At 45.2% G+C, this 144179-nt stretch overlaps 2 protein-coding genes across 2 annotated transcripts; one reads left to right on the top strand and one right to left on the bottom strand.

Moving 5' to 3' along the window:
• Window positions 1-53159: 53159 nt before the first annotated feature.
• LOC119176057 (NEDD8 ultimate buster 1) lies at window positions 53160-114388 on the bottom strand. The gene is made up of 10 exons (XM_037427171.2): window positions 114046-114388; window positions 113768-113932; window positions 101272-101439; window positions 101064-101190; window positions 100650-100836; window positions 93503-93689; window positions 88324-88482; window positions 85596-85892; window positions 68413-68674; window positions 53160-54913 (listed from the first exon to the last, which is right to left on the bottom strand). Exons 1-10 carry the CDS (start codon window positions 114160-114162, stop codon window positions 54771-54773), a joined length of 1812 nt encoding a protein of 603 aa, XP_037283068.2. The 5' UTR covers window positions 114163-114388; the 3' UTR covers window positions 53160-54770.
• LOC142776859 (protein GVQW3-like) lies at window positions 69865-70896 on the top strand. Its single transcript, XM_075881201.1, has one exon. It carries the CDS (start codon window positions 69865-69867, stop codon window positions 70651-70653), a length of 789 nt encoding a protein of 262 aa, XP_075737316.1. The 3' UTR covers window positions 70654-70896.
• Window positions 114389-144179: the final 29791 nt, after the last annotated feature.

Raw genomic sequence — 144179 nt, 5'->3', positions numbered from 1 at the left:
ATAGATAGATAGATAGATAGATAGATAGATAGATAGATAGATAGATAGATAGATAGATAGATAGATAGATAGATAGATAGATAGATAGATAGATAGATGCTCAAAGAGCCTGCAGTACGCAAAGAAATACTTCGCATTTTATATCTAGTAGCTACCTTAACAGTTAGTTTTTTTTTCTGCTGCAACAGGCATACCTTAAGATGGGTAGAGACACCGATTACGACAGTAATTAAATAATTGGTTTATTGACATTTTCATAGGAGGAGGCAGGTGATGGGTCTATATGTAAGAATTGTAGCTTTTAAGGCTTAGAGTCCATATTAACGTTTTAAAATTTTCAAAAAGCGGCCACTGGTAATTGCGGAGAGTGGTGCAGATGAAAACCTATTTCGCCGGTGTTTAAAAACACAAGAAATGAACGAACGAAGAATCCATCAAGGGCTACTTTTGTTTATTATACACAGCCATCAGGAAAACCAGCAAGCACTGAAGTGAATGTTATAACACTTACGCCCTAATTACTGATCCAGTTAAAATAATAGAAACAACCTTCCCTATACGTACAGGGAATGTTACTCGCATTCTTTCAACGTTCCTGTAGCTGAGGAAAAAAAAAAACATTGCTTAGCTTCAACGTGTGCTGCGCAGGAAATGTCCGATACGACGTGGCTGTGGATGACGAATAAGTGCCTGAATATCAAATGAGCGTTCCCTTTAGGAATGAGCCATGCTGTGTAAGCAACTCCGAGTAGTGTACTATGCAAGCGCAGATAGACCATGTGACTAATATAGTCGGCGAGCACACGACAACGCTTGGAGCCGCGCCTGCCACGTTTACGCGTGCGCTGCAGGCTATGCGCGTAAGCGAGTACGTAATCGCGCCGGAAGGTATGTGCGACCTTGGTCTACTTAGGGCTGCGCGCGCGAGAGAGAGGGTGGTGAGCAGCCGGAAACACTATCTGCGTTGGTCGACTCAGATGGGCTGATATCGAGAGCCACACGCGTCATTTACGCAACACTGAGCCCGCTTATCGCTCGCGAATCGAGCTTGCGCGGGACGCCGAGGTCTTATGCAGTGAAATTTATTTCCGGTCTATGGTAGCGGCTCCCTGCAACCCTGCCTGGAGCATATACACTTTCGCTGCGAATAATGAACTCTGTAGGCAGTCGAGAGAGTGGTTTCACTTACACTCGAAAGTCACACAAAAACGCTATAACGCGAGATAACGCCCGTTTGTGTGTGTGTGTGTGTGTGTGTGTGTGTGTGTGTGTGTGTGTGTGTGTGTGTGTGTGTGTGTGTGTGTGTGTGTGTGTGTGTGTGTGTGTGTGTGTGTGTGTGTGTGTGTGTGTGTGTGTGTGTGTGTGTGTGTGTGTGTGTGTGTGTGTGTGTGTGTGTGTGTGTGTGTGTGTGTGTGTGTGTGTGTGTGTGTGTGTGTGTGTGTGTGTGTGTGTGTGTGTGTGTGTGTGTGTGTGTGTGTGTGTGTGTGTGTGTGTGTGTGTGTGTGTGTGTGTGTGTGTGTGTGTGTGTGTGTGTGTGTGTGTGTGTGTGTGTGTGTGTGTGTGTGTGTGTGTGTGTGTGTGTGTGTGTGTGTGTGTGTGTGTGTGTGTGTGTGTGTGTGTGTGTGTGTGTGTGTGTGTGTGTGTGTGTGTGTGTGTGTGTGTGTGTGTGTGTGTGTGTGTGTGTGTGTGTGTGTGTGTGTGTGTGTGTGTGTGTGTGTGTGTGTGTGTGTGTGTGTGTGTGTGTGTGTGTGTGTGTGTGTGTGTGTGTGTGTGTGTGTGTGTGTGTGTGTGTGTGTGTGTGTGTGTGTGTGTGTGTGTGTGTGTGTGTGACGGCTGCAAAAGAAGCATGTCGTTTTCCTTTTTTTTTGAACATATATGCCCGTGGAAAGCAAATCCAATCAATGAACTGATGATTAATTAAGCCCACGAAAAAAAGAAAGCAAACAAAATAAATGACAAACGTAATAATTCGCTCAATTTTAATTAACTGCATTGGTAGAAAAGAAAAAGAAACCTCTCCAAAGGGGGTGAATTTTTCTTCAAGCCACATCTGTGCGACTTTATTGCCTCATCTACCTCCATTTATAACGACGTTCGTGTGCGTAAAGTTCAATAAATCATAAAAAGTCATGTATGAAATGTGAGAGCAAATGGCATCCTCCCTCCTTTTCTGAGGCACAACCTGCGCATACGCATCTCATGTTTGCGAAGTAGATGATTGATTGATATGTGGGGTTTAACGTCCCAAAACCACCGTAAGATTATGAGAGACACCGTAGTGGAGGGCTCCGGAGATTTCGACCACCTGGGGTTCTTTAACGTGCACCCAAATCTGAGCACACGGGCCTACAACATTTCCGCCTTCATCGGAAATGCAGCCGCCCCAGCCGGGATTCAAACCCGCACCCTGCGGGTCGGCAGCCGAGTTCCTTAGCCTCTAGACCACCGCGGCGGGGCTGTTTGCGAAGTAGTTCAAGCTAAAACAATATCTTGTGCATTTGAGGCCGCGAATTTGATTCCGAGTTAAAGTTATATTAGAGATGCGGACGCGCGCACCAACCACACAGACACACACACACACACACTATATATATATATATATATATATATATATATATATATCCCCGCTGCAGCGGCTGTGTTTCCGATGGAGGCGGAAATGTTGTAGGCTTGTGTGTTCAGATTTGGGCGTACGTTGAAGAACCCCAGGTGGTCGAAATTTCCGGAGCCCTCCACTACGGCGTCTCTCACAATCATATGGTGGTTTTGAGACGTTAAATCCCACATATCAATCAAATCAAGAAAACTCGCGAAGCATGAAATAAAACCGCTCGAAAGCGCTCGCGCTTTTCCGTACTGCAGCGCTCTGAAACGCACTTTGAGCGAGAGTGGTGCCGTGTAGCCATCGGCTTCCGAGTGCGTCAGCATTTATGACGGCCACTCACGGCAAGGGAGCGCCGTCGTCCCTGATAAGCGATAGGTTGACTTTTGGTGCGCCGGATTTCCCACTGGAAACAGATTTGATTGCACGGCAGTACGACAGTGCATTTCGCGGGCTTTCTTTAAATGCTGAAAAACAAAATATAACAGAAGGCAGCATGCACGTTGACACCAAAAATTGGATCTGTCGTGTTGGAATGCAATCTACAGTGTAACAAAATGGAATTGGGCTTTAAGATAATATTGAAAATTTTGCTTAGTTAGTCTCAGTTAATGAACCATATAAGCGCAATATAGATAACACCATAATAAGCGTCACATGACAGTAAATCATATTTAGTTACTTTCACTCAGTTTCGTTTAACCACCCTGTTTAGAATATTTGGTTCTAGTAATGTGAAACACCCTGTGCCCGTGAAACCGGAGCGAGTGAAATCTCCGCTACTTGTGAAAGGAAGATACGTCAACTTTTTAGAAGCGCTGAGATTTAGAGCGGATGGAAGCATTAGGCGGGCAGCATTTGAAATGAGCGATTACGAGTACTTTGCTGCTGTTGTTGGTATTGTTTTTTTTTTAATGTTCACTCATTGCGGGAGAAGACGCAGGAAAGTGACTATAGAGCCGGATTTGTTGCCGACGTAAGTGTACAAGGATTTACTGAAGAATAGCCAACGAGAGACGGGTAGAATTCTAGACTGCGATAGACGTAGCGAGGCCTGATCACACCGAAATACTTGCGCGTTAGAACCATACTGGTATTTCATTGCGCTTTGTGGCGCAATATTTCGCACGGACAAGTAAAAATAAGCGGACAGCAATCTGCACACTCGTAATTTGTGTGCTAAAAGTCTAAATTGGTGATACGTAAGCAGGGCAGACGGTTATTTATCGGCGCCCTGATTGAATGTAGATGCCAGTAAAGGTGATCATCATCACGCAGAGATAGCCCGCCTGCGTAGATGCGAACGGGTTCCGCATAGAATAAAGGGCTCCGCTTTCTGGTCAGCCTTTCGGGTTTGGTCGGCTGCGAATCCGCGCAGGCGCAACAATGCTACCCCGGGCCCGCGGCGCTATCTGGCGGAAGGCAGCGAACAGCGGCGCACGTGGAGTGGTGAAGCGGCGCTGGCGGGGGTGTGCAAGAAATAAAGAAATCCAGCTTGGCACACCCTCTCTCTTCCTTTTTCCGTAGAACGCGAGGAGAAGCCCGGTACGGAGAGCGAGCCGCCGCCGTCGGCGGGAAAGGGCCAAAAGAGGAAGCGCGAATCTAGGTCAAGTTCAGGAGAGGGTAGCGCCGCACGCAACATAACCCGACCGACAACATTGGCGCTCGCCGGGGGAAGGAGAGAGGCGATCGCACACAACCGCCGCCATGTTCCGAAATCGAAATGGACCAGGAAGTGTTCCGCTTCCACAGGCTTCCCGTTTGCTCTCTGTTTTTCCTCGGTTTCTTTTTTTTTTCCTGGCGAGAGATCGCTGTCGAGAGATCGGTCGCTTGGCAACGCTCTTCTCTTTTACGAGAATCCGCACACTGGATTCCGACTTCAGAGCGTTCAGTCATTTTCACTCTCTGCCGTGCTCCACAGCTGCTTCTGCCACTCACGCCACTGTTCAGTCGACAGGTGGCCGCGTGGCAACAGTACTGATGACGCGAGACAGTCCGGCGCTTACGAGCGATTGCGTGTACATTAACGCGAGTTAACGAAACTAAAAGGTGTGGAACATCTGTAAAACTTCAAAACGAACGCTAGACAACTGTCGGTATTGGTGTGAGCCGCTACAGCTATCACTTTTACAGATATTTTCTCGCTTCCAAAAACACTCCTCTGCCTTTGCGCGCAAAGAAAGGGAACCAGAGACACGATCGAGTTGCTGATTACGACGGGATAACGACGAAAAAAGACCAGCTAGTCCACTTCTAACGCAAACAAAAGTGGATTAAATGTAATGCGCTGAATGAACGCGTGGTATCGAAGCACACTCAAGAGAAAAAGAAAAGAATAACGACGCTCTTCCAGAGGGTGCAGAGCCCCGTGAAACTTGCACACCGTAATTTTACCGAGAGAATCTATTTTATGATCGGTATTTTTAACTTGTTTGAGGTATAATATCGGTATCACGCAATGCACTGCTCATCGCGATCGAGCCCTATCAGACTCAAATTTATCAACAGCGATCAAATCCCATCTTTATTGCGCAAACGAGCCAATCACAACCGTGAAATTCGATCCCGATTATGATTGTGATTCAATAGTGAAATTTGATCAGGCACAATTTCCATCAAAAGTGACGGTGTGGACACTTAAACAATGTTGCGAATTAGACACTCGCATGTGTGACTTTCCTGCCTCTCCTCTACTTGCTTTTTTTTCCTCTGTTTGTGTGTGTGTGTGTGTGTATGTGTGTCGTTCTGCGAACGTCATTTTGGGGACCGCTCATGAGAACCGTGCGTATTACACCTCACGGCGCCGAGGGTTCGGTTTCTTATTGAAGTGAGCACAATTTTTCTTTCTTTTTTTCTCTTGTTTATTTTTTATTGTAGATGCATAGGTAAAATATTAATAAGTGGGAAAGTGACGCTATTCCATGGCGTCCTACGCCAATCCATGAAATTCTGCCCTGAATCCATTGAACCGCGTGTCACAATGGATCCATTCTATTCGACTACACTGCGGCGAAAGAGTTCACGGCAATGGAGGTATTACGCAACACTCGCAACGAATGCCGAAGTGTGGACGCGGTAAGGGTCATATGTTTGTCTGCCTGACAGGCTTTGTGAAAGGCCCCGATTGAATCGTGGCTATATCATACTTCTGAGCTGTTTCGTCATAAGAACAGCATAAACTAATAAATATCTATACACATATTATATGAATGCGTATTCGGATACAGTACCGACCATTAGGTAACGGACACTGGGACATCCCTTAACTTCTCGTGCGTTCACTGGGACAACTGGGGCGCGATTGTTCTCTCTCACTTTATTTCTCAGCTTCAGAAGGTAATACACACAAGGCACCAGCGCTGACAGATAGATGCTCGTTTAATCGGAAATATCATTATCATGATGAGCACGGATGGCTGAAATGCGGAATATGACAATTACGCAGCAAGTGTTCGCCAACGATTAATTCCACTTCGCAAATACGCAGCAGCTGCGCGTAAGCTGTGTTTCAACGGCGCTTAGGCTTGAACCAATGGAAGGGTTACTGTGATTATAGAAGTCGAGCATCCCGTAAATGGGAGCGTGTAATGAACAGATCTTGCGAGTTTCAAAGCTGACAGGTAACTGCCGTTGGCGGTGTGGTTTGGCTACCCCTCGAACGGGGCACGTTGCACCGCTTCCGACTATCGAATGGGGGAGGCCGATCCACGCCACTGTATTTCGCGAAACAAGCGTCGCACTTAGCAACAGCCCCACACCGCGCTGCTCCGGTTCCAATAAGCAGGGCCTGCGAGACGTCGCCATAGATCACGCGCGCATTCTCTTAGTCGATTCGCTCTCTCCTCCGCGTGTCGCTCAAGGTTTTGGCAGCGCCGAGTTACTACGGCGACCTTGAAGGTCTCGGCGATTCAGCCGCACGAGACAGCTAGTTAAGGGGAGGAGAGCCAACGGCGGTGGGCGAAAGGGAAGAACGAAAGCGCCGAGCAAGACGATACACCTCGTGGCCTTCGAGGCTTCCAAGTTATGTCGCAAGGGTCGTCGAGAGGAAGGGGGAAGTTTTGTCGACCGCCCAACTTAGCGGGTCGCATTATGCCGGGCGCCTCGACTCTGCATAACGGTAACTGGTGAACAAATAGAGGCGCGGACGCCGCAGCGGGCGGGTGCAGACCGAGGAAGCGGGAACCAAGGGCGCCATGTAGGCGTCTTGATGAACAAAAAAAAAAACTGAAAAGAAAAGGAGAAAGAACACTGCCGCGATGACAAAAAAGACGACGAGTTGCAGTCTAAGTGCGCATCTCGAAGGTCACTTTTGCGACAGAGATAGCACCGCCTCATGCATAGCGAGGAGCGCATGGAGAGCGCGGATTCGAACTCGGCAACGCTCAAGACTACGTCATGCCTACTATATTAGTTCACCGGCAGAGTTCACTTTTCTGGCATTTCCGCTGCAGCAGCCGCGCGACACTCGTAAAGCGCCAGACTGAGCCTCCGTGAGCGCTAAAGCAACGAAGGGCCCACATGTGGCCTACATGGTCCATGGGTGAGAAAATACAACGGCAGCTGACGTACTAGGCGAAGCAATCGCGCTACTCGAGTCCCCGCCACATGTCCAAAATCGGTGTTCTCAACTGAAGCGTTGCCCGTTGCACACTCACTGTGCACGAAGGCGTTTGTATAAGCACATTGAGGCAGAAAAAGAGAAATTCCAATGTCATTTTCCTTCATTTCTTTGTGTTTATTTTCTCGGGCCCAATTGCACCCGCGCCGTCTGCATGCGCGTGTGACATGCTGCGCGCAACTGCGCAGATTCTGGCCTCAAAACGGTCGAGCCCTCTGTTATCTCAATGGAAGTTTCCGCTGCAGGTGTACGGACTTCAATACCGCAGTCTCCTCGAGGATTGTCTCTCCAAGTACGACTTCTTCCGAGGCGGCGCCAAGGGCAGCAGCAGCAAGTGCGCAGAAGGGCGCCACCCTCTCCTTCCTCGAAGGCGCTCGCGTGACGCACGCAGGCCGCTAGCCAAGCCCGTGGCGGCGGCGTGCTTCCCGGCGATCGAAGCGACCTCAAGGGAAGCGCGCGAACTGCCGCCATTCGCGCTCACAATTAACCGGCCCGCGGAACAGCGCTCGCCTCCCGAGAGAACAAACTCGGCGGCATTGAATTCCGGAGAGTAGCCGCTGCTTCCGCGGACGTGACCGTGACACAGTTTCGCTCCCGTCGAGCGCTGATCGATGGCGTGACGTCCCATCGGACCGCGACCTTTCCCTTTTCATCGGACGCCCTCCGCCACTTGTTGCTGGTCACGGTCGTAGCCCTGAGCAGCCCTTTCGGCCAAGCGAGCAACACCAGCGGGAGACGAAGCGCCACATCCTTACTTCCCCGTCATATAACAATTAAGCTCATCCGTTATAATGTTTGGGGCTGCCAAAATTAAGGAAGTTAATTGAATTCGATGATCAGTGAGAAGTACTCTTACTATGTCTACTTATCTGCAAAGCTATACGCGTATATGCGACAGAGGTTTTGTTTAACGCGTTTATCTAAACCGCGCTACACACGGGCGAAACGCTATAGTGCTCCGGGTGAGGATACCTTACTTGGGCACGGCGTTTTAGTTACATCACATTTAGACACCCGCACAGAAGTGCTCCAGGTTCAGTATTTAGTTTAAACAATCACCGATCTAGCACGCCGTTCTCAATTAGTTTTCGTAACCGTTAAACATTGCTTGAGTACGTACTATATTCTCTAACGTATGACGTGTATGCCCAGCTTGTTAGTGTATGAAAGATGCGCAGTGGTGGCAAAATGCTGAGGCAAAACTTAAAATGCGCTAGTCTAAGACCACCTATTACCGCTGATCGCAATATTATATGCATGACTGATCGCAGTGCGAGGAAACTACGAATAATAAGAGGCAGGACCTTGACCGCTTATTTTAATTACCAAAGTAAAACATTTTTCGTTCATCGGTCCCATCGCGGGCGAAGGCATCAACTTTTTTTTTTCTTGGGGGGGGGGGGGGTTTATAAGATTGAGTTCCTCAGAAATGAAACTTCTTGTAATGCGATGTCGTTTCTAATAAACCTCTTTGCATAAGCTAAATGAAAAAAAAAAGGTAAGACGTGATGATATCTGTTCCGCACTGTTCACATTGTTATCGATTAATCAATTGGCAGCATTAAAGCGGCAGTTTTGCTTTAATTTGAAGTGATCACTGCCAGAAACCTCAAGCGCACTAGCCTTGCGATCAGGACACCTGAAAGCAATTTTTGGCGTGCTTTGTCGCCTTTCTTCACTGTCAATTTGATGACATATGTTGTTTGTTGGCGCAAGGGCCATGTGAAGGCCAAAGAGCGCCAGTACCTGATACAATAGATGTGGCCAATGAGTGTCATGAATGGCTGTATAGGGGCCTAATATTTCTCGTGGTAATGGCGGGTAAAACATAAAGGTATTAAAATCATGATATTGGCATGAAATGTTGAGAATGAGTGCCTAACGGTTCATCTCACCGTCAACTTCCCTGAGAAATGGTGGCTATATTGCGCGTACAAAGTGCATGCAGTCCCATTGTCAATTCTCTATGCAGGGGCGTAACCAGAGTTTTTTGGAGGGGGGGGGGGCACCTTCTTGATTTGGGGGGAGGGGGCTTGAAATGATCATTGCCGTCTTACTATGGCGAAAAACTTTGGGGGGGGGGGGGGGGGGGGCACGGACTCTGTGTGCCCTGTCTCCATGCGCCACTTTTTACACACACAACAACGGAAGAGGTCACAATAGTTATATGAATAAACCAGAATATTGTTTGCGAAAACACAGGCAAGATTAACGTTACAACGATCATATATATATATATATATATAAATATATATATATATATATATATATATATATATATATATATATATATATATATATATATATATATATATATATATATATATATATTTATTTATATCGGAGTGTCATGCCATCACTATAAGATAGCAATGTATTGTATCTCGTTCAGTGTGGCAAACACACACACACACAAACGACTGCATCGTACTATCTTTCAAGTTGCTTAGCACAACAGCCGCAGGGAGCGCAGAAAGCGAATGAGTGGACCTCCGTCGGGCGTGCTTCCGCGGGGCTTTCCTTACGCAGTGCGCGGGAAAGCAGTGCCAGCGCGCTAGCGATGATGCATCCGAGCGAAACTGCTTGTACGACACAACGCAGCGAGTAATTTATTTATTTATTTATTTATTTCCCGTGAAATCCCAGCAAACAGGTAGAACTAAACAAATAGTATACCAGGACGCGTTGCTCCCGCAGTAGAATTACTCGGAGCCCGCCGAGCTGGCAGAAGTTGTATGACGTATCGGCGGCGCAGCTGACCGAATTTGACGTCACACCACACGTGATCTCTGACGCCATCCGCGCAGCCCGCGGCAACTGGCTTTCGACAGAGTGGAGAGCTGTCCTGCTGCGCTGGGCAACGAGAACAGCGGATCTGGCAGCCTTCCGAGTGAGGGAAAGGACGCCGCTCTAAAACAATAATTTTAAAAACGAGAGCAGGGACAAGGAGAGCCGCAATGGGCGCAGCGGCGAGGGAAGAGCGTATGTGTGTCACACACACGAGGAAGCGAAAGAAGCCGAAAGGTGGCAACCTGCAATGGGTGACAAAAGAATTAAATATTGTATCCGCGCGCTTGTTGGTATAAGCCCCTGCCTGTCTATCTTTCTGCAAGACACGGGAATGTCGAAAGTCAGTGGGGCAGAACTATATACCACCCGCGCTCGCATTACGTCTTACACCCCTGTCACACGGCATTTGTAATGTCATTCGCTGCAAACGAAATCATCATCATTATCATCATCAGACTGAGTACGCCCAAGGGAAAAGGCCTCTCCCATGATCCGCCAATCAACCCGATCTTGAGCTTTCCGTTGCCACGTTATACCCGCGAAGTTTTTAATCTCATTGGCCCACCTAACTTTCTGTCTCCCCTTCGTGCGTTCGCCTTCTCTGGGAATCCAGTCAGTTACCATTAACGACCAGTGGTTATCCTGCCTACGTGCTACGTGTCCAGGCCATGCCCATTTCTTTTTCTTGATTTCAACTATGATATCCTTAACCCCACTTTGTTCCCTGGCCCAATCTCCTCTCTTCTTGTCTATTAAGGTTACATCTATATCATTTTCCTTTACATCGCTCACTGCGTCGTCCTCAATTTAAGCTGAACCTTTTTTGTAAGCCTCCAGGTTTATGCTCCGTAGGTAAGTACCGGCAAGATGCAGCTGTTATGTACCTTCCTCTGGAAGGTTAGTTGCAGATTACCATTCATGATTTCAGAATGCTTGCCAAATGGGATGCACCCCTTCCTTATTCTTCTAGTTATTTCACTGTCATGGTTTGGCTCCGTGGTTACTACCTGTGCTAAGTAGACACATTCCTTTACAACTTCCAGCGTCTCTCCACCTATTATCGCAAAGTGCTGTTTTCTGCCGAGACTGTTGCACATTAGTTTTGTGTTGCACATTAATTTTCAGACCTACTTTTCTGCTTTCCGTGTTCAGTTCATTATACATTAGCTGTGATTCGTCCCCTCAGTTACTCATCAAGGCAAAGTCATCAGCGAATCACAGGTTAGGTTCTCTCCACAAACTCTTATCCCTAACTCTTTCCGGTCTAAGGTCCTGAATAGCTCCTGCAAACACGCGGTGAATATCATAGGAGAGATCGTGTATGCCTGCCTTACAACCTTCTTTATTGGGATTAATTCTGTCGCTTTCTTTATGGAGAGCTATGGTGGCTGTGGATCCTCTGTTGATTTCTTCCAGTTTGTTTATGTAGGGTTCTTCGGTGCCCTGATTCCTTAGTGCCTGCATTACTGCTGATGTCTCGACTGAGTCAAACGCCTTCTCGTAATCTATGAAGACTATGTATTGGGGTTGGTTGTATTCAGCGCATTTCTCTATTACCTGATTGATAGTATGGATATGGTCTATTATGGAGTAGTCGGTATGAAATCCTGCTTGGTCCTTTGGTTGATTGAACTCTAATATTACCTTAATTCTATTAGCTATTATTTTTCTAAATATTTTGTAGAAATCGAACAATAAGCTGATCAGCCTGTAATTTTTTAAGTCTTTGACGCCTCCTTTCCTGTGGATTATTAGGATGATGTTGGCGTTATTCCAAGATTCTGGTACCCTACCCGTCAAGAGGCACTTTGTATATAAAGTGGATAATTATTCTAACACTATTTCTCCACCATTTTTCAGGAGGTCCGTTGTTACCGTATCCTCACCAGTGGCTTTGCCTCTTTGCATTCATTCTATATAGGGCTTTCCTTACTTTCCTTGTCGTTGCTGGTAGGATGTCGAATGCCTCTGGTCCATTAGTGTTTCTCACAATATCATCCTGGTTCTTTTGACTTCTGTACAGCTCTCTGTAGAACTCCTCCACCATCTCGACAATCATATCCATTGGGCGTTAAAGGGACACTAAAAGTCAAATAACAATTTACGCCAAAGTGAAAGCCCAATCTATGGCAACGTATAAAACGACAATATTGCTACGTATACACAGTATGCGCCGCAGTAGGACATTCTCAAAATGATCCCCATGACGCCAGACAGACCGCCTACAATTATACACTATATTAATAGATCTAGCTGCACTAAATGAAAACCCTCCCATGCATCAAAAGGCGCAATGAATGACTGGTGTGTGGGGTTCAACGTCCCAAAACCACCATATGGTTATGAGAGAGACATAATAAAATGCTGCTTGCTCGTTTCTGTTTGATTCATGAAAAAAGGAACCGCCGGACGTTACATAAGGAATGGTGCGAGTGGTTCAAAAATTCAATTTTCACCTGGTTAAACTGGGCAGGTCGGGCCATCTAGCTAGGCCCAGTTGAATCAAGCAAGCCGACAATGTAGAAGATCGTGGCTAAAAGTCGTTCAATGGTCGTTGTTGCTGCTATGACTCCCGCTACTTTCTCTCGGCGGTGGTGCATTAAAGCCGGACAACGTTGTGCACGGCAACAGTGACATCACACGTGTCGTTACGCGGGTAATTTGAAGTGTGCTAGACCAATGCGAACCACTAAAACGCGATTTAATGGTCTTCATAAATAAGTCCTACCTTGGCACAAAAGCAACACTACGAGGTTTCTGGACCGCTTTCAACGGTAAACGTCGACTTAATAGTGGCCTTTATTATCCCTTTAATGTCATTTTTGTTGCTTCTACACGGGCATATAGCGAATGATATTCACACCTAAGGACCTTCGCCCATTGAATGTGTTCACTGAACTCATGGAAACGTGACATGTGTACTTTCGTCAGCAGGCGCTTTCCAGGAGACAAGATCGACATCTTAAAGCAAGTGTAAACGATGTTCAGATGTTTAATAAAGGTCGTTTTTAAGTTTTTGATAACTCTTTAACGTGCAATGCTATAGTGAAAGCAATTTGTGCAGCTATCTTCTCTTTCCCTAGCTCCAACTCTGCGCCTCCTGTCAGCCGTGCATGTTATAGTGTCACTGTAGGCATGTTTACACACACTCGCTGCTGCTGTTTGATGCTGCGTCGCCGCGTTAGACTAGCTAGTAGCAGAATACGCCAGCTCGTATTAGACACCAGTTTTGGGACAGTGTTTTCGAACTAATTTTCTTTTCATGGGAAGGACCACAGTTCTTTGTTGATCGCTGACGAAGTCGAAGCCCAAAGGAGCAGCCAACGTGAACGAGTTGGCGCGTAGGCGCAGCTTCAAATCCCTCGCTTTAGTCGGTTCTGATGCTTCATTCGCAATTGCTGGAGAGCCATTAACGTTCGTTTACACCGCTTATCGTTCATAGCGGTAATAAATTCCTGAACACTGTCACGGTTCCACAGACTGCAAATTGTGAGTGGCTTTAAGCTATAGTCTCGCTTTGGATGTGTACGAGGACTTTTTTTTTTTCCTACTGGTGCTGTTTTGTCACGTTGCAGTATATTTTGAACCAGCCGGACAATTACATGTAAATTAAATGCGGAATTGGTAACTTTTTTGGTATCACAGCATGCCTGCCGATAAACGTTGACATCAATTGCGTATGTCATTTCACATAGCCGTGTAGACCCGGAATGCAAGATTGCAACGTCATTCGTTTTGAATGTCATTCGCTGCGAATGGCATAACACGTGCCGTGTGACAGGGGTATTACCCAGGGGCGGCGCCAGGGTTTTTTCACGGGTAAGCGGGGGGGGGGGGGGGGGGCACCCACGACAAGCGAGGGAGCAGGGAGACTTAGAACTTACGCTCTGCGTTTTGAATATGTTGGCTCTTGGGAATGCAAAGGCAGCTGGCACCACCCGATGGTGCCGCCCCTGGACAAACCGCTATGATCTTCATTGGCGTGGCCCTCGGGTTCTGCTCAAATCCATAATGGAGATGTTCGCTTGGGGATGTAATCACCGAGCACCCGGCGAAGGCTATAAACTACGAACGATACGTGCTTCAGCACTATCGATTAAGGCACCTGTATGATCACACAGAAAAAATACACTGCCAAGGGTATAAAATGATAAGCAAAAATATGACAACTCTCATGCACATCATGATGTTCAGTTATTCCCGAAAAGGTAAAAAAAAAGATAAAATTATGTTTTCAAAATTGTATGTGCATGGCTTTCAAAACAATTAGAGCAGGGTTACTTTTGTGGTTAAAGAATTAATGTCGGGAAGAGAACTCAAGTACAGTATCGCGCATTGCGAGCATGACACTGATAGTTAGACCGTATTGCTACGATAGCAAGCTGCTACCCGAGTCGATAATCGGTACGATATCCTTCGAAACTTCAATGTGCGCAGTAGAACCAACCACACAATGTGCGTCGTTTAACTGATCAATAATTTCGATACGCCAGGCCGTCCTAAGAGATGATACACAGAGAGTATTGGTCCATAAGGGGACCTAGTCTTGCTCCACGGCAGAAAATGCGTGCCGATGCCAAAGGCTCTACGCCACGCAGTTGCCGCCAACTGCGCACAACGCGTCGCTGCGTCAAATGGTGTTGCTTATAGATAAACGTGAGACTGCTATAGCGCTGTGACGTAGGTCTCCGAGACACAACAAGGTGCCAATATGTTTTCCTTTCTATCGGAGTCTTTGGAAAAGCTGAGAAGAATAACTGTACAGCAAGTCTAGCGGTATGATTTATGCTACGAAACAGTCAGCCTAATATTAAGTCTAGAGAAAGAGGGGGGGGGGGAGAAAGAGAAAAGAGCTCGGACAAAAAAAGAGAGCTTCATGCGGCACCGATTCCACGCTCCTTTTTTCGACGAACCAATCAGGCGCGCGGCAGCGCAGAAGCGTGATCAATGCAGCACGTGCCACGAGGACAACCGGCTGAGCAAGGTTACCGAGCCTGCCGAGGCGCGCATACCCGTCGAGGCACCTGAGGAGCCTCGCACTCCGGCCCGGAACCCAGCGGTCCGAACAACAAGGAAGCGGGAGTCCGCTCCTGCGCGCCGCCTGGGGACAGCGCGCGGCGGCTGACGTGACCCGAAAGCGTCCTTGCAACGGCAGGGCTATTTCAATGCCAAGGCCGGCGCGACCTTCCCCCATGCCCTCCGCAGAGACGCGCGCGCGCCAAATGCCGCGCCAGACGACGCCAAGGCCACCGGGGGTCGACGACGCGTCCGCCCCACCCCACCTGAGTGCGCAGCGGCGTGCCGGGGCCGCGGTCCGCACCCAGGTGACCCCAATCGCAGAGCGCCCCATTGTTGGGTGCTGAACGCATCTAATGCGGTGGCTGGCACCACTGTCGCATAGGTGGTGAGATTGCGGCCGCACATTCTTCATTGTGAAGTACGAAAAAAAAAAAAAAACCCTACAAACAAATCCTAAATCCGTAAACATATCGCAGGCACAGACAGCTTGAAGAGCCAGCGCACTGACTCGTTATTCATGAGAGTAAAAAGTATAAAAAAACCTTACAGAGTATCGTAAATCTATTATTCAGTGCGTTTTTGTGCAGAAACCACGTTTCCTTTACTTCCTTGCAGAAACGCAGACGCGAACATATCGAAAACGTGACAAGCGACCTACTGTTAATTAGTGATGAAAACACATCTCTTGTATGTCTTCTTTCAAACAATGCGGAAGACCGTGGGTACAGTCAGAGAATGTTCTTGTTTTTCCTTGCAAGTGCTTTGAGCATGAGTGTATATATACTTATGATCGTTTTAGTTAACAGTCGTACATCAGAGTCAACACAGTAGTGTATTCAGTCGCCACAACGAGAGCTATGTGCATCTGCGCCGAATAGAAGGAATTGACACTGTAGCAATATGGCCACGCATTACTTACTGCTCGACGGACGAATGGATGTCGTAAAATGTCGTTTAGAAAGCCAAATTCAATTCAAAATCCCGAAGGTACCACAAGTACGAAACCTAATATTATGGTTTTGGCTGATATAATTTGAGGTTATTTATTTATATATGAGGTTTAACGTCCCAAAACCTCCATATGATTATGAGAGACGCCGTAGTGGAGGGCTCCGGAAATTTCGACCACATGGGGTTCTTTAACGTGCGCCCAAATCTGAGCACACGGGCCTACAACATTTTCGCCTCCATCGAAAATGCAGCAGCCGCAGCCGGGATACGATCCCGCGACCTACGGGTCAGCAGCCGAGTACCTTAGCCACTAGACCACCGTGGCGGGGCATAGCATGAGGTTAGGAATGATAGTTTAGAAGAACGTGTTGCTGGGTGACTTGGTGGACATTAACACAAAGGATAACAGGATAACTGCACTACACGAGTATAAACCACACACACACACACACACACACACACACACATATATATATATATATATATATATATATATATATATATATATATATATATATATATATATATATATATATATATATATATATATATATATATATATATATATATATATATATATTTACCCACACACAAACAAAGGCAGGTGTGTGTGTTTGTGTTTTTGTGCTTGTGTGTGTGTGTTTATACGTGTGCGGCGCAGTTATCCCCTTTATGTTAGTAATAAATGATATATGTTGCACTTTTGAAGTTTTTGTCGTTCTTCGTACTCTATAGTCCTACACCTCTGTCTTTTACTAGTGGATATAGAAAGATTACAGATTTTCGTCTTAGCTTCCTTTTTTAAATTTTGTTTCACCCCACTTATTCATTTTTTACTATGCCGTTTCAAATGCGAGTGCCTTAATTCAGAATTTTTCATGCACTTTTTGACTTTCGAAAGGTTACCTCTTTTTTTCTCTCGATTAAGCCTTGCACTTTTGTGTACAAAGACACACACCACACACACACACACACAAACACACACACACACACACACACACACACACCATCACACACACACCATCACACACACACACACACCATCACACGAGCGAACAGAGAGAGAGAGAGAGAGGAAAAACAGAAAACGGCAAGAAAGAAAGATCTCTTAGGTGGCAGAACAGCAGCCAAACGCCAGCTAACTGATGACGTCACTTCGGCGAAAACACACCCCCAGTTAGCGTTAAATAAACGCTCCCAAACTGTACGCACTTTGCGCAGTCACACATCCATTACGTATACACTTCCTTCTTGAAGTTACAGCGCGGCTCAGGATAGCTTTATTTTATTATTTTTTTTTTCACATCTTGTTTTTTTCTCAGGGACGCACTCTGCACGCTGTTCTGCGGAGAGAGGAAGCTGGGGGCCTGCATGGCTTTCGACCTTGATGAACGCTTTCACCCAGGCGACTAGGCTCGTTAGATGATTAGATAGCAGCCGCTTGTACTATGCGAGACGAGTGCACGCAAATGCGGCCGCGTCGGACGAGTGCCAGTATCCTCTTCAGCTGCGCGCGTCATGGGATGAACGAGCCCCAGATGCCGCCAGATGACGCGTCCCACGGACGATCGAACAGAGCCCTCCCTTGTATCTTGCTCGCTTCTTTCTTCTGTTTCGTTTTTCTTTTGTTTCTCGTCTATATGTTTCTCATTATGGCGAAAAACCTAATTTGCCTCACCAAATGCGAAAATTAAATGTTGGCGCCAACACGAGCGGCACGAAAAGTCATCCTTCCTCTCGCGACGATTTCAACGTATGACGTAATCGTGACGTCTCAGATGGCCAAAACGTGGCCCGTCATCACGACGTCGCATGACGGTGCATGACGGCGTCATTGGTCAAAGGTGAACCAATCCCGGAGACAGGGTGTGGTGCCGAAAGCGTTTGGAGGAAGCTGGGGAGAATCAATAATAATATAAATGAGAATAAAACGAAGTTGTCAGCTTTCACCGTAGAGTCGTGTCAGGCGAAAGCATAGGTGCGTTCTTGGCGAAATGTTTACGCATCGCGGCCTTACATCAAAGATAAGCATCTTGCCGGTCATGCACGTATTTGCTGTGCTATAAAGCACGATGCAGAATCTGAGCGGTAGACACATTGCTGGGAAGCTCAATGACAAAAACAAAGTAATGGAAGAATGTTATATGGGGTTTAACATCCCAAAAACACCGCATGATTATGAGAGATGCCGTATGGAGGGTTCCGGAAATTTAGACCACCTGTAGTTCTTTAACATACACCTAAATCAGTGTGCACAGGCCTCAAACATTTTTGCTTCCATCGAAAATGCAGCCGCCGCAGCCGGGATTCGATCCCGCGACCTGCATGTCAGCTGTCAAGTGCTGTAACCACTAGACCTGCATTGCGGGCTCCTTCAATTATACGCAGTGCAACGAAACACACGTTTAGTTTAACGATTTCATCTGTGTTGATTTAAACAAACGAGGGGAATCCCCCATATTTCGTGCCACTCCTATCCCCCCTGACCCCCCCCCACCTTTTTTTTTTCATAAAAGCGAAGCGTTTACTTGACTAGCAAAGGTGCATCTGACATCCTAAATGACCTATATCTCTTGCGATTCCTATGCTAAAATGATTTTGAAATTGACGTTATCCAGTTTCTTAACAAACGTGAAAGAAAGTATGTGCCCCTTCTAAATGATCAGCAATTACAAATTTAAATAATATGTATTCCTATATCTGATTAGTGGGAAAACAATGAAACCTGACAGATTTTAAACATTTGACATGACATTTTCGTCCAATCATTGTTCTCCTATGTGCAATGACTGTTTCGCGACAATTGTAGTACACGATACTAAGCTTACGTCCCCCGCCATTTCTTTTATGAACTTGAACTTGAACTTTGAACTTTTGTTTCGCATATATACCTGATATAGGCAAAATTGTTGGATGCCTCATCAAACGCGAAAATTGGCTATCATCATCAAAGCGAGTGATGCAAAAAATTGCCACGTAAGGAGGTCATGATTTGAGAAACTTTGGGATGTCATCATGGCGACATTGTCATTGTCACCAGACAACATCGCTTGGTCTAAGGAGGGCTGATCATGGAGGCAGAACAGAACTAGACGAGGTGCAGAAGGCTTACATTACCTCCGATCCCGGAGGCAATTTAAGTACATGAAAGGTGCAGAAAGCTTTCGAAAGAAGGGCGTGGGAGGATCAATGCGTCGACTGAGGGAAAGAGTAGATAGATAGAGGAATGGAGAGGAAAGGCAGGGACGTTTACCAAGCTTTGGCTCAGTTGGCTACCCTGAACTTGTGGTGAGAAAAGGTGGAATAATATAAAGGGACCGCATGGAGAAAACAGAGTAAGAAAGATATGGATAAACAGTCAGCTTGAGACAACACAGCGCGGTCTCGTGCTGTTAGTTCGCAAGCGCTCGTGAAGTCCCGTGGTCCTCAAGAAGCACAAGAGAGCTTTCGTGGCCCTGCGCGTATGCAGAACCGTTGGATAAGGTCCGAGGATCTTCTTTTCGTCTTGAATGCGGGTGACGTAGCTTGGCTTTCATATTACGTCTTTGAGTCCGTGGTATGATGCAGAAAGAGTATAAGAGATAACTTTCGCTTATACAATGAGTCATGTAAGGTGAATGCGTAAAAAGCCCTTGTGAGTTTTTGTTTGTTTTTTTGTTTCTTTGTCTTACGTGCCGATTTAATGTACAAAGGTACACAATTTGCCACTTTTCATCAAAAAAAAAAGAGCTTCTGCATGTTCTCCTCGAATACTTGAGCATCCCAATGCAGAACAGAAAATGCAATTCCTTGATACGCACACGGACCACTTCCTCATTGAAAAACTGTTTTGTGCAAGAGAAAAACCTCACAGAAACAGTTAGCAAGGCTGCAGGCGAGGTTCATAAGATAAGAAATATTTACGTGACAGCATAACATGGAGAGCGGGTCGCATGGCGCTCCAGTCCAATTACAAGTCTCTCTACATCATTTTTTTTTTTAGTTCGCGCGGCATACTTTATTAGGACCGGCAGTCAATACAAAGTTTCTATCCCTTTAACTCCTAGTCCTGGAGATTTTTTTTTTCTTTTCAAAAGCATGGCACCGAAGTTTCATTACGCGCTGCCCTGTGAAGGTCATGATCGATTCATGAATTGTCCAGCTTACAACGGTTAGTCGGAGCCACATATCTGCGAAGTCGCCCATGAGTCGACTGACTCAGATCGAGCCGTGAGTATGAGTGAGTCCGGGTGAGAAATATTTTGGTGAGTTTGAATGAGCACGGTTGAATAAAATTTTCGTGGGAGTGTGTCGGAGTGAGTCGACAACGCAAAATATATTTCATGAGTAAATCTTAGTGAGTTCTTTTTTTTTTGCCTATCAATGGTCCTATCTACTGATATTCACTATTACTATTAGTCTTGCCTGAGTTCACCTTTATGCTCATGTCTACTCACATGTAGTCCTAAGCAGTATCGTTCATGCACCATCTCTTATTAATTCGAGGCAGGAATTCCGTAGGGGCTTGGTGCCTTCATCTCCCCACCTCCAACTCTTTCAGTGAAGTTCTTGACAAATATATCTTATGTTCTCATCTCTTTCAAGAAAAATGTCCATACCGGTTTGCAACCACACATAACTCGTACTCGGAGATACTATATCAAAAGGCGTCTAGAATAGCACCGATGGACGTTGTGGTCAAATAACATCGACAACATAATCTGAAACGGACTCGTGAGTCGAACCACTCAAACTCAGATTGAGCCATGGATCCGAATGGTTCCGGCTCGGGGAAATTTCGGGGGTCTTTGTAAGCCCTATAAGCGCCAAATATATTTTTGCCGACCTATGTACGAGACCGAAAGACACACCTATAGCGGGACACCGAATATGCGACATAATTATACTGTTAAAAAGCGTTGGCATTATGGTAGAAAAAGCTGAATATGCGCAAACGGACTAATAAATCGACTCACTCGGACTCAGATCGATCCATGAATCTGAGTGAACCCAAAGGGCAAAATATATTTCATGAGTGATTCTGCGTGGTTTCATTTTTTTCTCGACCTTTGGCCGCAACTGAATTCAAACAGTGTAGTAAATACTTCTTCCTTGAGAACCAAAACCTCTAACGTACCTACATTACCTAATAAATTGTATTTCATGAATACCTTTGTTTAGTATAAATTATGATATGTATCAGAATACCATGCTGTTAAATTCTGTCCCTGACCTGACCGGATGCTCGCCTTCCCAGGTTATCGGTCCAAATATTTGTATATGTATGATTGTGAGAAGAAAAATAGAGCACCCATATAAAATAAAAACTGCTCGAGTTAATTCCCACTGCGCATGCCTCAGTGCATGAAGGTTTGAAGGTTGGTGGGTGCGCGCGTCACTTTCCAGTCGCTGAGCCTGAGAAGTGAGTGCCCTATTCTAGCACTCTTGTCTATGAGACTACTATACCGTGAAAAAGTATACAGGTTTATTTTTTTTGACAATATTGATTTTTCATAAAACAATCTGGGACAGTTCGGCTCCTTTCGTTTTCGCAGATGAACTGCATGTCGAGGCGGAAATACCTTTTCGCTGTTAAAAGGACATTGACGGGACTAATGAATTTGTTAACAATTGACTTAAGGGCAGTTGTTTAGATTAGAAAATTGTAGTGCATGCCAATTTAACGTGGATTTTTTTTTATAAATCACGAAAGTTGTACGTAGTTAGAGATATTCATAATCGAATTCTAAGAACGATATCGAAACTTACGGCTTCCGGCACACAGAAAACGTGACCTCGCTGTAACGCCGGACCGAAACTATCCGTGACAAGGAAGTGACGAAATTTAAATCAAGCCGTGCCAAAGCAGAATATCTTCACCTAATTCGGCGAGCATTCTGAAATACTCGAGTAAACATCCTATTGTTTGCGTACGATGTGCGTCACTCTACCCGCTTCTTTCTTAAGCGATAAACAGGCGCGAAAATTTATTTCGCGTGTCTGCAAGAAGAGCCGCAGCGGCTGCCCCTAAATATTATATGCTTCGCAGTGAAATGAAAAAAATCATATAACGGTTGTTTGCGCACACCTCGAAACAAACATAAGCCTCAATCACCACACACAAAAGAAATGTGATCCATTGGCTTAACTGAGATGATTTGCTGCTTTTCACGAAACCATACGACCGGGAGGAGGAGGAGAAAAACTTTATTTCAACAGAGGAGTTCGCTGCGCACAGGCTTCTGGGGCCCCGCACAATACCGCTGCGCTAAAGCATTCATTTGGTGGTGCTCTGTGACGCTGGCAGTCCAGTTGGCAGCCATTATCTGCTCAACTGGGTCCTCTGAACGCAGTAGTATACTACTGCGCGTATATATTCTAGGCACTATAGTAGTAGGATCCCCCAGTCCTCGCAGGTCTTGAGGCGTTTTAAGGACCGTAGGGGAGGATCCGCCGGGCAGTGAGAAAGGATGTGTACATATCAGAAGCACGAGATTCGGGGAAAAGAGTACAAGCTGGTGTTAAGAAAAAAGGGTGATAGTGCGATAGAATGAGACGAGAAGGAAGACTGTGACGCGCCTTCATTTAAATTTCGTCACTTCCCTGTCGCGTGTATCTCTAGTTTCGGACCAACGCAACCAACCAGTCATGCTTTTTTGCGTGCCGGGCGTATAGTGCCACCCACACGTAGTGGGTCGACTGCAAGAGCGGCTCTACCATCTGGAGGAAAGAAAGAAGATTTGCGTGTCTCTTCTCGGCTCGAGAGCCAGCCACGACTGACGCATCGTCCTAGAGCTAGCTACCCGGTCGTTCAATATATCCCCCAGTACTTGTGACTCATCGTGACAAACTGGTGGAAGGTGCTGGGTAGTCTCACGGATGCTGCAGACCCCCCCAGGAAGCCGTAATACGAGTCCAGTGCCAGTCAATACTCCCGTGCATCGGACGAGCCGCCGAATCATGGGATTGCCTCCGGAAGTCAACGATACTGCTCCCACCACGTCAACAAACATGACCAGCACTTCGGTACAAACCTTGCCAACCGGCACGGGAAGCACGTCGTCGAACCGATATACGTTGGAAAAGCCCACGGGCACCGACGACGTTTCATGGTACGGAGAGCGAAGACGTTGAGGACTGGTTGGCGGACTTCGAGCGCGTAGCCTACTTGAATCAGTGGGACGACGCGGCGAAACTGAGTTGTGTCTACTTCTATCTCGAAAACGGGGCTCGCACGTGGTATCAAAATCGAGAGGAGCAGCTGACGACGTGGCCAGAATTATCTCGTAGACTTCTGCAGACATATGCCAGCGCTGACCGCAAAGAAAGAGCTGAACGAGCTATTCTTGCCCGCGTCCAGTCGCCAAACGAAACTGTGACCACGTATGTCGAAGACATGACGCGTCTCTTCCGACGGGCAGATTCAAAAATGACGGAGGACAAGAAGTTGCGTCATTTGATGCGTGGTGTCAAGGACCAGCTTTTCGCCGGCCTCGTGCGAAGCCCTCCGAAGACGGTCGCGGAGTTCTTGTCTGAAGCCGTGACAATGGAAAATATGCTACAGCAGCGATCAAACCAATACGACAGGCAAGTCAGTGGCATGTCCACTGCTGACATTTTCGCCGCCGCTGGGACCAGCAATGACTCCTTACGTGAACTCATCCATAATATCGTACGTGAAGAGTTGCAAAAGGCTGGTGTAACACCTCATCCTACGGTTAGCTCTATTGCAACTGTCATCAAAGATGAACTGCACCAGGCCCTCCGGGACACCTTGCCTCCTGATACAGCTGCGTCAGCTCCTGCTGTATACCACCGTAAGACAACCAACGCGGAAGCCTTGAAACGCCCTGCTGCATCACCACCTTTGTTCGTTCATCCTGTCCCTGCAGTTTCACTCGAGTCAGCGTAGCACATACCATACTACGAAGGCACGTACACGCCACCGCCCCGGCCCTTTGTCCGTGGTGCTTCTGTTGCCCATCATTCGGTGCAACCGGTCCAGTACATCGACGATCGGCACTCGTATCCTCGGAAGTCTGATGTCTGGCGCACACCCGATCACCGGCCTCTATGCTTTCACTGCGGAGAAGCTGATCACTTGTACCGCCAGTGTCCTTATCACGATGTACTCGTATCCTCGGAAGTCTGATGTCTGGCGCACACCCGATCACCGGCCTCTATGCTTTCACTGCGGACAAGCTGATCACTTGTACCGCCAGTGTCCTTATCACCGTCTTGGGCTTCGCGGCTTCTCTGCGTACTCGCCGCCCCCCCCCCCGTTACGGTCAGAGACCACGCGACATCCAAAACTACCTCTCCCAGCAGCATGAACCACCGTCTGCCGGGCGCCAGTCGCGCTCGCCATCACCGAGGCGATTTTCATCAATGCCCCAGCGGTATTCTACCGCACGATCTCCCAGCCCCCGCCGGGAAAACTAGCCGAAGCGACCTCTGGGGGCGGGGTCGCTGAACGTCGAAGCGCTGAAGACCTCTTATTGACGCAGAACCGTACAGAAACTGGTCCGAACTCACCTGCTGCTGCAAAGGATAGCCGGCTTTCACTCGACATAGCAGTAACAATTGATGGTTGTGTAGTTAATGCGTTAGTGGACACCGGCGCAGACTATTCCATACTGAGCGGGAAACTGACAACGCAGCTGAAGAAAGTAATCACGCCGTGACATAACTCGCAGATTCGGGCAGCTGGTGGCAATGTCGTAACTCCACTGGGTGCCTGCACAACTAGAGTACAGATTCCAGGGTACACATTCGTAGCAAGCTGCCTTGTTCTACGTGAATGCTCCCGTGACGTCATTCTGGGAGTTGATTTTCTACAGGAAAATCGAGCTATCATTGATCTGCAAGAGCGCCGCGTCACGTTCTCAGCCCAGCGAGCAATCAACGTGCAGGATGACGGAATGCGTGTCGACGTACTCCGTATTTCTGAACAGAGCGTGACGCTTCCTCCCCGAGCCAGTGTTCTAGTCGACGTAACATGCTGTGGTTTGAGCGATGGCGATGTGGTGGCCGAGACAAATTTAGAACACCTCCTGCAGCAAGGCATATGTGTAACGAGAAGTGTAATACACGTTCGCGACGGCCGATCTGAATTGCTCGTTACCAACTTTAGCAACGAGCATCGACACCTTTTCCATGGCACTTTGATAGCGTTTGCCCACGAAGTAGCAAACGTAACCAACTGTCTCACGTCAGAAATAGTGGATAACGCAGACACATCAATGAGCAACATTGACATCAATCCTGATCTGTCCACCGATAACCAGACTGCGCTGCGATCGCTCTTGTTCGAGTACAGGTCTTGCTTCGCAAGTTGCTCAAAGATCCGCCAGACGTTCATCACTCAGCACAGGATCATCACGTACGAGGACGCACGCCCAATACACCAGCACCCCTACCGCGTGTCGGCTAAAGAACGTGAAGCGATACGTACGCAAGTTCGCGAGATGCTTGACGATGGCGTTATCGAACCATCCAACAGCCCGTGGTCTTCTCCTGTCGTGGTTGTCAAAAAGAAGGACGGATCGCTACGCTTCTGCGTCGATTACCGAAAGCTTAACAACGTGACCAAAAAGGATGTGTACCCGCTACCGCGTATCGACGATTCGCTGGATAGACTTCGTCGTGCCCATTAATTCACTTCTCTCGATCTCAAAAGCTGGTACTGGCAAATCGAGGTAGATCAGCGAGACCGCGAAAAGACAGCCTTCGTGACTCCAGACGGCCTATACCAATTTCGGGTACTCCCTTTCGGCTTGTGTTCAGTGCCGGCAACTTTCCAGCGAATGATGGACACTGTCCTCACAGGGCTCAAGTGGCAGACTTGTCTTGTCTACCTTGATGATGTGGTGGTCTTCTCTGCCACGTTCGAGCAGCACCTACAGCACCTGCTCAGCGTGCTGGAGGCTATCCGATCGGCGGACCTCACTCTAAAGCCACAGAAGTGCCACTTCGGCTATGAAGAACTGAAATTTCTTGGACATGTAGTTAGCGCTGAAGGAGTCCGGCCCGATCCAGACAAGCTTGCCGCTGTTGCCGAATTACCAACTCCTGTCGATAAGAAAGCCGTCCAGCACTTCCTTGGTTTGTGCGCCTACTATCGCCGGTTCATTCATGGCTTTTCACAGATAACAGAACCTCTGACTCGTCTCACAAGGGACGACACGCTGTTTGTCTGGGAAAACGAGCAACAAGCAGCTTTTGATGAACTGCGACAGCGCATGCAATCAGCACCCGTTCTCGCTCATTTCGACGATGATGCTGACACGGAGGTCCATACTGACGCTAGTAACGTTGGCCTTGGTGCAGTGCTCGTTCAGCGTCAAGGCGACATCGAAAGGGTGATAGCCTACGCCAGCCGCTCTCTATCCCGTGCCGAGGCGAATTATTCCACTACGGAGAAAGAGTGCCTCGCAGTCGTGTGGGCAATCACCAAGTTTCGCCCGTACCTTTATGGTCGTCCCTTCAAGGTAGTGACGGACCACCATGCCCTCTGCTGGTTGGCAAGCCTGCGCGACCCTTCAGGACGGCTAGCACGGTGGAGCTTGCGGCTGCAGGAATTTCACATCACCATCGTCCATAAGTCCGGCCGTAAGCATGAAGACGCTGACACACTGTCACGCACACCCCTTCATGTCGTCAGTCAGGAAGCAGAGGAAGACGAAGGCTTCCTGGGCGCTGTTAGCGCATCAGACTTGAGAAAACGGCAGCGAGATGATGCAGAGATTCGTCCAACCATTGATCATTTAGAGGGCCAGGGCGCAATCATACCACGTCTTTTATCCCGCTCGTTAACGTCGTTCTGGCTGCGAGACGGTGTGCTGTACAAGAACAATGCTCGTTCGAACAACCATGCTTACCTCCTGGTGGTTCCTCGAGACATGCGAGACGACGTCCTCTTCGCTTGCCATGACGAACCCACATCCGGTCATCTGGGCTACTCACGGACACTTGCCAGAGTGAGCGAGAGGTACTATTGGCCAGGACTTTTGGCAAGCGTCAAGAAGTACGTCAAGAGCTGTCGGGAATGTCAGCACCGAAAGCAACCATCTGTTAAGCCAGCTGGTTTGCTTCAGCCCATTGAAGCACCCTGCACGCCGTTCGACCAAGTCGGCATGGAAATTCTCGGGCCATTCCCCCTATCTGCGGACAGCAACAAATGGGTGATCGTCGCGACCGACTATTTGACACGCTACGCTGAGACGCAGGCGATCCCACGAGCCACGGCTTCTGAGGTAGCACAATTTTTCATGCGCCACATCGTGTTACGACACGGTGCTCCTTCCAGTATAATAACGGACAGAGGGACGGCATTCACGGCGCAGCTTATGGACGAGGTTTTCAAACTGAGCAACACCAGACACCGAAAGACAACTGCGTACCACCCGCAAACCAACGGACTTACCGAGCGACTGAATAAGACCATCGCAGACATGATCTCAATGTACATCGACGTACAGCACAAAACATGGGACCGGATCTTACCTTACGCGACCTTCGCGTATAATACCGCCGTGCAAGAGACCACGCGATTCACGCCATTTCGGCTTCTCTACGGCCGCGAAGTGCAGACCATGCTGGACTCTATGCTACCGTGTCAAGACGAAGACGAGTTGGCAACTGACGCCGATGAATTCGCAGAGCGTGCTGAAGAAGCCCGGCAGCTCGCGCGACTACACATCGGCCAGCAACAGCAGGCAGACGCACGGCGCTATAACATCCGCCACAGTGAAGTATTTTACAACCCCGGAGACCAAGTTTGGGTGTGGACGCCCGTCCGCCGCCGTGGCCTTAGTGAAAAGTTACTGAGCCGGTACTTTGGCCCTTATAAAGTGTTACGTGAACTACGAAGTGGTTCCGGACTCAACATCGCAGACACGGAGTAGGACACGACCGAGGTCGGATGTCGTTCATGTGTTGCGCATGAAACCATTTATTTCGCGTTGTTCATAACTTTTTTCTTGCCGTACAGCGTTCTTTGTGTTATTTATTTATTTTTGTGAACTTGCTTCTTCGTTCCCTGATTTTTCCTATACTGGCACGCTCGTTCATTTCTATTTTCACTATATCCGAATTTCTAATTTCTTTTTTTCCACGTGCCTATGTCGTAACATCGTGGTGGTGCTATGTACTTTTCTTTCCCCCTTTTGGGACTTTTTTTTCTTTTCAAAAGGGGGGATAATGCCACCCACACGTAGTGGGTCGACTGCAAGAGCGGCTCTATACCATCTGGAGGAAAGAAAGAAGATTTGCGTGTCTCTTCTCGGCTCGAGAGCCAGCCACGACTGACGCATCGTCCTAGAGCTAGCTACCCGGTCGTTCAATATATCCCCCAGTACTTGTGACTCATCGTGACAATAGTCAGTTTTGGTATCGGCCTTAAAACTCGAATGACTAATATCTCTATTTACGTGCAACATATGTGATTTCTATATAAAAAAGGTGTATGCTGTACATTAGTTTGCACCATAACTTTCTAATATAAGAAATTGCCCTCAAGTCCACAATTAAACAAGTCAATAATTGATTTTTTTTACATTTGCACCATCCGCGTATTTATGTCTCAGCTTGTAGTTCATGCGCGAGAATGAAGGGAGCTTTACTGCCATTAAACTTTCATTTAGGAAGCCGGTAACTTGTTTAAAAAAAACACCCTGTATATAGTTAGATGGAGTGCAGACGTGTTTCGCGTCGGCTCCGTAACTTTCCTGTGTTTTTGGTGATTTGTCAAACTCATCGTGGAAACCATTCTCTCCATCGATTAGCGAAGGTTTCAAGGACTCCTCTATCACCAAGTTTGCCAGGTAGGCCCACTTTTTGGCCGCTTATCGGAGCCTTTTCCTCCGCCACGCTGGCACGAACGCCAAGTCCAGCGTCTCTACGTACTGTGTCATAGCCCGGCCGCAGTGTCAGTAGGGCCAGCCAGCCTGACGTGTCACCGGACCTCCTCGGAGCTCCCTATTTCCGACGGAAACCCACCAGGCCTTTCCAACAGATAAATGGATGTCGTAGTGGTAGATGGAGAAGAGATTCAGCCGGAAGATTTCGGCAAGGGAGCAGGATGGTGCAGCGTCCGGAGAACAAAACAGGCCGATGGCGCGTCCAAGTCGGCGCAAAAGCAACAGGCGAAGACGCAGCAAGCGACGGCGGCCGCATCGACTACACTAATATCCCCAGCTGCTGCCACGGCTGCGTATTACAAGAAAAAATGTACCCGTCAATTGCAGCACCTTGCTAAGGCGAGTCGAACGCCAGAATAACCACCCAATGATTTCAAGATCATCGTCCGCCCTTGAGATGGCTTCAACGGGGTCGAATATGGAATGGATCACCTTTCTTGCTGCCTACGTAACGCGGCGGGTATTGGCAGAGAGGCAGCTAGAGAAGATAGCATCTGCCTCAATGTGATGCAAAACGTCGTTGTACTCAGCACACCGCCAGCAGACAGAGCCACACGCTACGGAGCCATCAGCAAGCTTTGCATCGGTGGCAGAGTTCGCTGCTAATGCTTATCAAGCCTCCCCGGAAAACACTTCAAAAGGCCTGATTAGGAACATTTCCAAGGATGAGAGCCCGGCGGACATTGTTAATAACTTAGTGACGCAGCGCGACCCCGGAGTGCTGCACGCTAAGCGCATGGGCACCACGGACAACATAATCATATTGTTTGACGGCTTCCACGTACCCAGACACGTGTACTATGGACCTATGCTTGTCAGATGCTCCCTGTACAGGAAGCACATCGACGTGTACTATGAGTGTGGCAGGCTGGGACATCGCTCTGACGTGTGCCCCAACCCGCAGGACAAGATATGCCGGGGCTGTGGCAGCAACAACCCGCCGTCTGACCATCGATGTGAGCCATGGTGTCAACTGTGCGGCAAAGGCCACCTCACAGGAGACCGCAGCTGCAAAGCGAAATACAAGACTCCGTACATAGTCAAGCGTCGTGAACTAGAGCGAAGACGACGAGAAGAAGAGGAAGCGGCCGAGGTGTACGGCAGCACATACAACAGCAGCATCGGCACAGGAGGCAACGCAGGTCACTACGGTCTTTAGCCATCGTTTGACAATAATTCATGCAACGCCAGCCCAACAAAACGTTCGACTAGCCGAGACGCGAGAGGAGCCAGGGGGAAACGCCGGTCCAGTTCTCGCAGCCGCACACCGACGCTGAGGAGCACGTCGAAGACGCGTGGTGGCGCCGATCCAGGCACCGCAGCCTTTAACCAAGGCACACAAAGTCAGCAGCACCAGACGCGGCGGCAGCCGCAACAAGGGCACATGAACACTGTGCAACAGGTGAGATGGGCGGATGTGGCCGCTTTTCCCGCCGGTGGCGTCGCTTCCGCGGATCGTTCTCTTGGTCCCGCCGTTGGTGGCAGTGGTGGGAACGAGCTCGAGCAAGCAATAGAGCGAGCGCTAGAACAACGCCTAGGACCATTACAATCGATAATTTCTGAGCTTAAACGCGAAAACGCTATCCTCAGAGCGGAAAATTCCGTGTGAAAAGGCGAGGCTCGACAATAGCAACCTTCGCAGCAACAGGTGACGCTGCTGCCACCTTCGTCGCTTCGGTCCTCGGCTTCCACGCGACCCGAGGCGGTGGAGATGGAGACGAACGATGAGAGCGGTTCGGGGGAAGAGACAGACGGCCAAGACAACCACCCGTGTACCGCGAAAAGAATTGCACTAGATCCTGCGAAACCCAACCCCCCCCCCCCTCCGGCAAAGGGAACGTTATGAGCAACTACAAAAACGCATCGATGATATAGAAAACAGCCTCGATGAGCGTTTTGCAAACCATGTGGCGCAGATGAATGACATGTTGAACAGTGCCATAACTAAGCTGTCTGAGCAAATGGCTCAAATGTTCACCCTGCATGTGGCGAGCATGGAAAACATAGAAGCTCGACCGCCACTAGCTGGGGGCAGACTGATTAGGACGATAAACAAGCCGTACGCTAGACAGCAACCGAGTCAACAACAGCAAAACACGCTGACAGGCGCAGAGACGCCAATTCAGCCGAACCCTAGTCGCCTTGACGGCGATGGGTTAAATTAAATGTGACTGTCACCATGGCTAGACACGCACATAATCGCACTAACACTAGCCAACAGCAATATAGGATCTGGCAGTGGAACTGCCGGGGTTTTAGGAGGAAGCGGAGCAATTTCGAGCAATATATTCGCGGCCGCGCAACGAAACCTGGTGTTATCATTTTACAGGAGACAAACTATCCGGCAAAACTGGCTGGTTACAAAGCCATAAACGCGGCAGCGACTGACCACAGACAGAGAAAACAACGGGTGACATCCCGCTCGGCACAAGGCGGGTCGCCGGCAGCGGGTCGTTCCGCTCACGTCGTCAGTGCGCCCGCGGTCGCCACCGTCGCGCTCGCCGGCGCCGGTCGCCGCAGTGCTTGTTAGACGTCACGTGACAATTGCGCAGCGTGAACTTGAGTGTGCAAATATACACCACGTTTTCGTAGAATTAATTCCTAGGCATGGCCGAGGACTGTTTGTCCTTAACGTATACAGTAAACCCACGTTGAAGCACCGATTTGGGGAGCTGCTCCGGATGGCTAGCACGGCCGCCAACGGGGAACCTCTGCTAGTCGCGGGTGATTTTAATGCGCCGCACGGGGCCTGGGGATACATGCGTGAAACGCCTAAAGTCTCGCAAGACCCACGGCTTCAACTCGTTGCGAACCCCGCCGATCCAACACGCAGGGGCAATAGCGTGAGTGCAGACACGCTGCCAGACCTTGCGTTCGTATCGAATGTAACCGCAGCGTCTTGGCAAAACATGCAAGAGGACTTGAGGAGTGACCACTCGCTTATACAGATTATAATTCACACGGGCCCGAGTGATCGTGGAGCATGCCAAAAGGCAACGGCCGAAAGCTCAAACTAGTAAAGTGGGACGCGTTCCGGAAGAAACAAGAAGGACGGCACGGCCACGAGCCGATCACGAATATAGACGAATGAACTGCGACGCTCAATGGGTACGTAGATGCGGCAACGTGTGACAATCCGCCCGAGGCGAAGCTTGAAGTAATCGACAGCCGGCTGCTACATATGTGGGAAGCAAAGCAAGCCCTACTTAAAAGGTGGAAACGCCAAAGACACAACCGGGCATTGCGAAATCGCATGGCACAGTTAGACAGACAGATCAAGGAACACGCGTTCAAAGTATGTAAGGCACAGTGGGAAGACATGTGTAATGGCTTGGAAGAGCAGATGCGTGGGGCGGGTGCTTATCGTCTCTTTCGGCATCTGTTGGATCCGGAGGAGACTCGGGCCGCCCAAGGCCATAAAACTCGGAGACTTGTGAAAGATTATGAAGGTCCGAGTATCCTCGCCGCAATACGAGACCGTTACTTTAAGACGGAAGACAGCGCCCAGCACCCCGATTACGATGAAGTTGCTAATGATAATTAGACGCAGACTTTAGCGAGGCTGACATTCAGGCAGTCCTTTTCAAACTAAACTCCCGGTCGGCGCCAGGACCAGACATGGTTACGAACAAGGCTCTCCGAAACTTAGACGATGAGTCAATCTCCCGATCGGTAACTTACGTCAACAAGTGCTGGAGACACGGCTCCCTTCCCGAAGCGTGGAAAAGAGCTCGAGTTGTCATGATACCTAAACCAGGCAAGCAAATTGCGCTCGATAATCTGAGGCCAATTTCGCTTACGTCCTGTGTAGGAAAAGTCATGGAGCACGCAGTTCTCATTAGAGTAACCGACTTTATCGAAGACCGTGGCGCATTCCTGCACACCATGCTGGGATTCCGCCGCAATCTCTCCGCACAGGATGCACTATATATACTTCAGCTAAAGCACCACATTGTTGACGACACTACGAGCTCCACCAAGGCGATTCTTGGCCTGGATATTAAAAAGGCATTTGATACCGTCAAACACCAATCGATACTGAAACAAGTTGAGGCATTAGGTCTAGGTCGAAAAATGTACAATTAAATACATGAGTTTCTTGCAAGCAGAAAATCGCCGGCCCATTGCATCCAATGAAGTCTTTTCTCTCTCTCTCTCTCTCTCTCTCTCTCTCTCTCTCTCTCTCTCTATATATATATATATATATATATATATATATATATATATATATATATATATATATATATATATATATATATATATATATATATATATATATATATATATATATATATATATATATATATATATATATATATATATATATATATATAAAATGATTGATTGATTTGTGGGGTTTAACGTCCCAAAACCACCGTATGATTATGAGAGACGCCGTAGTGGAGGACTCCGGAAATTTTGACCACCTGGGTTTCTTTAACGTGCCCCCAAATCACATATATATATATATATATATATATATATATATATATATATATATATATATATATATATATATATATATATATATATATCCCGATATATAACTCATCCCCTGATGAAGGGAGGACCCCTCCCGAAACTGTTGGGAAATACATATATTTATACTTGTTGACAACGCTCCCGTTGTGCCATATCCCATACCTTCACGAAGACATACTGGCCCATTGAATTATTACTCCCACTACATATATATATATATATATATATATATATATATATATATATATATATATATATATATATGATAGATGAAATAGATGATCAGAGTTTCTTCCGGCTACCGTAATAAAAGTTATAAACTTCGAGAATAGTGCAGTATAGGAAACAAAACAATAAAATATTTATTTAATCCTAACAGTTTCGGCTGGTGGACCAGCCTTCTTCGGAGGATGTAAGTGAAATGATACAAGTTCCCGTAGCAGAGGGTCACCCTCACAGTTTAAAGACCCTCCAAAAAAAGAGAGAGAAAAAGACAAGCGGCCGAACGAGGTAGCAACAGACAACAAGAAGCAGAAGAAGGAGAGGAACTAGAAAGGAGCGACGGAGAGCCGCCGGAAACGAGCGGGTAATTCTGGCATTGTTACTTGGTATAGGTAAGACGCGCCGCCAGTGGAGGCGACCAAGAAAAACGGAAAAATGTGGAACATGTTGCCGCTTACTCGCATCCCACACATGGATCGAGTTTAAGTTCACGTGGTTCGGCGGCTGGCCCGTGGCATCGGGCCACACACACACACACACAAGAAGCATACGACCCGCTCCAGCTTTCGGAATATAATGGCCACGTTGGAAAGCTGATGTGCTCTCTCCCCCTCCCTCCACCTGCCCTCTCTTGCAGAAAAGTGTACAACCAGTCATACTGAAAGTAAATAAATGGGTATTCTTGTAAAGGATGAAAATATATAAAAATAAATAATACTAAAAAAGTACTCAGAAAGGAAAATAAAGTCTAATAATACTGACACAATCCGTTTGGTTCTTGAGCATCGAATTCATTTAGTTTCGCTATATTGACCAACTTGCGTGTGCGACTTCACGTATGTATAAATAAATTAATTGAGCAATTCAATTTCTGTGTTTCACGAAACGTCGCGCAGACACGTCAGTCGCCCAGGGCTCTCGTTGATTCCGTGGGTAAGTGATCTGAATTTCTTTATAAAGTATGACTCCCGCTGTTCGCGCTCCCGTGTGTTCTGGAAGCCGGATTGTAGGAGTATGACACTTACGCGTTCGAAAGAGTGACCAGGAAGATTGATATGTTTGGAGAACGGCAAATTGGGGAGGCCCTTTACGTGTGCCCTGTGGTTGTTGAAACGCAAACGGAACGCGGTTTCCGTGTGTCCAATATATTCCTGTTTGCACACCTCACAGCGAATTTTGTATACCACATTGGCTGAGTCACAGTTAAGGTCGTCTTTAATTTTGTACACATAGTCTGAACAGGAGGCTTCGGCCGTATCTGTGGTCACCATGTGTGTGCACACCCTGCAGCGAGGTTTCCCGCACGGTCTACAGCCCTGATGGTGGTCGGATTTGTGTGTTTTCGCCTTGACCAGTAAGTCTCTCAGGTTTTTATTTCTTCGGTAAACCACCTTGGGCGGAGTCTGAAAAATGGCAGAGAGGCGACTACTCTGTTTAAGTATGTTGAAGTGGCGGTTTAGTATAGAATTCACCCGAGGGGCGGCGGCGCAGTATGCGAGGATTAAATTTGCCCCTGAAGTTATATCATCTTTATTCCCACCTTTTTCTCCCATTGTTGATTCTCGGTCCAAAGAGCGAGCGCGCTCAATTGCATTGTCAATTACTTTTTCGGGGTACTTTTGACGCAAGAAGGCTGTTCTCAATTTTTGTGCGTGGGTGTCAAATTGCGTGATTTCAGAGCAAATTCTTCTGTATCTGTGGGCTTGAGAGTAAGGAACACCTGTTTTGCAGTGATGGGGGTGACTGCTATGGAAATGCAGATACTGTTGGCGGTCTGTTGGTTTTTTATACAGGGAAGTAGATATGGTGGTGCCACTGAGTGATACAGTGACATCCAGAAAGTGAACACTCCTCTGCGAATACGTGTGCGTGAATGTTATCGAAGGATGCACGGAGTTGAAACCGGAAATGAATTTGGAAAGATTATGTTCACTATCGGCCCACACGAAGAATATATCATCGAGGAAGCGTCGGTAAAATATAGGTTTGAATGGAGAATTTTCGAGGAAAGGAATCTCTAAAGAGGCCATGAAAATATTTGCGTAATTTGGGGCCATTTTGGTTCCCATGGCAGTTCCGTTTACTTGCAGGTAATGGTTTTGGTCGAATTCAAAGTTATTATGTTTAAGTACCAGATTTAGGAGCACCTCTAAAGTGCTTTCGTCGAATTCACTCGTCGATTTACTTTTTCCGTAGGCGGCGACTGTGGCGGCGATTCCTTCGGTGTGGGGAATGTTTGTGTACAGTGATGAGACATCCATGGTGACCAAATAGCAATCTAGAGGTACCACAAGTTTTGAGACTTCTCGAAGGAAGTGGCTGGTATCTTTGATGTATGATGGGAATGATTGTGGGATGTGCCTAATCAGAGAGTCAATGAAACTAGAAATTTTTTCAGTAGCAGTACCGTTGCTGGAAACTATGGGTCGGCCGGGATTGTTAGTCTTGTGAATTTTGGGTAGTAAATAGAAACGCCCGGGAGACGATTTGCCAGGTGACATCATTTTAAGCATAGGGTAGGTTATCTTCCCACTTTTACGTAATGATATTAGTGAGGCCTTAATAGTACTTTCATACTCCTCTGTCGGATCACAAGGGAGTTGTTTATAGAAATTTTAATCTGCCAGTTGGCGAAGCCCTTCTTTGATGTAGTCAGTCCTGTCGAGTACAACCACAGCACCACCCTTATCAGCTGGTTTAATAACGATGCTCTGGCTGTCACTTAAACTGCGCAAAGCCTCCCGCTCCTCTTTGGACAGATTGTTGCGAATGGGTCGGCGCTTTTCATATTCCCTGATTATATCACCCTGGACGGCTGAAATGTACATGTCTAGATATTTGTCTCGTTGTTCACCTGGAGTCCAAGATTTATCTGAAAATTGATTTTGTTGCGTGCTGCTTCGATCATGAAAATATTCTTTTAGACGCATGGTTCTGGCAAAGTTGTCCAAATCTTGGTAAAGTTTAAACTCATCAATTTTGCCAGAGGCGGGGCAGAAGGTTAGACCTTTTGATAGCAGCTTTGTTTGCGCAGGTGTCAAAGATTTGCCGGAAAGGTTAACCACATTGGTGACATCGGTGCTCTTTTGTGGAGATTGATGAGAGGTAACAGGTTGATCTGTATACGTTGTGGGAGGATTGCTGGCGGAGTATTTTAAAGTCGGCCACGCACCATCTCGCCTCAATTTCTTGTCCTTCTTGCCCTGAATGGTCAATCTCTTTTTTCCTTCGTATTTGGCCAGCTCTTCTGTTTCTGACTGCGTTAAACTTGACTGTTTTATATATATATAGTTATGTGATGTCTTTCTTCTCAACCTTCGATTTTACAGAACTGCATAGTAGTCCCTTTCTGTACAAGCCGTCTAAGTGTTAAAACTTAATCACGGATAGATCAAGTATGCATACATCTTTCAGTGGTGGTACAGCCCATTCAGAATTTGGGGAAAGTTTTGGTACAGGAAAACAGTTTAGGAGTAGATTTGCAGCACAAATAATTGTTTTGGTGCAGTTTTATAGTAGGGATAATAGTACTTTGGAGCAAAAAGGTGCCTGGGATCACTTTATTCTACTGCAAAACTGCTGAAAAATACTATTATCCCTACTATAAAACTGCGTTAAAACAATTATTTGTGCTCCAAATCTGCTCCTAAACTGCTTTCCTGTACCAAAACTTTCCCTGAATCCTGAATGGGCTGTACCGCCACTGAAAACAGTGCAACAGTAAGAGCATGACTATTGAGTGCAGATTATCACCACTGTGCGAACATCAAGTGCTGCTCTAACGCATATAAAGTGAGAAAGAATGCCAACTGTCAGATAACAGCATTTCCACACGAGGAGTAATGCCCCATACCTGAGCCGCATGGGCACAGATTGATTTATATGTGGGGTTTAAGTCCCAAAATTACCATATGACGATGAGAGACGCCGTAGCGGAGGGCTCCTGAAATTTTGACTTCCTGGGGTTTTTCAACGTGCACTCAAATCTGAGCACACGAGCCTACAGCATTTTCGCCTCCATCGAAAATGCCACCGCCGCAGCCGGGATTCGATCCCGCGACCTGCGGGTCAACAGCCGAGTACCTTAGTCACTAGACCACCGCGGTGGGGCACACGGGTACAGAAAATTGCATTAACTATGTCTTGTGTCTTCAGAAATGGAACCTTGTAGGTCGAGTGGCAGCCCATGAGTAGGTGGCTGCTTTGGCAAAGCGCATCGATAGACAGAACCCTATAGTAGCACACGATGTTGCTGTTATATTACTACAATGTTATTTTTTAACATTGGCTGAGTGCTGCTAATTTTCTCCTGGAATCAGGTAAGATCAATGTTGCCAATAGACATTGAGGAGACATGTGAAGGAGACATTGAGTCACATATTTTCAGCAATCGTGCAATGTTGTCTAAATGTTCTGTGTATGTTGCCAACGTGTGCACAGAGATTCGATGGCGTCTTTTCAAGCACTGCAGTGCTTTATAATAGGTATTTCGCTACAGTAAGCAGCCACTATAGCCCCTGTCTAGCAGATCTCGTCAGGAGTAGGAAATGATTTGAGTCGCACTTCATATGATCCTTACTTTTTTCATTCGCCTTAATGTGAACGCATTGTTCCAGAAAGACACGTGGAATCATCTGTGATTTTACATCCGATTGAACAACGGGCAACAGCAAGAAAAGAAACGCTTAATATTCTCCAGCTGACACGACTCATAGCCTTTTCTCATAGCACAAAGCTGGTGGTCACCTATACAAACGGATGCAACAAAAAGAGAAAAAAATTATCCCTATCACAGAAAATACTTTGAACACAACCATCGAAAACACAGAAATGCGGTATAGAGCTAGCTAAATTTCTCTGAACGAGTCTAATGAAAACCAATACATAATGAAGCCAAGGGAAGTCTAGAGAACGGTAATTGTACTGTTTTAAATGCTCTATATAGTCATCATGATTTATATGTGAAGAGGACGAAAAGACAACTTGCCGCTGACTGGAACCAAACCTGTAAACTTTTGTACGCTGTCGGTGGCAAATTGTCTTTTTGTCCATTATACTTTCTTGACGTCTATACCACGATTACAGAAATACATTTTAAACAGTACAATTAACATGCCCTATACTTTTCTTGACTTCACTCCCTGCTGGTTTTAAGTAAGATTATTTTAAACAAACAAACAAACAAACGAATGAACGAACGAACTGTCCTTCATTCTGAGGGAGCGTTTAGGCGCAAGAAGGACATAGTTTGCTGCTACTTCAAAGACATTAGCCTTACCTTCACATGTTGTCTGACTAGCATGGTCTGCGCAGATATCCATACTTCAAGAGATATGTTGCAAATTATGCTGACGTGGATACTGTTTTGAACTTCTAACTGCTTACTCTGATCATAAAGCAAAAAAAAAAACGCAAAAAATCCTAGCATCAGCAAGTAATGAACGACTTCTCTCTGGTTTAGCCATGTATTCGCAAGCTATGCATTGCCTCTGAGACACCTGTCAGGAACTTCTTTTGGACTTCACCTCATCGTAACCTAAGCCAAATGTACAAACTTGTGCAGTATAAGAAATAAGGCCCGGCAAGCAAAGGTGTCGGCAGCACTTGGTCATGAGGGGGTAAACCCATGTTGCATCGCGGCACCGGAGGTGAGCTTTGGTGGGGCTTCAGGGCCAGTGCTGGCATGAATTGAAGTGGGAATGTGCCCACTTTGCAACTCCTTTCCTCCCCCACCCCCTGCCGGCAGGCATATATAAACATATCCAACGAATTATTTACTTCGTGCGAACCAAGCTGAATTTCACTTAATGAGCCATTATCTCAATACTTGAGCCCACATATCAGTGGCGTAGCCAGAGAGTAAAACACCGCGCCCCCCCCCTCGTTCTCAAATAATATTTTCTCATACATACCTCCAAATGACACTGGACTACATCTGCCAGCCCGGCCCCGGCTACAGATGAAGAAGGTGCTCTTCACCTCCCCTCCCCTCTCCCTGAAAAAAATCTTTATTTATGCCTACGCCCCTCCCACATATAACGCTTTTGGATGCTCGGGAGCACAGTTTATGAAGAAAATTAAGAAACCGAACCTCTGTACATGTCCAGCGACTTGTCTTCGTGTTTGGCAGTCTGTCAGAGTACTGAGCGCGCTCTCAAGTCCTGATCATTTCATTTTCAACACCTGTCAAAACAACGCGAACCCACCGCAACACAAACACTCGAACTTCGGGCGAGTTCCTCGTTCTTTTCTTCGTTTGCATGGCTTCAGTTCCCAATTCGCGTTCAACAGAACTACCGTGGAGGAAGGTATACTCCATTCACCGGTGCTCCAGGCGATGCCGTACCGAAAACAGGCGAGAACAACCGCAAAGATCCACCGGCTCAAACGCAGCTGTGAGCTCCGCCAGCTCGCGTAGTTCGTGAATTAAAACTCAAAAACGCTTGGCTGGTTTCCTCATTGCGCACCGTGGTACCAAAGTTGGCGAGCCTTTGCAATATATTGCGCGTCCTCTCATTTTTCGTAGTCTCGATTGTACTATAAGCGTCAAATGAAACCACAACAGCGGCAAGCCTTCGCGATAGTATAGTGTGCGCCGTCCACTTATCACTACGAAGAGGCACGCGTATATGCGCAAAGCTGCCGAACAGGATGCGCGCACCTGTCGATCGTGATAACTGGACGACACACACTATCGGCTTTCGCAAAGGCTTGTCGCTGTTCGGGTTTCATTTGACGCTGACAGTACGCCTCAAGACAAATTGCGGACCCTCTCCCCGAAGGGAAGCTTGATGGGATGCGAAGCACCGGCGGTGCGCACGGCGTTCACCCGGTTGAAACGGAAGTCAACGCGGGTGCTGGAAGAACGGTTTGAAGCGAAACTCGGTGTAGCGTTTACTCGAGTAACCATTTGTTTTGAACGCAGATACGGGAGGCGGGTTGGGTTCGTGTACGTTTCATCGCAGATAAAAGAGTGTTTCCACTCGACGAGCCGAGCGGTCGAACGTTGCGGGCGGTGAGAGGGAAGTGTGTTGCGCGCGGGCGCTATGGCGAGCGTGCTGCGGGTGAGGGAGAGTGACGTCAGCTCGCACTTGCGAGGGAAGTGTGCTAGAAGAGCGTAACGTCAACGCGCAGCTGCAGTGTGACCCACTTGGCACCGCTCGAACAAATGTGCCGAGGGGAACGCGTTGCGGAGCGTCGCACGGACGCACGTATGTACCGCGTTACGCTCGTGAGTCAAAAAGCTGCTTTGCATCTAAAAGCGCGCGCGCAAGCAACCAGTAACTGAACCAAAGCCGGCATACGTCGCGTAGCGATACACCTGCTCAAGATGCATCGGCCGGCGTTACGACGGCTCTGCACCACAGCTGAAATTATCCGGTACGATTATGCGACGAGTTGTGCGCGCCATCGGCTACCTATCGATATTAACCTATCGTTATTACCTATCGCTATTTTTATTTTTTGAAGTTATTTGAGTCCACCGCCAAGAGTAACCGATGTTATTGAAGATAAAACTGAATTTCGTCGCTTTTAAAAAAGGAGTGGCGAGTTTGCGCCCGTGGAGTCTTCTTTGTCCGTGAGTGTGTTGCGCAGCCGAAATTTTGAGCAGTAGAAAAAAACTGCTTTTTTCCCGTTTTTTTTATTCGAAATTTCGGACAAAATGGAAAATAACAAATATTTTTGGCATACGACAATAGTTTATTGTCATATGATATTAGTTTATTGTTAAGTGTCAAAAGTAATAACTTTGATTATGTAAATAACAGAAATGAAATGCTTTCCCTCTTTACACAAACGAATACACAGGGGTGCAATTACCGAAACAAAATTCGGACTAATTTTTGTAGCAGCGAAACGTTAGTTTTTGAGCACTAAAAACCAAATTTTGAGCAGGTTGCGACAAAAAAATCTATATTGTATCACAAAAAATCAAATTTGAAGCACTATAGATAAGGCTTTACCATTTAAAAAAGAAAAATATGTACAAGCCATTTAACATCACCTAAATTGTGCTGAGTAAACATAAAGTTACTTCCACAAAAGTCATATTTTGAACCACCGTACTGTGTAAGCAAGGATGGAGTACGCTTGAGTGCTCTTTTGCCGCACCTGTAAAATCCATAGACAAACTATGCAAATTCAAATGTGGTTCGGCCAAGCTGGTGACCTTCGAGTACAGGCCTGAGATTCGTAAAACTGAGAAGTACGAATGGCAAAAAAAAAGAGAAAAAATAATTGATGCACACTTTTTTTATTTATGGCTGCACAAATGTCATCACATTCATTATCAGTCTGACTACGCCCACTGCAAGACAAAGGCCTCTCCCATGTTTAGCCAGTCAACTCGTTCCTGTGCTTGCTGCTGCCACTTTATACCCGCAAACTTCTTAATCTCATCTGCCCAGCTAACTTTCTGTCTCTCCCTCGCCCACTTGCCTTTTATGTAGAGCACAAATTTTATCATCATAATCAGTAGCAGCATCAGCAGCAGCAGCAGCAGCAGCAGCAGCAGCAGCCTGACTACGTCCACTGCAGGACAAAGGCCTCTCCCATGATCCACCAGTAAACTCAGTCCTGTGCATGCTGCTGCCATTTTATACCCGCGGATTTCCTTATCTCATCTGCCCACCTAGCTTTCTGTCTTCCCCTAACCCACTTGCCTTCTCTGGGAATCCAGTCAATTATTCTCAATGACCAGTGGTTATCCTGCCTACGCGCTACATCGCTGGCCCATGTCCCTTTTTCTTCTTGATTTCAACCATGATATTCTTAACCCCGGTTTGTTCCCTGACCCACTCTGCTCTCTTGTCTCTTAAGGTTACACCTACCATTTGCCTTTCCATCGCTCGCTGCGTCGTCCTCAATTTGAGCTGAACCATCTTCGTAAGCCTCCAGGTTTCTGCTCCGTAGGTAAGTACCGGCAAGATGCAGCTGTTAAGTATGTACCTTCCTTGAACTTAGCTTGTGTTAGCGCGGCACATATGAAAATGAAAAATGAAAAGGGATAGACGACTGTCACAAACGACTGCAATTTTTGTTTCGCCCGCGTGCCCCATCGTCCAAAAAAAAGGGTGCTTTTGTCTTGGGAAGATGAAATCCGGCGACTGGCGACGCAGCGGCGGCGCCGCCGCGTCTTGCCTACGCCTGTACCGAAAGGGGAAACATGTGTTCGAGGAAAAAGAAATGACCTCGAGAGGTCTACGGGACGTCCCGAAAGAGTTTGGACTGCATCGGAATCGGCAGTTGACGTGCAGCCAGCAAGAAGTGTGGTCGTCGGTGTCGCGAATCTCGCGTAGGCGGCGAGCATGGAGCGACCCGCGCAACGTATCGAGACGGCTGCAATACCGGGCACCTTCGTCGTCTACTAAGCTGGCGAGATCTTCAGCGACACTCCGTCAACTACCCTACGTGTACCAAGAGCTGGCCTGGTCCGTATGAAACTTTTTACGATGACCTTTTTTAACTCTTATCCTATTATAACCAGCTTTTAATTAATTGTAGTTGTGCGCGCTGCGTCGCACTTAGAAATTCAGAAGCTCGACCATGACCATTTTCTTGTAAGTTTTCTCTGCATCTCCTCCAGTTTCATCATGTTCTTATGTTATTAACATTCCACGTATTTGTGTTTTGTTTGTACCTGTTGTAGTGTTCTTTTACAACATAGTTTGCTTTGTTGTCTTTTTTTCATCGCGTATTAGTGTTTTTTCTCTGTTATTTTTGTAATCCCTTGCCGATTGCCCTTGTTTTAATTTAATGCTTGTTTGTGTGTAATCAAATGCTCGTGTCTGTTCTATGAGTAAGTTGGTCAGGCTCATACATCACCACACGTACAACCCCGCACGGGTCGACTGACCTGCAAACAAATTTGAGATGTACCACTTCAAGACCTTTCACGCGTCGCAGGCCGAAACGTAAAGTGGAAGCCTGCGAGTCTTGCGCACGTCAATGTTGGATCAGCGGGGCCTCACCCGAAGTGTGCGACAACAACAGAGACGTCTAGAAAGGTAGGTGCTAAACTTCCAACCGTTAGCTTCATGCCCTTGACATCCATCTTATACATGCGTAAACACACAACTCATCTTACGCGTGGTGTCATTCCAAGAAACGTCATTTCTTTATCCGTCAGTGCAATTGATGGGGAACTCACACACAAGTTTCCCATTTCGGCTATAGCTTCAGCTTCTTTAATTTCGCGGGTCAGTGGATTGCGAGACCGGCCGATAACGGTGCAGCTGTACAGATCAGGGGAACACCCACAACCTTTGCAGTGGGCTGCTAAGAACCTTCCCGCTGAAAGTTTATTTCTTGCGTTGTTTCATGTTCACGTAGTCTATCGTTAAGACACCGCTTGGTTTGCCCTATATAATACTTTCTACACGTTAGCAAAAACATGTACACTATACAGCACACACAATCTACATGTATGACCTCCATGGTGTCTCTTATCACAGACCAAGTGATTGGCATTATTTGGGGAGGTCAACTTGCAAAGCTCTTCTAGTTTTGGGGGGGCTAAAACACCACGCGTACGTGAACCCGCTGGGCCACTTTTTTTTCAAGTTATGAGAAATAGTGTGCATATTCGGGATTACACCTATTATGCTGACCGAGCGCTCCAACACTTGTTGCCTGTCTTAGTGCGAAACATTCAGGATGCGTTCAGCTACAGAGACCTGCAGCAGAACTGGGTATACACTGCTTCGGTGAGACGCTTTCTCTGAGTCTCGAAACTGGACGCCATTTTGTGATGAAACGATTTGGCCAGGGCATTTCCAAAACACAAGTTTGCGATTCCTCTTTTTATAAGCTTTTTGTGCGCCGCGACAAAAGAAAGAAGAGGCTTATTCGCCCGTGGCTCATAAGACCAGCACGCGTGCTTTCCTAGCAAAAACAACCGGATATCCAAAAACTTCACACAGGCACCTTGGGGAAGTTCGCAAGTAATTTCAAGGGGTGCGAGACATTTTTCAATCGCGGGTAACACTTCGTCAACCTTCGCTCCTAAGTCAGCAGGTATACAGTCAATTAAAAGGAGGAAATCATCGACAAAACGAAATACTTTGCACACATGGGTGTTATTTAACGTTGTAGACAAGGCTGAAAAGACTGAAAAAAAAACAACAGACCGCTAAAAATGGGTGCTATGCACGAGCCGAAGCACAAACCCTTTTTTGCAAGTACAACGCGTTGTCCCATGAGATAAAAGTGGAGGAAAGGTAAAAAGATAAAAGTTCTAAAAAATGACTTGTTGACAATGAAGCTTCAGTTTGAAAGCACGTGGCACCGTAATTATATATGGAATGTTCGATAGCAGACAACAGAGCACCATAAGGGATCGAGCAATACAAGTCTTTTATGTCGACCGAAAAGGCTTGGTAACTGTCATGGGTGTGGTTATTCAAGAATTCAATTACTTTATCGGAGTTCCTAATCGAGAAAGGGTCATTAACAAGCAAACAGAAAAGCTTGGCTTGAAAAAACAAAGCGACTGACTTCTGCCATGTGTAAATTTCTGATATAATTATCCCTAAAGGGACGTCTGGTTTGTGGGCTTTAGCACTGAAGAGAACTTGAAGGTGACATCGTCTGCTGTCAATACTTTTCCTTAACTTGTCAATATTACTACACAGTTTCTTGGCCTGCGCCTTAACCTGGTGTATAGCGATCTGAACGCGCCTTTTAGAAACACTGGAGATGGCTTCGTCTGCCTTACCACAAAATGTGGCTGTAGGCTAAACAGCAAAGCCACCTTTCTTGTCGGCAGTGTTGTGAACCTCGTCATGCTGTCCCTGAAAAACGTAGCCGGGCAGCGCTCCCACACCCGGAACCCCAGTTCTCTCGGAACCAGCGTCCAGCGGCAGGGAGCGACAAAAGGATTCGAAGACGAGTCCGTAAGCCCTACAAGCATTTCCTCCAGGCTGGCCTGTTTGTGGAGATGGCGAGGCCGCCCCACCGCACAGGTAGTGACTAAGCAATTAAAGTATCTACTCCTTGGCTGCCCTTCCAGGGAAAGGCGGAAGAAGCAACCCAACCACGAAATTGTTCCGGGAGGGAACCCCATTTCCCCTCTCCTCAGTGAAACTCGGACCGGAAGAGCATTGCGTCAAGAGGTGCAATAACTATTCGGTGGACCGTGCGTATTTGACTGATGATCTGGAGAGCGGTATCTTGTGCTTGTGTGTGATTGGTACTTCAGTCAGGGAGGAGGAGCCCGACAGGGCTTAAAAAGACGCTTGAAAGTGCTGGACGTTGTTCTGAACCATGTAACGGTTCAGCCACCACGCTCGTGGTTTGGAAAACTCCTAACCTCTCTACGCTGTAAATAAGTGTAAATAGTGCCATTAACCTGTTTGTTTTTCGTATCCCCATCTTGTCAGCGTTCGTTTCCTCCACCCGAAGTTTCGCCACGCTACCACGAGAGACCGGGTCCGACGTAACCCTGACGATCCGGCAACCCACGTCAGCGGGGAAGCGTCGGGTAGACCCCGGTCTGCAACAAGTGGTGATCGGCGCTGGGAGTCGAAGCGACTACTGGTGAACAGTGCTGGGATTCGCAACAGCAGGCAACATACACACAAGGAATTTCTGATCAAATACTCTGAAACACGTTTTACCGAGTGTCTAGGGTACGGGATACCATGACGTGAAATGACATCTATACACCTTCGGATACAACGCGAGAAGCTTCCTCTTCAGGGACGAGTTTAGCAAGCTGTCTCACCATGGGCAACAGCTCTTCCGGTGGCCTCCTCTTTTCGATGGCCAACTTCGGACCCAGTGAGAGCGCATCGTGGACGAACCCTGGAAGATTCAGCTGCGAAGCCGCGTGAACAGGGCTCCTCTGAGTCGGTTTCTTTTCCGGTAGACGGCTCCGGAGCTGCGTCAGATGAAGTTGCCACAGCCACTCCGTTCTCTGGTGACGAACCATGAGAACGCTCGAATCCTTCCATGTGCACCCACGGGATCACTGACGCAACGCAAGCTCGTGGTCAGAACTTGTCGGTAGAGCCGCACTTGGCGGTACAGCTCCGAACGTAGGATCTTGCGGATCCTAGAAGAGTGCCCTGGTGACGGAACAAAGCCTGCTGAGTGTTGAACTATTTCTTGCGGTATTATTTTGCGACGAGTGCAGAAAGCAAGAGAGCGCGGTGCTTTACACACGGTTTCTGCAATTAGCGAAACGATTGCACGAGGGTCATGAAGTGCGTAGAAGAACGGACCCGGTGAACAAGAAATAAAGTTCAATAGTGTCGTGGCTCGGGTGAGTTGGTTATTCATGAACTTAGCTTGTGTTAGCGTGGCACATATAGAAATGAAAAATGAAAAGGGAAAGACGACAGAGACGTCTAGAAAGGTAGGCGCTAAACTTCCAACTGTTTATTTCGTGCCCTTGACATCTATCTTATACATGCGCAAAAACGCATTTCATCTTCCACGTGGTGTCATTCCAAGAAACGTCACTTCTTTATACGTCAGTGCAATTGATGGTGAACTCACAAACAAGTTTCCCATTTCGGTTACAACTTCAGCTTCACTGATTTCACGGGTCAGTTGATTTCCTCTTTTTAATTGACTGTACACCTGTTGGCTTAGAAGCAAAGGTTGACGAAGTGTTACCAGCGATTAAAGAATGTCTCGCACTCCTTGAAATTACTTGCGAACTTCCTCAAGGTACCTCTATCAGGTTTTTGGATATCCGGTTGTTCTTGCTAGGAAAGCACATGTGCTGGTCTTATGAGCCACGGGAAAATAAGCCTCTTCTTTCTTTCGTCTCGGCGCACTCAAAGCTTATAAAAAGAGTAACCACAAACTTGTGCTTTGGAAATGCCCTGGCCAAATCATTTCATCACAAAATGGCGTCCAGTTTTGAGACTCAGAGAAAGCGTCTCACCGAAGCAGGGTACCCAGTTCTGCTGCAGGTCTCTGTAGCTGAACGCATTCTGAAAGTTTCGCACAAAGACAAGCAACAAGTGTTGGAGCGCTCGGTCAGCAGAATAGGTGTAATCCAGTATATGCACACTATCTCTCATAACTTGAAGAAAGTGGCCCACCGGACTAACGTACGCGTGGTGTTTTTAGCCTCCAAAAAACTAGGAGAGCTTTGCAAGTTGACCTGCCCAAATAATGCCAATCACTTGGTCTGTTATAAGAGACACCGGGTCATACATGTAGATTGTGTGTGCTGTATTGCGTACATGTTTTTGCTAACGTGTGGAAAGTATTATATAGGGCAAACCAAACGGTGTCTTAACGATAGACTACGTGAACATGAAACAACGCAAGAAATAAACTTTCAGCGGGAAGATTCCTAGCAGCCCACTGCAAAGGTTGTGGGTGTTCCCCTGATCTGTACAGACGCACCGTTATCGGCCGGTCTCGCATTCAACTGACCCACGAAATTAAAGAAGCTGAAGCTATAGCCGAAATGGGAAACTTGTGTGTGAGTTCACCATGAATTGCACTGACGGATTAACAAATGACGTTTCTTGGAATGACACCACGTGGAAGATGAGTTGTGTTTTTACGCATGTATAAGATGGATGTCAATGGCTTGAAATGAACAGTTGGATGTTTAGCGCCTACCTTTCTAGACGTCTCTGTCATCTTTCCCCGTTCATTCTTCATTTCCATATGTGCCGCGCTAACACAAGCTAAGTTCATGGATAACCAACTCGCCCATGCCACAACCCTTAAGTACATTTCTCTTGAGGGATAGTGGCAATCTACGAGTCATGATTTGAGAGTGCTTGCCGAATGTTCTCCACCCCATTCTTATTCTTCTAGTTACCTCAATTTATTGGTTCGGCTCCGTGGTTATTACCTGTCCTAAGGAGATGTAGTCTTTTTCAACTTCAAGCGCACTATTACTTATCTCGAAGCCTTGTTCTCCTCCGAGGTTGTACATTACTTTCGTTTTCTGCAGATTAATTTTAAGACCTACATTTCTACTCTTCTTGTCTAATTCAGTAATCGTGAGTTGCGATTCGTCCATTGAGTTGCTCAGCAATGTAATGTCATTCGCGAAGCGCAGGTTTCTAAGGTACTCTCCATTAACTCTTGTGCCTAACTGTTCCCATTCTAGGCCTCTGAAAGCCTCCTGTAAGCACGCGGTAAATAACATTGGGGAGATTGTATCCCCCTGCCTTACACCCTTCTTGATTGGTATTCTGTTGCTTTCTTTATGGAGCACTATAGTGGCAGTTGATTCTCCGTAGATTTCTTCCAGGGTGTTTATATATGCTTCGTCGACGCCCTGATTCCGCAGTGTCTGCATGAATGCTGATATCTCTACTGAATCAAATGCCTTCTCGTAATCTATGAAGGCTATGTAAAGTAGTTGGGTGTATTCTGAGCATTCTCTATTACCTGATTGATAGTATGAATGGGGTCGATTGTTCAGTAGCCTGTTAGACATCCTGCTTGCTCCTTTGGTTGACTAATTCTATTGTCATAATTCTGTCAAAAATTACCTTTGTAAATAGCTTGTGGAGAGCAAGCTGATCGGCCTGTAATCGGCCCGTCTTTCTTGGGGACCTTCAACGCAAAAATTTCGGTCTGTCTGTCAGTCTGTCCATACATTTGTCTGTTTGTCCACTCTTAACAGCATCGGGTACTTGAAACGGCTGACCCCATCCGCAGCACCCACCAATGTTGCTCAAGATTTAGCATTCCTACTTGAGCAATTGTCAATTAAAAAACAAGTATTGCGCATGTCTGGGGCCCCGTAACAACACGTATATATTCTGCATGTGCGTATTTTACTAGAAAAGGCATACATAAGTAATTTGAAGGACCGTAGCGCTTATCACGCTGCCATGCAACGCTTGCGCGAAAAGGCGAGTGTTTCCAACGCTTTGCTAAGACGAGACGGTGGTGGCACCTACCCGTCGCCTTGCGTTCTACACCTTATCACCTCTGAGACGGGCACGCACACCCGTCTCAGAGCCACGCGCTTCGTTTTCCCAGGAAACTGCCAGATGGCAGCCAAGTGTCACGTGTGACGTGACTTGATGCGCCCGTTCGCCTCCACTGCACGCACGAGGCACTCTAACGCAGCGTCTCCAGAATAACATTCACCGATTTTCTTACGCAGAACGTCAAATAAATGTTTTGTTCAATCTCTCCACACGCAATCGTCTTTAGACGAAATTTGCACATTAACATGCAGATACGGGGTCATTTTTTTATGTCGTTGACGTTACTTGTAGTCAGCCTTAATGGCGTCATTTTTTCTAGTTTCGGTCTCAAAAACAACGTCGTTTGCAAGTTTTTTTTTTCTAAGTTTAGCGCTTGTATTTCGAAGTCGCCATTTGGCAGGCAGCACAACCTCTAGCTAGACTGCCATATTGACGTTTTACTGAGTGTCAAATTTTGTTGCAGTGGGCCTTTAATGAGATTCTTCGTGTCCTGGAACAACTTGCCAGTGTCCTAACTACCGTACCTCCAACTTCTACTGCACACTCCGTAATGCTCGTCATATTATCATTTATTGCGCCAACGCTAAGGTTGGTTTCCTCGATAAGAGCCGAGTAGCTGTTCTGAAGCGAGACCCTGAATTCCTGTACTTTCCCTCTCAGTGCTAGCTCATTCATTGCCTTCTTGCGTACGAGTTTCTGCCATTCCTTTTTCAAGTCTAGGCGAATTTGAGACCTTACCCTTATATGGTCACTGCATCGTACCTTGCCAAGCACTTCTACACCCTGGACGATGTCTGTGTGTGCACTCAGTATAAAGTATATTTGGTTCTTACTTTCACCATTTGGGCTCCTGCATGTCCCCTTACAGTTCACTCGTTTTCTGTAGAAGGTATTAAAAATCCGTAAATAATTGCGTTCTGCGAATTCTACTAATAACTCCTGTCTGGCATTTCTAGTACCGATACCATAGTCTCCTACTGCCTGGTCTCCAGCCCGCTTCTTGACTACCTTAGCATTGAAGTCGCCCGTGAGTGTTTTTACCTTACTCGTTGCCGATTCCACGTCCTCATAGAAGCTTTCAACTAGCGCGTCATCATGGCTGGGTATATGTGCGTAAGCCTGTACCACCTTCATCTTGCATCTCTTATTGAGTTTAATTACAACATCTACCACCATTTCATTAATGCCATAGTATTCCTCTATGTTACCCGGTATATTTCTGTTGACAGAAGAGAACCCGACACCGAGTTCTCTTCTGTCAGCCAAGCCACGATAGCAAAGAACGTGCCCATTCTGTAGCAATGTATAGGCTTCATCTGTCCTCCTAACCTCACTGAGCCCAATTACATCCCATTCAGCACCCTCTAGTTCCTTGAATAGTACAGCTAGACTTGCCTCACTAAAGGCTCTAGCGTTAAACGTTGCTAAGGTTCTAAATGTCATACACTGCTCCAAATGATTGCCAATAACCTTTTTAGACCTGATCGATAATACTCGTACTAATAACTATGCAGCGTATACACGCATAAGTCATCGAAAAAAAAAAAGAAGTGCTGTGTTCCGCGACTTAGGCTAACTGCCCCTTTCAAACCTGAATATGCTTTTCCGCAAGGCAGCGGTGTACTGCGGCAAAGGTGACTTACGCAGCGTTTTGCACGGCTAAAAACAAGGCCAAGAAAATTTCCAACCGCGACACTACCCCCCCCCCCCCTTTTTTTTTTTCGGTCAGGAATCAACTTCTCGACTCGCTTGAAAGGCGCGTCCGACGAGATAAAGTAACAACGGCACGCAACCGTTGGCCCGTGAAGGCACCGGTTATCAATCGCGGAGACGACGCACCTTCACGAGGCCGAAAAAAAGTTTTACGTGCCTTTTCTTTGGTAACCAACGCGGCCACCGGTAACGTTCGCAGCACGTCGAGTTTGCTCGCGTGCAGAAATAGCAGAATACGCTTCCAGCCTTCGCTCGTGTAAAGTGCCATAGCCGCGTTTGCTGACTAGGAAATATATGTTTCCCATGAGGCGTTGTGGGATACGGCAACGCATTTATGGCTTTACATTGGTCGTCCCGCCGATCGGTATCCGCTACAGTCAGTGGACCGATGGCCACGTGGCGTTGTTAATTTATTAGGTAGATCACATCTCACGAGTGTCCTGACCTAATGAGTATACATCTTTCACGGTGCTTTAGGGTCAGGGAGTTGGGGTCAGCGCGCTTGGACTGATTTTATGACGCTAACTGCGGGTGGCCAATCCTCCATTTATCGCTCAAATTATCGCTCAAATAAGAAAATTTTGAGGCAGTACGGACCATTTGGCGCAGCGTGGCGCAATTATAATGGTTTTGGCGCAGCTCGGCGGGAACAAAAGGGGAATTGTATCGAATTGGCGCAGCGGTCGCACCCCCTCTTAGGACTGTTACGGCAGATAGAAAAAAGAACCCAAAAACGTCTATTTCGTCATGACTTCGACTATGGAAACATTACGATGGTAAAAAAATGAAGTCCAAACTGTTAGTCAGTCACTATCACTGGCTTCATCTGTAGCTTTCTTCATCGTGTTAAGGTATCGCATTGGGAAAAACGTAGCTGCTGTTGCACTGTTTACAGACAGCGGGTCCCCGTTACCAGTCTTTTCGACCGTGAAGTACATTCACATCAGAAATTAGCCCAACCATTGCAGAATCTGCTTGCACATTGCTTTATAAACAGACGTCCGCCGTAGATCGCACAAGTGTACGAGGAAAACTAACGGGTAAAATAACGGGCACCAAAACATCATAAACCGCCCCCAACATGACCACACGAGTGGTGAGCCGTCATTTGGCGTTTTGGTAGCATGTGGGACGTTTTGGTTTTCCCGTTCAACGCTGGGTGTTGTTGACTAAGCTTTATTTCGCTTGGTTTCACCCCATGGAAATTTTGGCCGATTTTTCAACTGCGCGAAAAAAAGGTGTTTTCCCACAATTTTCTCGCTTTGTTCCGCCCCTTTTTCGCAGTTTTTTTTTTTTTTTGCATCTCTAGTCACAACCAACTCTCACTATAGTCAGTACTGTTACTATTCTTAGACTCATAAGAGGCCTTCAGTATTTTAGCCACAGACGAATGCAATGAGTTGAAGTGCTCTTTTAACAGCAAAGTTGCTCGTGCTTCGTCTTGCTCAACTCAACAAGTGAATATGTGCCATGGCAACTGGGCAAGCCCCACTACCGAGTGCTGCAGGTGTGTGCATTAAAACGAACACTTTGCTCGACGAAGAGAAAAGTTGAGGGAAATAGAGGGGAGGGAAGACATTAAGAGATAGATATAATTGTCCAGGTTTAGCGTCCCAAAACAACGATATGATCATGAGACTCCGCAGCGGAGGGCTACGGAAATTTCGACCACCTGGGCTTCTTTATTGTGCCCCTAAATCTAATCAGAGATAGAAACAGACACGGAAAAAGAAAACAGAGTGCCCAACTAAAGACAGCAGCAGAGAGAAAAGAGGAAGTGATAAACAGAGAGGGTGAGAGGTTTAGAAAGAAAATTATGTACAAAAAAGTGAGAAACATGAAAATAGCTAAATAAATAGAAAAAGATAAAAAATGTATACAAGCCACAGAAAGAAAGAAATAAAAGGAGGAAAAAAGGAAAAATAAAGAAAGTTACACAGCTCTACTATTTGCGAAGCTGCCATTATTTATTTTTTGCAAATATGAAAAGCATTTCAGAAATGCCACTTTATAGTCTTTCAAGAACATGACATCATGGATGGTAACCATACATTTCTGATGGCATATGAAAAACATGGCTAAAATATGAATTATGAGACTACATTAAAGTTCACATAAAGAGTGGCAACAAATCTAAAACCAAGTAAAAAACAAACATTTAGACAATGAGTGGAATGAATTTTTTACATTATATGTGAGATGCTTTCAGGTAAAACAGTATCACATAAACATGTGCTTTGGTAACATGTCACAATGGACAAAAAAGGAGACCAACATTTAACGCTGACCAGCATGAAAAGAAGGAAGATGACAGGTCCACATGCACACAGAAGCAACACTAACAATTGTCACTATATTTGTAAAAACCTTTGATATGTATGTGTCACACCATAAAATTTGAGGCACAAGTTGTTTGCCTGTCTATTAGAAAAGGTATGTGCACAAGACATTGCTGTGACATGTTCCCACCCTACAGAATGTCAATTATCGACATGCTTGCATAGTTCAAATGAAATGAGGACAGAGGAGAGGACAGTTACAGTGTCTGTGGTGCGTCCTCTTCAAGGTCCTCCATCTGTTTGTGCTGAACAAACATGCAAATATTCAATCACCAAGCAGCCCAAGCTACCATTCTAACCCGTTTCATCAAGTTGTAGTTACACAATACAATGCTGGACATGGCACACTAACAAAACAGTATCACAGAAAATTTGCACTCAAGTAAACTGAGTGAAGTTGATATAAATAAAAATGGGCACCAAATTAAAAAAAGAAATCAACATGTCCAATGCAAACACTAAAACCTCAGGTACAAGTATGTGCAACAAAATTCAGCCAGAAATGTATGAAAATCTAAAGGGCTTTCGCAACAAGTGCCTCACTAAGTCTTTTCAGATTGCTTAAATTATGGAAAGTTAGTTGCAAGCTTGTCCAAAACAAAATACTTCTTGGTGAAAATTACTTGCAAGCATGTCTCTTCCGTCACACCTGAGCATTGTTTCATGACCGTGAAAAACACTCAACATGCAACTTCTAGCACAATATGGCAGTGCAGTGATGAGTCACACCCACCGTAAGAATCGGCGAAGCACAGGGCCATGATTGGCATGCAACGCAGAAGCTTGGGCTTTAAAAATCTATGGCACTATAAAAATTGGCAGTTATGAACACATTTCTGTAATGGCATCAATGTAAAATCAGATTTACCAGAAAGAGAACACAACATTTGTGCTTAATGCAATTCAGATATTACACTAATACAAAAGACTGTCCTGAAAAGACAATATAAAAATACATTTCACACTCTTGTCCCTCTGTATAAATGAACAGATGACACAGTTCTGAATTATCGAAGCTGAGGTAGTGCCATATAAAAATGGGTTTTAATGTATTGCGTCACACGACAGGTAGTAGAGCAAAATTTTGATGCATACTCCTCTCCACGCATTCACACAACAGAACTTAAATGGCAGCAGCAGGAATGTATATTCACATGGCGATCAATTTGAATCCATGCATTGGCACAATAGTCCTAGCTGCGGCATCAGGAACATTCAATGGCCCAAGCTTGCTAGCTTTGCCTCATATTCCTTGAGATAGGAAAACTCTTCATCGAGAGACACATCAAGGAAATCCTCTTCGTTGACAGCGATATCATGCGCAAGCCGTTGCATTGCATCCCGCTCCTTTTCATCATCTTGTAAGAACAAAAGAAAACGTAACACAAATTGTATTCACCTACAACAATAATGCTCATGCAAGTTATACCGAATGAATAGAAACACACATGCATACAAGCAAATACACATGCACACTATATCTGCCATCCCACAGCAGCAAGACAGTATGGCCTGTTTAGACATTGTAGGATGCACTTACTGTAAAATTCCAAGCAAGCACTTCCCCAAAGCAAACGCCCTTCCTTTTTTTTTGAGTGAGATTTTTCATGTGCGCCCATGACAGAGCAAGCACCCATGACTTCCCACCATTTTTACGGCTTAATTAGGGGCTTTTAGCATGTGTAATACCTCATTACGTTAAAAAAAACGGTGCAGACAGGACGAAGAAAGGTGACACGAGGATGTTCCTCGTGTCACCTTTCTATGCTAGAAAAACATTTGCACATGCACGGGCCTTCCCAGAAAGTAATTTTTTTACGAAACATGAATTATGCGCCCAATAGGCTTTACGCTAACAGCCCTATCTTGCAAGTCCCTCATCGTTCGTAGCTGCACCCGATGTTTTAGGAAAACTCCAGTCACAGAGTCAAAATAGGCTGAAGTGCGAGTGCTCATAGCAATCATCTTGCTTCAGCTGGCTTATCGAAGCTAGAGCGACTTAGAATGCCGAAGGCTTAAAAGTCGAGCTTAACGCCCCCCTTCTTGTCTGAGAGGATGGATAGGTGGCTCCATCTGGCACGGTCAAAACGAACCAAGCAAGCACAATATTGTCGTTGCAGACACATTGTTCATTCTAGTTCATATGTAAATACCTTGCAGCGGCATAATTACAAATGAGTCACCCCTTTCACAATTTTTCCCGTACAAAGACGAGGCATGAACAAAAGTGTCCATGACCGTGCTTGCACGAAGTGTCAAAAGATGTCAACACCATCGTCCCTGGTAACCCATTATTTTTGACCACCTTTGCATATATCAGGGTACTATACATTCTAAACATCTCTCCACAGTGATGATTAAATCTTACACAAATCAAATATAGTTTCAATGTAGTTGTCATGACCGTTTAGTCGTTTGTACATACATAAAGCTATGCATTTAAATAAGTATGCAAAGTCTTATGTACGTGGAGCTAAAACGTTTCTTCTAAAACATGCATTCTGGCAACACTTTAAACACAATCAAGTATTCTGTTAACACTGTATAAAAAGTTAGGAACAAACTAAAAGTGCCTATTCACTACTGTGGAAGCAGTGAATACATGCGTCCTCCAAGCATTTCATTATAACCATTGGTGCGCATTTTTTTAATTTTTCAGTGGCTGTTCTTTTGCCATCTTTTGCTCAATAAACAATATGCCCCCCCCCCCCCCCAATCTTGTCCGAGGATTATCTTTCACCAGAGAGACACTTGCTCGAAATTTGACAGTAAGCACACATATTTGCAGGAGACACCAAAAGAAGTCATACGTGTAGAAATAAATACATCGCGGGTGGATTTACCTACGTGTGTGAAATGTGAATTAAATCAGATAACACACACAGTGGTGGAAGCGGACTTTCATCTTTTGGAGCTGCTCAGGGAGCAGGAATAATGCTGTTTTGTAGCAGCTTCAGCACCGTAAAATGGGAGTACTGGAGCAGGTTCGAAGCACAAAAAAATGTGTTTCGGTGCAATGCAAGTTAGCTTTGAAGCATCTTTCTAGGGTCAAACATTACTTTCAATCGAAACTATTTCAGGTAAAAGTTTCCTAAGGTTTTCACTAAACATTTATTACCCTTGAGCTGACCAGACTTACTATCCACAAATGTGTGTGTATCTGTGTATGTGTGCATGTGTCTGTACTTTCATCATTAAACATCACAACTGGCAGAGAAATAACTCGGAGGAAACAAGGAATAAGCGATGCTTATCTTTTGTTTTCATGACGACTAGATATTCACTGTGCACTTCGTTTGACAAAAGTTTGTTATCCCCACCCTAACTAAACAAGCTACTCTGCTCCTCTGTGCTCAGTCTGGAGCGAAGTGGGGACCAGCAATTCACAGGGTAAATCCGTGCCCACGCTACTGCAAGCCAACCAGCAGCGATGGCGTGGGCAGCATAGGTGTCGCGCTGCATGCAACTAACCAGGATATGATCGAGTGCACGCAACCACTAGTGTTTCAATGAAACTATCGGTTGTTGCTTAATATCAGATCGCGGCAGAGAAGCGCACATATGTATCGCGGAAAGCCGATCTGTTCCGTTGCTATCTCAGTCGCTGCGTATCCCGGACCCTGTAATAGTTTCGAAATGCTGCTTCGCCACTGCATGCTATCGAACGATCGTCCAGTATCTTTTCGCACTTCGACGAAAAGAAAGAAAAGAGCTTTCGATGGGTACTTTAAGTGGCATGATCATGCCGCATTCCTGGCGGGTACAAATTATAGAGGTCTTAGTGCATTACTAGATCATTTAAAGTTACTCTTGTTGGTGCCACCACTTTTGAGCAGAAACCACGGTGATAACAGTGATGAGACAAGTACTAGCAAGCCCCATCAATGAAGTGAATTACATAATCAATATCGAACAAGTGATCGAACCTCATTGGATATAGATGCAGCCGCTCCTTTGTGTGGCCACCACTCAGCGATGTTCGGTTGACGTATTGTCACAATGCAGAAACAGCAGCAGTCGAATCCAGGAAACTCACTTTAATTGTACCAGAACACTGGCAAACTGATCGGAAGAGAACCTCGTCTTCTTCTCTCGCTGCGCGTGTTCTTCGTTGTTCTCTTGGTGCTGCATATTCAATGCGGCATTTGCCCCCCTCCAGAGAGCAGCGTCCCGATGCTCTTCTACAAAATACGGTGTAGTAGATGTATGGTGCAAATCAGTCCAAAAAGTAGGGCTTCATTCGCACAACGTGCACGATTTCTGGTTTTTGCTGGCGAGTTGTCGAGGGGCTGTCAGGAACGACCACGTAATTAACGTCGCTCAGGCGTTGTAAAACTGTGTAGGGGCCAAAATACTTCTTCAGCAATTTTTCAGTAACGGAAGTTGTACGCCAGGAGATCAGGCAAGCGCTCTCGCTTCCTGAGCCGAACATGAGCACTCCCAGGGCAAGCTATGCAGACGTAGTCCGCCAACAGCCAGCGAACGTGCCGACACCACATCAGTACCACCAGCAACATCCGCCGACAGCGCCTTGGTACTACAGAGAAACTTCGATGTCGAGACGGCCACCACTTCGCAAGACTGACATCTGGCGTACCCCTGATCATAGGCCCCTGTGCTTTCACTGTGGGGAAGCAGGCCACATCGTTCGGTATTGCCCATATCGCGCCGCAGGGTACCAAGGGTTTCCTTCTACGGTTCCTCGGCGCCATTTCAACGGAACACCCGACGTCGACACGAGTGTCATGACCCCGCGGGATTTTCCTCCTGGGTTTCGGTCACGCTCACCCTCTCCTGGGCGTTATTCTCCATCCTCTAGACGGAGCACCACTGACATGCCAAGAGGGAGATCTCCTAGTCCACGCCGGGGAAACTAAAAGCAGCGACCTCAGGGGGGAAGGTTGCGAATCGTCGAAGTGCTGAAAATCCCCCATTACTGCCGAGCGAAGAGAGATACATTTTCAATGAATCAACGAAAGATGAAGTTGTTACTGCCGAAGTTGCAATTACGATTGACGGACATGACGTCATGGCATTGGTCGACACTGGCGCGGACTTCTCAATAATGAGTGAGAGTCTGGCAGACACGCTCAGGAAGGTTAGAATAGAATGGACAGGACTGCAGATTAGAGGAGCTGGAGGGCAGCTACTCACACCTACCGGAAAGTGCACCGCAAGAATGAAGATAGGGGATGCATCCTTCGTCGCAACTTTTGTTATCCTTTCTGAGTGTTGCAAACAGGCAATCTTGGGGATGGATTTCTTGCGTGAATATGGTGCCATCATCAATATTCCGGACGGTGTACTGACCTTTTCAGCGGATCAAAGCGCAGCGCTACACCGAAAATCCCTCCTAGTCATTGACGATGTGACCGTACCTGCGTTATCGTGCCGCCTTGCTTCAGTCACGTGCAGCGAGCAGAATACTGGAGAAGGAATCGCTGAACAAGTATTGACGCTCCTACTCTCTCACAGTGTTGCAATTGCCAGAAGTATCGTCAATGTTGTGTGTGGTGAAGCAGAAGTTCTGTTGACGAATTTTACCAACGAGCGACGACACATTACACAAGGCACTACAGTTGCCTACTTCGACGAGATCACCGAAATCCGCGAGTGCTGTGTAGTACAACAGGACGAGCCGCAAGCCACGTCAGCCCCACCACCTATCGACGTAAGCTCGGATTTGTCACCAGCGCAGAGACAGTGTCTAGTAGATCACGCAGTCGTTCGGTTTGACGACTAGTTACTTGAGCTCTTCTTGTACGATTTCTCGTATTAGTTGGCGCAAAGAACCTTCGTCGGGTGTTGTTGCTGTGGTAGAGGCTGCCACGCTGATCGGTGCACTGTGGGTTGGGCGGTCATACTGGCGATAACGTAGATGCAGTGCGCGTTCGATAGATGTCGCCTCCTTGGAGAATTCATCCACACTTGTAGGCGGGTTTCGTACGAGACCAGCGAACAGCTGCTCCTTAACGGCCCGCATGAGGTGGCTAACCTTTTTGGCTTCGGGCATATTGGGATCTGCTCGACGAAATAGCCGCGCCATGTCCTCAACAAACATCGTAACGGATTCATTTGGTTTCTGAATCCGTGACTCGAGGAGACACTGTGCGATTTCTCGTCTTTCAGTGCTCGCGAACGTGTCGAGGAACTTCTGCCGGAACTCGTCCCAAGACGACCACACGCGATTCGTGAACCATGTTCGGGCTCCGTCTTGAAGCGGAAAATAAACGTAGCCCAATTTCTGTGTGGTGTTCCAACCGTTAACATTCGCTGTGTGCTCGAATTCCTCGAGCCAGTCATGTGCATCCTCATATGCGTTTCCGTGGAAGTCAACCGGAAGTCGAGGGTTCAAAACAGTCACCTGTGTCGTGCTTGGGCTGGACATCTTGGGGCCAGTGCTTCCAGGCGCCGTCATGTTTTCTGGCACAGTCATGCTTTCCGGCAATGGACCAAACTCCGGGCTGAGGCCTAACAGGCGCTGGCTGCTGCGGTGAACGGGAGTGTCGATGCGCGGAAGTCTTTCTTGACCAGATGCGGGGCTGTTGTCAGGCGTCCCGAACATGTACCCAGCACTTCCACCAGTGTCACAATGCAGAAACAGCAGCAGTCGAATCCAGGAAACTCACTTTAATTGTACCAGAACACTGGCAAACTGATCGGAAGAGAACCTCGTCTTCTTCTCTCGCTGTGCGTGTTCTTCATTGTTCTCTTGGTGCTGCATATTCAATGCGGCAGTATTATCTGGCTAAATTGGGCAGTTTGCGCTTCCAATCGACAACTATTGCGGAAATTGCGATTTATGTGCAGCCTGGCGCAGCAGGTTACATTGGCGCAACACTTCCACCTCCGCACACAATGTTTAAAAAAAATTTGTGGCTTTACCGACCTGTGCAGCATGCTCTAGGGCACTGTTAGGCAGCGTTAAATACTGCAAATGGCAAACCCAAGGATGCAAAAATGCAGCAGAGATTTTGATTAGTAAATGCAATTGATTTGCGTATTCAAGAACCTGAACTTTTTTGGTGTTTTGCCACAATACAAGCAGTTTATGCACACAAATAGAACGCAAGTCCATATAAACTAATGAGAAATGAAAGAAAATAAAAGATAAACAAAAGAGTTAAATTTAACTACTTTATATTCTAGTACAAGTAACTACAGCAACTACCGTAATTACTCGAACCTAACGCGCACCTTTTTTCTGGTTAAGCGATATCATAAATCGCATGCGCGTTAGAAACGAGTACGAAAAAAAAAAATGAATACGGTCATTCTATTGCCATCGGCATTCCAAAATGGCCGCTCCCTATGTGCGTCGGCATGGCGCGTCGGCCATTTCTGCCTATGGGTTTCCCACGTGCGGCACTTCGTACGTGTGCTGAGGAGTTCGTCATCTTGGTGTGCATGTGCACCACGATGCCGCTTTTGAAAGAAAAGTCATCGCGTGTGCCAAAACGGACGTAAATCGGGCTGCGTCGCGGTCGTTCAGAGTTCCCGAAACGTGCGTGCGAGACTGGCAGAAACAAAAGCAGAATATTGTCGACAGCAAATATTCACGTAAAGGCTTCAATGAACCACAGCAGGGTCGGTTTGCGCAAATTGAAGAGCTGCTCGGCGAGTATGTGATTGAGCAGTGAGCGGCATAGCAGCCCGTGACGACAGAACTGCTCCAAGTGCAGGCTATGCAGTTAGCCTTAGAAAAAGGGCTAGTGCGGAGCCAGTTTAAAGCGAGCAGGTGCTGACTAACTAACTTTATGAAGAGGAAAGGCTTTTCCCTCTGAAGGCGAACGGGCATATGCCAAAAGTTGCCGGAGTAGTACGAAGAAAAGCTTCAGTTTTCAGAGGTTCGTCCTAAACTTGTAGCACAACAACGGCTCCCTGCTTGGGCAAGTCGGGAATGCCAATCAGGCGCCTCTTTACTTCGACATGCCTGGCAACACAACAGTCGAGAAGAAGGGGGCGAAGCAAGTTCGCGTGCTGACATCGGGCCACGGTAAAACTAGAGTGACGGCAATGCTCCCGTGCACGTCAGATAGGCACAAGCTTTCCCCGTACCTCATATTTAAACGGAAGACGCTCCCGAAAGGAGTCTTTTTCCCGAGTGGTGTGATCGTGTGGGCCAAGCAAAAAAATGGGTGCGCGTTGCAATCGATGTCTTACTTTTTTTTTCGCCGTGGAAACCGGGTGCGCGTTACAATCGAGGGCACAGTAGAACAGAGTAAACCCGGTAACTACATTGCACACAACCTTTTATTGCATTCATGCGTGCAAGAAATAGGTGTAGTAACATTAAAGAAACACAGCAACCGCAATGACATATGCCAGCTTCACGCAGTGGAACTATGGCATCACAGTAGCATCAACATGGAATTACAGATTTGATCTCTAATATGGGTAGCCTCTGAGCGTAATAACCAGATTTACTATGTACTAGTGTTTATTTTATTTAGATATCAGCTAGTGATATCGATACAGAAAATAAGGAAAGGGCAGCTCTTTTATCATTGCTACGAAGTGGCACACTACATCTACCACGGGAACAGATACTGAAAAGTATCAGCTGTGCATTGTGCATATTATGAAGGCAACCCAAACCTGACCTATGTCCACTTGACAGGCACATCTCTACTGCATTGTGAGAAGATGGTTGCGGCACTTCCCTCAAACGATTGCTACCAGCTCACCATCTCGCTTTTGTATTCTTGCTGTCAAAGCTGAGACAACATGCCAGATGTTTGTTTGTGGTCTGTTCTGCTATGCTATGCTTCCAGATGAACGCTATGGCATGTTTTGCGATGGCACCTAAAACTTGACAAAAAAAGTTATTCTGCCAAAGTAGGGGATAAAAGTTGCCTGGAGTGCTGTGGAAAAGCTCTGGGAGCAGCGAAATTGAATTTTTGGAGCACCTTTGGAGCAGGAATTGTACACTGTGGAGCAGATGTATTGCATTTTGAAACAGGTTATAGTCAGCTACAACTTTAGAAGTCAGTGGCATTTCCTCGACAAACTCAGTGGCATTTCCTCGACAAAGGTGATGCACACAAGCCTGCACCAATGTGCATGTACTCCAGACTGACGTCATGAGCCAGACGGCTGTTGACACCACCAGTAGAGAATGTTGCCGAGAGCAAGGGCGAGACTATTTCTTTAGTCGCTGAGGTGATTGGCTGCCACACTTCGATTGTCTGGGCGGGGCCCTCCCCTGTCTTCTCAAGTTGTATGCTACTATAGTAAGCAAGATATCAAAATGCAGGAACAACAAGCCAAACAAAAAAATGTTCTGTAATTAATAGTGAGAATCGCATCAGCAATAAAAGCAAAATATACTTATGCAAAAGTATTGGATGTAGTATTTCTCGCTGATGAAAGGCCTTTGGCACTACCTGGTCTAAAGTTAAGCCTCAATTTTAACAATGACATTGATAAAGCTGAACAAAGCAAGCACAATTATTGTTGTACTACAAACATTAGTGCGCAGTGTGCAAAGGCACTGATACTAGGGAGTTTTAGTGCTGGGTACACATTCTCTTGGGGCGTTGCGTGCCCAACCCATACCCAACCGGAATGCCTTTTAGTTGGCGCCACGGTGGCACGCACGCAAATGCAAGCCGCACGAAGTTCACACGCGCTCGCAGAGCCATAGCGTCATGTTGCGTAAGTATTATTTAAGTCTTTTTATGATTTAGAATGTTAAATTAAACATGCATAGTGATCAGGGCACTTTTTTTATTGTGTATAGTAATCTGGTATACGCAAAAAAGTGAAAAATACAAGGTTACTGTAACGACAGTGTTGACACCTTGTGACACTTCGTGCAACCGCAGTCATGAACATGTTAGCTTACGCGTAATTTTTTTTGAGGTGAAAATCAATAAAAAGGTTACTCATTTGTAATATTGTCGCTGCGCAGTTTTTGCACCAGATGTACAATGCACAATGTTTCTGCAATAGCAAAGTTGTGGTTCTCTGTTTCACTATGGCCGCACTAGATGGCGACACCTATTCAGCTGGTCGGGGTCTGGCATATGCTTTTTAGTTTCTATGTTCCAGGCCATTCTAGCTTTGGAAATCTGGCTGAAACCGTGTAATCGCTATAAGTGCTCGCACTTTGGCTTATTTTAACTCGACGGCTAGAGTATCCGCAGTGCGGATACCGTGAGTTCTTGCGAAGGTGGACCGCGCGGATGCATGGCCCCATCGCCCCAGCGATCTTGTGACGCATCTGTTTGGGGTTTCGCGCATGCGCAATACCGCCGCCCCAACGTCCTGCGTACGCAAGCCGCTTGGGTACCCAGCACTAAAACTCTCTACTGTGTGCTTCAAAAATATGTAGTGTTCCGACGCATAGGATTTTCAATAACCATCCCTTCCCTGGTGTGCCATTTCCTTGCATTCTCGGTGCGCTTCTGGGAGATTGCATGGCACATAATAGTGTGCTACCATGCCATGAACAACACAGTAACGATGCACAGTGTGCAGCAACTGTCAGTGTCCTTCAACAGTGGCCAAAAACAGATTAAATATCAAATTGTCAACAGTCTTGTTCCACTCATAAAACAGCAAGACAACATGTGCTGCATGAGGTGGCTAACTGCAATAAAATGGATCCGATTGAATTGGGTCTGCAGCTGCTCTGTAGTTGGCGAGGGCGACTTCTTAAACAAATTTGATAGGTTTGGCCACGGTGACAAGAGCCAGTCACCACCAAAAACAATAGCTTTTCAGCCGTCCTACCTATTGTCCCCAATACTGTTCACTGGCAAGAGCAGGCATGAGATTTGGAGCAGGATTAAACAGCTGTAGCAGTGCTTCCACCTCAGCAACATCAAGTTGACTGCCGTTGCCTATGCAGCCTAGATTGGTAACCACGCTGCAGGACAGCCAGTCACAGTTAGCAAAAAAAAAAAAAAACTGGTTCTGTGATTGGCACATAGCATAAGATTCACGCCATGAAGAGTTCGAAAAAGGCTGGCCAAAGACAGTAGGTGCAACGGCTGGAACTGCAAGCTGGCCTGTGGTTGTGGGCCTCAGCGCAACCCGTAGAAGCACCGACTTTTTACAGTGCACGCACTAGCTTCAAATACAAGAAAGGAGGGGCGGGATAAAGCACTCCAATTCTGACTGACCGTTTTTTTTTTATGATGTTCTCGAACGTTCTTGACTTAAATTGTTTCGGCACCCTACTCATAGTCCCAGCTTTAGTTTGACTAGGCAGAACACAGAACCCATGCACTGAACAATGGACTTGGCAGTCGGTAGCACTCTCAGGTAGCGGATCGTGTTTCGGCCAGGTGTTTTGGTAACGTTTATTTCATGGTTTACGCAACAGATTGCACTGATCGCCTTCTCTTAACTTTTTTGCTTGACCTCTTTGCACAATCACTGTATTTATTCTCAGAGACTTGCCCAACCACAGTGGTCTAGTGGTTATGGTGCTCGACTGTTGACCTGAAGTTCGTGGGATCGAATCCCGGCTGCAGAGGCTGCATTTTCGATGGAGGAGAAAATGTTCGAGGCCGGTGTACTTAGATTTAGGCGCACGTTAAGAACCCCGAGAGGTCGAAACTGCCGGAGCCATCCACTACGGTGTTCTTTATAATCATATCGAGGTTTTGGTATGTTAAACCCCACATATAGACATGCTGCTCCTATGTCCGGGACTTGGGGCCTCCTATGTCGCCCGGACATAGCGGACAACATGCTCGGGTGACATGGGAGGCTCCCAGTCCAGGCATCACTTTAGCGTCCCTTGCAGATTTTTCACTCGGGCAGGAGTAGCATGGCGGCAGAAACAGTGACGTGGCAGCTTCTTTAGTGTACTGCTATGTCACAGTTTCAAATTTCGAACAGCTGCAAAATCCCTTCCAATTCGACAAACTTCCAGATTGAACTAAATAATCTTATCGTGGCACCCTTTGTTAAATCGACTCAACTGTACGAACAAGCAAATGGCAAGCAATCACTCAGTAGTTAGTTTAAAAAGACTGTGTAGTTTCAGACGTACATTGAGTAAGAAGCCCCAGCCACAAACACAGGCAAACCTGTGTGACGTAAAGCCCTATCAAGGACCAGAAAGTAGTTCAATATACCCGTGACTAGAAATATATGCTCATCTGAAGCTTATCTGAAGGCTCTGCAAGCCTTGGCCAGTTTCAAAAAATAGTGAAAAAGTGCTATTTTCGCAACTTGCATCTTCAAGGTTATGTCCAAAGCATAAAAATTGTGACTAGCGACATCAATGTTGAAAGTCAGTAGCACTATTTAAAGGTACCATATACAGAAGTACCCGACACCGTAAACCATAAAACGATGCATCCCTAGTTTGGTGCGCTCACATTTATTCAGCCAAAGGTAGATGTGGATGGAGCGTGGAAGCATATTAGCTCCTATAGATATGCACAGTGCCCCCACAAGGTCATGTGCAGAGTAAATAGTGTGAATCTACTGGACACATGCCTATTACAATATGCTTTTAAACAGCCCGTTGCCGTAGGTCAGAAATAGTTGAAAAGGTAAAAAGTAACGCCCAGCTTCCAGAACATTCAAGTTGATTACTACTCCTGAGCAACTCTGCAAGCATGAATGCAAATGATGTTTTCATGCGAGCGTGTTGTCTACCTGTGTCACTTACAGCCAAAGTTACCAGTTCCATTTATAATAAGTGGATTCAGCATTTTTTTTTTTTCGCAGAGTCACTAGTACAATTATTTAGTCACTTGTTGAGTATCTTTAGGACTATATACATTTTTCCAACCAACAGATGTTTTAGTGACCATCCAGTTCACTGGTAGTGTATTTGTTGATTACTTCATGTAGTTGAATGGTAAAAACATGCATTGGGGGAACAACAAGTAACATTAATCATGCCCTGGAATACGTGCATTCAACCAAATGTAGACTAGGAGATTATGTTAAATTAATAATAATATGCTTCCGTTTCTAGTTGTGCATATTTTCATTGAAAAAAAAATCACTATATTTTGTACAACTCTCCTTATTGGAGCAATTATTTTTTATTATAGTTGGAAATATTTTAATTTAAAATATTTTCAAGAAAAAGAATATTGAATTTCTGATTTTTTGGGGGCTTCTTCGTGAACACTGTGCCACTTTTTATGGGGTTTCTCTTGTGACAATTTCTTGCTTACTTGCTCAGTAGCATCCAGCAACGCTGCACGCAGCATCCCCCTTAAGTCAGCCATTTGACAAAAACTGCAGTTATAAAGATGAGCCCAGTAGTGTAGGCACCTCATTTTTGTCATGCTATGTCCCAAGCAAAAGATGCAATGTATCATTTCTCAATATAAGGAATAGACAAGAAGAACCAATGGCTACGCAGTGCAGTGAGAGCACAAGCACCGGTGCATTGTTTGCAGTCTCCCAAGTAAAATGGCAGTCGCACAATGCCTGTACAGCCACATACAGTGCAATATTTGGTAACAAATGGCTCCACTTTGCTGTCAATAAACTGCCAACGTGGTACAGCATAGCAAACTTCAATGTCCTAGCGCAATTTTAAGCTCCTAGACGAATGTTCATGTCGACTAAATTATAGGACACAGGGATTTCAGCTACATTTTTTTGATACAGCAGGATTAACTATTGAATATAAAACACGAGGTTTATAAAAGTACCATAAAAACAACTTTTACAATGAACCACATAGTAGTCAAGCTTGCCACGGAGCAACTCGAGCAATGCGCAGCGGCCATATGCATTCACTATAAAAGTAGGACTTGTCCAGCCCGGTTATTTGGTTATGATCGCGGCAGCTATTGTGAGAATAAAAAAATGCGACCTGCCTTAATTTTTCTACACTCCAAAGCATTCTTGCTAATATTTTACCCTGCATAATACAGTCGAACCCTTTATGGGAGGCCCCGATGTAACAGACAAATGGGTATAGAGACTATAGACCTTTTTTAACAGAGAGGAAGATCCCCTCCTTTCTGGGCTGCTGTGTCGCAGCACATGTGCCGACTGTATGCTGCTGTGTAGCAGCATGACAACACCATCGGGTCTTATAAGAGTTGTGGCCTTTTGATGAGCATCAACAGGATGGCCGTTCAAAAGTGCCTGTGTGACACTGGTATAAAGGCAATAGTGGTGACCTCTGATAGTTTAGCCAGTCTATGTGTTGTTGCTGCTCTCCTCCCCCCCCCCCCCCCTTTTTTTATTAAGTGGGATATCAACCAACATGATGGCTCAACATTAATTTCCAGATCTTATGGTACTCAAGAAAGCCAAACGAAAAGCAATTTTATCCATGACCAACTATTCGAGTAGTCTGAGCAAAGAAGCCCAACACTGAGGCTAATCTTGAGTAAAACTGCTTAAAAATCACTGTTGCAAGTTTGTACAATTCAATGTGCAACTCTTCAGCCCATACCACTTACGTGTTCCCTTTCATAAAGGGCCATGTTGTACACATCCATACAGTTCATAGTTCAGCATGGCAAAGCCACTAAAATACATGTTTACCAAAAACCTTTATTATTAAGTGTAACGAGCACCGCTGTGGATGGAAGCTGATGGCAATTACAAATTCCAATTTCCGACTGAAGACTTGTTGCTGTTAATGACAAGGGTTACATGACAGCATTAAATTAGGTGTAGAGAAATAACTAAATATTATTATTATTAAATTTTACATTATCAAAAAAGTCGACTGCAAGAGCCAAGAGGCTTGTCATTGCTACTACTTGAAGCACTGAGGTTCAATCTCCACAAGAAATGTGCTAGAAGCTGTGCCATGTGGTCATCTGTCATATAAGACAGACTGCACTATTAACAAATAGCAGTGCTTGATCTTATCTACCCAATGAGCAGCATGCCAGGCTGTTAAAATACTTACCAGCATTTTCACTGTCCCCCAAGAGTTCACTGAGGGTTGCGTCTACGTCACCATTATTTCTGTACAGCGCCTCACAGACAACCTCAAGGTCAATGCCGAGTCTTGTTAATGTGGCCCACATATCAGTTGAAATACTCTGCTGAGCTAATTGAGCCCAAACAGCTTGATTCATTCCCAACACAGACTGTGCTGCTGAAGATGAAGATGCAACTGAAGTGCCGGATGTAGCAGAAGAAGGCTGCTGCGGCGGCTGCTGGAGTATCTGAAGTAAAAAAGCAGAAGTAATGAGATCACAGAATCGGAGTACACAAAGTGCAAGTTTGTTTATATAGCCACACTAAGAGTGGGAGGGGGGGGATGGCGCACACAAGAGTAGTATAAAATGAAGTATTGCAAATGTGCTTTTAGCGCCAGTGCAATGACCCTTTGAACATTAGCTGCTGGACACTTGATGTATATAGAAATTTAGTGGTAAGCAATTGTACTGTACTTCCAGAGCTTTACACTTTGGGGACTTGAAGTATTGCTCGGCAGGTAACATTTGTCTCCACTATCTCACCATATCTGTTGAGTGTGGAAGAATCTACACAGCATCAAAGATTAGGCCCCAGATTTTGTTATGCAGAGAAGCGACGTCCATAGCCAGTTGGCTACACACCTCACTAACAAAAACTCTGCAGCATGACAGAATTCCAGACAGTGACAGTGTTCTGAAAAATGATTTTGGAGTTTACAGTATGCAGAAATCCTTCCAGTGTTCTGTCACCTTTTCTTAACACAAAGCAAAGACAGTGTTTAGTGCATAAAGTAGCAAGTAGAAATGAGTAAAATGGCACTACCTCAGCACAAAGAGCTCAATGATGACATGCCCGTAACATCACAGGTTCTACGAAATTTCTCCATCTTGTATTGAGTTTCCATCTCAGATTTACCCCATCTTTGAGCACACTGGTGACTTACCATCTTGTTTTAACTGAATACATAGCTACGAGCTCCCTATGACATCATACTATGCTAACTGTACAGTAAGCAGTCAAATTATATTTTTCAAAGAAAAGAGTGACCTTTAAGGTCCAGTCATCCATTCGTGTAGGAAATATGCGGCAGGTGTCACACACAGAATAGTATGCACTCAGTATCAGCTGGTTCATTTCATTAATTAAGTGGCATTCTATGCTGTATACAAAAAATAGTGCTATTAACAGCGATTTCAAGACAACTGAACATGTTTCAATCTGTTTACAGTGTGAAGAGTTCCAGCTTAGTAATAGGAAAAGCAAGCGTAGTGACTGCATAGAATAGATCATACAAGAGATCTGTTCGAAAAGTATCAGACTATTTTTTTGCGAGCACTTTACAGATTTGAAAGAAGTGCGCTTGCATCAGCAGACCTTGAACCTTCGTGCGCACGTGGGAACTTTTCCCTGCCTGCCAACAACGTCAGTCACTGGGATGTATCGTTCAAGTGAGGTAGTGTGCAGTGCTCATCAGTTTTTCATTGCAAAGAAAATCACAGAGCGACTGGAGCAGTGCTACTGCATCGAATTTTGCCAGAAACTAGGCAATAGCCAAGTCGAAACCATTTGGAACATGAAGACTGCTTTCGGTGACGACACTACGAGCCGCACACAGATTAAGGAGTGGTACAACCGGTTTAAAGATGGCCACACGTTGGTGGAGAGCGAGCCACGATCTGGTAGGCCATCAACATGCCGAAATGACCTCGTCATTGTCGAAGTGAACGCTGTGGCTATGCAGGACCGACGTGTGACAATCCGAAAAATTGTGGAAGAGGTGGGCATCAGCACTTTCTCTGCACATTCCATTATGACCGAAGATTTGGCCGTGAAAAGAATTGCAGCGAAATTTGTGCTGAAACTGCTCACGGTGGAGCAAAAGCAACTTTGTGTTAAAGTCTCACAGGACATACTGGATTTCACAAGCAGCGACCCTAACTTCATGAACACCATTATTACTGGCGACGAGTCTTGGGTGTACGGGTACGACCCGGAAACCAAATCCCAGTCATCACAGCGGAAGCATTCCATGTCACCAAGACCAAAGAAGGTCCGCCAAGTGCGCAGCAACGTCAAAGTGATGCTGAGTGCTTTCTTTGACTTCCGCGGTGTGGTACACCATGAGTATGCACCACAGGGTCAAACAACCACCGAAGAGTACTACAGGGATGTCCCCTATTGCCTACGTGATGCTGAGCAGCGCAAAATACCCGAGTTGTGGTGAACAGGAAACTGGTGCACCCATCACGACAATGCACATTCCCCACACTTGGTTCAGGCATTTTTGGCCAAAAGTCAGACTTCCGTAGTTTAACAGGTTCCTTACCCTCCTGATATGGCCTCCTACGATTCTGGATGCTTGTTTGTTTATTTATTTATTTTTACCCTCAGGGTACAGAGTACATTTCAGAGGGGAATAGGCAATCTACAACATATAAAAAATGAGATACAAAGCACAAATCATACAAATATAGCAACTGAATGAGGCACAAGAATGAATACACCATAAATCGTAATAAAAACTAAAGAATGAGCAATATTTTTATTTTTATAAATGGTGAAGGCAATCAGCAAAATAAAGTAATTGTTGAGTAAAACATAAGAGGTGGTAATCAGGTAATAATTGCTTTCAGAATATGCTTGAAATTAGTGGAGTCAGTGATGCTTGTTACAGATGCAGGCAGGGAATTCCAATCATCAGAAGTTCTTGGGAGATATGATTGGGCATTGATTGATTGATTTGTGGGGTTTAACGTCTCAAAACCACCATATGATTATGAGAGACGCCGTAGAGGAGGGCTCCTGAAATTTTGACCACCTGGGTATGATTGGGCATATCTTGTTGTGTGGCAAGGGGAAACTTTAACCTTTTGTTGGTGCTTACGACGATGAGAAATGAAGAGAGCAAGTTCGATTATACGGTAACGAAAGATCGGATTGTGATAACATATTTTATGAACGATACAAAAGTGACTGTATTTTCAGGAAGCCGCTAGGGGAATCAGGCTTAGAGATGCCTTCATTTGGGTGATACTAGCTGAACGATGGTAATTAGCCAAAATGAAACGAGCTGCAAGGTTCTCAATGAATTCTAACATATGAGATAACGTTACCTGATCAGAGTCCCATACATATGAAGCATATTCCATTTGAGGTCGGATATATGTGGTACATAGTAATAATTTTAGTGACAATGGAGCAAGGAAAAAGTTCCTTCGTAGGTAGCCCAGTGTTTTATTAGCCTTGGATGTTATATGTTCCGTATGTAATTTCCAGAAAAGAGTGCTAGTTATGTGGATACCCAAGTACAGGTAAGATGTTACACTTTCAAGGGGGTGACTATGAAGAAAGTAAGTTGGACAAGTTGCGTTCGACCAAGAAATCCTCATGGCCTTGCAGTTTTTATTATTTAGTTCCAGAATGTTTTTGTCAATAGATAATTTACAATAAATTACACAATCATCAGCAAATAAACTAATTGTGAAAGTAACAGTAGTAGGTAAGTCATTTATATAGATTAGGAATAGAGAGGGCCAAGTACTGATCCTTGGGGAGCCCGGTAACCAACCGGTGCAGTGTTAGAATAGTGTTAGAAATAACGTCGTTAGTGCTAGCAAACTGAACACGAAAAGAAGAAATGCACGAATCCAGTCAACTGCGGGATCAATGTTTAGTACACTTAGTTTATATAAAAGCAGTGAATGGATAACTTCATCGAACACTTTAGCAAAGTCAAAAAATATGCAGTCAGTCGGTTAAAGAAGCGGAGTCCAAAGAAAAATTCAAATCGTTAGTAAAAAAAATTAGTTGAGTATCACAAGAGAAATATTTATGTAAGCCATGCTGAGTTGAGGAGAAGAAAGTATTATCCTCAATAAAATTAACAAGATGAGAAAAGATTATATGTTCCATTATTTTACATGATATACATGTGAGAGATATGGGACGACAGATAGACTATGTTTATCACTGCCTTTATGAACTAGAATAATGGCAGCAGTTCTCCAGTCCTCAGGTGGTACACCATCATGATAAGATTGTGCTTTGCTATTAATTCCATCAATACCATGAGAAGGCGCTAGTTTCAAGTTATCGATAATCCATGCGAATCAAACGAGATGGGATTCATTGAGAAATGATTGTATGATTAAAGCTCAGGACGTTGGGTATCATTAGTTGAATAAAACGACTTAATGAATGTATTGTTTAGTACAGTAGCACATAGATAGTCTGGAACAGAATTTCCAGTGGGTGCAAGCAATAACACTTTACTGGTGTTAGCTGGTTTAATTATACTCCAGAAGCGTTTGCGGTTAGTCTTCAAGATGTTCAGCAAGGTCACGTAGAAGAACAAGGATTTAGTAGACTTTAGTCCTCGCGAATACACTGAAGAAGCTGTCTTGTACTTTGTCCAGTGGATCAGTTTAAGTGAATACTTCGCAATTCTGAAAAGCCTCTTTTTTTTTTTGGTTAGAAAGTCGATTTAGGTATCCGTTATACCATGGGGCTTGGTTATTGGAGTACAGCCAGTAGAGAGGGATATAAAGATGAATCAGTTCAGACACTTTATTTCGGAACAAAGACCAATTGGTTTCTACTGAGTGCTCGAAATAATGTGGTAAGAAAGTGTCTAGGAAAGAGCTTAGTTCATTCTTAATGTCAGAGTAGTTACCTTTGTTCTAGTCTCTAATAGTCTTAGAGCATTTTGCTGATAGTGCATGCAACAAATCAAACGTGAAATGCACAATATTGTGGTCGCTCAGGCCAGGCATGTGCAATACAGGTGACATGAGGGTCTTAGATGACGTTAGCACTATGTCTATGAGGGGAAAAAAAGTGAGTAACAAGCATGGGTGAGGCGACGATTTGTGATAAACCAAAATCCGTGCAGGTGGTGATAAAGTGGTTGGCCTCGGCTGTCGGTGGGTATGAAAATGGGCATGCGTGCTGCCAATCAAAGTTCAGGTAGGTGATGTCCCCCATTAGTTACTATGACTTGTGCTTTAGGATAACGAATTCAAAAGTTGGGAGGACATTGAAAAAAGAGTGATTTCAGACAAGGGAGGACATTATGGCTGCAATGACAGCTGAGCTAAACTCCATTCCAAAGAGGCCTTCTCAGAATGCTTCCAACAGTGGCCGAACCACTGCAAGATGACAGATGACAACAGACTGGTTAGGAGAGAGAAGTGCTACAGCTTTTTTGGGGGTGGGGGTGGGGGGTGTCAGTGCACAGTTTCAGAACAAACAGCGGCTGTGCTGAGCCCGCTAGCAAGCGTAGTTTTCGACAAGCACGGGAGGGAATCAGGTGTAAATATTTGCAAGACGGAGAGACTTGTTTTTCCTTTTTTGTCGACCGAGGACAGCACTGATTGTTTTGATGGGATTTAGAATGCGTGAGAACACTTGTTCTTTATTTGTGGCTGACTGCACGTCTCAGTTTCTGTGTGTGCACGGACAGACTGGAAAGGTGCCCGAGCACTGGCAGAACGAGCCTTTCAGTCCAGCCTAGGTGTGCACTGACTATCCACCGCATTCTGTTTGTTTAACAATCAAGACGCCCGGCAGGCACTTGGACATGTGCAAGCAGCATCGTGCCAAATGAGCTCTACATAGACATTTAGGCTTAAATTTATGATAGGCATCTACTTTTTTGCAAAATCTCAAACAAAATTTTGCATGGTCAAATTTTAATTCGTGTGAATGGGCCGTTTTAATTCGTGTGAATGGGCCATTGAGAGCGTGCAGTGCCGATACCTGTTGCCCGTTGGTCGCGGTGGCTACATCACTGTACCCAAAGAGGTTCTCGAACGAAAAAAATCTTTTCTACGAGTTATCGCCAGTTTCCTAACAAATAAAAGACTATCGATAGCATGCTAAACTCTCAAAAACAGACACACATGCAGCGGCACAGATACTTTGGTTAGGCTGAATACAATGACAAAATGCACATTGCTGGAATGGAGTGAGTAGAGGGCATCGGCAGAATTATGAAAAGGCTCTAGTTGCGTTTGTTGCGACCAAGAAGAGTTCTAGGCGATAAACGTCCGATACCATGTAAAACAGGTGTACTAGTAAAATTTCGCACAGTTGGCGCAAGCTGCACTTAAATGTGCGCAGCAAGGAGCAGGGATACAGAATTGTAGCAAAATGGTGCAATTGGCACAGTTGGATCATGAGTAAATTAGCCATGTTAATGCCAATTATTAATCAGGGAATAAGACCAGAAATGCTTATACAACTAGTGGCCACTTTCCCAACTGGCTTTTGACTGTAAAGGAAAGCGTGCAAAGGTAAATGCATTGTCAGGTAGTAATCAAGCCATACCCTCTCGTGGCACCAAGGAATGAGTGGCCGTGGCTTAACATGACGAGGCTGTCCCTTTGTCGTCATTCTGAGCTCGCAATGTAACAATACTCTTAACCCGGTAAAGCCCTCTGCAGGATACTAAAACATTCCATAGGCCCAAGACCAGTACAGATGAGAGCATGTGCACTCTAAATGCTGTTAATGTTATCATGGATGTCTGGCCTTCCTGCTAGTGCACATCCTTTGTGTCACACTCACCCCATGCAAATACACTAACCTTTTGTAGGCCTACCTGTACTATCAGCGTCAAATGAAATTTGAACAGCGGCAAGCCTTCACGATAGTATAGTGCGCGCCGTCCACTTATCACTACGAACAGGCACGCATATATGCGGAAAGCTACCGAACAGGATGCGGGCGCCTGTCAATGATGATAACTGGATGGCACGCACTACACTATCGCAAAGGCTTGCCGCTGTTCGGGTTTCATTTAACGGTGATAGTACTTTTGACGATGATGCGAAAACTGGTTTATTTACATAAACTACAAAGAAATAGTATCACACAAACTTAACTGAAATCAAGCCAGTAGTCTACAAACAAAAAGTGGGATCCACATATCGCACTGACCTATGAGTGTGTTTTCAAAAATTGGGAAAACATTTCCCCACTCACTCATGAAGGCACCATTTCGCGATTGCATGAAGGGGTATCTGGGATGAAACAGGCAGAGCAAGTGGAACCGTGTAGCACTCATGATGAGGATGATATATGGCGTTTATTGGCACAAGGGCCATGTGATGGCCAAAGGGTGCCAGTACATCAGACAAAATATGTGGGCTATAGGTATGTTGACTGGTTGTATAGTGACCTAAAATTCCTTGCGCTAAAGGCAAGTAAAACATAAAGGTATTAAAATAATGAGAGGGATATGAAATGTGCAAAGTGAAAATGAGCTCGACAAGTACTGCTGACTGGGCGAGTTGGTGCATGATAAAATGATATTGATTTAGCGCACCTCGGTTTGAGCGGCTAACAGTTCTGATAATGAAGATATAGAGAGATGATACAGCATGAATATCTTCAATGCCCTTGGCTCTAATGGCTGCGAGACAAGTTCTTTGTAATGTATCGCCTGTAGCCGCAACCACTATACAAATGTCGAGAGATTACAAGGGTAGATCCCGTGAAAACTATGAACAACCTTCAAGAATGCGAATAGTACTGATATTTGAAAAGGGGATCCCGACCGATGAACATCGATGGATGAAGTGGTATTTGCTCTCGACAGTGACGGCAGGTGCTTTTTACTAACAGTGTGCCATTCCTAGCACTAGATTAAAATGTGGAGAATGGCAAGTGGTTCACCACATTTCTAGCAGAACTGTTGATCCCCACCAGACAAAAGATATCAATGTATACTGTATGTGTGTCCTAATCTTAACCTTGTAAATTAGGTCTATATGGCGTGACCTCGACACTGTCAGCCAATGAACAAGGCGAGGCTTGATAACGTGTTTTTCTGTGTGGCTATCCCATTTGCTTTGCCAATAAGCTCCGAGCTGTCATTTAAAGTAATGGTTTGAGGTCAAGTGCAGGGATAGCTATGGATGTATTGGCAGTGTTGTCGTGGACAGATCTAGCTGGTCCGCCTATCATATTACCTTGGATATCACTGTGCCCTGTCACCGAGCAGAGTACAACATGTTTGAGAGTGTACACTGTGCATAAAGCGAGACATCGATAGAATTTGTCTTTAAGAGATTGAGAGCTTTTAGAATGCTTAAGGAATTGGTGTAAATTACTGCCTTTAATAGTTTTAATTGTTTAATGTGTTTAACAGCCATAAGTATTGCATATGCTCCTGCTGTGAATATGCTTGCACTATTAGGATGCAGAACATTGGCATCCGAAAAGCATAGACCATTTTGGTATTTCCATGCCAACTTGAAGATCTCGCCCCCACGGTTGCGGCGCTAAGCCGACATTGCGGGAGACGCAGCGCGGCTGCTTGGCGGAGTCTCCTGGCGATGGCGGCTCAGAAGATCACCAGATACCACCCCACATCAATACAGTGGGCCAAAATTAAAGTATTCGCAGCCGAAGACGATGCCCCTACTGAAAATTAATGCTTCCAAACATTGATTCGCCTTCGTCAGGACGCCAGCACTCTACCTTCGTCTAACACAACACGCACGCACAACGGCGACCGGCTCGGACGCCTTGTGTGCGCTTCGAAGACATGATACCGTATTTACTCGCACAATCCTCGCACTTTTCGGGCGGAAAACCGATGCAAAGTTGGGGGGTGCGAGAATGACGCGGGGAAAACTTTCTATGAAAACATACAGAGCGAAAAAGAAAACGAAGTGGCCGCAAATCGGGATTCTCACACCAGCAACTAACAACAAGCTTTGAGAAGTACTGCTAAAAATTTATCTCAACAATCAAAGCAAAGGTTCAACACAAGGCAAGATTTATTTAAGACACAAAAAGTGCAAGCAAATAGTCGAAAATTAGAATACCATACGCAAAGCTTGTGGGCGTTGCGGGCGTAGCGGTAGCATTCGTCACTCAACAGGAGCCCTCAAAAGGTAAGAGTAAGATGTCAGTATTGGGCTGATGGCATTGATCCCAGTCTTATGCACACGGCAGGCCCAACGCGTCTTGGTGGCTTTCAGCAGCCGTCATCAGTAGCGAACACAAAACTCGTTGACTCCGAAGGGCCTACCAGCGGCGCTCTTGCAGTTGTTTAGTGCATGATCTATCACTTTCAACTTGAAGTAGCCGTGTAGCTTCAGTATTGCCCCATAACGTGACAAGATTACCGACACAACATACAAAACATGCCGCAACGCGCACTTGCCGCTTTGGCTTGGCTTAAATCTCCGTGCAATAATAGTACGATTGATGCTTAAGAGGTAGCGCAAATGGCGCACGCTTTCATCATCAACGGCTGCAACGAGCACACATTATTGCGGCAATTTTCGGAAGTGTGATAATTACTCGAAAAAAAAAAAACATTGTATTTTTGTTGGGCGATGTGGGGAGAGCGAGAATTATCCGAGTGCGAGATTTATGCGAGTAAATACAGTAATTGTGCTCAAGCAAGGTACTATGCTAGACATTCGGAAAGTGTTCCACCACGAGGACGCTGGCACCACAATTGCCGGCCACGTCACTGGAGTCTCTGCCGGGGACTTGAATGTGTGAACTGTTTGGGAACAAAATGTGTTGGTGGGTACAACCCAGATCATGCGTGTCGCCAATCAACTCATCAAGGACTGACTTGCGAGTGGGAGCGGTGTCCTACACATTTAGAGGTCATCTGAAAGCGAATGGGGAGGTATTTGATTGATTGATATGTGTGGTTTAACGTCCCAAAACCCACATATGATTATGCGAGACGCCGTAGTGGAGGGCTCCAAAAATTTCGACCACCTGGGGTTCTTAAACATGCACCCAAATCTGAGCACACGGGCCTACAACATTTTCGCCTCCATCGGAAATGCAGCCGCCGCAGCCGAGATTCGATCCTGCGACCTGCGGGTCAGCAGCCGAGCACCTTAGTCACTAAACCACCACGGCAGGGCAAAATGGGGAGGTATGCCGTGGAATGACCTCTGTATACGAAGATGAAATATCGGAGTCCCTCAAGTCCGAATTATACCATACCTGCCTACCTAGCAACAGAGAAATTCGACAAACCCCGGAGAGAGGAAGGGAGCGGGGGGGTTACAGACTTTTTTTAAAAATTTGTAGCTGTGATGAAGTTGCCTTTAGTGACAAGCATAATCATGTTTTGCCGCCATAAGTCAAATCGATGCACTGAATTATTTTCCCCCATTTTCGGCACCAAAAGAAAAAGGAAACAAACAAAAAAACAATGCCAAAAACAAGAGGATGGGTTGCAAACACAAGCGTAAACATCGGTGTTGCAGTCTCATAATGGCTTGCAATTGCTGAACACACTAGGGTAGGTTTTCCCACTAAGGCAAGAGTCTCAAAGTGGGAGCGCAAATGCTCCCAAAATTTTGAGTCATCAAAACAACTAGCAAAAAAATCTATTTCCGTAAAAACAACTTGCGTGTCTTCATACGTTAACGGACAGGACGATGCAGTTGACTGTTGCAAAAGCGCGGGTCAAAGCTTTGGCTTTGCTTGCTACTAGATTCTTTGGACAAGAACGCAAAAACCCTTCTAGCCTTTTCTACGTCTTTACCACCTTTAACCTACCGCTGCGTCAGCCATGAGCCCTAGGAGCTTATAGATCGCTATCACATCGCCGCGACCGCAGTTTTGTGCGTGCCGGTTGTGGCAAATGGTAGTTTTGTTTTCAATCCACGTGCCTTCAAAACTACTAAGTTGCTTTACGCTATCTATGATTGAAACTGCCTCGGTTTTTCAAAACAGCGTTGCCTTGACTGGTCAAGCGTTGGCCGTGCGCACACTTTCAAAGTTCTGCCAGTAACGTCGTCGCCATACGTGATTGTGTCAAACGACCGCGGTTTCATCCACAGCGGTTGTGGCAACAACAACCACACGCACTGTAGAAGACAGCGCATGCACTGGTCGCACACGTACTTACGAAGCTTCGAGCACGCTGCTCTCGAACGACCTTCGTTTAAGGTTTCGGTATTAAAGTTCATATCACACGCCATGATTAGTAAAAGTGTTTGGAAGATTCGAATTTCGGTAAATTGGACACATGAATTAGGCTGGGGAATTTCACGAATTCGTATCTGCTGCAGTTTCACATCACTGAGACTCTACTGTATGTTTTGATGAATGCCTCTCAAATTCATTTATAATAAAATGCGGTGGGCTCGCAAAAAGCCCGAAACGGACTGACCTGCTTTTTTTTCAATTTGGCCAGAACTCGCACACAAATTTCAATTTCCAGACGATTTTCACGGCAACCGTACAAACACAAGAAACAGTCATAATCCGGGAGTCTCCCGCATTGTATGTGATCATAACACCAATACATATCGTTCTCTCGCGGTGGCGGAACATAGCACAACGCCGTTTTTGTGACTTCTGCGACTAGCTATGGCAATGCGCTATAGTCAATCGGGGAGGCCACACTATTTCACAAATTTTATTTTTTCATCAGCAATGATATATTTTTCGTCAAATTTCAGGCAATATTCGTAAAACCGTAAGCGCGGTTGAAATTTGTAGATTTTACGGGAAAATCGGCAGAGTTGGCAGGTATGCCATCGCGAATTGGCAACTCTGTTCACAGAGAAACGTCCCCCGATCTTACTTTGGTTTGAAATACGAAGCAAGCCATGTGGGTGTCAAACTAGCACTCAACAAAACGCACGCCTCCGAATTCTAACCGCTACACGAAATCGGGGCGCAGAGCAGACGCGACAAAAGCCGGCGTAAAGAAGAGTGTGTTTACCGCCCAAGGGCGAAGACCTGTTCTGTAGTAGCTGCACACGAGTGGCCGACGTGTCACCGGCAAAGAAGTTTTGTTATTGAAGCGCGGTCAGTTGACCCCGCGAGAGTTCTCGAAAGAGAAACGTCGGGCGCAATGGAACGACAACTGGCGCTGGACTTTAAGTGAGTGTTTTCTTGAAAAGAAGCATTCAAGCTTTGTTCCAAGAGCTTAGGACTGAACAGGTTTGACTAATACTTTAGTCTATAAGTGTCTTGGTTAGTTAATGCATAAGATTGCATTGTAGCACATGCTGTTGTTTGTGTCCATTGTTTTGAGTATCTTGTGATTGGCGACGTAGTGTATAAGATTATTGCAAAGTGTGCATGCTAGTGTGCCGATTCTTCTGCCTTATCCAAGAGAATATTTTTGTTTTCAATACAACTCTGAGCTCTGCCTCATTCTTTGGACCACAGCCAGCGTTCGCTGGCGCACTAAAAGGGACCAATTCTAAATTGTCTGTGCTTTCGTGGTGCACTTTGAGGGGCCGATACGTCAGCTCTTGCCACCCTAATTAACGGGACTAGTGACAGTGGGAAAACATGGGGCAGTGCTCACTGCATCCTCAGGCTCACTCTCACTGCCCGTGCAGCTAAGCGAAGACAGGCGCAAGCAAAAATCACTAACTGGCACACCTTCCACCTGTAACAAACATTCTACACTCTCCACACTGAGGGGTATGCCAGATGGGCCAACCAACCTCAACAGTTGCAGAAACAGCACACCCGCAATTTACACACCTCCGAAGCAATTCCTGCGATAGACCCACACTTGTTACAGCTGTACCATTTCTTTTACATCCTACACAGGAGAGCTTTTGGAAACCGTGGTTCGAAAATGCACAGGTGCCTTTGCTGACACAGTGTATGGCTTCCGACCACACAAATCAGCCTAAAACATTTCACTACAACTTCACTGTGAAGTAATACAGCCTGAAACTACGCGCCGCAATGATAAGGTCGTCCTTACCCTAGACCTGTAAGGCACCTTCAACAATGTAAAACAGAGTGCTATCCTAGCTAATCTTAACACCACAAACTGCGCTGAGAGGACCTTTTCCTACATACGAGATTTGTCTCATAGTGAGGCCGCATTGAAGACGACGAATACGGTCCCTACCACATGGGCACGAGGGCACAGCACAAGGAGCGGTTTTTTCACGGCTACTTTTTGACATCGCCTTGGTGTACGTTCTGAGAGAACTGGCTCGGATCTTGGGCATCTAATATGCAATGTATGGCGTCGATATTTCAATATGAAGCACACAGGGAAACTTGGGAGAAATTGAGGCCAGTAGTCGAACAGGCTGCCTTCCCTCTTGACTCATATACGTGAGCATGCGGGCTCCAGTGAGCCCTACCTAAATCTGAATTTGTCCATATCAAAACCAACCTAAAATACAAAACACGCATCTGCCTGACCCTCTCAGGGGCACCTATTCGCGAGGCAGAAGAAATCGGAATCCTTGGCTAGTACATTCACAGTCGCCTCAAAATTGATACAACTATCGCCAAACTTTAAAAGACCAGTGAACTAGTGGGACACATGATTCACCACGTCTCAAATAAGCGTGGAGGACTGCCGGGTAGGGATGCACTTCAGCTTTCCCAGGCCTTCGTCACCAGCAGAGTCCTGTATTCCATTCCCTGTCTACGGCTTGCGAAACAAGATACCAAACGCATAGATGCAATAATACGGAAAGCCACCAAACAGGCTCTGTGTCTCCCAATCACCACATCCGATGCGTGTTTCACCACACTTGGTGTGATCAACTCGCTGCAGGAGCTTATCGAAGCCCATCTAGAAAACCAATACACTCGACTTGCACAGACGCCTTCAGGGTAGCACCTCCTCGCTCGTCTCTACATACAACACGACCTTGAAACAGGACACGCTCAGAATGCCGGAGATTTGGAGACACAAACTTTTTGCACAGCCTCTACCGAAAAACATGGACTCGGAGCTGTACCAGGAAAGACGGGAAGCGCACTGCATGTTCAGGTGCTGGAAACGCGGTATGGCACTAACACAGGGGTTTACTATGTGGAGGTCGCCGGACCCAGACTGAGGGGATACTATACGGCAGCAGTATTCCATAAGAAAATGCAGGTGGATGGCCTTTTCTTTGAGGCTCGCAACTCAACAGAGGCGGAAGAGGTCACTGTAGCATAAGCTTTCGCACTACGCTTTTTTTATGTAATCATTACCGATTCGCTTGCACCCACCAATAGCTTGCACCCGCTAATTGGCAGGAGAAATTTCACCAGCACGAGGTTCACCGAACCCACCCCAAAATGCGGGGGATGGACCCCAGGTCATCAAGAATTTCTGAGAGAATGAGACCCCAGACGCAGCTGGACCGCGCAACCATTGTTGCTCACATACAAGGATATTGTGCAATAATATCGCTCCCAGCATCGCCGGTATGCACCCCCTGCCCAGTGTCTGAATAGGACGGGAGAAAGAATTTTACACTGGCTCCAAACAAACACGTTGCTATTCTTGGCGATATTACAATATTTTGACTTTACAGTCACCAGCCGGTTCAAGAACTGTGGGCAGACAGCCGATGTCTACCACATGCTGTGGGCCTGCCAGCTAAACAGCCATTTCTCTCCTCCCCAACCCTACCCGAAGACTGGGAGGTGACGCTGCTTAACTGTTCGGACCTTGGGGCCCAACAGGTCCTGATTGCCCGAGCAAAAGCAGCGGTATTGTCCAATGACGCCCTGGACTGATGATGTCACCTAGTCTGTAAGGCCCTTTCGGGGGCTCATACACTCTCTTTTATAATAAAGTTCTTCCCCACCACCACCATTTGTTCCCTTAAAAAGAGGAACTGTATCTCAAAATTTGCTCTTACATTTTGTTATGGCCGTAATGGCCAATTGTTCTCCCCACAACAGTTGGTGAACACAAATTTTTTTTGTCGAGACCCGTCGAAATTGCACCAAGCAATCGAGATGGCACTGACTTGTTTGGATCATAACTACTGTTGTGGACTTCAAAACGAATTTAGATATTCAAAACTTTCTAAATTACAAAACATGCGTGCTCTTCACTGCTACGATATCACATACACAAACTTTGCCATTAAATTATGCGTATTATTTGCTTAGTCATGACAATTTTTTCGTTATTAATCTAGTCTCCAACTACACATCATAAACACAGAGAATAAAGATTGCCTGGTCCTAGTCTTATCTTTTTTAACTCGTTTGCTGTCAGGTGTTTCCAGCTGCAAAGCACCTCCATTGTCGGCTTGGTTTCACAAATATCAGGGAAATTTGAAACGCATAGAAGTAGCATGTCGCAGTCGAGATGACAGATATGAATGGAAAAAGAATACAACTTCATTTGCTGCTAAAAGAAGCAAGTGTGCAAAAGCGGGAATCACGTCATATTTTTGTATATTGGAGAGGCAACAGTGCACACTCCTAAACTTGAGGTGATGTAGCAGACACACCAACAGTATGCCAAAAAGAACCCTGCCAACCTGTGGCAGCTGGCAGAACAACCCTTGCAACCAATACAGTCGAATTTCGATGACACCAATTTGAAGAAAGCACACAAAATGTTCATATCACCCGAATTCGTATGAACCAAAAACAAGTTCAAGGTGATCATGAAGATGAACAAGAACTTTAATGAAGTCTACTACTTGAAGAAAAAAAGTTGATCATCTTTTGAACTTTCCTGCTTTCACCGCCTATCAATAAAGTGCCACGGTTTCCTCACTGCTGCTGCTGGCACCATAAGGCGCGTTCACACTTGGCATCAAAGGGAGCGCAAGTGACAAAACTTATTGAAAATTCCCTTGCGTTGCCGCTTAAGCATGTAGAAAAAGGTGCAGCAAAGTCGACAAGCAAAAAAATCAGTCCTTGGAGAATTCACACTGGGAAATTCAAGCGAAAACGCCAGAATAGCCGCAAAACCATGTCTGCACCCGTTCACATTTGTTCACAATTGTTCTGCCACTGCCGCCACTTGAGAATTGGTTCCCAAGCATTAAAATTCGTACAGAGTCCTAGTTATGCATGCAAAGCACTGAAAAGAAACAGTTTACACCTTTACAAACGTTGTTTCAGGGGATATGTCACAAGAAACGAAATGAGCGGACACACTAGCAGCGGTGGCGACGGATTCAGCCGGCAGTGCAAAAGCAAGAGACGCTAGGGCATGCCGACTTGCTGCTGCTGCACCTTCTACTTCCGGTGTTCGCAGCAATCACAATTCAAACCAGGCTCTTCATGAACGCGCTTTTTTCAAGAGCGCGAGCTTTATCGTGCTGTGTGGGTAGTTCGCAATTGAACCAACGCTAGCCACTGCCGATGCCACGCTTTTGCCACCATGTTGAATGTACGGCTGGTTGTTTACATCCTGTGGTTTGAGAGCTAGTGCAGCCGGTGTAGCCAAAGCCATAGCAGGAAGGTGATCCGCTATTGCATGGTGGCAAAACTGGTCTGAGACGAGTTTTTTCGCGTCAGTTTCACGGCATGATTTTCTGGCCACTTTTTTAACAGCCAAGCAATGGAAATTCCGGCGAGTTTTGCCACAATCGCTCTTTTCAAGGCCAAGTGTGGACGGGCCTTCCTCCCCCACAAAAGCCGCGTTGCGCCGCTCGCGTGCAGTGGTCAATTGAGTGTTCGTATCATCCGCAGTTTCCAGGGAGACCATTCGTAGAACACTGAATTACGGCGTATTTTACATAATGTAGTCCATCCGAAGCAACCTTAAAATTTGTATCATAGCGAAATTCGCATCAATCGTAATCGTATCATCGAGATTCTACTGTATCACACAAGCACTGCATGATCGCTCAGCTAAAAGGGTAGCGTGCACGAAGTGACTATACTCTTCAGCAAAGGGTCACGCCACTGTGGGGAGCCAACTCGAAAACATACTAGTATGTCAGTGACAGCAAAAAGGTTGAACTTATGGTGTCCAAATCCACGCCCCAGCAAGTGCTCTTTCTGAGCAACAGAAATGAATATTAAATTTGCAGGCAGCATACACTGGAAACCTCTGTGAAGCCAGAAACAGCTGGTTAGCGGACAGCACTTTTCCACCTAAAAAATTTCATTGACACGTGTCTATATCCAACTCGTGGGAAATGTTCACCGAAACCTGTATGTGTTGACTCCTTCAATCACGGAAAACTAACTCGTATTGTAGAGAAGACAGATATACTACAGGGGAAGGCTAAAACCAAAGATCAACCTTTATTATAAAGAGACATAAAATAATTAAAACAGAGCCTGTGCCTGAACCAAGATCAACAGTGGTACCTGGAGTAAATACTTTGACAAAAGGACCATAGGTTCCCTCCTCGAAATGTGGACTCGGGGACAATTCTTGCCGACAGCTCTCTATAACATTACTGTAAAGAAAAAGAAAACCTTGCAACTCACCTGAATTGCAACATTTATGTCATTGTTGGCCCGTTGCAGAGCATGGCGTGCATTAGTTGCAGGGAAGCCCATTGCCTTCAATGCATCGTAGTTCTCCACACTAACCCACTCTCCGGTGCAAGTCTTTCCCAACCTGCGTTTCCGAAGCTCCAGCTTCCTCTTTTCCTGTTCTTTTTCCTGTTGCGCTTTCTTCTCATCTTGCCGCGTAATGATGTGCTGCACTGCAAGATCCACGTCACCTCTAACTGAACGCAGTGCCAAGCGGGAATCAGATTCCGAGAAACCCATCGCCATGACCTAAAAAGGAACATAAATTATGCAGCAAGGCTAACCAAAAATGCAATGCACAGTATGGTTAAAATAAAATAATGCCAAAACTTAAAGGATCATCAAAAGAAACTGCTCACAAGCCCAGGAATCAAGGGGCTACTCCCTCAGTGGCCATTGTAGGCATGGCATTCTGTGGCTGAGCACGCAACGAGTTATTTCGGGACCACGGCAGTGACATTCCCATGAGGAAAGCATAGAATAGCAGTTGCAAGTTACTGAATCGACAGGCATATAAAGAATCGCCAGTGGTAAAAATTAATCTGGAGCCCCCACCATACGGCACTCCGTTATAACCCACTATGCCGTTTTCAATACATTCCAATAATTTCATGGTTCACACTGCACCTGCCTATGTCAAGAGATCAGAGCTATATAGCATCCAAATTTAACTTCATGCTGCTAACTAAAGCTGCAATAAATTTTCACGCTACAGTGATTCAAATCTTTGGTGTTACTTTCAGTTGCACAAACAATGTAATAATTTCGGTTCATTACAATCAATGAAAAGAAAAGAGATCTGATGCTTGTAAGGTTAGTTATCACGAGTGAAAGGTTTGCTTGGCTTGGTTATGCAAAGTATGGCATAGTGATTGACTTAAGATTAACTATGACCCCCTAGAGGTTCTTCATAGTCTACCTAAAGCTAAGCACAAGCGGATTCTTTGCATTTCGCCCCTATAGAAATGCAGCCGGAAAGGCTGGAAATCAAGTCCACAGCCTCAAGCTTAGTTGCACAACACCTTACATGCTGGTTTCAGTCAAATTAACACTGGTTTCAGTCAAATTATGAATACATTTTCATATGATGCTGTTTTACTCATCAAGTTAGTGGCAACAAGTCTCATCACATGTTTCAAGCATTATAGAAAATTTCACACGTGGCAGGGTGGACTGGTGAAATGATCAGTCTAGGTGCCTCCCACTATCGCAAGGTCACACTTGAGGAGTCAATTGATAAATGCAGGACATCAGATGTGCCATTGACCAGATGGAGAATGACATGTTGTATATTTAAAATGAAGAGAAATTCAGTGATAACGAATGGCATTAAAAAATAATTTTTAGAGCTTAGCTCAGTACCCTTGAGGAGCAGAGCATGCACATGACAAGAGGCCGGAGCAACAAGGACGAAGGCTTCTTAGCTGCCTAGGCAATCACTCCCCCTCCTCGTACCATGCTCTCCACCACTCCCTATTCAATTGCTCCACGTCTTGATCCCCATTCGCAACGCTGACTTTATTCTATCTTCAGTCGGCGTTCAGTTGAAACTGGCTAAGAAAATTGACGAGGAAAGTAAAAAATGCAGAAATGTCGTTCGCACGAGAATGATGATTGATATGATTGATATGTGGGGTTTAACGTCCCAAAACCACCATATGATTATGAGAGACGCCGTAGTGGAGGACTCCGGAAATTTCAACCACCTGGGGTTCTTTAACGTGCATTCAAATCTGAGCACACGGGCCTACAACATTTCCGCCTCCATCAGAAATGCAGCCGCCGCAGCCGGGATTCGATCCCGCAACCTGCGGGTCCGCAGCCGAGTACCTTAGCCACTAGACCACCGCGGCGGGGCGTTCGCACGAGAATGCAACAGAAAAAACAGGAAATTGGCTAAAACGCATTTTAGTGCCAAAAGTCAATAAGCTTACATTACTGACCGTTTCCCTGCAGCAATTTCATAGCTCTTGATTCGCACAGCGAAAAGGGGTCATCACACTCCCCGAAAACAAGCATATTGTTGTCTAGGGCATTCAGCATATCCTGCAGGGTCGTTCTTTTCTGCAGGTGTTTATGTCATGGATCATCAGAATCGCCCACTTCACATACGAAACTCCATGTGGATTTGGCTAAGTAGTCTGCGATTAGGAGTCAGCAAAACAAGCAGGTGTCTGCGCATGAGCCCATTGAAATTTTAACACTAGCTCACTACAAAGCCACCTCAGATTTTTTAGGCTTGTTTTTTTTTCCCTGTTTTTTCTTCATTGTTTTTTCCTTCATTTACCATTTATCAGCACCCTGTGCGACGATCGCAGCGAGTTTGTACTGTTCCCACAAAGTATGGTTTCAACAAGAAACACCCGAGAGTGCAGACTCGAACACGTAAATGCCACGCGCCAGCGAGCTGTTGCATTCTGTGATAGCTGTAACGTAAAATCTTTCAGCTTTTCCGCCTCGTTCATGACACTAGAAAAACCTTGCTAGCCACTATAGTTTTAAGTGCACTGGGGTGGCATTGCTACACTATTGCTACCAAAGTATGCTGCAGTACTCCCTCCATTCAAAGATGAGCCAGTCAAAAAGCACGGGAGCTAGTTTAGCGTGTAAGTAAAGAATTATAGAAAAGAAAACTACACACACAACATCAATGATCCCAGAGACTCTACAGTGAGCATACCTGCGCCAATTTCGAATCGTGAAGCTTGAGCTGTGAAATGAGAGTAGCTGCCTTCTGTAGATACTGTCGTGCCTGAGGGTAATGCTCCTGATGAAAGGCCACAATACCTTGCAGAAGATGTAATCGGCAGAAGAGTGCTGCCTCTTTGTTTGAGCCACCCTAGAGACAAAATGATCACACCTAATTAGCAAAAAATGTTCAAAGCAAAAGATATTCTGAAATTACATTTTTGAAGCCCCGATAAGCTAAGAAAGCCTTCTTGCCAGCCTCAACATACATACTACCAATATTACTATTACCACCAAATGACGTAATCCCATCCCTATGTAGGCCTGCCCTGCTCAAGGTAATTTCATTTCTATAATTCTTTACTTACGCGCAGTCTCCAATACATGAGAAAAGTTATGCAAATTATTACATGAATGAAGATACCCTTAAGGGCACAAGGTATCTATACCTCTATACCTATACCTTTCATGTATTTTAAGGCTTCTTTAAAGGGACACTAAAGGCAACTAGTAAGTCAAGGTTGATTAGTGAAATAGCGGTCCAGAAACTAGTAAGTGTTACTTTTGTGCCAAGGAAATAATTATTTGGAAATAAAATGATGTTTTAGTGGTCCGCATCGGGTTACCGCACTTCAAATTACCAGCCTCAAGCGGAACGTCTCACGCCACTGTTGCCATGCACAACGTTGCCCGGCTTTACTGCGCAGCCGCCAACACCAGTAGCAGCAGAATGAAAGTAGCAGGAGCCACAGCAGCAACAACGGCTATTGAACAATTTCCTGCCATGGCCTCCGAAATGGCAGACGTGCTTGGTTGAATAGGGCCCTGCTAGATGGCACGGCCTGTCCAGTTTAACCAGGCAAAAATTTTTTAACCACTCGCAACATTCCCCATAGTAATGTCCACCGGTTATTTTTTCCACGACCCAAACAGAGACAAAGAAGCAGCATTTTATTACGTTTCTTGATTCATAAAAGGTTCTTTATTTAGTGAAGCTAGTTGGATTATTAGTGGTTAATTGTAGGCGGTACCTCTCACGTTATCAAGATAAATTTGCGAATGTCCTACGCGTAGCGCATGTGCTCTCATGCCTTTAGCTTAATTTCTCTGTAAGTAGGGCACTGCTGTTGATTATATTGTAGTTTTAGACATTGTCATACACTGAGCATTCACTCTGACGTAAATTATTTGACTTTAGTGTCCCTTTAAGACCCTTTTTTGAAACTACCACATGTAAAAGTACTAGTGTTTGCCTCAATTTATTAGGCGGCGTCACTCCTTGTAATATAACTAGGATTACAGTAGTATACCAAATGTTGACATTTTTGCAATTCTTATTGCAAAGCACTTGCTTTCGGGCATTTTTTATAATGAGACTGCCAAAAAATTAGAGCTATTTCACCTAGAGTGTGTCAGTTCTAGTTCAGTAGCTTCGTAATGAGATTCAGATTATTTAGTAGAAAGCCAACCTTATGTTTTATCAAGTTCCTTAGATAATAGGGCAAATGCAACTAAAAAAAATAAAAAAATGACTATGACATTTATAGTCGCAGAGAAAAAAGTTTAGTTCAATTTTTTTTTCAAAAAGACGTACAGAACAACTGATTTATTAGCAACCTGCCACATAATCATCACACCAATCAGCTTTCCACTTCTTTTGTTTGTTTTTTTTGTTCCTCAGGCTGTTTTGCCATATCTTCAGTCTTTGTAGGCGAAATATGATCGATGGCCGTCAATCTCAACTCCTTGATATGCCAAACAGCCTTGAGAACGTGTACTCTGGCTATACAGGCTTTTTTGACAGTTATAATGGTTCCAAGGGTTTATATTCCAAGGAACACAATCCATTATGTTCTCTGCAATTATCATAGTTCCTCCACATTTCATGCAGGCACAGTTATTCGTAATCACTGTATGTAGAAGCTACACATCAATTGAAGCATAGGCATAGTAATTAAACGATAAATTTTGTCCCAGCAATGATACAGAATCAAGGCAAAGCTTACTGCTGATGCCCTTGCATGTGCGCTCCCAGTCTCGTTTATATTAGTAGTCAAAGTGTGTACATTTTCAAGTATACCATGCTTTATAAAAAAAATTCTCTAATTTATTACCACAATATTACTTTTTGACATCAAAAATCTACAAATGTGCAACTAAACTGAAAATAAATTAGCCTTCATGTAACTCTCATATACATGAGGCAAGTGGACTCTGTAAATGCCACACATTGTATAGAAAAACAGCATCATGCACTTTAGCATAGCCAGAATACTTTTATAAAAGCTTACTATTCTCAAAGAACTGCCCCCAGCTTCAATTTTCTTAAAAATTAACTTTAAGCAGATAGCTCGGTTGGCACACGGTTTGTTGGCGGCTCATCAGTTGGTCTTGAAAACCTGGTCCTTCTGGCTCAAAACGTGCTAAAATGTATGGGGAACTGGATACTATGATTCAAGGCCTCACTGCTCCCAGCAAGCAAAAAAAAAAATTTTTTTGATTTATTTTAATTTTACCCTATCCTGTGTGTCCTCAACCTGTGCTGAGAATACAAGACATCTTGCATATAGGGAAGGTCACAAGAGAGCCTAGACGGCTCAGGGCAGTGACCACATAACCCACATAGTATAGTGCAACTGGGCAGCACACTGGGACGTGACCAACAGGTGAAAAAGCCTATTCACTGTCCTACAAAAGGTAAAAAAAAAAGCTTAAAAAAGGGAAAGAAGACACCCACCCATTTTGTAGCACGAAGATTTCCTTGTGGCTTCGTGCTACAAAACGGGTGGTTGTCTTTTTTTCCTTTCTCAACTTTTCCTCCACCTTGCGGGTTTCCGCAGAACTCATTTGCATTAAAAGAAAAGCTTAAATACAAATTCATACCACAAAGACTGAAATTGGCCGAGCTTGCTTTGGGATGCAAGCAGAATACATAATATGCAGTGTATACAAATTTAAAAACTTGGTGCCATGGCCGCTCAAAAACTACCATTGGTCAGAAAATAGTTATGGTTATTTTAACTTGATGCAAGTAACTCAAGATGCCAAGTCTGGTGTCATCAACAGTATCATGACAGCAAAACTTGCTCACAGCAAAGCACAAACATAGGGTGTGATGCTGTTGCTTAGCTGACCAAGAGTGCTGCATGCATTTCTTCTAATTGTACCTTGTGTGGTAGTCTCAGGGAGAACGGTAGAGAACAGATATTAAGGTGTCTCAACACATTCATCTTTGAGATACCAAAACTTGTCAATAAAAACGATTGTTATAGCCCCTTATTTTTCAATTTCATCCTTTTAACTATGGCCACACTTCATATCTCCTCCTATTTATTCCATCGCTCCTGATGCTCTGTTATTTATCCTTCTCAAGACGAGAAGGATAAATAAACTGAAAATAAATTAGCCTTCATGTAACTCTTATATACATGAGGCAAGTGGACTCTGCAAATGCCAGACATCAATTTTTTTTCTGACAATATAACCTACAAAAAGAAAAATAAGCAGACCAAGAATGCATTAACCCCCCAACAAATATCTGGCAAAAGACATTGCACAACAACACTAAAACACTCAAACCTCGATATAACGAACCTGGATGCTGCGAGATATTGTTAATTAGAAAATGAAAAAATACCGTAATTACTCGAATCTAACGTGCACCTTTTTTCCGGTTAAGCGAATTCATAAATTGCATGCGCGTTAGAATTGAGTACGAAAAAAAATGAATACGGTCATTCTATTGCCATCGGCATTTTGAAAATGGCCGCCCCCTACGTGCATCGGCATGGCACGTCGGCCATTTGTGCCTGTGTTTCTCATGTGCAGCACTTCGTACATGTGCTGAGAAGTTCGTCATCTGGTAGTGCATTAGCATCGACGGCATGGAAGGGCCGACTCCAAAAACTCGACGAGTGCACCACGATGCCGCTTTTAAAAGAAAAGTCATCGCGTGTGCCGAAACGGACGGAAATCGGGCCGCATCGCGGTCGTTCGGAGTTCCCGAAACGTGCGTGCGGGACTGGCGGAAACAAAAGCAGAATATTGTCAACAGCAAAGATTCACGTAAAAACTTCAATGGACCACAGCAGGGTCGGTTTCCGCAAATTGAAGAGCTGCTCGGCGAGTATGAGATTGAGCAGTGAGCGGCACAGCCGCCCGTGACGACAGAACTGCTCTAAGGCTATGCAGTTAGCCTTAGAAAAAGGGCTAATGCCGAGCCAGTTTAAAGCGAACAGGTGCTGGCTAACTAACTTTATGAAGAGGAAAGGCTTTTCCCTTGGAAGGCGAATGGGCATATGCCAAAAGTTGCTGGAGGAGTACGAAGAAAAGCTTCACAGTTTTCAGAGGTTCGTCCTAAACTTGCGGCACAACGGCTACCTGCTTGGGCAAATCGGGAATGCCGATCAGACGCCTCTTTACTTCGACATGCCTGGCACCACAACCGTCAAGAAGAAGGGGGCGAAGCAAGTTCCCGTGCTGACATCGGGCCATAGTAAAACTAGAGTGACGGCAATGCTCCATTGCACGTCAGTTAGGCACAAGCTTCTCCTGTACCTAATATTTGAACGGAAGACGCTCCCGAAAAGAGTCGTTTTCCCTAGTGGTGTGATCGTGCGGGCCAATGAGAAAAATGGGTGCGCGTTGCAATCGATGTCTTACTTTTTTTTTCGCCGTGGAAACCGGGTGCGCGTTACAATCGAGGGCGCGGTAGAATAGAGTAAATAAGGTAGTTGTGCAATAGATATAATGTTAGGAATATACCTTTGTAAAAAATTTCTGTATATAGGGAACTCATTTCTATGTAAGGAGAAAGTTTGTTATAGTAATTACAAATTAGTGCATGAACTTGTGGATCATTCAAACTAGTTGTCTTGCCATGGTTGAAAAAACTGAACCAACAAATTTTTAGGATAATCTAAATAGATGCAAAGTAGAAGAAAAACGTTTGTTAAAAGGTAGGGCCAGTACAAAAATGTCAATAATCTAACATTTTCCAGGGTGTTGTTCATTCATGCCTCACTAAAACAGTGCTTCTACATGCAGCAATTCTGGCACAAGAATTTCACTTTAATATCGCAGATTTACTGTCAGTAAAGCAGATGTGACGGCAAAATGGTGCATGCATAAAGACAGAGTTGTTAGTAAAGCTCTGCTTCTAAATAATGTGCCTTGATTGCAGTGAGGCGTTCCAGGTTCTCGCCATAGGAACGACGAAACCCATTTTCACATTCCTTGAGTCGTGCCTCAGCGTCGAACAGTTGGTCAACACTTCTCAATGAGAGGTAGCACCAGGCAATGTCAAGGCACAGCAATGCATAGTTGTCCACATTTGTCAGCAGCTCAGAATTGCAGGTCCTACAAGAAGGCATTTCCGCATTCAAAGGCTGTTCACAACAGGGCTCAAATGTTGAAACAAACAATGCACCTGCTTGCACACACCATTGTAAATTAAAGGGGCTCTATTGAAGCACCTACTTTTTATTTTTGGTTTGCGTAGACCGAGAGCTGGAGATAATTTTAGCATAGGTCTAAGTGCCGATATCAAATGATTTAGTATTTTAATCACGCAGTAAAGTCGCTACATCGCTGCCGACCGCATCACCACATAGTGGCTCTTGCCAGAACTTCGCAGGCGGAAATGACGCTGGAAAGTTGCCGGCATATGATTAGATAAATGTAACGTTAGAAGCGATCGTGGTGTAGAAATAAAGCTGAGGTTACTAATCTGTTTCATTTTTCTTCTCTGTGCTTTTTTATCGAACCCTAAACAGACGCGGCCACAATAAAAAAAAAGACTACTGTGGCTAAAATCACGACAGAGACGCTGGCTGCCATTTCACCACTGGATTTTTGGCTTGTGCAGGTCAGATGTCCATACGAAAGACCTCTCTCTCTTTCTTCCATCTTGTTGCTTTTGGGAGCTTGCGAGCTGCCTTTGCACGTGTGCTGTTGAAGGGCTGCAGTGCACCATCAATTTTTGTCGGGCAGCTCACCGAACAAAAAGCAAAAAATCAACAGTACTTCACTGTCCTGGTCATTCCATGGGTTCCTTTCTCAGAATAAGATGAGAGAGTGACTCGGAGTGTTGTAAAAAACAGCGAAATATACCTCGCTTCGACACAGTAGCTTCCGCTCACATTCTGACAAATCAGGCGTCAGGCACCACGTTTGTTACTGTGGCAACAAGGTCAACATTACTGTGAAAAAAAAAAATGACAAGCAACAATGGGGTGTGAGCTTGCACTACGCAAGTGCTTCCAGCTTGTTTCATTGTGCCAGCCTTCAGACGTCATGAGCGAATGAAATGTGGTCAAGTGACCCCGTAAAAATCGAGTTAAGGGTCGGCAGTTTTTTTTCCTTGTATTTTGAATTTTCGAAGTCCAATAACTTCAGACTACGAGCAATTATCACTACCGTTTTTTTCTGCATTAGTCTGTCTGTACTTCAACCTACACAACTCACGAATAAAACATGGGGGGTAGAATAGTGTTAAAGGGCCCCTTTAATGACAAGTTCTAAGCACTCATTGTCGCTAACATCCATATAACAAAAGAAAAAAAAAACAAGATCTACTAAGCATGAAAAGTCAACAACATGTGTAGAGCGCATTAAGAGCTGTCACCATTTGCGTTCTGTACAATAAGCTAGTTGCTATAGTAATCTGGCAGCACTTTCAATTCACACATAACCAGTCAGAAGGTTTAAAATGTATAAATAAAACTGCTTCAAAATGCACTAACTGCGTTTCACTACTATCCGTCAGTCATCCTGATGCAGTACAACACTGGTGAGCACCAGGTACTTGCAGAGCATGGCCATACTTTAGAACAACTGTAGCACAATAGCAGCTGTGTCCTATGTAGTTACTAAGGAGACACGGTAACATGGCGGTGGTCTTGCGATCATACTGATGCACTAGTTCCCTTTTCAAAATTGCGTTCAGGCAACTTATGGGGAAGCCAGCTTAGAAACTGGGGGTCTCTCAAGCAAATCAGTAAAGTTGGCAGGTATGACAAAGGAAATCAAGCAAATTACAACTGCCATAACTTCATTTGTTTTCGCTTCACTTCAGCTGGTGAACCCGACAGCAATGGTGGCTACCAAGCATACTTGGCGTTAGGGATCCGAGCTTTTGACATTACCGATACAAGCAAACTCCCCAGCGATTCTGTGTGTCTGACCCTGTCAGTCCTAGTCTATTGTGCCCATCAATGAATGTATAGGGGTCAGCCAGAGCAAGGAATCTGCTCTTTGCAAAAATACTAGAGATGCTCGATGACAGCAGCACATTTGCTGGAAATAAACTTCCAAGTCCCATTGCAGGTTGACATGTGCCACTGGCAGCGGTGATGATGAATAGTATGACATGTATACAGATGTTTACAGGAAGAATGGATCAGTCTTGCACAAAAGAATGTAATTGCAAGTTGCGAGGATGGGGATAGTGGTAAACTGTTACATACGGTCAACAAACCCCACCCTCACTATAAAATTATAGTAAAACCCTCATTTTGAACTCCGTTATTTCAAAAACCTGCTAAATTCAAAGAATTTTTGATGCCCCATATTTTTCAATGCAAGTTTGAGTGGATAACTTGAAGTAGCCGATGGCACCAGTCCAGTTAATTCGAAAACTTTGGGTGCACGCACCAATTCTCAACTCCAGTTTTGCCACAAATCCACGAAAACGACAGCCCTTGGGAGCCATAAGGCAGTGCAGTGTAGCGATACTAAACAGTGACAGTTAAGAACCCCAGCCTCGCTTCTGCCAGCACAAAAAAATAGAAGGCATAATTGTAATAGACACAAATGTGAACCTACGAAAAAGATGTGCTTCACTGCAATACAGCAGGGACACGCAGGCAGCATGTCGCATGCATTTCGCAATGTTGGCACATCAATTATGATTTATCCACTCTTTCAAGAATATAAAGATATTAATAAAGGTTAGTCTGACAGAATTTGAGATGTACCAATGTGCAACACCAATGTGCAACACCCCCGCTTGCTGTGTACTACAGTCGACTCCCGTTAATACGAAGTTCACGGGAACCGCAAAAAACTTTGAATTAAACGAACTTCGAATTAAGCAAAAAGCACTAAAAACGGCACTTTTATTAGTTTAAAAGCGCGACAGTTTTGAGGAAAAATAGTCTGTCATCTTCTTCTGCTTGCCGAATCTGGCTGCGGCTAGCAAGTTTTGTAAGGAATACACGTGTCGAAGTGCATCTTCGGCGTTGTGTTCTCCAACAAAAAACCGCTGCGCAAGAGCAAGACCCGCAGCTACATCGGCAGCCCTCGGTGGTGGCTCATTTCCGATGTCGTCGTCATCGTCATTTTCAGGAATGCAGTCATCGGGCCGAACCATCTGCACGATTTCGCTGTCCGTTAGTGGACCGCATGTTTCGACGTTGCCGTCCACAGCGACATACTCGTCAATACGGACGTCACCGAGAGCGGCGCGAAAGCTACCGTCGTCGAGCTCATTTGTTTGCACTTCCACTGGCGCGCAAGGAGAAGCATCCCCCGAGTTTTCCATGAAACCACAGGCCCGGAAACAATTGGCGATGGTTTCTTCTTTCACGCGGGTCCAAGCTCGCGCTAGCATGTTGATGGCACTAAGCAAACTCGCCTCGTATTGCGACGAGTTGTCCATGCACAAAAGCATGCGCTCGACGAGATGCTGCCTATACAATACCTTCACATTTTTTATTATGCCCTGGTCCATGGGCTGCAACACGGACGTCGTGTTTGCAGGCAGGTACACAAGACGGATGGCACTCAAGGCAGGTACGTTCATGTGGGCACTATATTGGTCCACAAGGAACAACACCTTACGGCTCGATTGCGCGAACTTGCGGTCGAGTTTGGTGATCCAGTCCTTAAATATATCGGATGTCATCCACGCCTTTCTGTTCGAGGCATAATCCACACGAAGCGTCTTCACGCCTTTAAAGCACCTTCCCGATCACAAGCAGGCGACACCGTTCTGTGCCAGTCATGTTCGCCGCGACTAGCACTGACACTCTCTCTTTGCTTCTTTTGCCTCCAGAACAGTCGTCTTTAAATGTCAGGGTCTTGTCCAGTAGCAGCCGATAAAAAAGCGCAGTCTCATCTGCATTAAAAATGTCTGCCGGCTGGTATTCCTCGAGGTACTCGCGAAGCTTGCCCGCTTTCCATGTCAGGCACGTTTCCTCATCGACTGACTCCTTCTCCCCACACACGCTTTTAAAAATCAAGTCGTGGCGATGTTTGAAACGCGTAAGCCACCCATCCGAAGCAGCGAAGTCGTTGATGCCCAACATTTCAGCAAGCGATGACGCTTTTGCCGTGACGACTTCACCACTGAGAGGAAGTTTGTTGTTTCGTGCCTCTCCGATCCAAATCAGCAGTGCTTCCTCCAACTCGGGGTAGGCGCCGGTGCGCATCCGCTTCCGCGATGTCTTGAATTTTTCACTTTCAAACGCATCCAATATTGAGCGCTTATTCTTTATGAAAGTCGACAGCGTGTTAGGCTTAATGCCGTACTTTCTTGCAATGTCTTGTTTGGCGGTGCCTCCCTGGTCAACTTCCTTCAAGACTTCGACTTTCGTCGCTAGGTCTAGCGTTCGGTAAGGGCCACGAGTTGCCATTATCAAACGTACGTCACCACCACAACACTCAAAATCAGAAGCGCGGAAACACGTGTGGAATCAACCCAGCGCGCGGGTGACGCGGTGACACACTCGAGACTCGACAAAAGTCAACTAAAGAGTCAGTCGATGCCGCCGATGCGATTCGCCAGCGTTAAAAAGATTGCCGCTTCAAGATCTGTGGCGCTGCGGACAGTAGTGATGGCGAAGACACCAGCGCGGTCCGGCAGATGTTTTGGCATATGAAAAGTTCCCCATTTTACTGTAAAATTACGGTCGCGACGAGACTGTCGATTGAAAAAACTTCTAATTAACCAATATTATGGGTTTTTAACTTCGAATTATCGAGCATTTTTTTCTATACGATTGCATGCAAAACTGATGGGACCACTTGCTCATTTCTAATTACCCGAAACTTCCAATTAAGCGACTTCGAATTACCGGGAGTCGACTGTACCAATTTGTAACGCTGCCACCCGCTCTCCAGATGCACGCAGAATCCCTGTAGCAGATGAATTGTGCTCTCACTGCACGATACCTCTACCCAGTTCTAGTCGAATTTGCCCTCTTGGGTGGCCTAAAGTCAGCTCAAATCTGGAGCTCACTCACACTCGCTCAAATATATTTTGCACTTAAGGCTCAATCAAGCAGAATCCCTGTAGCAGATAAATTGTCTGTGCTCTCACTGCATGATACCTCTGCCCAGTTCTAGTCGAATTTTCCCTCCCGGTTGGCCTAAAGTCAGCTCAAATCTGAAGCTCACTCAGACTCGCTCAAATATATTTTGCACTTAAGGCCCAATCAAGCTTAGATTCGCCAAAATTTTCCTCGGCCGAAATCGTGGCTTAATCAGAGTCTGAGTGAGTCAAGTCACAATTCTGTTAGCATATAATGAACTTTTTTGGCCATGGTACCAATGCTCTTTAACCCACATATCTCACAATCAGTGGTCTACGTGGCATCTCTTGATCTATAGCTTTAAATACAAGTCAACCGTGGTTGCAATCCAGTAAATACATTTTTATTAAAAGACATTTCTTACACAAGACATTTTATCAAGAATCTCTTGCGAAATTATTTGTGCGTAGAAGCAATCAAGGTACCCTTTCCTACCTTAACTCCCACCTCTTGATAAACAATGAGATGGCATACGAGAGTAGTTAGTGCATTGAAGTATCTGTGATATTGATTGATATGTGGGGTTTAACGTCCCAAAACCACCATATGATTATGAGAGACGCCGTAGTGGAGGGCTCCGGAAATTTCGACCACCTGGAGTTCTTTAACATGCACCCAAATCTGAGCACACGGGCCTACAACATTTCCGCCTCCATCGGAAATGCAGCCGCCGCAGCCGGGATTCGAACCCGCGACATGCGGGTCAGCAGCCGAGTACCTTAGCCACTAGACCACCGCGGCGGGGGAAGTATCTGTGCGTGTGTATAGACACGAGTACAAATGCGAGCCAACATAAAGTCGACAGTAATGTAGAGCTCACACAGAAGACGAGCTCATGAAATATATTTCACGCTTACAATATATCGGACTCGGACTCCGCAAAACCTTGCCCAACTGAACTCATTCAGACTAATTCGCAGCGCAATCAGAGTCTGAGCGAGTCGACTCATGAGAGGTTGTCGAGCTATGCTGGTAGCAGCTCACTAGCAAGTTTTGGCAGTGCTCTCCAAACCTTATCTTGCATTTCAAGCCATCAAATGACATTCGTTACTAGAACCTCATCATAAGCAGCAAGTTATTAAAATGGGCAGGATTCTTGTTCTAAATGAGTACGCACTCGATGTCACCTGCAAGGAACGCTAGTGGCGGGATCACCGTTTTGAAGGTCGAAGCGCTTGCTGCACGTTCACAGAACTCGCTGCGCACCCTGTGTCCGAAATCCATATGGCCACTTGGATGGCCAGAGACCATCCAAAACACCCCTTGCACACCAGTACACAGACAGCGGAATGGCGTGTCTCTTTAGGTGGTGCCAAGAAGTGCTGACATGGTCATTCAGCAATCAGGCATACGACAGCCCGATTAGAGGCGCCGCAACTCCCTAAGCCCTTTTTATAGAAGAATATCAACACTTGCTGCCGAGAATTTTGGTTGCAGTCTAACAATGGCATTTGAGCACGAGACCATGAGCATTGATGACTGATGTTGATGACTTCACGTGAATACCTTCTACCAATTGGCCCTAAATTTCTAAAGAAGGCTCTTTACACTCTGAATAAGTACAACAAACTTTCAATAACCAAAAATAACAGCTGCCTTTGGACAACTAAAAACAGCACTCCACAAGCTTGCCACATTAAAAAAGTTTCTTTGACAAAAGTTTTTTTAGAAGGAACGACTGTATCGAAAATAGTTTGCCACAAATAACAAAGTCTTTGGCTTTAACACAATATTATTATTAAAACTTGATGTGCACTTAGTCAGTTGTTCAATGAACACTTCTCAAAAGAAATACTGTTAACCAGGCTACTAAGTTTGACTAAAGGTTATTTGCAGTTTTTCAATTTTTTCACGTAATGATAAGTGTACTTTCCATGCTAACAAACTAAATGACATTTCCTACAAGTGACACAAAAGCTACACTTAAAACTGACTGAAGCCTGTCTCTAAACTAAGCCGAGCAATGAGTGGGCCACAGTGACTTTTAAATCAAATTTCAGCGTACCTAAATTCTTTGTCAGCTTCCAGTAGCAGTGGCAAAGCCTCGCTGTACTTTTTCCGTTTCAAAGCTGCACGACCCTTCTCATGAAGGACCATAGCAACCCCAAGAGCCTTCCTTTCTGCCAGGGGGAGATTAATGGGCTTTCCGGATTGGTCAGCTATCTGCATATAATATCTGCTGCTCGGGTCATCTGGAAAAACAAAGAAAGTAGGATAGCGATGTAAAAGTGCAAGTGGAATGCTTCACCACATTGTGCCAAGAGTATATATAATATCTGCTGCTCGGGTCATCTGGAAAAACAAAGAAAGTAGGATAGCGATGTAAAAGTGCTAGTGGAATGCTTCACCACATTGTGCCAAGAGATCAGCATTGCCTATGAGTGGGTTAAGAATATGCTTAAGCACTCTGAGTACTTGCCTGAATCAACAGAGGACAGAAGGCCAGCATCCTCACGAATTTTACTCAATTCGACTTCCTGCCTTTCTCGATCCCTTGCCTCATCAGCAGTTTCCACAAGAACCAGTGCCATCAACTGCCCATTATGCTATGTAAGAAGGAGACACTCATTAGAAGCAATGAAATGAAATCCAGACAAGTGGCAAGAAAATTCCACAATCTTAATTACCCTGATGCCTTGATCTTGTAAGGAACTGCCATTCTGGATCACTCTGCCACCAGAAATCAATTTAACCATGGATGGGTCAACTCCACACATGGAAGCAACTATTTCTCGCAACTTCCAACCACTATCTTGAAGCACAACTTCAATCAGTTCAAAATCCTTGCGTTGTTCCTGGAACAATCAAAATTATATTAAATGAAAAAAGCAACAGTAATCCTCTATATAAAATCGACAGTGGGCCATGAAATATCAGTGTTCAGCACTCAAGTGACAAAATAGCAGTAGTCCATGGCCAACTTCCAAGCCTGCAGTATCTAAAGGGGTCACGAACCACCCCTCATGCTTGGCATTAAAAACACCTTGAAATGAGTCGAACACCTCCAAGCAATACATAGCAGAAAGAATTTTTCAAAAAGCTGGAGTAGGACCAGAGATACAGCGATCGCACTATTTCTCTCACACATTCCCCCTCAACTTGCTTCATTTTACAGGAAAGGGCATTGCCATTAGTGATGCCCTGCCCAGTGCATTACATCACCTCCCTTCAATGTTTTGCGGTTGCCTTTTAATGTAACATGGTGATGCTGACGGTTGCTGCTGGCTACTCATATTTCTGGTTGCTTGCGTCTCACTGCATGCTATAGCTATGCACCTTCACTCGAGGGAACCTGATAGCGTTTCAAGCACCCGGGAGTAAAGCCACTGCAAGCTACGGCTTTGTCCTGGGAGCGAGCATGCGACCACTCGTTTGCTGTTAGCAGGCCAGCATTTCTTTTCTTTAGTTTGAAACAATGCCTGCTTGCAGCATGGTAAATTGCTCAAGCCAACTAGAGAGGCCTTCAAAGAAGACATTTCATGAGAATGTTCCATGAAATAAGATTAGGTTTTGCTAGTTTTACTAGGAAATAAGCAGCAAAGCATGATTGGGAATCGCCTGCATTTTTGTGAGCTCCCCTACAAGATGCACTTAAAGGGCCGGCTGAGCGTAATCCAGTGCTGTCACCTTGTATTGGCAAAATAAATGATATTGCAACATTCATGTATATTGATATTCTAGGGGGCGACACGTGTGTGTGCTTGACGAGGAAAATGAAGGGTTGTCTCCGCTCGATCGCTGGTGAACCGGTCGCACCGTTACCGCTAGTTTTAAAAACATCTAGTCCGCAGCCTCGTCGATACGGCGTCTCTTCTTTTCCGTAGCATATTTGGTGTAGGTGGTACGTTCCCTGTCTTCACCACGAAGCTCCGCAGTAGCCACACCGTTCAGTCTCCAGCCATAGCTACCAATGACGAAAACCCGTCAGTGTCTCCATCTGTAGCTCCAGCCACAACATACCTGACGATGCCCACCCCTCATGATCCTGGTACATTCTCAGCACAACCTGGACTTGACGTTGACTACTGGCTCCGTATGTACGAGCGTGTTAGCCAGACACACTGATGGGACCTTACCATGATGCTCACCAACGTAATATTTTACTTGGACGGCACCCCAAGTGTCTGGTTCGACGCCAATGAGACCGAGCTCACCAGCTGGGATACCTTCAAGGAGAGACTATGCGACATATTTGGAGACCCGTCCGGTCGCCAAATGGAAGCGCGAAAAGAACTCGCCACTCGTGTGCAGTCCTCAACTGAGTATGTCTCGTACATGCAGGACGTGATCGCGTTGTGCCGGAAAGTGGACGAGCGAATGACAGAGAGTGACAAGGTGGGTCACAAACTCAAGGGCATCGCAGACGACACCAACTTGCTCGTGTACACTAACGTCACGACCGTCGATGTGATTATTAAAGAATGTTACCGCTTCGAAAGGGCCAAAGGCCGCCGTGTCCTCCCTCAATTTACGCGGCTACCAAACACGGCTGTTACATCTACCTGCACCGATCTCAGTGCCGCACCACCCATGCAGGAGAACGTGACATGTATAGTTCGACGGGAGCTTGAGGCATCAAGTCCGGCGCCATTTCCTTCACTTTCACTCGACCATGGCACCGCACAAACGCCTCCAGCGGTCTCCGTTATTTAAGCCGTCGTGAGACAAGAAATTGCAAAGCTCGGTTTTCCTGTGGCCTGCTCTGTCTCCCGACCCGCATCCAGACCGACGGCAATAAATGCACCGCGCCATGACTCATATTTTCTTCCGCGATCCCCCAATCCGACAGAATGGAGAACAGCAGACGACAAGCCAATCTGATTTCGCTGTCACCGAGTTGGCCATGTCTCCCGCTACTGTCGCAGCACTTGGACGCCCCACCGCTGGAGCGAATTTTCTTCTTCTCCTCGGCCATACGCGGACCTCCGTCAGTATTCGCCCAGCCGTGCGTCCCCTTCTTCCGACATGCCTAACAGCCGCTCCACCGCTCGTTCGCCATCACCTCAACGCCGCTGTTCCCCATCACCCCAACCACGCCGCTATCCGTCGCCGGTCAACTATGGATCCTCTCGAACGAAAAACTAGACAGTGCAGCTCCGAGAGGTAGTGCTGCATCAATTGCGATTGATCCATATCCTCCGTTGACACTCCCCACTAATACGAACTTGATTGAGGTGTATGTGGACAGTATTTTTTTTGACGACGTTAGTTGATACCGGAGCTCAAGTCTCCAAACTGAGTGCTCACCTGTGTCGACTACTCAAAAAAGTCCTCACGCCTGCAGCAACTAAAGCCCTCCGTGTAGCTGATGGTGGAACTGTGGCAATCACTGGAATGTGTACCGCTCGAGTTAGCATTGCCAGCCGCCATGTACCCGTTTTATTTACGGTGCTTGAAAATTGCCCTCAGGACCTAATCTTCGGCATGGATTTCCTATCGACGCATTCTGCCCGGATCGATTGTGCCGGCGGTAATCTCTGCCTAGAACTTCCTCTTCTTTCGGATTATAACCATGAACTCCCGAACAGCCTGTGCACGACTGACTTCTTCCGGATACTGCCTAAAGCTCTCCCATTCATTGAATTGGCAACACCCTCTCTTGTGCTCGACGGTAATTATATCGTGACGCCGGTTACCGATGTTCTCCTGGCGCGTGACATTACTGCGCCACACTCCGTCGTAACCATGGCCTCTAACCAAACATATTTACCCGTCATCAATTTCGGTTTCATAAAACAAGTGCTACCCCAAGGAATTTCGGTCGCCACGCTAAGACCCTTAATTGACGACCACGTCACCTGTTTTACGGCAGACGTATGTCCCGATCACCGACATTGCTCGCAGGATGCCACGTGCCTCGATGCGACCTTACGCTCCATGATCAACCAGGACCTCAAACCTGAGAAGTCATCCATGCTATGCTGCTTTCTGGCTTCATACCGTGACATATTCGACATCGACAGCCGTCCACTAGGCCAGATTTCGATCGTCAAGCACCGCATTAACACAGATGATTCTCATCCCATTCATCGGCGACCATACTGGGTGTCTGCCACTGAGCATAAAGTAATTCAACAAGAAGTCACCAAGATGCTAGCCAAAGGAATTATTGAACCCTCTTCGAGCCCTTGGGCGTCCACCGTTGTGCTCGTTAAAAAGAAAGATGGCACGTGGTGCTTCTGCGTGGATTACCGCCATCTGAATAGAATCCCGAAAAAGGACGTTTACCCTTTACCCCGCATCGATGACGCTCTTGAGTGTCTCTACGGCGCCCGATACTTTTCCTCAATAGATTTACGTTGCGGCTACTGGCAGATTGCTGTCGACGAAAAATACCAAGGGAAGACTGCGTTTGTAACTCCAGACGGCCTATATCAGTTCAAGGTTATGCCGTTTGGGCTATGCAACGCATAAGCCACGTTCGAGCGCATGATGAACTCTCTGCTGCAAGGGTTCAAATGGCCAACATGTCTTTGTTATTTTGACGATTTCGTTGTACATTCCCCAACATTTGAGACCTACCTTCAGCGTTTGTCAGCTATTCTCGACATATTCCGCACTGCAGGCCTTCAATTAAACTCGTCGAAGTGCCACTTCGAACGCCGGCAAACAACAGTGTTGGGCCACCTTGTCGGCGCCTCTGGTGTGCAGCCAGACCCCGAGAAAATTCGTGCAGTCACTAGTTTTCCTGTACCTCAGTCAGTCAAAGACGTCCAGAGGTTTGTAGGACTTTGTTCCTATTTTAGAAGGTTTGTGAAAGATTTCGCAACCATCGCTCGACCCCTCACAGAGCTTCTGAAGAAAGACGTCACATTTACGTGGGGTAACGACCAAGCTGCTGCTTTTTCTCACTTAATCACGCTACTGATGACTCCACCTATATTGGCTCACTTTAACCCATCCGCTCCGACAGAAGTCCGAACCGATGCTAGTGGTCACGGAATCGGAGCCGTCTTAGCCCAACGCCAACGGGGACACGACCGAGTTGTTGCCTACGCTAGCCGCCTCCTCACAACTGCTGAGCGCAACTATTCCATTACAGAGCGTGAATGTCTTGCTCTTCTTTGGGCAGTCTCCAAGTTGCGCCCATATTTATATGGCACCGATTTCTCTGTGATAACTGACCATCATGCACTATGTTGGCTTACGTCACTGAAGGATCCTACCAGCCAGCTCGGGCGCTGGGCTCTGCGACTGCAAGAGTATACCTACACGGTGACGTACAAGTTCGGACGCCTACATCAAGACGCAGACTGCCTGTCCCGCTACCCGGTTGCCGAGTCAAGCACTGTGCACACGCTGACACCGAGCCTTGCGTATTTTTCCTTTCACAAATGACATGCATCGGTGACGAGCAGCCCCATGATGCGTCCTTGCGTGCTATCGTTGAGCACCTGGAATCACCATCTTCCAATCAGTCCCATTGCTCATTCGTGCTCCACGATGGTGTGTTATACCGCCAAAGTTTTCAGCCGGATGGGCCGACCCTGCTGCTTGTCATTCCAAAACACCTTCGCTAGGAAGTTCATGACCTTCCATGAACTTCATGACCTTCCGACTGCTGGTTACCTTGTGTTACGCACTTACGACCGAATAACGCCGACGCTTCTTTTGGCCAGGGCTTGCACACTCAGAAGATACATTGCAGCTTGTGAGAAATGTCAGCACCGCAAAACACCATCGACACGTCCCGCCGGACGTCTTCAACCACTTGACATTCCGTCAGAACCGTTCTTCCGCGTTGGCTTGGACCTACTTGGCCCTTTCCCCTTGTCTTCCTCGGGTAACAAGTGGACAGCCGTGGCCACCGACTACGCCACACGTTACGCCTTCACACAAGCTCTTCCGACAAGCTGCGCCACAGATGTTGCCGACTTCCTCCTCAAGGACGTGATTTTGCAACACAGAGCCCCACAGCAGCTGCTTACAGACTGTAGCCGCACCTTTTTGTCGAAGGTCATAGCCGACATCTTGCAGTCCTATAAAACGAGACACAAGCTGACTATGTCATACCACCCGCAAACCAATAGACTCACGGAGCGTCTAAATCGAACTCTTACAGACATGCTCGCTAAGTATGTTTCTACCAACCACACCAACTGGGATCTCGTGTTGCCGTAAGTCACATTTGCCTACAATTATGCGCGCCATGACACTGCCGGTTACTTTCCATTTTTTCTGATGTTTGGCCAAGAACAAACATTGCCTCTAGACACCATCATACCGTCCCCTGCAGTACCGACCAGTGAATATGCCATGGACGCTATCACTCGGGCCGCTCATGCACGCGAAATCACCCGTACTCGCCTTCTGACCTCTAGAGAGAAGCAACGGCTTTTGTATGACCAACGACACCGCAACGTACACTTTTCACTCGGTTCTTTGGTCCTGCTCTGCTCTCCGACCCGTGAAGTTGGCTTGTCAGAAAAACTGCTTACTTGCTACATAGGTCAATACCGAGTCCTTCGTGTAGTTACTCCTGCAAAATATGAAATTGGTCCTGCCACCCCGTCGCCTTCATGTGCCCAACAGGCTACCGATATTGTATAAGTTGCGCGCTTGAAGCCCTACAACTCTCCTAGTGACGTTGACATTTAGATGCGCCGAGACGACGCTTGTGCCGCCGGGGGTTATGCTACAAGCATGTATATTGATATTCTAGGGGGCGACGCGTGTGTGTCCCTGACGAGGAAGACGAAGGGTTGTCTCTGCTCGATCGCTGGTGAACCGGTCACGCCATTACCGCTGGTTTTGAATACATCTTATCCCCAGCCTCGTCGATACGGGGTCTCTTCTTTTCCGTAACCATGTTATCTGGTGTCAAACGTCCCAAAACCACCATATATAATTATAAGAGACGCTCTAGTGGAGGGCTCCAGAAATTTTGACCGTCTGGTGTTTTGTAATGTGCATCTGCTAAATCTTACAAAACACCAGACATTATAGGCCACAAGCATTTTCGCCTCCAATAAAATGCGACCACCACGGCCAGGATTCAATCCCAAGACTTGCAGGTCAGCAGCCAAACACAATAGCCACAGACTACTATGGCGAGTATATGTTGTCAACATAGCCAACTACATTGCAGGTTTTCTATGTACGATTCTACACTGGTGGATTTCCTGCGCAATGCGCCACTGGTGTAGCATCAACAGCATTACAGGATTTCTATGTCCGATTCTACACTGGTGGATTTCCTGCGCAATGCGCCACTGGTGTAGCATCAACAGCATTGGAATTGCTTTTTTCGGCAGATACGTTTGAGTTTTCTAAAAAGTGCAGCATTGCAGGTTTTCTATGTCCGATTCTACACTGGTGGATTTCTTGTGCAATGCGCCATTGGTGTAGCATCAACAGCATTGGAATTGCATTTTTCGGCAGATACGTTTGAGTTTTCTAAAAATTGCAGATTCCAGGATGATGCGCTCATTATGGGCTATCCTATTGAAGAACCCAGTGGCACTGTTTCAGTGTCATACATAATTATTGAACCAGTGTGGTGCAGGCTACTGGGAGGTTGCCACACCGCACAATGGACACGCGACACTGGCGCTCGGGACACCCAGTTCGGGCTGAAATTGGACTTTTAAACTGATTTTACAAATTCTGGTCATGGCCAGATCGTAATTCTGATTAAAACATATGCACTGTAACACACACAAACATACGCACACACAGTGAGCGAGGCTCGAACCCACCCAGTTGACGCATACTACAATATGAAGATGACATACTACCACTACACTTCAAAAATGCAATATTGCATTTATACTTTACACCCAATTCCAGTAGCCAGTCTTTTCATCACCTTGTCTAAAAAAGCAATTTCCATTCCTCAGTGCTTGCAACAACCTGACAGAAGATAGTCATACATATGTCATGTGTTGCCCAGGATCATGACGTCCATCTGGCATGTTTTGTCAAAGAACGTGTTAGCGTAACAGGAGACGTGAGCTGCATTAAACTTCCAAGCAAACTTCAATGTGCTCTCCCTCGAACGTATGCTGATGCACAGGGTTCAGCAGATGACAGTTGGCCTCTAACAGAAGTGAGTCCCTTTTTTTTTATACTTGCAACGAAGCTCTTCGATGTTTCAGTCGGTTTATCTAACTGCAACAACTATTATACCCAGTGTCAGCGGGACCAATCGCATCTGATCCAAACAGCGCTCTTCCATTTATGTTGGCTATTCGTCAATAATCTTCTGCAACATTGGATGACAGACGCCTGCCCACCTACAAGAAAGAGAACCGCCTTTCGTTTTAAAAGAGGCTGCCTAAAAAACGGCACTTCGCTGTAGCCTTCACGCGGCATGCGTGGCTACAATATTGGGCCGAGTCGCTTTATAGCCTTGTCTGCTTTACACAGAATGTTTTTTCAGCAAGCCCAAGGAATGCTCCATGATCCATTCAATTAAGCTCACTAAATATTAAGACAAAATTTTTCTTTCTCTGCAAGTTAAGGTACTTGATTGATTGATATGTCGGGTTTAACGTCCCAAAACCACTATATGATTATGAGAGACGCCGTAGTGGAGGGCTCCGGAAATTTAGAACACCTGGGGTTCTTTAACGTGCACTCAAATTTGAGCACACGGGCCTACAACATTTCCGCCTCCATCGGAAATGCAGCCGCCGCAGCCGGGATTCGAACCCGCGCCTTGCGGGTCAGCAGCCGAGTACCTTAGCCACTAGACCACCGCGGCGGGGCTTAAGGTACTTGACAGTAATACCTGTGCAAGCATCAGTGACAAAGGTGGGTACAGCTTCGGCTCCATAGCATTCCTCCAAGTTTCTTATTGGAGTTTTACAACACAAAGAGACAGAATGTATACAGCGTCTGTCTAAAGACTTTCTGTATACATAACTTGCATTTGAGTTAACTGTGGTTGCCATCTTCAAGTACCCCTTCCAATTCTTCGTGTTCCCCCTTGGTTCGACTGGCAAACAGGAGGAAGCGGAGACAGCATAAAAGAATGAGAGAGGTGAATGACTCTCTGTCATCCCTTGCACTGGCACTCTCAAACGAGATAAAAAGTCATGGTGGCCGCCATCTTCAGGTACCCAGCGCAGAGAACCTGTCTGTGATCTCACATGCAAGTTTTTTATATTTGTTCTTCACTGGACATGTTTTGTATCAATACTGGTAATAGTGCCTGTGTTTATTATTGTACATGTTTTTATTCATCTCAGTTTTCCAATTGCTTCACATAACTTTCAACAATCAGATTATCTTATTCTGGACTGTTCAGCTGTTCTGTCACATATTATTCTGGTGTTATGACATATCCTTTGTTTTTTACATTCTTTATGTATTCTCTTCTAAAGGGCCTATAAATGATAAATTAGAAAAAATACACAAAAACAAATAGAAATGTTACAATCAACTAAGATTTTGTAATAATGTATTACTCGGGGAAAAGTCGTCAGAACACAGCTGCAATGAGAAATGTGAACTCCTGCCGAATACCAAATAACCCCTCTAACTTAAGGACCCCACCCGCAATAATGATTTTTTTTGTTTGTGTACTGTAACTTGCAGCTCTGTCGTCAATAATCGTGAAAATAATTGTAAATGCTTCAATGTATTATATAATTATTGCTAGCATCATTCATTGTGACCAGTCCTAGTGTCACTTCGAAGCGCCTACATTAAATCTTAAATGAATATTCCAATGCAAGGGGGGCACCTAAAGCACTCAAGCTTAGGTGGCATTGAAATCGAAGCCTTAAACACTATAGCGTTAAAGAGCTCATTTCACAAAAATTCTAGCATCGGCACCGTTGGATGTGAGCAAAAAATCATGATCTTGTGCGCGACTAAAAAATCGAGACAGATGCAAATAAAATAAATTCCAGGTCCAAGTGGGAATCGAACCCAGGTCGTTAGCGCGACAAGCGCGTGTTCTACCACGCAGCCTTACGTCTGCTTAAGTGTACAGTGAAAATACCTTCCTCTGCTTGGAAATACAGTGAAAGTAACGTTCATGCTTTACACGTGACACAGGTCCCGGATACATGCTTCACAATACAACATGAAATATTGCAGTGATAGTGCAAATGATTTATATGCGGGGTTAAATGTCGCAAAACTACCATATGATTACGAGAGACACCGTAGTGGAGGGCTCCGGAAATTTCGACCACCTGGAGTTGTTTAACGTGCACTCAAATCTGAGCACACAGGCCTACAACATTTCCGCCTCCATTGGAAATGCAGCCGCTGCAGCTGGGATTTCATCCCGCGACCTGCGGGTCAGCAGCCAAGTACCTTAGCCATTAGACCACCACGGCGGGGTGCAGCAGTGATAATGCATGGTACAAGCATACAATGCTATCGGGTGTCAGAACCTTTGATTATAATAATGACTTCATGGTTTAAAGTCTGCCACCCACTACAAATAGCACAGACGTTACTGCACCCATTCCCTTAAAGCCCCCCCCCCCCTCCCCCACCGAGGTCAAAATCCGATTGTGGTGTGAAATTGTGCACGAGTGTACGACAAACATGGAGCCATGAGAATTTTTTGAAGCGGAGTTTTAATAGTGGAGTTCAACACGTTTGATTATTGAAACCGTGACAATTGCATCTTTCACTCCCTCCTGTGTGACACTCCATAGTATCCTTTGCAAAAGACACTTTTCCTTTTCGCCGAGAGCCCTTGCCATGCCCCTCCGAATCTTGCAGGGCATTGTCACCGCTGACGCGCTGCTTCAAACACAGTCTACTTCTGGTTGCCGTTGCTCTGTCCCTACAACAACTGCGTGCTAGTTGGCAAACCGTGGCTGCCGTGCCGGCCCATGCTTATACAAATCGTGCAGTTATGTACCCTGCGTTGCGTGCATGTTTTCAAAAAGTCACCAACACAATGGACCCGTCCGCACGCAACACGACGAACAACAACAAGCAGTGCGAATAGCTGCTGACTAACCCGAAGTCGTAGGCTCTTGCTCGACCAATCACAGCATATTTGAACGGCACGCAAGACATATTCGTACAGCGCGTAGCGCAGAGACTCGAAAGGCCCAGAAAGAAAGAGGGATTGTTTCTTGTAAATTGTGGCGCACCGGTGGCTCGTAGCGCTGCCACATGTCGAATCATTGACTGCAACGATATTCTGCACATGATGCACATGTTTACTTGAAATGTTTGAAAACGTATTGGAGGTAGTTTACGGGCCTTTTAGGCCATGTAGTGGGTGCATAGCAAGTTCAAAAACATTTCATGCACCAAGTGTTTTAAGTACACACGAGGAACAGGATATTGCTATTGCGTTCAACTCTTAAAGGTGAAGCTCAAGGGTCTCCCAATTTTTTAAAATAGGAAACCCGCACGCAGACATTGAAATCGTGGGCAGCTTCCCAGCAGCCAGAATCATCTGGGGGCAGCCCGACAAGAGAGAGAGAGAGAAAGAGAAGGCCATTGAACAAAAGCGCTTTTCGGGTGCCAGCTACAGTATTGCGTGCACCCTGCAAATCTTCGACATCAAAAATACTTGCTTTACTAATGAAACATCGCACAGGGCTATGTCGCACCAGTGGCGGTGTTGCAAGGTGCTGCCAACTCTGATGAGCACTCGCATTCATTTTCAAGCACAATTAAAATATATTGAAGGCAACACTCCCTAACAATAATCAGTCAGAAGTGCCCACGTCTCCATGAAAATCTCACAACACAAACATCTTAAGGTGTCAATTTTTGTTCAGCAAATCCTTTTCTGGCTGTGTAGTTGGCAAAAATAAATACAGGCTGATACTTTTATTAAGAGTTCAGGCAAGCTTAGCGAGATTAATTCACATTTATCCAAACTTTTGTGTTCTTAACACCTAATAGTAGCACAAGAAATATAAGAGCACATTCCGTTTGTGTGACGATTCATCACATTGATAGCAACAGCATTTTATCACTGGCTGCAGCAAACTAGTTTCGAATTTGCGTACTAGCCATGCGCCTACAAGACAGCACAATTGCAACAGATTATATTATCCCACCAATAGAGGCTACACAGCATGGTATGCAGCAGTTGTGAACAGCAGTTTGAAGGATCTTTACAAATCACAATGTAGATGGGTTTTTCATTGATGAAAGACTGTAGCACAGTTAAAATAGACCAAAAGTTGAATTACCGAGCTAGAAGAATAGCCCAAATACAAGAAGAATGTAGCGATAGTTCCGAGGTTAAAAAAATTTTTGTCTCACCGAATAAATGAAAAGCTTTAGGTAAAAAAGAAAGAAAAAAAACACACCCTCCCTGGTCAGTTGACAAAAATTCTGCAACCTACCAAGCCTCCAAAGACACACAGGAACATTTCTCCATTACTTTTGAAAATATATAACATTCCATGCACACTAGTTAGCTGTTAGGCTCCCTTCCATATGTATGTTTTCAAGATTGTAATTTTCCTAATTTTACAAAAAAAAAAAGAAAAAATCTTTTCCACACATAAATTATTTTGGGGGTTCAGTGGCACAAGGGTCAAATATGACCGAACAGTTCCAAAACAATGGTGGTGCATGTTCAATGCAGTACTGAATAGCAAAGGGTAACCGAGATGCAACAGTTAATAGGCCAAAAAACAAGTCCCTGTATACTGCCTGTAGACAGTAAATGACATATGTGCCCCTCGTCTGGTTTGCTATGAATGGCATAAAAATATGAATGGCAAAAAGAAAAAAAAATCATTGCTTCAACATGGCCTGGGGCCATTTCTCGGCATCTTGAAGAAAGGCGGGTGCTTAACAAAGCCTTTGTTAGGATGATAAGAGTTTGTTAAATGGATGACAATTATTTTTAATGAGTTTTAAAACACGATTCTCTTCTTTCGTGAATGTGATTTATCCAACAATAGACAAGCGTACACGCACTCCCCCCCCCCCCCCCCCAGCTGCTTTTTTTTTTTTTTTAGTAATTTCCGAACAAGAAAAATGTGGTTATCGCTTACAGAACTAAACACGTGTTTGCCACTTAAAACACTACGCCGACATTATAACTTGTTAAAAATGACAAGGCAAAATTTTGGACGTTTGGTTTGACAAAGCAGCATCGTAGCTTTGGCTAAAAGTGTTGGCTTAGCAAGCTTTAAACAACTAAGTAAAATTCGCGGCACTTATAAGGGCACTAACCTGGCGAGAGTTGATTATTCGTACTCTCAAAGTAGCAAGGCCTGTACTTTGGTACTTCCGATTAGCGGCCAATTTCGCAAGGGCATGAGATCTCAGTTGCTTGAGGGCAGCAAGCACAACACTTGGATCCAGCTGCAATTCAGTCGCATACCGCGCCACTAAAGTCTGAAAAAGACAACAATGGTTAAGCAAACATGTAGCATAACACAATTCATCAAAATTATACAGCTGATTAAAGCAAAAATTTACTTGTCCCAATGCATCCAGCGTTCACTTACATCAGGAATGGTACCTTCCTTGTCATCGACGGTAAAAGGAGGCAGCCACAGCTTCACGCTTTCGCCGTTCAGCTTTTTTCGAATGCGAGACACAACCTGGTCGTCCATCGACTCCATAGCCGTCGCACTACGCAGCAGTCAAACAACCTGATTAACAGCTCACGCTACTGGCGATTAACAGCTCACGCTACTGGGATGATTTCAGTAAACACTGAGCTAAAGAAATTTCGGGCAAACATTAATTCCTGCGACGGACGACCGCGTCAAATTTGATGCGACCAACACGACCATGACATGACCACAACCAGCGGGCGCGTAAATTTTGGCTCTATATTGACTCCGCTCGAGTCGGCTTCGTACCGCCTAACGAGGCGTTACTCTTTGCAGCCTTGCGGCCGGTCGTTGAACAAAATTTTTGTCGCCAAGATTTTCTGCCAAATTGAAAATTTTTGTTGAAATCAATAGACACAACCGTACTTTAAGACAAAAACTAAGAAAGAAAATAAAAATTTAATGAGTATTTTATAAACTGCAACGCCGTGAATAAGAGAGGAGGTGACGTTAAACTCGCCCGAGCCCAACAGCCACCGCCCGCGTCTTTCAATCCGCTCAGCTCCCACTAAGGTTTCCAGAACAACTCGGCAGCCAACAATGCTCCCGGCTGGGGTAAGGCATCAGCATTTTTGTGACAGGGTGGAGAGTGGGAAGAAAGAAGAGGTGGATAGGAACACGAGCACCCTACATGGGCCTCGGGGAATGTGACTTGACGGCTCGCATTCGCATGCAGCAACCGCCAACTGTTCCAAAATGCGGGAAATAAACGCTTTTTGTCAGAACAATAGCGTTTACCGACCAAAGTTTTGATGTTTTCATCAGTTTTTCCAGTTTTTGTTCAATATTCCTTCAATTTACATGATCTAGAACAAGGCCCATAGCCAAGGGGGGATGGGAGGGATTGTTATACCAAAAATAGTCAATTATAAGAAATAGTCATGGCCTTCAACAAGTGTGCATCTCCCTTCCTAAACTCCGAAAAAATTTACTGCATACGAGCCTGCCGAAAACTAGCCCAAAGGGGTCTGTGCAACTACCAGAACCATGGCTAAAGCGACCTCCGGTGTGCGCTGTGCATGTTTGTAAGGAAAGGGAAAGCACCAACAGGGTGCTTTGACCGTATGGTTCATCACCCTGTAACTTTGCAATGAGTAGTGTCACTCCTTAGAATAATTTGCAAAAAGTTCAATTTTGAACTGGATATCAGCAATATATCGTCAGATCACTTTAACTGAAAATGCGCTGTGATAAAACAAAACTGGCACCGCACGCAGACATGGGCGTGCATATACAGACAGACAGACAGACAGACAGACAGACAGACAGACAGACAGACAGACAGACAGACAGACAGACAGACAGACAGACAGACAGACAGACAGACAGATAGATAGATAGATAGATAGATAGATAGATAGATAGATAGATAGATAGATAGATAGATAGATAGATAGATAGATCCTGCCGTGAGCAGGTTATTTTTCACGCACTTTTCTTTCTTCTTATTTACATTAAATTGGTTCTAATAACTTCCCCTATACATTCCTTGACATTATTGTCAGTTAGATCTCATATATATATATATATATATATATATATATATATATATATATATATATATATATATATATATATATATATATATATATATATATATATATATATATATATATATATATATATATATATATATATATATATATATATATATATATATATATATATATATATATATATATAATTAAGAATAAAGGAGCACGCTTACGAAAATTTGATAATTTTTTACTCTACGTTTCGGCCGTGGCACGGCCTTCGTCAGGATTCAGTCTTCGTCAGGATTCGGCCTTCGTCAGGAATCGTGACGAAGGCCGTGCCACGGCCGAAACGTAGAGTAAAAAATTATCAAATTTTCGTAAGTGTGCTCCTTCATTCTTAATTATATTTGCACCGGACCCACAGAATTTCTTTTTTGAATCATATATATATATATATATATATATATATATATATATATATATATATATAGTCTTGGAAGAACGCTAACATCATCTTAATACATAAGAAAGGAGATGACAAGGACTTGAAGAATTACAGGCCGATCAGCTTGCTCTCTGTAGTATACAAGCTATTTACAAAGGTAATTGCTAACAGAGTAAAGAAAACATTAGAATTCAATCAACCAAGGGAACAAGCAGGATTTCGAACAGGCTACTCAACAATTGACCACATTCATACTATCAATCAGGTAATAGAGAAATGCTCAGAGTATAACCAACCACTATACATAGCCTTTATAGATTATGAGAAGGCGTTTGATTCAGTAGAAATATCAGCTGTCATGCAAACACTGCGGAATCAGGGCGTAGATGAAGTATATATAAACATTCTGGAAGAAATCTACAGGGGATCAACTGCTACCATAGTGCTTCATAAAGAAAGCAACAGAATACCAATCAAGAAGGGTGTAAGGCAAGGGGACACAATTTCTCCAATGCTATTTACCGCGTGCTTACAGGAGGTTTTCAGAAGTCTAGAATGGGAACAGTTAGGGATAAGAGTCAATGGAGAATACCTTAGTAACCTGCGCTTCGCCGATGACATTGCATTGCTGAGTAACTCAGGGGACGAATTGCAACTCATGATTACGGAGTTAGACAAGGAGAGCAGAAAGGTGGGTCTTAAAATTATTCTGCAGAAAACGAAAGTAATGTACAAAAACCTCGGCAAGGAGCAGCGCTTCGAGATAGGTAATAGTGCACTTGAAGTTGAAAAAGACTATGTCTACTTAGGGCAGGTAATAACCGCAGAGCCGAACCACGAGATTGAAGTAACTAGAATAAGAATGGGGTGGAGCACATTCGGCAAGCACTCTCAAATTATGACAGGTAGATTGCCACTATCCCTCAAGAGGAAGGTATATAACAGCTGTATCTTGCCGGTACTTAGCTACGGAGCAGAAACCTGGAGACTTACAAAGAGGGTTCAGCTTAAATTGAGGACGACGAAGCGAGCAATGGAAAGAAAAATGGTAGGTGTAACCTTAAGAGACAAGAAGAGAGCAGAGTGGATTAGGGAACAAACGGGGGTTAAGGATATCATAGCTGAAATCAAGAAGAAGAAATGGACATGGGCAGGGCATGTAGCGCGTAGACAGGATAACCGCTGGTCATTAAGGGTAACTGACTGGATTCCCAGAGAAGGGAAGCGGGGGTTAGGGGGAGACAGAAGATTAGATGGGCAGATGAGATTAAGAACTTTGCGGGTATAAATTGGCAGCAGCAAGCACAGGACCGGGTTAACTGGCGGAACATGGGAGAGGCCTTTGTCCTGCAGTGGACGTAGTCAGGCTGATGATGATGATGATGATATATATATATATATATATATATATATATATATATATATATATATATATATATATATATATATATATATATATATATATATATATATATATATATATATATATATATATATATATATATATATATATATATATATATATATATGCCCGTTTTTAAAGAGAAAACGGGTCGGAAATCCTCGCCTAGCGCTGACAAAAACCGGTGACGTCGCAGTGACGGGACGGGTTGTTTGACGGCTGTGAGAACAAGCCCGCCTCCTGACGGACGTCACACAGTCAACTATTAATAAGAACAGCTGATATTGTGGTTACTGCACTACTGTCAATCCAAGCATACGAGTTATTCTTAAGAGAAAGGAAGAGAAAAGTGAGCCCCGTTATTGTCTGCTTCGATGAGCGACACCGCCACAGTAGCTCACAAGGGATGGGGAGAGGGGGGATAAAAAGGGTAGGAGTAAAGGTGTAGAAAAGAGGAAGAAGAAGCGACAACAAACTGAGGGGATAGGAGAGACAGGAAAGATGGAAGAACGGTCACTGGAGTCCAAGGACGGGGTACACTTGCGAGAGATGTTGTCGGCGTCTGTAGATGGCGTAGAGCAGGTCCAGTAAGTCAGAGCTACACTGTCGTCGAAGGTCGTCGGTGGTAGGAGGTGACGTAGGGCGAGCCCAGTCGGCCAGAGCTAGGATGACGCCGAAGATCGCAAGCGCGCGGGCGTACAACCGGTCGGCACGGAATCCAGCAAGCGAGCCCAATCCAAACATACTCGACCATGTTTAATACATTTCGTATGGTTCCTAAATCCTCTAGCCTTACTTCGTATAACAGCCCAATGTCTTGCTATCCCATTCATTGTTTCGACCTAGTGCCGAAACCGTAAAGTTTTTCAGTTTCCATGTTCCCATTCCTACCGATATTCGGATTTCCCCTCGTATTATTGTGTGTTAACGCCCTGGCTGCAAACTGAAGGTGTAAGGGTGCATGCGTAAAAACAGAGCTCTTCTGTAATGAAAAAATTGACAGGATGAGCAGAATATTAGACTGCGACCGATGGAGAGAACTGTAGGGCACCGGCACCCAGAACGGCGGAGAAGAAAGGGAAAACAGGTTCAGCCGGTTCAATGGCCCCAAGGCCCAGCTTCAGCGAAGTAGTGGTGGGTGTAGGAAGGGACAAAGAAGCCAGCGTCACAGGTGCAAGTAACCTCCAGGTGCAGGACACTCTAGCTGAAAAGTCACAGCAAGTGATAATCGCCAGGGACTCGATGTGCAGAAGCAATCAAAGAGAGGGTAAAAGGGGACAAGATGGTTTAAGTAGGGACGTTCCCCGGACGTAAGCTGGAAGCAGTCATGAGACAAGCGAGCGCAAAACTCACAACTAAACCGGATGGACGTGATAATTGCGGGCGGTCCAAACGATGTCCTAAATGAAGATTCGGCAGGATTTGCGGCCACACTGGCGAAAGGGGTCGATGACATGCACGTAATTTCCCCACAGGTACAGGTAGTGATATGTGCAATACCGGAAGTACCCATGCGGGATGGCAACCTGCAAAGAGCAGTTGTCGACGTAAACAAAGAGATATGGCTGATGAGTCGAGGGAAAGGCTTTGAGGTAGTGGAAATAAACACAGAGTTGCATAGGAGGGGTGGTTTTCAACGAGACGGAATTCACTTCGATAGGAGGCTAGGTCATGAGGTGGGTCGGTGACTTGTAGGACGCGCAGTAGCTTTTTTGGGTGGCAAGCAAGCCCTTCGGGGTGCAGGATAGCTAGTAACGAAAAAAAAAACAACAACCAGGGAGACTCTTTGACAGGTGGTATGGACAGATACGATTCCAAAGTGGCACCAATATCTAAGATAGGTAGAGTCCGGGGCATAAATAGACGTAGCCACGAGCGCCGAGCCAATTCAGACATAGGGTATATTAACATGCAGGGTGGTAGGAACAGGCTGAAGCGGGAAGAGATAGAAGAACAGCTAAGGGAAGAGAGGCCGATGGTATACGGTTTTGTAGAAACACATCTTAGGGACATGTAACAACCTCCTAACTTTCCGGAGTACGCGTGGAAATATTGTAATAGAACAGAAGGCAGCAGAAAGGGGGGTGGTATTGGGACATTCATTCATAGAAGTACAGACTGGCAAAGGGTCAAGCAGGAGTGCAAAGAACAATTCTGGCTAAAAGGGAAAGTGGCTGGGAAAATTACACTTCTTGGTTTGGTGTAATTGTAGACGGGAGGAAAGGCCAGAGAGTAAAACCAGGCAATGGCAGAGTGTATATCAAAGGACATTGAGAAGTTAGGGGGAGAGTACGTGATAATTATAGTAACGAGATATGAATGCACACATAGAAGATATTGATGGCTATACCGACCCAAAAGGCAAAACGATCATGGATATGTGTGAAAGGCATCATTTGATCATTTGCAACTGTACCGAGAAGTGGGAAGGGCAAATAACATAATAGGTAGGAAGGCTGCTGTCGACGATAGATTACACACTGATGTCACATAGGATGTATGATAAGGTCAAGGGAATGCACATAGGTGAAGGTGGCTCCAGAAGTCTGGGTAGTGATCACAAACGTATCAAGCTAAGTTTTGGAAGAGCAGTAAAATTGGGAAGGAGACAAGAAGAGAACTACAGGAATTTTTTTACTCAGACGACGCGACCAAACGCATGTTGCTCACCGTTGCCTAAAGTTAGTCGGACTAGTTTTTTTTGTTTTCAAATATTCTTTAATTAGATATGCTGAATGAACTAACTTTTGAAGGAAGGAAGCTAGATAAAATTTTTAATGAGAAAGCTAACTGTAAATCGGTTTGCAAAACGTCCGAGTAGACAGTCTTGAACTTTACATCTATTACGTAGTAGTGTTCTTCTTCCAATTACAAATACCCGCGAAATACAAAAATACCACGTGACAAACGCGCTCGTACGCCAGCAGGAAGAAATTCGTTTTCTAGCTGTGGTGCAACTGCACAGCTTCAAGGTTATATTGTGTTTTTTTATTTCAAAATATGATGTGCCAGATTTAGAAGGCGAAAAAAAGCGAAGAAAGTGAAAGATCATTAAGCAATAAAAGAGAAAGACAATTTAGAATATACTTTCTCTTGGTGCTTCGAACGTCGCCTCCAGCCACACGAACGATTTTGGTGCCATTTGTACTTACCTTCATGAAACTAAACACATTAAGTATACTTACATGAGTATTAGTAATGCAAAAATATTTGAACTTAAAAAAGCTTTTTAATCATTCTAATTCCTGTGCAAGTCTCACTAAATTATTTGAACATTTCTCGGCTAATCACCCTGAGTGGGTACGAGCTATGCTAGAGGATTCATTATCATCAGCATCAGCTTGGTTCTGTACTGCTCGCGAGACATCGACGTCCTCGGCGGCCATGCTTTATGAAAAAGCCCACGGCTCCTTGGGGTGTCCACGAAGTACTGCATGCGCGCGGAAACCTCAGCGTCTCCATTGGTGGACATGGCAGGCAAGAAGGCGTTTACATTCGAACTTGGCTTCGGGTGCCCCTCTCAGCAGGAGACAATTTACAACAACTGTGTCCGCCATATTATTGATGGATGTTTCGAAGGCTACAACACCGTCGTGCTTGCTTACGGCGAAAATGAATCCGAGAAAACTTGCACTCGGGTGCCCCTCTCAGCAGGAGACAATTTACAACAACTGTGTCCGCCATATTATTGATGGACGTTTCGAAGGCTACAACACAGTCGTGCTTACTTACGGCGAAAATGGATCCGAGAAAACTTGCACTCGGGTGCCCCTCTCAGCAGGAGACAATTTACAACAACTGTGTCCGCCATATTATTGATGGACGTTTCGAAGGCTACAACGCCGTCGTGCTTACTTACGGCGAAAATGGATCCGAGAAAACTTGCACTCGAGTGCCCCTCTCAGCAGGAGACAATTTACAACCGTGTCCGCCATATTATTGATGGACGTTTCGAAGGCTACAACACAGTCGTGCTTACTTACGGCGAAAATGGATCCGAGAAAACTTGCACTCGGGTGCCCCTCTCAGCAGGAGACAATTTACAACAACTGTGTCCGCCATATTATTGATGGACGTTTCGAAGGCTACAACGCCGTCGTGCTTACTTACGGCGAAAATGGATCCGAGAAAACTTGCACTCGGGTGCCCCTCTCAGCAGGAGACAATTTACAACTGTGTCCGCCATATTGATGGACGTTTCGAAGGCTACAACGCCATCGTGCTTACGGTGAAAATGGATCTGAGAAAACTTGCACATGATGGGCAAGGGCTGTTATCTGCGTGGTTAATCCTCACGAGCAGGGAATCGTACCACGAGCTGTGTGCTACACCTCTACGATGGCATCGCAGCCCACCAGCAAGAGACACGAGACCAAGGCAAACCACCCCCGGACTTCAAGATCAATGTCCAGTTTATGGAGCCTTGTAATGAAGAGATCTTCGATTTATTGAGCCCTGGCAAAAACTCACAAAAAACGGGAAGGAAATCTGTGAACATTCACGACGACTCTGAGGGAGACATCTAAACTGTTGGTGTTACTGCCAAGGCTGTGCATAGAACAGGTCATGAAACAGAACAGGTCATGAAGTACCTTGACTCAGAGGCTCTCTCGCAGAAGACTGCCAGCGCTCAGATGAATGCACGGTCATCGAGGCCTGATGCCATCTCTACACTGCACGTAAAACAGCAACGGGTGGTCCAACTAAATTTGAAAGATGGCCATTTAGAGGACCAGGAGGAAGACTACTCCCTTTCCAAGGTCAACAAGGAAAGTTCATCGATGAGCGAATTCGAAACACTGAACACTGAGTTCCATTTCGTCGGTCTGGCTATCTCAGAACAGCTTAAATGCACCGGTGCCTATGGGGACCAGCTTAAGGAAGAAATATTCATAAACTGCGGCCTTTTGATCATAGAAATTTTATATCCGTCTTAAGTGATGTGTCAAAGAAGGGGCTGCTTGTCCCACACAGAGACTCCAAGATTACCAGGCTACTTTAGGATTCCTTAGGAGGAAACAGCCGTACCCTGATGATGGCCTGCGTCTCTCCTTGCGATCTAGACTTCGTAGAAAGACTGAACAGCCTGAGACATGTGAATTGGTTTAAGAACATCAAGAATCTGATTGCGGTGAACGAAGACAAGTCAAACGATACGATCACAGCTCTCAGGATGGAGATTCAGGAGCATAAAAGGGAGCTGAAAGAGTGCAAGCAAGGCAGACGCTCTGCCGGGGAAAGATGGCACAGAGCCAGTGAACGACAAGTTCTACCAGAACACCCTGCTCCAGCCAGAAAACAACTTGTGCACCCGTATGAAGGTCGTCCAAAAAAACTGGATGCTGTTCTCGAAGGCATGGTGGACCCACAGGAACGCTACCTTCTAACAAGCTGCTGGGCATAGCGATAAACCAGAGTCTGCAAGCAGACTCAAAAGATTGGTAATAAATGAGTGAACAAAGTACTGCCGATGCTGGCTATATTGCAAATCATTCGGTAATATCGCTTATCACCACCCAACGACATATACATACACAGTACTATTGATTATACTTACGACAGTACTAATCCTAATGATACTGCTGATTGCATGGTCAATAACACTAATTGCTTATCGATAGTAGTGCTATTGATAGTAGAGATCAATCTATAAGTACTGTCGATAGCCCAATTATTCATAGTTGTGCATCACTAATTCATGCAGTAATATCACCTCAGCATTGTTCCTTTTATTTTGGTTGTCTGCTACAAAAATATAATTGTGTTGGTGCATATGCGTATCTTTCTAAGCGAATACCTCAAGCCAGTTTGCCGGCCACGCATTTGAAGATCGACGTGTCAAGCGAAACGTGCGTTGGACTTGTAGTATACGAGCACGATCGTTATGATTAGAAATGTTCTGTAGTAGAGTCGGCAGTCGGCAAAATTCGTCTAGGAGGATTTTTTTTTCATCTAGTGGGCGGAGTCCAATTCGTGTTATATATGAGCTTATAAATGGTTACAACTTTAGAAATCAGCGACATCTTCTCCTCAAAGGCGAATGCACACGAGCGTGCACTATGGGCGTGTACTTCAGACTGACGTGATGAGCCGGACGGCCGTTGGCCCCGCCTGCAGATATTGTTGCTGGGAGAAAGAGCGGGACTATTTTTTTATTCCCTAAGGTGACAGGTTGCACTGCTTCGGTCATCTGGGCCTGGCCTCCTCAGACTTCTCCAGTTGTAGCCGCTGTTGCGGGTCCCCGAGTCTCCCCAACACGTCCCTGCTGACGTGGAACCCGGACTCCTTTGATAGTTCGAAGTGACTCTGGGAGAAGAAACGATGCTAAGTAAGGAAAACAAAGAACAAACAGGTTTAAAGGCACTATTTACAATTTTTCACAGCATAAGAAATCATAGTTTTGCAAACCATCAGCGTGGCAGATAAACCATTACACCATGGTTCAGAGTGCTTTTCTGCACTTTGAATCGTCGTTTGAAACCATCCCGGGCTCCTCCTTTTTGATTGAAACACCAATCACACACATGACGCCACTTACTATAGCATCAGCCAATAACACACGGTCACCGAATAGTCAGTGCACATGCTGATGCAATGTTCCTTCGGTCAGTTTAACTGAAGAGAGGGGAAGTGGTCTCCTTTACGAAACAAGTTGGTGGATGAGTGCTTCCTGCTGCTTTTTTCCGTGCTCCCTACCAGGATCCAGAACGTATGATGATGATGGCCTAAAAGGATGGGTTACACCCACTCTGGGTCATCGGCCTAAAAACGAGTTATATGAAGGGGCTCACATTAAACTTTTAAATCTAAATATTCTTTATATGATTAGAAGTCAAATTTTACTAACTGAGAGATTTGCGATCAAAACCACCTCGATTCGATTATTAACCTTTCTACAGCAGAACAGATATCCCGGTGAATATAACCTGATGAGTAGGCTTCCAAGGAGAGAATACTAGAAATAATGAAATCCAATTTTATTTGATTAAAAGCCACTTTATGACAGTTCTTCCTGCCCCGCCGTGGTGGTCCAGTGGCTACTTGGCTGCTGACCCACAGGTTGCGGGATATAATCCCGCTGCGGCAGCTGCATTTTCGATGGAGGTGCAAATGCTTTAAGCTCGTTTGCTCAAATTTGGGTGCATGCGCCTATCGAAAATTTGTCCAATGATGGGCATGATGAGACCCACCACCCACCATCTTGGTGGATTAAGGTAATGGGTAATAATGGACGGAGGGTGGACAGTGGGAGCGATGGACAGGCCACTCACCAGGTTTGACAATTTTCAGCTCACAAGCGCAATGCGTAGACGAGGCCTTCATGATCACGTCTTCCAAAATTTGCAACGGTACATGCCACGGAAAAGATGAGCACTGCTCCCCCTCCACTCTACCAGCACGCGCCTAAAGAATGACGGCATGACGTGCGCGTATGAATGGCCCTAGGTACACGCAATGCAGTGACGTTGGTCCTCTACGTAGACGAGTGGGACACGGTGGACCGTGAGAGTGGTGGACAGATAGTGGGCATAATGAGCCGATCTTCAAGAATTATGGTAATGGCTGGTGCTGGGCAGATGGTGGGCGAAAGGTGGACAGATAGAGGACGATGAGAGTGGTGGGCAGATGACGGGTGGACGACCCTGGGTGTATGCCATGGGTGGGCTGGTAGATAATGATGAGCCTTGGAAGCTAGATTCATGAATTGATTAAAAATATTGCACTTCACAAGCTCAGTACAGATTACCTCCTACTAATGATTTTAATAAGCTTTCTTGTCTGACGCCTATGTGTGGGCAAGCATGCAGCCACATGTAGCTGCAGCACAAAATCAATGATGTTTCTTGGAAAAAAAGACGTGTTTATTTGTACCTTTTGCTGTGGTGCTTAACATACGCCCTGCCGGCTTGGGTCATAAAGGAACTTCTTGGGAGCATGCAGATGAGAATGAAGCAGTTTTCTTGAAGTCGCACGGCTGGCCCCATGTGGCGTGCTTGAAGTACATTTCTAGGCCTGCTATAACAAAATAGAATATAAACAAATGAACTGCTTTTGCTGAAAAATGATGCGATAACACAGATTAAACCAGCTGCAATCAGTTTAACCAAAAATTAAAGAATCCCTGGCATAACAATTGAACCATGGAACGCTTTTCAATGATCTCAGTTCCAGAAGTTAGCTAAGATAATTGAAATTGCTCATAAAGTAAGCATAAGTGCTCATTTAGGTGTCCGACATCAGAACTGGTATGGCTACACCGAGCACTGCAAGTGCACTGGTATTTTTCTTTGGCATGCAAACACAGACAAAAGAGAGAGTGGCATCAACGCAAACGGCAATAAATGAGAAGACATACAGTAGCGGAAAAGAAAGTGGACACAAATACCTTCAAGGCAACACTTATTGATCCAGCACATTAGGGGCTTAACATGAAAGAACAGTTCAGGACATGACTTTTTCTTAAGCCGTGTTAACTGACAGCTGGCTCACACACGCCCTTCCACTACTATTCAATATGCCAGGCGCGTATCACCACACATTTCACTTTTCTACACTTTCAGAAAACTGCATTCATTGAATGTGTACAAACCACGAAAATATGGCTCTTTTTACATGAAAAATAACGAAGCAAGTAGTTAAGGGGGCCATAAACATTGAACTGTTTATTCATAATACAGGCAAAGACATGTGCAGCAAGGTCGAGACCATACCAACTTAATAGTACCTGTGATCAAGAACATCCTCTCTATGTGCGAAAGAGACAATGAAGTAACAAAGAGTGGTATGAATGGCAGTGTCTCTCCTTCTACTGAAAATCTGTATCTTAGGTATGTTGGGTTTAATGTACCAAAACAACCATATGATTATGAGACACGTCGTAGTGGAGGGCTCCGGAAATTTCGACCACCTCGGGTTCTCTAACGTGCACCCAGGTCTCAGCAGACTAGCCTACAGCATTTTCGCCTGCATCGGAAATGCAGCCGCGGCAGCCCAGATTCGATCATACGACGCGTAGGTCAGAAGCCGAGTACCTTAGCCACTAGACCACCGCGGTGGGGCCAAATCTGTATCTTATGCAGGCGCGGCTCACAATATCATGGATTGCACTGAGCCAGCAAATATGCCCCATCTTCACACGTTAGCAAAGCGTGATGTTCCTATGTGTGCTCATTTACGTACCATCCTATCTGGGTGACATGTCTTGCCACAGAATATCATAGGTTCATGAACACCTGTGGCACATTTTGTGCAAAATATGGCATGTTTCTTGCAGTAACCACGTTTGTTGCTGTCAAAAGATAATAATATAATATCTGATGCCAGCATTACAAATAGGCATCTCCCCCCCCTCCACCCTTCTAAGAAAAACAATCTGCAAGCAATGTCTGTTTGTAACCTTTTTATCTTGTGTACAACCCAGAGCAAATAAGGCTCAAGCTCAGCCTTCACGGTTCACAACTCCTGCTGAGTGTGAGAGGGAAAGCAGCCATGCATAACTGATCCAAATGGTTTTGAAAAGACTTCAGCATACCTGGTTTGTGCATGAGCTTTCAAGTGCATACTAAAATCGACACTAAAGTCGAACAATAATTTACGTCAGAGTGAAAGCTCAATGTATGACATCTAAAACGACAATATTATCAAAAACAGTGCCCTACTTACCGAGAAATTTAGGTAAATGCACAAGAACAGAACCGACACAGTAGGGCATTTTCAAAATGACCCCCATGACATAAGACTGACCACCTACAATTATTCACTAGTAATCGATCTAACTACACTGAATAAAGAACCTTCCAAACATCAGCTGACGCAATGAAATACTGCTTGTTCGTGTCTGTTTGATCCATGGAAAAAAAGAACTGCCGGACTTTACTATAGGGAATGATGTGAGTGGTTAAAAAAATCAATTTTCGCGTGGTTACACGGGACAGCTGGTGGCATCCAGCGGGGCGCAGTTGAAACAAAAGCATCTACAATCTCGAAGCCAACGGCAAGAAAACGATCAATGGCCGTTGTTGCTACTGTGGCTCTCACTGCTTTTGGTCTGCTCCCACTAGCACAATAAAGACGGGCAACGTTGTGCCCAGAAACAGTGACTTGAGATGGTCCGGTCGGTCCGCTTCTTGACGCGGGTAACAAGTGTGCTAACCTGATGCAGAGCACTAAAACGTAATTTTTAAAAAAAAATAGGCACTTCCTTGGCACAAAAGTAGCACTACCAGCTTTCCGGACTGCAATTTGAACAATCAACGTCGACATAATAGATGGCTTTGGTGCCCCTTTAAGACAAGTCACATGGCAGCAATCCCTTTGCACACCTAGGCGAGTAAAGCCAGCAGGTGTGACAGCTCTATAGGGTAATGTTCAAATCCAAAAATTCACAAGGAGTTATAAGCTGTGAACTTATGTGCTAAGAGCACTAACTTCCGAGTTAGCAAATACACAGAGAGATTACTTGTAATGGGCTGATAAGTAGCAGTGGTTAGTTGCTTTTATATAATGAAAAAAGATCATCAGCATATCTGAAATCTTTCAATACCTCTGCCATTAAAATGTTGGTACAAGGCATGGTTAATAGACTATAAGAACAAATTGCAAAAAAACACGAGTCACACAAGAGCCTATACAAATGCTTAGTGATTGGACATAAAAATGTCCATTAATTTAAAATTGATGAGGTGACTGTCTCAAAGAATTTGACAAGGGTCATAAAAGCTTCAACATCATAGCAGCACCTCTTCAGAAGGCAAATCTTCCACTCTCCTCTATGCTGCTTCTTAATCAGAAAAACGATTCAGTGCACAGGACAAAATAAAGTAGGCCCTCAACATCAACCCAGAACAAGTATATACCCTATCAAAAAGTCCAATTAGGTGGGTGACAGAGGGAGCATTTTCAGTCCTAAACTGGTCTTTTAGGGTAAAAGAGCTTAGCTGTTTCAATAAAAACTGACTAAGCCCATCCTACTATGTACCTCATTCACTAACAATCGTCGTAAAAGGAACATTTGGCTTGTGCGTCACAATCATGAAGCACACACAAAAGCACTCTTCTTCCTAGCTGCAATAAAGTGTGCAAGGTTTACAAGCTCAAGTTTTTACACAGGGCCAATGCATTACATTACTCTTTTCTCGCTGACTTTTTCCTGAAAAAAGTTCTTGCAGACTTCCTGCTTTGCCTTGAAGTTGCACGAATCTGCATCTATTGCCACAAAGCCAACGCTTTTATCCATTTGAAGCGCCAAAAATTATTGCTCATGGACCACAACAGATGCCATAAAATCTGCGATATAAAATGGACGGTCCTTTCCCAGTTATCGAACTTTTATGCCCTCTCGTATGAAGCCGACCCCAATTTTCACATGGCCTTATTCAACAATTTACTGGTTCATACCAAGTATTTTGAGAGCTATCATAGATGATTCGTAGCTAAATTTTGAATCTTTGTTAAAACATAGCATATATTTTCTGGAATGGGAACATTTTTCAGCATGTTGTTTAATCCCCAAGAGCCTTTTTGTAACGTCCGAGAAGGCCTTGTTATACTAGGAAATGATCCCATTCCAGAAATTATAAACTGTGTAATCATCATAGGTCCAAAATGTAGCCGCAAAATCTTTGCAAGCGGCAAATTACTGACATTGTGCCGATGAGTAGCCATTAAAGCCGATGGGGAAGTAAAGCATCGTTGTTTAAAAGAACGCGTAGAAACATTAGCAAGAACCAGGAAAAATCTTACATTTTATGTCACAAGGATCCTGTCGCAGCTGTTGTGTCATTGTACAAGCAAAAACGTTTGTTAGAGCTTTAAAACTGGCTTTGTGGCAAAGATGCAGATTCGTACAATTTCATGGCACGATGGGCAGTCAACAAGAACCTCAATATAAAAGCCACTGAAACAAGAGCGAAAAGCAGGGCAGTAGATCTGTGTAAAACATGGAACCTGCAGAACTTAAGCTATCTATTGCAGCTACCAAGAATAACGCCCTTTCTCTGTTCTTCATGGCCAAGACGCATAAGCAGAACATCCTTTTAGAACGATTGTCAGTGAAAAAGGTATGTCGTAGATTGTGATTAGTCTTTTTTATGAAGCAGCTCAGCTGTTGTCATGAAAAACCAATTTCTCACTGATAATTTCTCGTATATCACCCACTTTATTGAAACGAATTTCTCGATAGGGTACTTGTTCTCACAGTTGATGTTGACCGCCTATCTTAAGGGGAGACACTCCCCGAAAAAACTTTTTTTTTTATTATTTGTGCTAGACTTGAAATTCAGCTAATTAGAGAGTTCTTCATGTAGACTTCAAATCTGCAATTAGTTTTTGTGTAGCTGATATACTAATTGAGTTATAATATACTAAATGACAAATGATAGCTGTCTATAAGGGCACATTTTCATGTACTAAACTTTCACAAACAGTATCATGCTATAGTTTATTTAGCTCTTTGTAGATCACAGAGTGCCGATATCTAGCAAAGAAATGTGTACAGTTACTGGAAAGTGCTAAAAAAATTATGACATTTTAACCACTGTTTCTCTCAGTTCCCTGAAACATAACCTTGTTTTATTGTAACTACTACTGAAAGGTAGCACAATTTAAAGTAGATATCGGCACTTTACATACCTTCAAGAGTATGTACGGCAAATTTCGTTAGTATGCGCCAATTCTAAGTGTACAAAAGTTTTCCCGGAAAACATGCAAGTTTCCAAAAATTAGAAAATGAGAAAAACAGGCTTGAAAGTTACAAAAGCACGTATTCTTAAAAATTAAATTGTTACGATGTGATTCTTTGATCACATTGAATAGCAGACTTTACGGAAAGCACACAAAGTGTTCAGAGCCCTCCCGCACTGTAGCTTGGCCCTTCACAGCTCTTACGGTTGGTCTCCTTGGTGCGAGCCCTTTTTACTACACTTCGGGGGTGTGCCCTTGCTTTTGCCGTAAGCTTCAAGTTCATTTTCTTTATGCGCAGGTCATCGCAACGGTCAGTGTACGTGGCCAACTCTTCTGGAGGAAGTACTCCAATCTCTTGTAGGACATGCTCAAAGCTAGCATGGCCTTCATTATAACACAGCACGGCAATAGCTGTGGCTGTCTCCACAGATGTCCGGGTTAGAAATTTTGTTTTCGGATACAGCAGACATATTTTACTGTTGAGTGACTCGGCTGCGTTTTGCGTCTTTTCATGGAGGCACTGAGCCAGGAGCCTCTCATAAGTAATACCGGTGTCACACGGGCACTTTTAATCGTGATCAGTGTGTATTCGGATTAACCAGGATGCAGATTAGGTGCTGCTACACGGTAACTTTTAATCACGATCAGGTGTGATCGGGATCAAGAATATCGCGATCCACGCATCGCGATCTGCCTGAGAGATCGCGATTTTGCTGCAGTCTGCACCCCTTAGCTGACCTTGTTGAAAGCACAATAAACAAGAAAATCGAGCATAGTCCGATGAAAACGCTCTAAAACAGCTAAGCGTTTATAAAAAGAAAATTCTAAACTGTTTAAATTGAAACTATATTTAAAGTATGGCATATTTTAGGCTTCGCATCCACCACATGTAGTTATGGGAGAAGCAGACGGCAAGCAGACGAGCAGTCGACCGTTTCCTGAATTCAACTCTCGCTTTGTCGGAGCTGTTGGAGCACCAAGAAGAAAGTGATTATGAGTGTCGGAAGCCGATCAACAACGTCACAACGTACGCGCACTTCGTGGTGCGCGTACGTGATGCGCGTGTGTAATTGACCGCTGGCAGGAGCAACTGGAACAGACTTGAGGCCCCAGAAGTGAAACAGTGGCGCGTACAACGAGAGTGGCGCTTCGCTGCAACTACACGGCTACGAGCGGGGGCCATCAGAAAAAGCGAAGGTTAAGAATCTCACACAGATATTGAGGTAAGTGCTAGGAAAACTTTATTGTGTGATGGATTTATGAAATTACTATCGCAATGGCCTGCAAAGTTCTTGATGTTCGAGGAGTTCTTGCACGAATAACATTGTTCATAAAGGGCTCTATAGATATACCGTACATCGAGTTTTGTCAGTAGCATGTTTTACGGCACGCAAATGCCACCTGGGGCATTTGATCTGACCCAAGCACCCAAGCTCGAACCGGATTGGCTTGGGCCGTGTAGCAGCCGTCATAAAGTTGATCGCGATCAAGAGAAATCATTTGGATCACCCTTATCGCAATTAAAAGTGCCAGTGTGACACCGGTATAAGATACTTATAAATAGGCATAATTGCCAAGCCCTTTGCTTTAGTCAACAAGGGAATGTGGCCTGGTGTAGGCTCCCTCAGTGCTTCAGCATGCCTATGCTTAAACCACGAGTCTGGTCTAGCAGGGCAAAATTTATGGCTACTAGCTCCATCACTGGCGCAAGAATGAAAATAGCAGGCCCATAAAGCAGTGTACATGCTGCGGACACTGCCCTTTTTCTTTGTTATAGCTATTTGATAATATGTCTGCAGCTTCTGAATGGCTGTGACTTTGAGCTTTTCCCTTGTGGCAGTGGTGTTGCCATTTTTCGCAAAGCGGTGCCTAGGCTATTTGAGACATGGTTGGTGCCCTCTTCTTTTTCAATGACAGTATTGCCATACACCTTTGCCTCACAGACAGCAGTGTAGGCCTTGCTGTCGCCATCACTCAAAAAATTTGTGAAGTGCAGTGGGGTATTGCATAACAATATCCTCTGCCATATGCGCACTGCTGCTTCAGATTCCATTGCATGGGATGAACATTCTGTGTTTTTTTCACATACATGGCGGTGGAAGGCTTCCCATATTTCTTCATCACTACCTCTGTCCTTGTGTATACTGCAAGCGAGGCAGTAATTCGAAAGGATCTCAAAGTCGAGGCAAAGACCTGTGTCCAGGGACACAGTTGTGCCCACTCCGTTATGGCTTTTATGGCCCCTTTTTTGCGAAGTGCCGTCCAACTTGACTGGCACATCGCCGTTGCCGACGGCTTCCTTTGTGATCCTTCATGCTTCTTCCAAGTTTTGGCTAACAGCCTTCACAGCAGCACAATGAAGCTTCTTGGCAATACCATGAAATGTCTTCTAATGCATCGATTTTGGCAGGCCGATCAGCACACAAAATCGCGAAAGCTGGTTATGTCCTGCACCTATGGCACGCGCTGCCAAAACAGCCTGCACGTTTATGGCGAAGCCGTCGCGCGAGCTCCCGCTGTCATAGCGAATGTTCGTGCTGGGGTCACCGCACTCGCCGGCCGAGTTGATCCACTTCGATGTATGAGTACACGAAAGCACAGACTCCGGGCACTCAGCATTGTCGCAACGTAGCTCTAAGAAGGAAGAAAGTCCTTTGCGTTTCTTGGCTACTTCTCGGACGGCGAGTTTCCGTTCGCGGCAAGCGGAGCATGCCGAGCCTGCCATCATTGCTGTGAATGCGCCGATCTTGCACAGCAACGTGCTAGCAGCATAAGCACCAGTCGACCGTGCCTCACTTTTGAAGAATTCCATCTTCTTCTCTGATGCGCTGACGAACTCCACAGCAGCGTCGATTTCAAAAGCGTCGTGGTTGCCGATGTCGTGGTGACCGATGTCAGCAGTAGGCCTAACCGGAGCATCGGGAGCGTCGTTCGCGCCTGTCGTTCTTAGGAGCGCTTTACGGCGTTTTCCTCGGTACTTGTGCAAAGTTCTGTATTTTCGGACGTCTGAACTGCTCTTTTTCGGGCTTGTCATCTCAAGAAAACGCGGAGTGAACATCGAAAACTGCTGCTAGCAAGCACGCGCTGCGGCTTCTCTACAGGTAAAGAGCGCCGCTGTCAAATGGCGGCGCCGGGCTGGTTGGCGCGCAATTAAAAACACGTTATGGTCGCGACTTTTTTCTTGTTTTTCTTTCATTCTTTGAGAACATACGAGACAAGCGGTCATAGAATCTTGGAGAAGAGGGGTGACTCTGCACATCCCAATGATTGCGAATGGCGGGCGGCGCTGCCGGACCGCGCGCGTCGCAACAATGCAAACGGCGCGAACTTTTGCGACTTTTGTTGAATTCTGGTGTCACCGGCGCTCACTTAGGCGCACTTTAGGGTGACTTCTCGTGCAAACTGCAGCTTGATATTTACAGAAATAAAGGTTCATATACCAAACATGACAATATAAAGTCAATCAAAAAAGTGATTCTATTCAGAAAAACCGCGACTTTTTGACCCGCGCCTCCTCTTAATCTGCTCCGTACAATGAACTGTTTTCCTGCGCAAGAAGTTGCCTAAATAAAATGGTGGTGTTGCTTTTCCGAATGTCGCAGACATGATTGTAGTTTCTCGAGCTTTTAGAGAAAGTCGATCAGTTCCAACGTAGATTCTCATGTCCAAAGACAAAGCATTAGCTATTTGTGTCGCTCATATTGTGTGCAGTTTGTTCTTATTTCTATTAACTATGCCTCGCAATGCCATTTTAATGGTGCGAAAATGCGAATGTTTTCAGCTATATTGACATTTATTTTATTGCAGAGGAATCGACCACCCCTACATATTACACTATTAACAATGCTTTTGTGGCCTTTTGCTGCCTCTCGAAGAGATCGGTGTTCGCACACGAGTTGCCGGGTTGCGGCTAGTTGAAATTTATAAGCTTACACATTGCCTTACAGAGCCGTGACACCTGTTAGCATTACCTAGGTCAACAAAAAGATTGCTGCCTTACAAGATATCGCATTTAGCAACAGTAAAAAGGAATTCAGCTCAACATAACCATCAGTCTGCACTTGAAAAGTAATGCTCAAACAGCATACAGAAAGCTACTAATTGAATTGATTAGAAATCAAATTGGCTCCCTCACATGCTCCTTATCGTCGTCGCCAAGTCGTTCTTCCAGAAGTTCCAAAGTGAACGGCACGGAACTTGGGTAAAACTGGAGTGGATAAAGATGAGGCCTCAGCTCGTGCCTTAGATGCACCGGATTGCACATAACCTAAAAAAAAAAAAGAGGTTGCAAGCAGACACAGCATGTCAATTGTCCTTTCTGGGCCGGGGTAGCTGTCTCAGCTACGCTCACCTATACTATCTCATGGGAGCAACAAAAATGGTTGTGATGAAAAGCACACCGAATGGTGTGCAAACTTTGGCACCAGTGCTCACGCATTTTTGCTATCTTCCGGCAAGACGCGTGTCAGTCAGGTGGGAAGATGCATGAATGACAGAGCGCTGGAACAAAGGCTTTCAATAAAGGACATCGAACATGTCCACATTGGCGAGCCGCTGTAATTCACAGTGTGAGCTGTGGCTGAATAAGGTTCACACTTTCATTAACAGCAGGGACATCACGGTTCATTAAATCTTTTAGGCATTTCATATAAAAGCATGGGGTTCCTTACGTATCAGTGATACATTCCTGTTTCTCTCCCAGGTGGAAAGCAAGTTTTCATACCACAGGTTGTTATAAGAGTAGTATGCGCTCGATGTGTGCCCAGCTTGCTGCACATTTCTGTGCATATAGTATATACTTCATTGCAGTATAAGATGAATAAACAGTAAAAAGTTTATGCTCCCTTCGACCCGCTCCCTCAATATTTATTCACGCAAAAACAGCCCTACTTTTATGGCTTTTACAAGACCATGGACCAATCAGCCAAGCAAAGTGTGCTTTGTACATTTACACTTCCAACTATGCAAGCATAGATTTGGTAGTAAACCTCCAGTTGATGACTCTTCATCTTCCTTATAAATTTAGATGCGCATTTGCCCAATGAAGCAGCAATAGCTCAGGGCACCTTGATACCACACTTGTATACAATCACCGAGTTTGTGGGTGTATTCTACAAAATGTAGTAATATCAGAGCCCTTGAATACTTTTGCTGGTCATGAAGCTCCGACAAAAATTTGATATACAGACAGGAGCAACCTCTAGGGGCGCCCTCGCCCACGACGGGGAATCGGAGTGGCCGTGGCACTGCAATTGTACGGCACGCGCAGGAGTGGTGAAACCGTAATAAATGTAGCCCTGAAGGTTGCATACACTTCAGAGCTACGTTAACCTCAAGGAAATTCAGAGAAGATTTAAGACAGTAGAATTTAGTCGAATGAGGCCTTAAAGCTAGAAATTCGACGGCATGCCAATTCCACTGTCAGATATGCTGCTGTTATAAAAGCATGCTTATTTTTTTTCTTGAAGCATCTAGTGAACAATTGTGTAAAATCGAGAGTTGTACAATGACACTGGTGGTTTTCAGCATGTCGTGGAAGTGCAGTGGTTGCAACTTTTGACAGTGCATATCCAACATTCTATGTCATATATACATTCGGTGTTTCTATATACTGTAATGAATCTGAATAACGGACGCACTGCTGGTAATGAAGAAGACGATGATGATCGGTGACTGTAGTAGTGGCTCACGCACACCGCTCGCTATTAGCCAGACCTGTCTGATAAAGCTCATTTTGCCAAGCTGCGTCTGAACCTTTCTCGATGTACAACACCTCTATTTTATGTTGGGGATGAAGGCAGTGCCTGCGTGACCTGTGTCTCAATGACCTGGCATAGACTTGGGTCTAACGAGGTCACTGGCTCAAATGCTTCGGCCACAAGAGAAAGCTGACGGGCAACTTCTTCACGAATCAATTGCTTGATGTGGGGCAGTAAGACAGTGTGATCAGCAGGGACGTCGTGCACGAGGGCGGAAACTTCAGCCATATCTACAGCGGCCCTGCACGTCAAGACACGCTGCTTACGTAACTCATCATACTCCTGACAAAGCTGGACAACATCGGTGACGGTCTGTGGATTCCTAGCGACGAGCATCTCGAAGGTATCGTCGTCAACTCTTTTGATGATGTGCTTGATTTTGTCGCGTTCGGTCAGAGGTTCATCGACGCGCTTGCAAAGAGACAAGACATCTTCAATGTAACTTGTAAAGGTCTCGTCTCTGCGCTGGACTCAACTACGGAGACGCTGTTCCGCGCGAAGCCGGCGCACGGCGGGATGACCGAAGACCGCGGCGATGGTGGTCTTGAAAGCGGACCAGTTGGTGATTTCGCCTTCGTGAATCTTGAACCAGAGGCTGGCCACATCAGCGAGGTAAAAGCGCACGTTTGTGAGCTGGTCGCAGGCGTTCCACTTGTTGGAAGCGCTTACGAATTTGTACTCGACGAGCCAGTCCTCGACGTCTTGTTCGTCGTTGCCACAAAAATTGGTGGGTCGCGTTGCCGACGCACGCCAGTACAGTAGACTGTCGTTGGTAAGGCAGCTTGAGAAGGGCCAGGAGCAGTCATGGTGAATGGTGAAGGTAGCGTCCGATTGCGAAATTCAAGGTTGATGGGTACCCCGGCACCTTTACCACTTAAAATAGAGGTGTTGTACGTCGAGAAAGGTTCAGACGCAGCTTGGCAAAATATGCTTTATCAGCCAGGTCTGGCTAATGGCGAGCGACGTGCGCGAGCTACTACTACAGCCAACGATCGTCATCGCCTTCTTCATTACCAGCAGAGTGCCGTTATTCAGATTCATACAATAAAAAGATATATATACTAAAATCACCTCGCAGTTACTGCACCAACTGCCACTTTGAATAAATCAGTGCTTTTAATTAATCAAGTGATGAGAATCAAGCAGTACTTCATATTTGTGTATTGTTTTGCAGTAATTCATCACTACAGTGCCATAGCGCATTTTAAGCTCGGTTGGCCCGGCTATGTAGTTTCTCGGTCTTATACACTGCTGTGTAGCTCACTCATGCTGTGTTTTCCCTCTCTTTTTTTATTCTTTTTACTCTAAAGGCAAAAAAAGTCAACACTGACATTGTAAGAAACTTGACATTCTGGCACATTTTAAATCAACTACATATTAAATATATCAAGAAATGAAACGAAAAGCCTAGAGTAACTCCAACTCTATGTACCTACTCTGCATCTGCTACTACAAAATATTAATGAAACCAATACGCAATCTAACTTGACACCAACAGGGTGGGTGAAGTTGGGGCAGAAATCAAGTCTTTTAGTTTTGCAGAGCACTCATTTTGGAAGAGAAGTTAAGATCAACAGCAACTCTTACTCTATCAACAAACAAGAAAAGCAAGATGTGCCAAGACAGTCCCATTAAGCTGTGCATTGCGAAAATTTGTCACTGAAGATTAACTCGGTCAAACACGTTAGTAGCAACATGAACATTCTACACCAAACCAATGTCTTTTTTTTTTTTTTTTGGTTGGACTTGGTTGGGGTGGAGTCGGCTTCTCCTGCACATCCTTACCCCTCAAAATTTCACTTGGCTCAGCTCTGTTCAATTTTCTTTTCCAATGGGCAGCGCGAACAACCACAGTTCCTTTTCGCGTCATCTCGTGTCTAGCAAAGCAACCATTCATTGCTGATATGGAACCAGCATAACATTGAACATGAATACTTGCTGGGGTCAGGTGTGGGCCAAACATTTGTCGTTTTTCTTACTTCACAATGAAGAAAGTAAAGTGGAAAGCCTTACATGACTCCTCAAACGTGAAAATTGCCCTACTCCTTCCCATGCAGGAGGCGTCAACATATGACAAAAAAAGTTATGTTGTCCTGCTCATGATGTGTTATCAAAAATCGACTTTCCACGCCATTATTGCTTGAGCGAGTTTTGCACAGTATTGTGGTGCAACTGTTCTTGCGCCGTCCCCCTTGCAAACATCAATTGGTAGCGCTGAAGTCTCTGTTGCATACAACGAATGTGGTTAGATTTTTTCAAGTTGTGAGGAGCTGCATGCAGCTCTGCTTGCTCGGCATATCACCTCTACATTTTTGGTAACATCAGTGTGTGTATTAACGAAAACAGTGAGCATTTCACTCGTTGGGGTTCTGCATTACCTACTTGCACAAAAACGAGGAAGAGGCGGCTGGTGTGGTCGTCTTCATTAAATGCGTCATAATTCAATGCAGCTATGTCAAGAAGGCTCATGCACAGTCCGAATAATCATAAACATTCTTTATTGTGAGATATGAAAAAGCAAACCATCAGCCCACACCATGAACATATAGCAGGCGATGCCAAATAAAAAAGAAAATGAATGGGGCAGAGCCAAGTCTTTCTTTCTTTTTCTTTTTTTTTCCTTTTCCTTCTTTCTAGTTTTTTCTGCATTTTTTTTCTTTTTTTCATTCTCTTCTCTTTTCTCTCATGCATTGTTTTTTAAATAATTTTCGTTTACATTCACTTGACCAGTTTCAGTTTGAGAGTACCTGAGCATTGTCAATCCTTTCATAATTATAACAATTTTTTTCCTTGTAGAATGTGTTAGGAGTCAGAAGGAGCATTTATTTTTGGTCCATATTATTGATAAATGCAGTATATTTCTTATCTCTTCCCTCCCCTTTTTCATGAAAAGTGATTTCATCATGAGAATAGTTTACTTTTGTAATCTGTCATTTGTGATTTGCTTTGAAGACCTTCTTGTCATGTAAACATTCTTACGCTCCCTGAAGCTTCTCGTCGACCCTTGGTAGGCGAGCGAGCTCTACATCTTTTTTGCATTACATACAAACACCGCGTGAGGCCGTGAAAACTTCTCGGCACAGCGTCAGCAAAAGTTTTGGAACGTGCGTGGTGACATGACCATACCTCCAATTGACCACTTGTCCACGCGAACAATGTCACTCTCCTCAAAGCGCTTTTCCTACACGTGCACATTTGAAAACAAATGTGAAACGACCAGTTTCTTGTTGCAGCCTTTGACACTACCACTTTTCCCACCAATCACTGTAGGCAGCGAGAACTCCGAGACTTTTTCGTCTTTTGTTGTTGTAACCGGATCGACAAACAGGTACCCAGCAGCTATGCAGTATCCTACCCCATCTTCAGGCACAGCACCCTAGCCACAATAGTAATCATAGGGTGAAAAACTGCGCGATGGAACACCACGATATTATGCATTGACCCTATAGCAACGTCAGCATACAGGTTCTCTCTGGTCTGCCTGAGGCCTCGGGGCTTCCAATCCCAGCGCACAGAGCTCTTCCATAGGGTTAGGGCTAAACTTCATGACCAGTAAAAGTATGGAAGGACTCTGGTAACATCTCAGGTTTAGGTCCCAAAGCACAATGTAATTATGAATGACATAAGGTGCAAACCTACTCCAGCTCATCCCAACTGTAAAGCAACATTTGCAAGGCAGCATTTGTAAAGGCAGTTAGAGTGGCTACAGCAAATTGAGGATAACCTATATCTATTGCATGCGTGACGACTGCGTCAAGGCTGACTTTCATTTGTGTACAGACTGTAAACTGTATGGCACCAAGCAGTGCGTGTTACTGACATCCCAAAAAGCCTATAAATAATTAAAGGAACCATATTTTAAAATAGTGAGCATTACTGCAGTTCCAGAGAATGCATTCTGATAAAGCCGACATTATTCAATGTTTTGATACCATTTTAAAATGAATGACAGTTTTAAAATTAAAAATAGCCCCACAAAGAGTTCTTTTGCAATTGTTTTCTAGTTCTTAGATCATCATGCTGCATTGTGCAATTTTCGAATTATGTCACATTCCAAGCTGTTAGTTTTTTTCATGAACAATGGTGAGACGTGTTCCTGCCTCGGAAATGAATGTAGTAAAGCAACACAAAAGAGAAATTAGGAGCATTTTTAAGGGTTAAAGTAAATGACCTTAAGTAAGAACACCCAAGAAGCCAATATGCAATGAAAGAAATGAAAAAACTAAGGAAATTGTTCCAATCAGAACTCAAAATTAACATAAATAAAAACAAAATGACCAGCAAACTTTGTTTGCCATCACTTTTTCAGGGAACTGTATAACCATAGTTTCAGTGAGAAAGAATTGACAGGTCACACACCAATGAAACGCTGTGTGTTTCTGTTGTGTATTTGTAGCATGTTTTCTCGGTATGGATTGGTTTAAGGCAACTAAAAACAATACAGATATGCTATTGTTAATTTCTGGGTTGTCTAACATCACAAATCTGTATCCCTTAGTATGTGTGAATCATTACATTAACAAAAAGTGTAGCCTCGCTGGAAGGTGCGAGTATCGCATCTCCATCCTCGTGGTGATTTCTGCACTAGACAAGTTTATAATATGGGATACGTTTACCATGATGCAACAGACTAGTACCAGGCGAATGGCAATAGGAGTAATGTAATAGTTCTGTGTTGCACTTGGCCCTAGTGACAAAAACCATACCATTTCCGATGGAGGCGGAAGTGTTGTACACCCGTGTGCTCAGATTTGGGTGCACGTCAAGGAACCCCAGGTGATCGAAATTTCCGGACCCATCCACTACGGCGTCTCTCATAATCATATGGTGGTTTTGGGATGTTAAACCTCACATATCTATCTAACAAACATCATACGGCTTTGAAGATCCGTGAACAAAAGATCAACAGGCACTGTATGCTTCAGGAAGCACTACTACTCTGCATGTCTATCTGCACAAAATAAATTTTTGCCAAAGGTATCTGTGCTGGCATAAGGTGTTGCCGGGTGCTACAAGTATTTAACTATAAGACAATGTTCACAGCCATACATAACATTGAATCAAAAGAACAACGAAAAGAAAACTTAGCTGCAAGCCTGAGTGGTTCATGATGAGATGTGCTACGAAGGCACCTAAAGTGTGTAATCGCACTTCTGTATAGCATGAAGCTGCTGTAGCATTCTAAAAATAGAGCAGTGTGAAAGCACCAACTTACTTTCATTACGTAGGACCCCTTCGAAATGGTGCTTCAGGGAAGTTCAGACATGTTGAAATAAGAACAGCATAAAATAATTCAATATTGCAATAAACATTAAGACCCATGGCATCATTGGCTTAGCAAGAAGTTGGATTTCGAACTCCTTCAAAAATTAAGCGCTCTAGATATATGTAAACATGCACACAAATGCTGCACAAATATGTGAGATAAGGCTGGAGCAGAATTTATAAAAAAATTTACGACTATGCCTCTACACGGTATGAAACATGTATTTGTTTTTCTGTGCTAGGTTCATTATGATGCTGTAACAATAATGCAAATCTCTACTTTAACAGGGTGCTTACATGAATGGCTAAAGTGACAGCCAAATTGTCCAAATGCAATGCCATTACTAAAAATGAAAATTGGCATAATGCATGTTACCCAGGGTCACATGACCAAAACAACACTCTTCTGATGTTTCGGTGTCTCATATAGGTTGCTTTTGTGGATTAAACTACACTTGAGTCAAAGACAAATTTTAGCATCTTCCAAACTAAATGCATTTGAAATCTTATAGCGATTTGTGGAAGACATCTTTAATGCATTCAAGAAATTCTTATGGTACATAAGCACTCCACGTTTCTTAAGCTGACGAAACCTCACCACGTGAGAAAGCACACATAAATTGCAAATGATTATTCAGCGGAAATAATGTCAGAAATGTTTCCAATAAAGCCTGTGACTTACCTGCATTAATACATAACTCATGTTCACACCAGCATTGGCTGCATGTGGACATCACCAGGTTCACCAGGCCAGGAGGAGGCTGCAACGATTTGTTCGTTAGAGCATTGCCAATAATTTGTTCTGGTTTCTTGCCAATGAATTCTGGTAAAAAACACTTTCAGAGAAAGTTGTGCAACAAGGCTGTTGCCAGACAACTCGAAGCTTAGGCCAAGCAGGCGTCGTTTCATGAAATGTAACACTATATAAATGACACAAACAAATTCAGTTAACCTAGCTGACCATGGCAGTAATGCACTATGCACTGATTCATTTAAACTTTCGAAAATACCAGCAAGAAAAGTATAATATTTCAGTAATAATAAAAAACATCACCATCAACCACATGCTATAATGGGCCTTCGACGAGTAGTTATCTAAAAAACGTGAATGTTATCTGAACCGAAGCTTCATGGTTTATGCAATTATTGTTGAATGCTCTGACATGGATTCCATTGATTGAATTTTTGTGGTCTACATGTGTTACAGCCAACAAGCTCAGCATGCCAGTGTTGCCCAGTGCATGCCAGTGAATTAACGCTACTTCTCCGGGCAGTTGGCACATTTATACAATCGGTTGACCAGCGGCATGGTACAGATGAGCAAACAAGAATTCGATGACACTTACTCCTCATCTGTGACAAGCTGCATGTCAACCAAACAAGCCACGCAAGTGCTATATTATCTATTTTAGAAGCAGGATGGCTTATTGCTTTGTTTAGTCACATACACAATAAGCGAATATATTTATCGCATTCTTTATCCCCGTGAAAAGTAAAATTTATAGGACCGTAATACGGCCTGAGCTATAGTTAGTGGGTACAATAATAGTGCCACTTTATGATACTTGCCGGGGTCAGGAAAAACTGCTGTCCACCTTTAGTTCCACCTGTTGAGCACGAATACCCTACAAATGGTTCTGCATAAATGTCTATAGTAAAACATAGTGATGAGCGCTTACTACAAGCTATACAGTTGGGCAAATTAGGAAGCAAGTAATGCCATCAGATAAAGACAGATGTTCAACTCAAAGTAAAATGAGCTCAAGGTAAACGTCCCAAAGCCACGTTTTGTTTAAGAGAGACGCTGTAGTGGAGGGATTCGGAAATATCGATTTGGTGTTATGCACAATGCGCAAAGCACGGACCTGTGGCATTTTACTTTTAATGAAATGTGACCGCCCCTGCCGGGATGGAACCCGCGATCTTCCGGTGAGCAGCAGAGCACCAAAACCCCTTCTCCACCACAGCGGAGAGCAAATTCTGCCGAGAGTACGGCTTACATTTGGTCAACATGCACGAAGGTCCGAATTCGGCACTTCATTTGTACTAAACACAGTGTAACGCCGAAAAAAAATTTATTTTAGCAAATGTTCTGCGCTTGCTATAGCTGGAAAGACAAAAATGTCCGAGTGATCTTCTGAAGCTTTCGCAGGTCACGTTACTCAATAACGCACAAAATGCACGCCTAAATAAAAAAATAGCGTAGATCAGTTCGTGTGCGGGAAATAACTGAGTGAACTTTATAAAACTACCGATCGCAGTTTTTAAAAACGTCGCGCGCGAGCACAGTGTACACAACTACAACAGCATGCAGTACAAACACGTTATGCGATCTCCTTAGGCGACAACTACTATTACAATAAGAACAACTCACAACGTGTGAAGCGTGACCATCAAAATTACTACTGGCAAGAAAGCACGCTGTCGGCTGACATCCAATGTTCAAGCGATGCGCCGAGTAAGGAACGGCCACCGATCCCCGTCCACCACATCGCGTGTCAAAGCATTTTGCTGGGCCACAGAGAGCGTCGTCGAGATAGGATTGCGGCGCTGCTACTCACTGATGCGTGAGGCGGCTCGATGGCAGCGTGGCTTTGAAGAACGCTGTCATTGATGTGCGGCGATATTTCAAGGGAACACATTTCACGTCCGTCAATGACACTGAACAAAGGAGTCGCAGAGGACGGTGTCGCACAGTCAGTATTTGACGATTAGTAGCGAGCACCGTTCAACTTCATCACACTCAGCGAAGAATTTGTGCTTACGTCAGTAACTGCAAGACTCAGCACGCAACGCGATGCAGGGCAGTAAAAGCACAGAACACCTACCAATGACACGAAGAAAACTGCCCCTCGAAATTATTACATATTTCTTAATGCCGCCATGTCAAAGTAACAAAAAAAATGCAGGGTCACGCCGATTGAGGCGCCAACACCCACTCAGTTTCGGTATCTAGTTCTCGTCTAAAAAGTGTTATTCATGTTGCTACAAAT

The sequence above is a fragment of the Rhipicephalus microplus genome, chromosome X (genome assembly GCF_043290135.1).
Source record: "Rhipicephalus microplus isolate Deutch F79 chromosome X, USDA_Rmic, whole genome shotgun sequence".
Taxonomy (NCBI): Eukaryota; Metazoa; Arthropoda; class Arachnida; order Ixodida; family Ixodidae; genus Rhipicephalus; species Rhipicephalus microplus.
This window is presented reverse-complemented; position numbering and strand designations above follow the sequence as displayed.

Bases quoted from the DNA above. Each gene is read 5' to 3' on its own strand.
- LOC119176057 (XM_037427171.2), bottom strand. From the start codon at position 114,162: ATGGAGTCGATGGACGACCAGGTTGTGTCTCGCATTCGAAAAAAGCTG. The intron at 101,191-101,271 runs GTAATTAAGATT...CTTCTTACATAG, and splicing joins TACAAGATCAAGGCATCAGG to CATAATGGGCAGTTGATGGC. The intron at 68,675-85,595 runs GTGAGTTGCAAG...TTTTTACTTCAG, and splicing joins ACATAAATGTTGCAATTCAG to ATACTCCAGCAGCCGCCGCA.
- LOC142776859 (XM_075881201.1), top strand. From the start codon at position 69,865: ATGTATCGTTCAAGTGAGGTAGTGTGCAGTGCTCATCAGTTTTTCATT.